Source organism: Ranitomeya imitator, chromosome 2 (genome assembly GCF_032444005.1).
Source record: "Ranitomeya imitator isolate aRanImi1 chromosome 2, aRanImi1.pri, whole genome shotgun sequence".
Taxonomy (NCBI): Eukaryota; Metazoa; Chordata; class Amphibia; order Anura; family Dendrobatidae; genus Ranitomeya; species Ranitomeya imitator.
Genome location: NC_091283.1, coordinates 653,017,315 through 653,161,493, shown reverse-complemented (window position 1 = coordinate 653,161,493; position 144,179 = coordinate 653,017,315). Strand labels below are relative to the sequence as shown.

Here is a 144,179-nt window from a genome sequence, read left to right as displayed (position 1 = left end):
TTCTGGCCTTTCGTCAGCCATCCCCATGGTGGATTTAACTGATTTGATCAGCTTGTCCATCTGGTCCAGCGGGAAACAGAAACGATTAGAATCCTCTTCTGAAGAGGACACTGAGGAAACAGAAGTGTCTGAATCATTCTCTTTTCTAGGGCCAGCGGACGAATCCGATTCTGAGGCGCTAGGCTCCCTTCTTCTTTTGGAAGGCTCCCCCCGGGACAGGGATTTCAGGGAATCTTTCACCTCCTTCCTGATAATCTCCCTAAGGTTTGATGTAAAATCAGGAGACTCTTCCGCCACCTATGGGAGCGGAGAAAAAGGCTATGTAATTTTACCCCGGTGCTACCGCTAAACCGTGTTCCCATCAATTTATTTCCTACCGTCTGCCGCACACACGACTGACAAAGTCTTTTAGGGTAGGCGTCTGGCAAAGGGCAAGCGCATAGCGCGCACTCCTTGTTTTTTACTTTACCAGTGCATTTTTTCCCCTAAGGAAATAAACATAAGAAAAGACTGCATCAGGGTACGTTCACGAAGATCTCTTACCCAGGCAGTAGCGGTAGGTACTGGATCACTGGGGGGTCGGTCCAGATCCTGTTGTCTAGATCTGCGACTGGGCTGATTACTGCGTCCGCAGGTCTTCGGCTGGGGGTTTGCATGGGACTTCTCTGAGGATCTGTCCTGCTCCTGCTCCAGCAGACCGACGGCAGCTTCCGGCTCATCCATAGCTGCAGATGGGCACACAAGCAGCCCTGCAGCCCTTCCCCCGGATCCGGAACATGTGCAGCTGTGTGGCCGAATCAACCCCCCCACGTGCAGGACACTCCTCCACCCCCAATCGCCCCCCCCCCCCCTCCCGCCACCGCCGCATGCAGGACAGCAGCGCTGTAAGCAAAAGAACGGCCAGCGTTTGAATTCCGGTCCCGGCCCCGCCCCCTGCGTGTCACTTCCGGTTTCGGGCAGTGCACTCAGGGAAGCTCCCGGAAGCCGGGGACGGCTCCGCCGGACCCCCCAGCCGCCCGCCGCTACACTACCGCCGCCCACGGCCGCAGCACAGCGGCGAACGCGGCAGAAGCCAGCGCCTGACCCCCGGCTCCGGTCCCGCCCCCCGAACCGAAAGGAGCGCACAGGGCGCTCCTGGAAAGCCTGCACCGCACTGCACTGACAGGGGACCAGAGGCGGGGAAGACCGAGGCCCAGGAGGGTGAATGGACCCTGGGGGGGGGACATACTCACCTCGCTGCCACTGGGGATGGACCTCCGGACGTCGCTCCAGCCTGCACCGCTCACTATCGTGGAGTCCTACCCGGACCCACCATGGCGCTTCCAGGGACCCGCACTGCCTGAGGTAGGAGACCCCCTCGCTACCTGGGTCGGACAGCCGGCCTGGGTGTTGATAGGTGAACGAAGTCGAAGTTGTCGTATCTGAAGGGAATCCTGTCCTCCAGGAACAGGAAACCAACTGATGCGTGGGAGAGGTGCCGCCCTTATGTATCTGTAGGTTTTCCTGTTCCTGAAGGGCGGATCCCCTCTCTCTCCGTAGTGCTGTCATGGACGACCAATAAAGAACACTTATCAGTCTGATGAGGACTTGCTTGAAGGGTCGTCTTCTCCAACATAGGCGCCGAGAAACAGCGGCACTTGTCGTCCCTCTGTTGTCTGTGGGCTGAGTAGTCTCGGTGAGCCTGCTGCCTGGGGTTTCGGGAGTTAATGTGATATGCACAGGCTCTGAGTCTTTAGCTTTTACAGCACCGGCTATCCCGGGAAAACGATGGTCAGTCCATTATTAAGTCTCTCACCAGGAATCAGGGGCTCTGCACTGTTAAGTCCCTCACCAGGAATCAGGGGCTCTGCACTGATACCATGGGTACCAGGGGTCACAGTCTCTGTACTGATACCGCGGGTACCGGGGGTTTCAGTCTCTACCCGGGCCAATATCTCTACACGGGTCTCAAAGCGTCCCTCTCTAGTCACAGCAGAGTCCGCTTTCATGTACTCACAAGATGCAGTCTTTCTGGGCAATCTCCCTGTATTTGTCCTCTGACCGGGATCTCTCTCTCTCTCCCAGATTGCAGCTGCACCCTCGTCTGACCGCTGCTCACGCTGCTCTGTCCCTTCCGCGCGTGCCTTTCTCGCTCTCCGCCCGGCTTCCTTCCTGTCCCAGTCTCTAAGTCTGCCCCCTGGGGAACCTGTAGCACAGCTTAATGGTTCCAGGCACAGAGCCGAGAAGGTAACCGCCCCCGGACTCTTCTTGTGCTTCACCTCCTTACATTCCCCCCTCTTTCTGCTCGCCATTCCACGGGTGAGATTTTCAGGCGTTCCTGTTTGCAATCTTCCAGTCCATGCACAGTCTGCTGCCAGATGAACTCGTCCTGATTGTAGCAAACAGCCGTATACCAGCCGTTGAAAGTTCAGAGCATCTCAAATCAGCAGGGGCGGTGGTGTCAACTTCTGTGGGAGGAGTCGAGGTTTCCTCCGATACGTTCGTAGTTTCAGGCACCAGCCCTGTTTCTGGGTTCCCTGGGAGAGATTGGGAGTCTTCCTCGTCTTCCACATCTACATTGATCACTGATGCAGCCGGTGGGGGCGCTGGAGTCAATTGGACTGATTCAGGATCTCGAGACAAACAGGGACGCAACATATTCCTGTGCAGTGTGCGGGTGGGAGTCCCCTCTTCCATTTCGGGTTGGACCTCATAAACGGGACCCCCGTTGCCGAGCTGCTGCTTCACTCAGTACGGCCTTTTCTCCCACCGGTACTCTAGTTTGTTGTGTGGGCGCTTTTCCCTCACTAAGACTCGGTCTCCAGGCCGCAGGGCTGTCCCCTTTTGAGGAGCTACCTGAGGATACTCCAATTCTTGCAGCCAGTTCTGCACTAGATGTTGAATTGTCCGCAGCCAACAACGATGTTCTTGGACCCAGGAGTACACCCATGTCCGTGGGTAGTCTTCCTCGGGTTCCAGCTCCAGCTCTGCCAGCCCCTTCCCGGGTCGGCCAAAGAACAAAGAGTAGGGGGTGAATCCGGTGGTGCTGTGTTTCCGATTGTTATACGCCCACACCAATTCAGGGACGGAGTCACAAGCTTTGTGACGCAACAGCGACCTCAGTAGCGATCTCGCTATGTGTGACACGTAGCAGCGACCAGGCCCCTGCTGTGAGATCGCTGGTCGTGTCGGAATGGCCTGGACCGTTTTTTGATCGTTGAGGTCCCGCTGGGTAGCACACATCACTGTGTTTGACACCTTACCAATGACCTCGTTGACAGGACGTCCCATTGAATCGTCATGAAATAGCATCGTTGTACAGGTCGCTACAGGTCGCCGCATCGCTGCTGCGTCGTTGGGGAGATCTCACTGTTTGACATCTCACCAGCGACCACATAGCGACGCAGCAACGATCCCTGACAGGTCGTATCGTTGTCGGGATCGCTTAAGCGTCGCTATGTGTGACGGGGCCTTTAGCCACCTGTTCTATCAAGGATGAGGGAATCACCGTCTGCCATACAAGACTGAGTTCTGTTTGCAGGAATACCTTCCGGTACAGGATACCATCCCGCAACTGGAGCCTCTCCCACTGGCGCAGCATCTTCAGTACTTCAGGTGACATGGACCTCCTCTCGTGTCGATTGGGCATTTGCTCAGACACGACCCACCTTCTCAACTGAGCTAGCTCCGGATCCTCCTGCTGCACTCGGACCCACTCATTGCCGGGCTGCTCCAGCAAATTCACACAGGCCTCTTCCTGTTCAATTTCCCACGTTGCTGCCACCGTCCTGGCAGTCTCTCCAAAACCAGGAACCTCCACATCTTCCAGTTCTTCATCCTGGCTGAGTGCTGGTTTACGATAGTTTACTCGGGAGAGGGCATCCGCATGAACATTCTTAGCTCCTCTTTTATATGAAATTCTGTATCGGAACTTGGCCATTCGGGCTACCCAACGGTGTTGTAGGGCCCCTAACTTGGAATTCTCGAGATGGGCCAATGGATTGTTATCGGTGCGTACATGAACTTCTGAGCCAGCCAGATATTCCGCAAACTTCTCAGTCATTGCCCACACCAGCGCCAACAACTCCAGCTTAAACGAACTGTAGTTTTCTGGATTATTTTCCAAGTCATACAAAGACCGACTGGCGTATGTGATGACGTGCAATTTCTCCTCCTGCATCTGCGATAGTACGGCCCCGCGGCCCTGCAGGCTCCCATCAGTGTGCAAGCTGAATGGTTGTGTGAAGTCGCGTAGGCCAGCATGGGGCCTCCGTCAAAGCCTTCTTCAAAGCCAAGAATGCCTCCTCCTGACGCTTCCCCCACTGTATGTTCCTGTTTTTGGCGCAAGAGGGCACTCCCCTCAACGACTCCTGGAGTGGATTAGCAAGGCGGGAAAAGTCTTTGACGAAGCGTCTGAAGTATCCTGTGAGTCCCAGGAATGCAGGCACATCTTTCACAGTTTTTGGAGTTGGCCCCTCTTGTACCGCAGCGATGTTCTCCTGGGAAGGCCTCACCCCCTCAGCGGAGATAACGTGTCCCAAGTATTCAATCTCGGTATGGAAGAGGTGACATTTCTGGGGTTTTACTTTCAAGCCATACTTCTGTAGCCGACTCAGAACGTGCTCCAGTCTCTGCAGATGCTCCTCAAAGGTGGGGGCAAAGACAATGATATCATCCAAGTAAATCAAGATGGCTTCAAAGTTCAGGTCTCCCAGACATCTCTCCATGAGTCGCTGAAATGTTCCTGGGACGTTTGCTAGGCCGAAGGGTATCCGGTCGAACTGATACAGTCCCATCGGAAGGATGAAAGCTGTATTGGCTCGGTCTTGCTCAGACATGGGCATCTGCCAGTAGCCGCTGGCCAAGTCTAACGTGGAGAAATATCTGGCATTCCCTAGTACCGTCAGGGACTCCTCTATCCTGGGCAGTGGGTACGAGTCCCGCACTGTGCAAGCATTGAGCCGGCAAGAGTCCACACAGAACCGCAAGGACCCGTCTTTCTTTCTCACCAAGACTATAGGGGCAGCCCACAGGCTCTGACTCTCGCGTATAACTCCCTTCTTCAGCATGTGTGACAGCATTCCCTTCACCTCCTGATACATCTGTGAGGGTATTTGTCAGTACCATTGCCGGATTGGTGCCGCATCCCCGGTGGGTATCTCATGGGTGATTGCCGTGGTACGTCCAAAGTCATCTTCATCTTTGGCGAACGTCTCCTGAAATTTCCCCAATACGGCTTATACCTGCGGTACCTGCTGCGGAGTATGTTCTGAGAGCTCCGCCCTCATGCGTTCCAGTATCTGGCGCCCTTCTTGCAGTAATCTGGGGTCCAGAGCTGCCTCCGCTTTGATGGTCACCAGCCACGGATCTTATGGCCTTGCGGTCAGCTGTACCGCCTCAGTTGGGACCAACTCGTCTGGGAGACCCAGGACTTGGGCAACTTCGCTTCTAGGGGGCAAAGTTGTATCTATCTCCCCCAAATTTATGCAGTGCACAAGGACAGTTACATCCCGCACGGTAGCCAGGGACCGCGCGACCAATATTCCTGACGGCAGCTGGTTGGCTCTGCTGGGCTCAATTTGGACTTCAATCCCTTCCAGGGGGATGCCGTGTCGTATAGGCAGGGGAAGCACCATCTGCCCAGGGGGCAACACTCGATTGACTGAGGCGGGGGCGATGACTTTGCGGAGTTCCTTTCCATCGCTGTATGCTTCCCGGACCTGGGCGGTCCGTATCAGTTGGTGAAAGACCCTTCTCTGGGGGTTTGGTCGCTCCATTGTTGCAGGAACTGTTCCGGCGACTCGTTGAAAACCAGGCTTCCGAGGTCTTTTAACACATTCATGCCCAGGGTCACGGTATGGTCTTTAGCTACCTCTCTATCCAACAGTACCACTCCTCTTCTCCCAAGGTCTTTTCCGCAGACCTCTATGTTCATCCAAACCACCCCTGCGACCGGGATGGGCAAGTGATTGGCTGCCATAACTTTGATCATAGGGTCCCATTCGGGCCGTAGCGCCTCTATGAAGTGACGGTGGAAATATCTCTCAGGCATGGTGGTCACTTGTGAGCCGGTGTCTATAAAGCGCCACACTGCTCTTCCATTGATTTCTGCCCAGACCAGAGGGCACGTGGAAACAAGGCTGTGGGGACTTTTACTACTCCTCCTCTGTTCTTCACGCTCCGAGCGGTGCCCTTCGAGCTCAGAGCCACCTAGTTTATAGGAGGGCGCAGGGATGGTCGGCTCCGCCGGGGACACCATCGAGCAATGTGGCCGGATTCTCCTCAAGTGTAGCATGTAAGAGGGCTTCTCCTGGTAGTTTCACCCTCCCTTCAGGGGGAAGCTTCTGTCTCGCACCAGAGGGCCGGGCCCTTCTGCCAGAGTTCTTCTGGAGGCCGCCATCTCTTCACGGACCTGTCTAATCTCCATTCTCAGGTCCTCCACCCACTGGGGGATATTGTCTGCGGTGGTGGTTACCTCCCCGCTCTGCACCCATCACTCCCTGTTCTTGTTCTCGCACATGCACCTCACTGCCAACCTCAGCGAAAGTCATGTCTGGCTTTACTCGCATGCGCTCTCGCAGTGCCTGTTTCATCATTGCGTCACGCAGTCCCGTCACCAGCTGATCTCTGAGCACCACATCAACTGACCCAACCCCTACACCGTCCTTTCATCTGATAGCAGTGTGAAGCTCTTGTAAGGCGTTCATGAATTGGGTCACGGTCTCCCCCTCCCGTTGTACCCGGTGAAACAGTCGTATGCAAAGTTCCCCTACATCAGTGGGGTCCCCATGCGTCTCCTCAACTATGCACAGCACTTTGTCCAGGGTATCTCTCTCCCGGGGGGACCTATGCATGACAGAATCCCGCGCCGTGCCTCCGCCTCCAGGGCTGGTGTCATGGGATGCATCCGCATCATTCCCCGGATACGCTTCGTCCAACTCCACAGCATTACATTGTTCCCAGTGAACCTTGGCAAATTATTCAACATGGCTCCCAGGGAAATGCTAGATCTGGGAACTTCCCCAGCTGCTTGGTCTGCCCTGTCCGCGCTACCGTGTGACATCCTGCCGACTACGCCAAATGTAATAGTATGCAGGTACTGAGTATGTCACCACGGAACAGACAGACCAACAGTTGAGGGGTTTAATAACAGGAATCAGGTTCTCCTCGCAGGGAGGAAGCAATGGATTATAACCAGCAATAAAACAGTGCAAAAATATGGTAACAGAAGTAAGCAGGATTTCTTGAGAAAAGAACACTTATCAGTCTGATGAGGACTTGCTTGAAGGGTCGTCTTCTCCAATGTAGGCGCCGAGAAACAGCGGCACTTGTCGTCCCTCTGTTGTCCGTGGGCTGAGTAGTCTCTAGGAGCCTGCTGCTTGGGGTTTCGGGAGTTAATGTGATATGCACAGGCTCTGAGTCTTTAGCTTTTACAGCACAGCCTATCCCGGGAAAACGATGGTCAGTCTATTATTAAGTCTCTCACCAGGAATCAGGGGCTCTGCACTGATACCATGGGTACCAGGGGTCACAGTCTCTGTACTGACACGGCGGGTACCAGGGGGTCGCAGTCTCTACTTGGGTCAATGTCTCTACACGGGTCTCAAAGCGCCCCTCTCCAGTCCTCTGACCGTGAGCTCTCTCTTTCTCCCAAAGCGCAGCTGCACCCTCCTCTGACCGCTGCTCACGCTGCTCTGTCCCTTGCGCGCGTGCCTTTCCCGCTCTCTGCCTGGCTTCCATCCTGTCCCAGTCTCTAAGTCTGCTCCCTGGGAAACCTGTAGCACAGTTCAATGGTTCCAGGCACAGAGCCGAGAAGGTAACCGCCCCCGGACTCTTCTTGTGCTTCACCTCCTAAGGATAGGTTCCCATTGCGTTAATGGGACCGCGCTAACAGACAGCGTTGCACGGTGAAATTAACGCCGTGCAACCCGTTAGCGCGCATATTAACAGCAATGGGGATGCGCATCACTAGCGCGTGCCATTTTCGGCACGCGCTAGCGATGTGCCGGTGTTTTGTGGCGCGCCGCGGACGCTGCTTGCAGCGTCCGAGGCGCGCCCGCGGTCCGTTCCCCGCTCTTGCAGATCGGAGATCTGCGAGAGCGGGGACGTTTAACGCGACCCCTTTATATCACATTGCGTTAGCGCAATGCGCTAGCGCTAAACGGATTGCACTAATGCAATCTGAACCTAGCCTTACAGTTAGATTATACTCACCCAGGGGCGGTCCGGCTGCGGTCCGGTCCAATGGGCGTCGCGGTCTGGTACGGGGCCTCCCATCTTCTTATGATGACGTCCTCTTCTTGTCTTCACGCTGCGGCTCCGGCGCATGCATACTTTGCTCTGCCCTCAAGAGAGCAGACAAAGTACTGCAGTGCGCAGGTGCCGGGAAAGGTCTGAGAGGCCCGGCGCCTGCGCACTGCAGTACTTTGCTCTGCCCTCAACAGGGCGGACAAAGTACGCCTGCGTTAGAGCCGCAGCGTGAAGACAAGAAGAGGACGTCATCTGATGAAGATAGGAGGCGCCGGACCGGACCGCGACGCCCATCGGATCAGGCCGCCCGCCCAGGTGAGTATAATCTAACCTCTTTTTCTCATCTTTCAGGATACATCGGGGGCTTATCTACAGCATTCCAGAATGTTGAATGTTGTAGATAAGCCCCTGATGCCGGTGGGCTTAGCTCACCCTCGTTTTTGGGGGTGACAGGTTCCCTTTAAAAGGCAACATAGATCCGGTAACCCTAGAAGCCAAATGCTATGAACAAAAGGTGTTACTTAATTTGAATAGATCAAACAAACCGCATGTTAGTTATAAACCTGCTTTTAAAGTGAACAATGTATATTAAACATAATGAAATGTGGAACTTATTGTTTATAAACCCACTTAAAAAGTGAACATTGCATATTAGGCCGGCTTCACACTCAGCGTATGAAAATACGGTCCATATATTACGGCCGTAATACGCTGAAAAGTCCCGAAAATAGTGGTCCGTAGCTCCTCCGTAGGCATGGTGTTTCAATGTTTTTTGCGCATGGCATCCTCCGTATGTAATCCGTATGTAATCCGTATGTCATCCGTACTGTGTGTTTTTATCGCAGGCTTGCAAAACCGACATACGGATATACAAGGGATCCATGTGTTAAAAAAAAAAAAAAAATATATATATATATATATATATATATATATATATATATACTGTATATATACAGTGGGGCAAAAAAAGTATTTAGTCAGTCAGCAATGGCGCAAGTTCCACCACTTAAAAAGATGAGAGGCGTCTGTAATTTACATCATAGGTAGACCTCAACTATGGGAGACAAACTGAGAAAAAAAAATCCAGAAAATCACATTGTCTGTTTTTTTAACATTTTATTTGCATATTATGGTGGAAAATAAGTATTTGGTCAGAAACAAAATATCATCTCAATACTTTGTAATATATCCTTTGTTGGCAATGACAGAGGTCAAACGTTTTCTGTAAGTCTTCACAAGGTTGCCACACACTGTTGTTGGTATGTTGGCCCATTCCTCCATGCAGATCTCCTCTAGAGCAGTGATGTTTTTAGCTTTTCACTTGGCAACACGGACTTTCAACTCCCTCCAAAGGTTTTCTATAGGGTTGAGATCTGGAGACTGGCTAGGCCACTCCAGGACCTTGAAATGCTTCTTACGAAGCCACTCCTTCGTTGCCCTGGCGGTGTGCTTTGGATCATTGTCATGTTGAAAGACCCAGCCACGTTTCATCTTCAATGCCCTTGCTGATGGAAGGAGGTTTGCACTCAGAATCTCACGATACATGGCCCCATTCATTCTTTCATGTACCCGGATCAGTCGTCCTGGCCCCTTTGCAGAGAAACAGCCCCAAAGCATGATGTTTCCACCACCATGCTTTACAGTAGGTATGGTGTTTGATGGATGCAACTCAGTATTCTTTTTCCTCCAAACACGACAAGTTGTGTTTCTACCAAACAGTTCCAGTTTGGTTTCATCAGACCATAGGACATTCTCCCAAAACTCCTCTGGATCATCCAAATGCTCTCTAGCAAACTTCAGATGGGCCCAGACATGTACTGGCTTAAGCAGTGGGACACGTCTGGCACTGCAGGATCTGAGTCCATGGTGGCGTAGTGTGTTACTTATGGTAGGCCTTGTTACATTGGTCCCAGCTCTCTGCAGTTCATTCACTAGGTCCCCCCGCGTGGTTCTGGGATTTTTGCTCACCGTTCTTGTGACCATTCTGACTGCACGGGGTGGGATTTTGCCTGGAGCCCCAGATCGAGGGAGATTATCAGTGGTCTTGTATGTCTTCCATTTTCTAATTATTGCTCCCACTGTTGATTTCTTCACTCCAAGCTGGTTGGCTATTGCAGATTCAGTCTTCCCAGCCTGGTGCAGGGCTACAATTTTGTTTCTGGTGTACTTTGACAGCTCTTTGGTCTTCACCATAGTGGAGTTTGGAGTCAGACTGTTTGAGGGTGTGCACAGGTGTCTTTTTATACTGATAACAAGTTTAAACAGGTGCCATTACTGCAGGTAATGAGTGGAGGAAAGAGGAGACTCTTAAAGAAGAAGTTACAGGTCTGTGAGAGCCAGAAATCTTGATTGTTTGTTTCTGACCAAATACTTATTTTCCACCATAATATGCAAATAAAATGTTAAAAAAACAGACAATGTGATTTTCTGGATTTTTTTTTTCTCAGTTTGTCTCCCATAGTTGAGGTCTACCTATGATGTAAATTACAGACGCCTCTCATCTTTTTAAGTGGTGGAACTTGCACTATTGCTGACTGACTAAATACTTTTTTGCCCCACTGTATATATATGGAGTGAAGAAATCAACAGTGGGAGCAATAATTAGAAAATGGAAGGCATACAAGACCACTGATAATCCCCCTCGATCTGGGGCTCCACGCAAAATCCCACCCCGTGGGGTCAGAATGATCACAAGAACGGTGAGCAAAAATCCCAGAACCACGCGGGGGGACCTAGTGAATGAACTGCAGAGAGCTGGGACCAATGTAACAAGGCCTACCATAAGTAACACACTACGCCACCATGGACTCAGATCCTGCAGTGCCAGACGTGTCCCACTGCTTAAGCCAGTACATGTCCGGGCCCGTCTGAAGTTTGCTAGAGAGCATTTGGATGATCCAGAGGAGTTTTGGGAGAATGTCCTATGGTCTGATGAAACCAAACTGGAACTGTTTGATAGAAACACAGCTTGTCGTGTTTGGAGGAAAAAGAATACTGAGTTGCATCCATCAAACACCATACCTACTGTAAAGCATGGTGGTGGAAACATCATGCTTTGGGGCTGTTTCTCTGCAAAGGGGCCAGGACAACTGATCCGGGTACATGAAAGAATGAATGGGGCCATGTATCGTGAGATTTTGAGTGCAAACCTCCTTCCATCAGCAAGGGCATTGAAGATGAAACGTGGCTGGGTCTTTCAACATGACAATGATCCAAAGCACACCGCCAGGGCAACGAAGGAGTGGCTTCGTAAGAAGCATTTCAAGGTCTTGGAGTGGCCTAGCCAGTCTCCAGATCTCAACCCTATAGAAAACCTTTGGAGGGAGTTGAAAGTCCGTGTTGCCAAGCGAAAAGCCAAAAACATCACTGCTCTAGAGGAGATCTGCATGGAGGAATGGGCCAACATACCAACAACAGTGTGTGGCAACCTTGTGAAGACTTACAGAAAACGTTTGACCTCTGTCATTGCCAACAAAGGATATATTACAAAGTATTGAGATGAAATTTTGTTTCTGACCAAATACTTATTTTCCACCATAATATGCAAATAAAATGATAAAAAAACAGACAATGTGATTTTCTGGATTTTTTTTCTCAGTTTGTCTCCCATAGTTGAGATCTACCTATGATGTAAATTACAGACGCCTCTCATCTTTTTAAGTGGTGGAACTTGCACTATTGCTGACTGACTAAATACTTTTTTGCCCCACTGTATATATATATATATATATATATATGTCAGTAGACACATATATGTATATACAGGTCCTTCTCAAAAAATTAGCATATAGTGTTAAATTTAATTATTTACCATAATGTAATGATTACAATTAAACTTTCATATATTATAGATTCATTATCCACCAACTGAAATTTGTCAGGTCTTTTATTGTTTTAATACTGATGATTTTGGCATACAACTCCTGATAACCCAAAAAACCTGTCTCAATAAATTAGCATATTTCACCCATCCAATCAAATAAAAGTGTTTTTTAATAACAAACAAAAAAACCAACAAATAATAATGTTCAGTTATGCACTCAATACTTGGTCGGGAATCCTTTGGCAGAAATGACTGCTTCAATGCGGCGTGGCATGGAGGCAATCAGCCTGTGACACTGCTGAGATGTTATGGAGGCCCAGGATGCTTCAATAGCGGCCTTAAGCTCATCCAGAGTGTTGGGTCTTGCGTCTCTCAACTTTCTCTTCACAATATCCCACAGATTCGCTATGGGGTTCAGGTCAGGAGAGTTGGCAGGCCAATTGAGCACAGTAATACCATGGTCAGGAAACCATTTACCAGTGGTTTTGGCACTGTGAGCAGGTGCCAGGTCGTGCTGAAAAATGAAATCTTCATCTCCATAAAGCATTTCAGCCGATGGAAGCATGAAGTGCTCCAAAATCTCCTGATAGCTAGCTGCATTGACCCTGCCCTTGATGAAACACAGTGGACCAACACCAGCAGCTGACATGGCACCCCACACCATCACTGACTGTGGGTACTTGACACTGGACTTCAGGCATTTTGGCATTTCCTTCTACCCAGTCTTCCTCCAGACTCTGGCACCTTGATTTCCGAATGACATGCAAAATTTGCTTTCATCAGAAAAAAGTACTTGGGACCACTTAGCAACAGTCCAGTGCTGCTTCTCTGTAGCCCAGGTCAGGCGCCTCTGCCGCTGTTTATGGTTCAAAAGTGGCTTTACCTGGGGAATGCGGCACCTGTAGCCCATTTCCTGCACACGCCTGTGCACGGTGGCTCTGGATGTTTCCACACCAGACTCAGTCCACTGCTTCCTCAGGTTCCCCAAGGTCTGGAATCGGTCCTTCTCCACAATCTTCCTCAGGGTCCGGTCTCCTCTTCTCGTTGTACAGCGTTTTCTGCCACATTGTTTCCTTCCAACAGACTTACCATTGAGGTGCCTTGATACAGCACTCTGGGAACAGCCTATTTGTTGAGAAATTTCTTTCTGGGTCTTACCCTCTTGCTTGAGGGTGTCAATGATGGCCTTCTTGACATCTGTCAGGTCGCTAGTCTTACCCATGATGGGGGTTTTGAGTAATGAACCAGGCAGGGAGTTTATAAAAGCCTCAGGTATCTTTTGCATGTGTTTAGAGTTAATTAGTTGATTCAGAAGATTAGGGTAATAGGTCGTTTAGAGAACCTTTTCTTGATATGCTAATTTATTGAGACAGGTTTTTTGGGTCATCAGGAGTTGTATGCCAAAATCATCAGTATTAAAACAATAAAAGACCTGACAAATTTCAGTTGGTGGATAATGAATCTATAATATATGAAAGTTTAATTGTAATCATTACATTATGGTAAATAATGAAATTTAACACTATATGCTAATTTTTTGAGAAGGACCTGTATATTAATATTTCATCCAGCGCGATATAGCAGAAAGCCGGTAATTCAATTACCGGCTTTTGCTATCTCCTTCCTAAACCCGACATTATATGAGACCTGGTTTACATACAGTAAACCATCTCATATCACCATTTTTTTTGCATATTCCACACTACTAATGTTAGTAGTGTGTCTATGCAAAATTTGTCCGGCTTTAAAGCTGTCTAGCGCTGGATGAAATATTAATATATATACATATATGTGTCTCACTGACATATACATATATATACCTATTCTATGTGTACACATTTATTCTACCTATTCTACTGTAAGCTGTCAGTGTGATTTTACTGTACACCGCAATGAATTGCCGGCTTTTCTCTCTAACAGCGCTGCGTATTTCTAGCAAGTCACACTGCTGGTCCGTGTGTGATCCGTATTTTTGGGGCTTCCATAGACTTTCATTGACGTTTAATTTGCGCAATACGGTGACAAACGCATCATGCTGCGATTTTCTACGGCTGTAGAAAGCCGTATAATACTGATCAGTTTAATACAGCAGATAGGAGCAGGGGCATAGAGAATAATTGTGCCGTTTGTTTTGCGAGTTTTACGGACGTAGTTTCTGCGCTCTTACGTCCGTAAAACTCGCAAGTGTGAAGCCGGCCTTAAACGCTTTGCAATTGCCCCTTAATCTGAGTGGTATATGTGGGCCCTCATAGACCCAGAGCAAAGCAAAAAGAAAAAAATGAAATCTTTGTTACCAATATAAAAAAGCATAATAAGGGTATGTGCACACGTTGCGGATTTGGCTGTGGATCCGCAGTAGATTTGGCCCTGCGGATCAGCAGCAGTTTTCCATGCAGTGTACAGTACCATTTAAACCTATGGAAAACAAAAACAGCTGTGCACATGCTGCCAAAAACTCTGTGCAGAAATGCAGCGGTTTATTTTCCACAGCATGCCAATTCTTTGACATTATAGGAATAGGCAGATGTAAAAACGCAGGCGAAATCTGCACAAAATCTGCACCAAATCCGCAGGGAATCCGCGCTGAAAAATCTGCAACGGAATCTGCAACGTGTGCACATACCCTAATAATAATCTCTGAGAGACAAACAGAAAAAGAAAAATAATGAAAAAAGTGCTGAAAAAAAACAAAAATAGAAAAAACAAAAGATATAAAAAGATTGGTTATTATTTAAGGGAAAAAAAAGCAAAAAAGTGAAAAATAAAAATAAATGCTAGAGGACAACTCAAAAAAAAATGTAAAAAACTTTTTTTTTTTTAGAAAATATAAAAAAATAAAAAAAAATAAAAAGATATATGAAATAAATAAATATACCTATATTAATTGGTGAGAATAATAAAAATTCAATAAAATGAATGGTGAAGAAATGAAAAAATAAACAAGAGTCACTGTGCATGAAAAAGTGGTGACATAGGAGATGAGATGACACGTGATGATAGGTAAAAATTTGCATGTGAAGTTACATGAAGCAATTGTATAAGTGTAGTGACATGAAAGAAAAAGTGCCTATAATAGTGGGTGAGAATGACGAAAGTCCAAAAAATATATAAAAAGAAGAACATGCATGATTCACTTTACACTGACCTTTCTTTTCCATACTGCCCCCACTTCACACTGTCCTCTCACATTGTATCCCCCTATAGGGCCAAGTCTCTATACTGCACCCCCTCAGCACACTCCCCCTCCTTGGTATGCTGTTTCCTCCCGGCTGTACCCTTCCACTGTCTACCCATGCTGCGCCACCACTACTCAGTCTCTAGTCTGTGCCCGCTGACTTTTCTCCCCCATAATTTCTCCTCACACTATTCCCCTCCCTCCTCATACTGTGTCCCCTCATATTCCCCTGTACACCAAACTGTCTCATATATTTACCCCCTTACTCTCTATACTGCCTACTCACACATACCCCAACTCCACATACTGTGCCTGCACACATCCCATCACCCTCACTCCCCATACTCTATCCACATAAATTTTTCCCATTGCTGCTCATGCTGTGTCCACATACATTCCTATTTGCTCCCCATACTGTCTGTACCCATCCCCCATTCACCATACTGTGTCTGCACCTATCCCCATACTGTTTCCTCATACATACCCCTATACATGCCCCCATACTGTTTCCTCATACATACCCCTATACATGCCCCCATGCTGTTTCCTCATACATGCCCCCCTTCCTCCATATTGTTTCCTCACACATGCTCCCATCCACCCATACTGCTTCCTCATACATGCCCCCATCACCTCCTTTGCTCATTTTGTGTCCTCAAAACTCCTCCCACACCTTAAATCCCCCATCCCCACTCCAAATCTCCCCACACACATTAAAAAAAAAAACATCCCCACTCCAAATCTCCTCCCACACATGAAATCTCCCCATCCCCACTCCAAATCACCCCAATACATTATATCTCCCCAACCCTACTCCAAATCTCCCCCCACACATTAAAACATCCCAATCCCAAATCTCCCACACATTAAATTCCCCCAACCCCACTCCAATTCTCCCTCCACACACTAAATTTCCCCATCCCCACACTAAATTCCCCCCCTATGCACTTTCATCTGTGTTTTCAGCTCCACTGGAGCACGTATTTATTTTTTTATTCACCTATATAGGCCATTAATTCCACAGTGCTTTACAGACATGATTGGCACTGTCTCTACTGGGGCTCAGAATATAGATTCCCTATCAGTATGTCTTTGGAGTGTGTTAGGAAAACAGAGAATCCGGATGTTGTCCCTGGTGGGATTTGAACCCAGGACCCCAGCGTTGCAAGGCTGCAGTGCTAACCACTGAGCCTACTGTGCTGCACTCACCACCAATCTGTGACTCTGCAGCGCCAGCGTGTGACGTCAGCAGCTTAATCACATGACATGATCACACTGTTGGCATCTCTCTGTCCTGGGGTCAGAGCTTCAATTGTGCTCGCTTCTAAGATTTGAGTACAATCGATCTCTGGGAGCCGGAACACTGCAGCTTCTATGTGGCGGCTATCTGCTTGACAGCCAGCTCAGAGAATGGCCAACTCCCAGTCCCCGGGTGGTTGCTGGGGAACACACTTTGGACTGCTGCATTAGGCAGCCCGACTGAGCCCCCCTGCCAGCATGCCCTGACTGTGCCCCCCTAGATACGCTGCTGATGCCAACTTCTGACTCAGATATATTATGGGGTGCTCTTCCCCTTTCACCTCTTAAGATAAGACAGTGCCCAGCCCGGCATCTAACACTTCCGTCTGGACCACAAACTCCTTGGAGAAATTCGGAGCCGCCAGCACTGGCTCTTTAAACAGGGAAGCTTCAGTTCCTGGAAGGCTGTCTCAGCTTCTGGAGACCACATAGCCATAGATGACTTTGTCCCTTTAAGGAGGTCCATCAGAGAGGCAGCTATCACGGTGAAGTTAGGGATAAACTGGCAGTAAAAGCCCAAAATGCCCAGGAACACTCTGACCTGCTTCTTTGAGAGGGGTTGTGGCCAACTTGGGATCGCCTCATCTTTATTTATTTGGGGCTTTATTTTGCGCCTGCCCATGACATAGCCCATGTATTTAGCTTCCTTCATTCCCATGGCATATTTTTTCTGGTTTATGGAAAATGTCAACTTCCGTAGAGCATCAAGTGTCGCCCGGACTTTCACATAGCTTCCCCAATCCTGGCTGAAGATCACAATGTCATCCAGGTAGGCCACTGCATACCTTTTGTGGGGATTTAGTATCCTGTCCATGGCTCTCTGGAAGGTGGCTGGAGCTCCTTGTAACCTGAACGGCATCCTTGTGTACTGGAAGCATCCATCTGGCGTTGAGAAGGCAGTCTTCTACTTGGCGTCTTGGGACATGGGAATTTGCCAATATCCTTTTGTAAGGCCAAGGGTGGTAATGTACCAGGCCAGCCCTAACCTCTCAATCAATTCATTGACGCGGGGAATTGGGTATGTATCGAACTTAGAGACCTCATTCAGCTTCCCATAGTCAATACAAAACCGCCATTCTCCATCTGGTTTCATCACTAAGATTATGGGACTGGATCAGCCACTCTTGGACTCTTCATTTACTCACATGGTCAGCATCCGCTTCACCTCTTTCAAGAACACCTCTCAGCGGGCTTCGGGAATCCAATATGGCTTCAACTTTACCCGGACATGACGTTCCATCAGAACCTCATGCTCTATGCTCTTAGTACTGAGAACAGATCTCTCTTCAGATATAGCAACTCTCAGCACCGTTGCTTTTGGGCATATGACAGCATCACTGTAAGCTTAATCTCTTCCACATCAGCTTCAGGCTTAGCCACCAAACACGGAGCTTCCCCGGGCTCCCTATCATGCCATCACTTAATCTGGTTGACGTAGTACATCTGATAGGGCTTCCTTCTTCCTGGTTGGTGGACTTTGTAGTTGATGTCTCCAACCTTTTTAAGTATTTCACATGGTCCCTGCCACTCGGCCAGGAATTTGCTCAGCTTCCCAGGTCTCCTTCGTTACATACAGGAGTCCATGGGGGTGTTGACCATACAAGAGTTAAAAATGGAAGAATCTAGTAGAAGCTTGTGGAATTTCTCTGATGTAGAACAGAAGAAACGGCGGTAGACAGTCCCAATCTCCACGACCTTCTTCAACATAGCCTTCAAGGTTTTATTAAACCTTTCCACCAAGCCATCTGACTGTGGATGCCAGACTGAGGTCCGGAGTTGTGTGATTTGCAGGGTTTAGCACAAGTCACCTTTGACATAAACGGGGTCCCTTGGTCTGTTAGGATCTCCTTAGGCAACCCCATTCTAGAAATGATATGAACCAACTCCAAGGCTCTACACTTGGAGGAGCAGATATCGTGTGGCGTAGTCCAGTACCATCAAGATATACTGGTGCCCTCTGGCAGACTTGACCAGGGGTCTCACTATATCCATGGCTATGCGATCAAATGGAACCTCAATGATGGGCAACGGCACTGAAGGGCTAACAGAAGTGAGCCACTGGGCAGGTCAGCTGGCAGGTGGGACATGACCTACAATAATTTATAATTTCTCAGTGACAATCAGGCCCATAGAACCTCTGGAGGATCCATTCATGGGTTTTTTCTACATCCAGATGGCCACCTAACACATGTGTATGGGCCATGTCTAACATCTTGCGTCTGTAAGGCCCTGGCAACAGTAACTACTCAATTACCTCTCCTCACAGCTTGGTGACCCAGTATAGTAACTCCTCATTTACAGCAAAGTATAGGTATCGGGTGTCAGCCCCTGGCTCTTGAGCAACACCATTAAGTAAATTCATATTATCAAACGCCCCTTTTAGAGTTAAAGCCTTGAGATGGGCGGTTCCAAAGTTTTACCCGGACACCTCCAGTTCAGGGATGTCGACCTCTGGGTATGCTACCTCATCCTCATCGCCAACAAGCACATTGTAACAACCCTACCAGCATCACTGCATGGCCTCCCATTTCCCACCTGCCGTGCACTTACTCACTGCTCCATGCCATGCTGTGAGTTCTGTATGTTTTGTTTCCACCTCCCTGAGGGCTGCATACTCAGGCCCCAGTATTTGTTCCCGTGTCCGTTCTTGTCTGTATTGTGTCCTATGCTTGTATCTTATCCTGTTCCTGTACCTGACCTAGTCTAAACTCAGTCCTATACCTGTGTCTACTTGTAACCTTGTCTGTTGCCTTCCTTACCCTGCTGGGTGTATCTTTGTGCTCCGCTTTCTGTTTACTTCCGCTCTGCTTGCTGCACCCTGCGGCTTTGCTGTGCTCTGCTCTCTCACTTCTTGCTGCTCCGTTCTGCTCTCGGCTCCACTCTGTACCCAGCTCTGCTCACTTGCGTTTCCGTCTTGGTCTCGCTCTGCACTCTGCGGTTCCGTCCTGCTCTCGCTCTGCAGTTCCATCCTGCTCTCGCCCTGCAGTTCCATCCTGCTCTTGCTCCACACTCTGCAATTGTCATGCTCCTGCTCCGCTCCTTGCAGTTCTGCTCCACTCTCGTTCCGCACCTCGCGGGTCTTTGTCCTGCAGTCTGAACAGGTCCCTATCTGTTCCCTTCTATCGCTCATACCAGTCCGTGTTCCTGTCCTCCCTGAGTCTGTCCCTTCTCATCCAGTGTGAACAGGTCCCTACATGTCTCCATATACTACACATACCTGTCTATGTTCCTGTCTGCCAGTGTCTCAGCCGTGCCCGCCTGTCTGCCAGTGTCTCAGTTGTGCCCGACTGCCTGTCAGTGTTCCTTTCCCCAGTGGGATCAGCAGCCACAGCCAGACTCCACCCTGGAGTGGTAACTGACAGCTACCTGCCGCACAAGCCTGACCTCACCATCAGAGGCTCCAGTGAACACCTAGGAAGCTGCTTAGTCACGCCCCTTCCAGGGAAATCTGGTTTGTGGCACAGTGGGGCCACCCCCCGCACGCTCGGGCCAACCAGTCTAGGCGCAAGCGTTACACACACAAAAAGGAAACCCGTCAACTGTGGCCTGTGACGAGGTCTCTTTGGGAGGGACCTGGCTTTTGTCCGGGCAACCAGGTGTACTTCCTTTTCCAGACAAGTCCCAAAATAATGCAAGGTCCCTGTTAAAATAGGGTGCAATAGGTCCTTGACTTTGCCCACCACATGAGACTTGGTTCCACAGTTTGTGTCTATGATCACTCTGGCCAAAGGATAGGTCCTAGCGTCCCCATGAATACAGCGGACGCCCACCATCTTCCCAGGAATCAATCAGCCAATGAGGTATTGTAGCCCTCACTAGGGTTACCAAACTACCTGAGTCCAGCAGGCCTGCGGCCCCTCGCCTAGTTGCACTGCAGGATATGCAAAATACAAGCAGTACCGTGCTATGCTGCAGTCCATTATCTCATAGTAACATAGTTATTAAGGTTAGAGGAAGACTTTAAGTCCATCTACAGTAGTTCAACCCATAGCCTAACCTAACATGCCCTAACATGTTGATCAGGGGAAGGCAAAAAAAACCCATGTGGCAAAGAGTAAGCTCCACACTGGGGAAAAAAATTCCTTCCCGACTCCACATACAGCAATCGGACTAGTTCCCTGGATCAACGCCCTATCAAGGAATCTAATATATATACCCTGTAACATTATACTTTTCAAGAAAGGTATCCAGTCCCCTCTTAAATTTTAGCAATGAATCACTCATTACAACATCATACGGCAGAGTTCCATAGTCTCGCTGCTCTTACAGTAAAGAATCCACATCTGTGATTATGCTTAAACCTTCTTTCCTCCAGACGTAGAGGATGCCCCCTTGTCCCCATCTCAGGTCTATAAGTAAAAAGATCATCAGAAAGGTCTTTGTACTGTCCCATCATATATTTATACATTAACATAAGATCACCCCTTAGCCTTCGTTTTTCCAAACTAAATAGCCCCAAGTGTAATAACCGATCTTGGTATTGCAGACCCCCCAGTCCTCTAATAACCTTGGTCGCTCTTCTCTGCACTCGCTCTAGTTCAGCTATGTCTTTCTTATACACTGGAGACCAGAACTGTACACAGCATTCTAAGGCAATCCGTCGTTTTGGGCAAAAAACGGATCCTGCCAATGGGCTTGCAGGATGCGTTTTTTGCCCATAGACTTGTATTAGCGACGGATGGCCACACATCGCGTCCGTGGTACGACGGATCTGTCGTGTTTTGGCGGACCGTCGTCACAAAAAAAGTTCAATGTAACGTTTTTTTGCGTCCGCCATTTTAGACCGTGCATGCGCTGCCGAAATTCCGGCCCCTTCTCCCCGGACTGCAGAACGTGCAGCGGATGCGTCAAAAAACTCATGAGCATCTATGCCTCTTTTAATGCATCCCATTATTTTATTTGCCTTTGTAGCAGCTGCCTGACACTGGCCACTGAATATGAGTTTGTCATCCACCCATACACCCAGGTCTTTTTCATTGACTTTTTTGCCCAGTGTTTTATAATTAAGCACATAATTATACATTTTATTACTTCTGCCCTAGTGCATGACCTTACATTTATCTCCAATAAACCTCATTTGCCATTTATCAGCCCAAGCTTCTAGTTTACATAAATCATCCTGTAATATAAAATTGTCCTCCTCTGTATTGATTACCCTGCAGAGTTTAGTGTCATCTGCAAATATTGAAATTCTATTCTGTATGCCCCCTACAAGGTCATTAATAAATGTTTAAAAGCGGGTCTAATACTGATCCCTGTGGTACCCCACTGCTAATCGCGACCCAGTCCGAGTTTGCTCCATCAACCCCTTAAGCCCCAAGGGTGGTTTGCACGTTAATGACCGGGCCAATTTTTACAATTCTGACCACTGTCCCTTTATCAGGTTATAACTCTGGAATTCGTCAACGGATCCCGGTGATTGACATTGTTTTCTCGTGACATATTGTACTTCATGATAGTGGTAAAATATATTTGATATTACCTGCATTTATTTGTGAAAAAAACGGAAATTTGACGAAAATTTCGCAATTTTCCAACTTTGAATATTTATGCTCTTAACTCAGAGATACGTCACACAAAATACTTAATAAGTAACATTTCCCACATGTCTACTTTACATCAGCACAATTTTGGAAACAATTTTTTTTTGTTAGGAAGTTATAAGGGTTAAAAGTTGACCAGCAATTTCTCATTTTTACAACACGATTTTTATTTAGGGACCACATCACATTTGAAGTCATTTTGAGGGGTCTACATGATAGAAAATAACCTAGGGTGACACCGTTCTAAAAACTGCACCACCCAAGGTGCTCAAACCCACATTCAAGAAGTTTATTAACCCTTCAGGTGTTTCACAGAAATTTTTGGAATGTTTAAAAAAAAATGAACATTTAATTTTTTTTTCACGAAAAATTTACTTCAGCTCCAATTTGTTTTATTTTACCAAGGGTAACAGGAGAAACGTACCCCAAACGTTGTTGTGCAATTTGTCCTGAGTACGCCGATACCCCTGATACCCTCGGAAGGGAAGGAACGCCATTTAGAATGCAGACTTAGATGGATTGGTCTGCAGGCGTCACGTTGCATTTGCAGAGCCCCTGATGTACCTAAACAGTAGAAACCCCCCCACAAGTGACCCTATATTGGAAACTAAACCCCCCCAAGAAACTTATCTAGATGTGTTGTGAGAACTTTGAACCCCCAAGTGTTTCACTACAGTTAATAACGCAGAGCCGTGAAAATAAAAAATCCTTTTTTTCCCCAAAAATTCTTTAACACCCAGTTTTGTATTTTCCAAAGAGTAACAGGAGAAATTGGACCTCAAAAGTTGTTGTCCAGTTTGTCCTGAGTATGCTGATACCCCATATGTGGGCGGAACCACCGTTTGGGCGCATGGAAGAGCTCGGAAGGGAAGGAGCACTGTTTTACTTTTCAACACAGAATTGGCTGGAATTGAGATCGGACACAGTGTCGCGTTTGGAGAGCCCCTGATGTGCCTAAACAGTGGAAACCCCCAATTCTAACTGAAACCTTAACCCAAACACACGGATAATCCCAACCACACCCCTAACCCCAACCCTAACCACACCCCTAACTCCAACACACCCCTAATCCCAACCATAACCCTAACCACACCCCTATCCCTGACACACCCCTATCCCTAATCCCAACCATAAATGTAATCCAAACCTTAATCCTAGCCCCAACCCTAATGGGAAAATGGAAATAAATACATTTTTTTAATTTTTTTATTTTGCCTTTAACTAAGGGGGTGATGAAGGGGGGTTTGATTTACTTTTATAGCGGTTTTTTAGCGGATTTTTATGATTGGCAGCTGTCACACACTATAAGACGCTTTTTATTGCAAAAAATATTTTTTTGTGTTACCACATTTTGAGAGCTATAATTTTTCCATATTTTGGTCCACATAGTCATGTGATGTCTGTTTTTTTGCGGGACGAGTTGACGTTTTTATTGGTAACATTTTTGGGCACGTGACATTTTTTGAACGCTTTTTATTCTGATTTTTGTGAGGCAGAATGACCGAAAATCAACTATTCATGAATTTTTTTTTTGCTGATGATGCTGTATGGCAGCTCGTTTTTTTCAGGACAAGATGACGTTTTCAGCGGTACCATGGTTATTTATATCTGTGTTTTTGATCACATGCTATTTTACTTTTTGTTCGGCGGTATGATAATAAAGTGTTGTTTTTTGCCTCGTTTTTTGTGGGGTTTTTTTACGGTGTCCACTGAAGTGGTTAAGTAGTGGGACAGTTTTATAGGTCGGGTTCTTACTGACGCGGCAATATTAAATATGTGTACTTTATTGTTTTTTTTATTTAGATAAAGGAATGTATTTATGGGAACAATATTTTTTTTCTTTGTTTAGGATTTTTTTTTTTACACATCTAAATATTTTTTTTTACTTTATAACATTGCCCCGGGGGGGGGGGGGGGGGGGGGGGGGGAGTCATGTTATAAGGTCAGATCGCTGATCTGACACTTTGCAATGCACTATGTCAGATCAGCGATCTGACGTGCACTGCTCCTGGCTTACCAGCGCTTGCTCTGAGCAGACACTTGGTAAGCAACCTTCCTGCAGGACCTGGAAGTAGCCCCGCGGCCATTTTGGATCCGGGGCCTGCAGGGAGGAGACGCTCGGTACAAGGTGAGCGCATCGCCTTGTACCGAGGGTCTCAGGGAAGCACGCAGGGAGCCCCCTCCCTGCGCGATGCTTCCCTATGCCCCCGGAACGCTGTGATCATGTTTGATCACAGTGTGCCGAGGGTTAATGTGTCGGGGGCGGTCCGTGACCACTCCTGGCACATAGTGCCAGATGTCAGCTGTGATAGTCAGCTGACATCAAGCCGCGATCGGCCACGCTCCCCCCGTGAGCGCGGCCGATCGCTATGACGTATTATCCCATCCCTGGGTATTAAGTCCCAGGTCACCTTGACGGGATAGTGCGTCATATGGGATTAAGGGGTTAATAACCACCCTTTGTTTCCTATCCCTGAGCCAGTTATTAACCCACTTACACATATTTTCCCCTATCCCCATTGTTTTCATTTTATGTATCTCGGTCATCAAAAGGCAATGGGCAGCTATGTGTCCCAGGAAGTGGCATCTCTAACAAATTACGTTATTGGGTGGGGTCTTTGGCAATAACTCAGACACCTCCTGGGCTCTTAGACACCAATGAAAAAAAACCACGATGTTCCAGCTCCAAAAGGTAAAATAAACAAACTTTATTGGAAAAATGTAAAAACATGAAAAATCATGAGCTCCATAAAGACAACACCATGACCTGCGTGAGTTTGGCTACGCGTTTGGACCGGAAAGGTCTTTGTCAAAGCTCTTAGACACCCCCCAGATGTGGCTCTAGTTCCCCTCTTTTGGGTGTCTGCCCCCTTTGGGACCCCAATATGGAAGCTAAGACCCCTTGCTTCCCCAAGGAACTCTCGACCACCTGGTACCTTTCACCCAGACCCACCAGTTCACTGGCGTTCCAGAGATCTCCCTGGGCAACCCCGGATTGCACCGACTTTGGAAGGGAATATGTGAACCAGTCCATGGTGACCCTCTCCACTATCAGTGCTTGGAACATTCAGGTTGTAACCATTTTTGGACCAGGTGTAGGATGTCAACCATTTGGGACACGGAGGTTTGTCACTGCAATAGACCCAGTGGTGCACCCGCTGTGCCCTGACAGAGTTACTCCTAAGCATGCCAAGATCTCAGTTTTCAACTTAGTGTACTCATTTGCATCTTGCAAGGCCAGGTCATAATAGGCCTTCGGCGGTTCCCCTGTTAAATATGGCGCCAGAACCTCCGCCCACTGCTGCTGTTGGCATATCTGTTGCTGCTGGAGATTAGCCTGCACCAGTTGCTTTATGAACTCCTCCATATTGTTGACATTCACCTGGGACATGCGGTATCTCTGCGGCAATCACACTGCCCCTTACTATTCATTCCCGTGCTTCTAGCACCAATTGTATGGTATTCTACTCAATCAGCTGTGGTTGAGGTAGGCACAGGAAGCAGCTTTCATAAAAATGTCCAGTCAGGTATATTACAACTTCATAAACCTGCTAAAAGGGAATCTGTCATCTACTTTTTCATATATAAGCTTCGGCCACCGCCAACAGGGGCTTATCTACAGCATTCTGCAATGCTGTAGATAAGCCCCCGCTTCCCCCCCCCCCCCCGATGTAACCTGAAAGATAAGAAAAACAAGTTAGATTATACTCACCCGGGGGGGGGCGGTCAGTCCAGTCCAGTCTGATGGGCGTCGCGGTCCGGCACCTCCCATCTTCATGCAATGACATCCTCTTCCTTGCTTCCTGTCACGGCTCCTGTGCAGGCGTACTTTATCTGCCCTGTTGAGGGCAGAGCAAAGTACTGCAGTGCGCAGGTGCCGGGAAAGGTCCGAGAAGCCCGCTGCCTGCGCACTGCAGTACTTTACGCATGAAGCTGGGAGGTGCCGGTCCTGGACCGCAACGGCCATCGGACAGGACCGCAGTGGATCCCCCCCCCAGGTGAGTATAATCTAACTTGTTTTTCTTATCTTTCAGGATACATCGGGGGCTTATCTACAGCATTACAGAATGCTGTAGATAAGCCTCTAAAGGCGATGGCCGCAGCTTATATACGAAAAATTGGGTGACCGATTCCCTTTAAGCACAAGCAAAACAAAGGGCCCTTAGTTTGTGCTTATTCTGATCACTTTTCTCATGCAGTTGAGAAACTGGTGAAACTGTAAGGAAACAGAAAGTGTGCAGCGCATACACACTAGAGAGGGAGTGGACTGTACCGAAGAAGACTGTGCTTACGGTGCGCACACTCCAGAGCGGGAAGGAGAAGCAGGCTGAAGCAGCGGTTTGAAGAGACACAGACAAAAACCTGGCGGGTCATGTGACCACAGCAGGAAGGTCCTAAAGACAAGAGCTACCACCCAAGCGTACTGGGGGACGCAAGGCTGGAAATAAGAGCTGGCAATGCCGGGAGCGGAGTCAGAAAAGTCAAGGTCAGAAACAGGAGGAGAGCGCAGGACAAAAGGAGTGAGACAAAAATGTAGTTAGGTGTCAAGCCGGAGTCAATTAACAATAGAACCGAACAACAAAGTACAGAATCAACAGGCAGTAGCAAAGTGGGATACAGACCGGGTCAGCAACAGGAAATATTCACGCAGAGCAGGCACAAGGCACACACAAAACACCAGGGTCAACTTAACTCAGCCGAGGGCAGGAGTATAACTGACAAGGACTCAAGCTAACCAAAGCTATAAAAAGCCCTCCCAGAACCAGAAAGAGGCCACAAATAATTAACCGCTGGCACGTCAGTCCGAAAACTACCATAGGATCATGACTGAAACCGATGGGATTTATATAGCTCTTTAAACATGTACGAAAAAACAAAAAAAGTGCTTGACCAAAAGCGGAGGTAAATGGCCCAGTCAGGAACTGGTTAAGAATAATAAAAATGCAGTGCAAGAAAAGGAAACTATTCTCAGTTGCGCTCACTGCCCCCCTATACTGGGGGTGATCTCCGCAGCTGGTTATCAGCTGCTCTATTGCCCACCCATCTGTGCTTATGTTGTCCTGATGTGAGGGGGAATTGGTCAAGTGACAGATCTAACATGGAAGGTTAATAAGAATTTTTATTTATATAGCACCAACATATTCCGTAGCACTTAACAATTCAGAGGGGAAATGTACAGACATAAAGACATCACAAAGAAGCACATAGTCCATCACATTCCGAGAGGAGAGAAGGCCCTGCTGCCAGGTTCATATAATCTATAGGTTAGGGTGTACAGATTTGTGCAAGTGTAATGGGAAGAAGAAAGTAATATGCGTAAATAAAATAACACCATCGCCGAGCTCACTGGTTGGCTGCGGTGAGTAAATCTCAGTTTTATTTTTACAACAACTTACCTGAAAACGAAATACCTTTTAATGTATTTTGGTTCATAAATACAATGACAGAATCATAGCAAACATGGTTACTCGAGCTGCACAGTAAGGCCTGCCAGGCGGCCATTTGCTTTGCATGAGAAATAAACGGACAGGTGTAGATTTGGGCTGACAGACTTCCATGTCAAAATACAAAACAGGTGTCTGTAAATAAGTACACCCCATGAATCAACAACTTATAGAACTATCAGTATCAGCAGTAAATTGAAGTCATTACTTTCTGTGACTCTCAGTCTCTACCATCGATATGAAGGAATTTTGGCCCACTCTTCTTTACAACGTTGATTAAAAGGGAAGTTATCGGAAAATGACCTATTGTCTTAGTAAGTTTTTTTGTGTTAAATTTTGTTTGTTTTTTTTCCATCAGAATCTGTGTTAAAAATAAAAAAAAATAGAAATTTTGTAATTTTCCCACGGGTCTTTTTTTTTTTTAGACACTAACCTACTATTTCATGAACACAGCCGCGATGAACAGACTCCAGCCTTAGCTTTTGTGTTGAAGCATCTAATGAGCATGTGCAAAAGTCATTGTGAAGGGAGGGGGAGCAGAGTCAAGTAGGATCGCCTATTGTAATTGGAGGATCCTGTAAGCTGTGTATTGCAATCCTGCCTGTGCTAATAAGGAACATGCTGAAAACTGTCTATGAAAGGACATGAAGTACGAGTCTAAAAAAGCCCTTGTGGCCAGTGTAAAAAAAACTGCAAGAATACTAAATTTTTTTATTTTTTTTAATAAAGATTAATTTTGGAAAACAAACATTGCCAATTGTTGTAATACATATAACTCAAAAACCTGATTTTAAGAGGACCTGTAACTTGTTCAAAATAATTGAGCTAAATACCTTGTAAAGATCCAGGATCTCCAGCTTTTTTCGTTTTGCACTGTGTCGCTCCATTGCTGAGATATTCAAATTCATTGCTTTGGAGTGCAATGTGAAATTTCTGCTTCTAGTCCAATTGTGTGTTTGTTCTGAATTTTCCTGGGGGCCTGCGCTTTCACCTCCTTCCCTCCCAGACAACGTCAATCACAGCTCGGCAGCAGATCTATCAGTCAAGCAGTCTCAGATGCTGCTGAACTGCGATTAGCAGTGTCTGGCAGGGAGGGGTGAAGGTACACACCTCCAAAGATGATTGCAAAAAAGAACAGTTGCACTACAAGCAGAGATTTCATTTAATGCGCTCCCAAATCAACAAATGATAATATCTCTGCAATGGATTGATATTCAGTAAATCGGAAAAAAACAGCAGAATCAGGCAAAGCTCAGGGATTTGTACAACATATCTAACTCAATATTTTTGAGCAAGTGACAGGTCCTCTTTAATCACTAGGTCATTTTCTGATTATAGCTTCCCATGAAGTTCACTAAAAAATGTTTATGAACAGCTCTCTTAATGTCCCGCCACAGCATTTCAATTAGGTTGAGGTCTGGACATTGACGGGGCTATTGCTATAGTTTGATTCAGCCCAGGTTCTGTGCCCGCAATACAAGCCCAAATCATCATCACTCCAATGCCTTGCTTGGTAATTGCTGTTAGTGTTCATGCTAATATGCTGTTTGGTTTTTGCAAAGCGTGGTATTTGGAATTATGGCCAAGTGTCTCCACTTTGGGGTAACCTATCCAAAGGACATATGGTTTCAGCTCAATGTGCATACTTTAGATGTGCTGCCATGTTCTTTTTTAGAAAAAAGAGGCTTCTCCTGGCAACACTTCCAAACAAGTCATACTTGTTAAATTTTTTCTAATGGTACTGTCAAGACCTTGAATATTTATCATGCTGAGGCCTTTAGAGTCTGAGTTGTAGCTCTTGAATTTTTGCAATTTTTCTGAGCATTGCACAGTCTGATTGCAGGGTAAATTCACTTCTTGGAAAATGGTCAACTGACTTGAACGTTTTCCACTTATGAACAATGCTTCTCACTGTAGAATCATGACCTCTAATTTGTTTGGAAATGGCCTTATGACCTTTCCCAGACTATATTTCCTTGCTACATTGTGTTAATACATGCCTGAATGCTCCTGACCACAAAGTTTACTGATGATTAATCGGGCATTAGAGTAGCAGTATGAGCTGCTACTTACCCTGTTCATTTCTATAGGAGCATTAATGGGTGTACTTAACTTTTCACACACTGTATTTTTGACTAGTTTTTATTAAATACCGCATATAATGACACAGTAAAATATAAGTGTTGTGCTCATCTAATGCTGTAATTACTTAAATGTAAAACCTTCTAATGTTAAGTTTATTTTATAATGTGCTGATACATAATACCATAGAAGTGAAAGCGTCTGGGAGTCGGGCGCTACAGATTCATTAACCCCTTTACCCCCAAGGGTGGTTGGCACGTTAATCACCGGGCCAATTTTTACAATTCTGACCACTGTCCCTTTATGAGGTAATAACTCTGGAACGCTTCAATGGATCCTGATGATTCTGACATTATTTTCTCATGACACATTGTACTTCATGATAGTGGTAAAATTTATTTGATATTACCTGCGTTTATTTGTGAAAAAAACGGAAATGTGGCGAAAAAGTCGCAATTTTCCAACTTTGAATTTTTATGCCCTTAAATGACAGAGATACGTCACACAAAATACTTAATAAATAACATTTCCCACATGTCTAATTTACATCAGCACAATGTTGAAACAAAATTGTTTTTTTTTTGTTAGGGAGTTATAGGGGTTAAAAGTTGACCAGCAATTTCTCATTTTTACAACCCCATTTTTTTTTTTAGGGACCACATCACATTTGAAGTCACTTTGAGGGGTCTATATGATAGAAAATACCCAAGTGTGACACCATTCTAACAACCGCACATCTCAAGGTGCTCAAAACCACATTCAAGAAGTTTATCAACGCTTCAGGTGTTTCACAGGAATTTTTGGAATGTTTAAAAAAAAAGATATATTTCTTTTCTGTAAAAAAAAAAAATGAACATTTAACTTTTTTCCACAAAAAATTTACTTAAGCTCCAATTTGTTTTATTTTACCAAGGGCAACAGGAGAAATTGGACCCCAAAAGTTGTACAATTTGTCCTGAGTACGCTGATACCCCATATGTGGGGGTAAACCACTGTTTGGGCGCATGGCAGAGCTCGGAAGGGAAGGAGCGCCATTTGACTTTTCAATGCAAAATTGACTGGAATTGAGATGGGACTCCATGTTGCGTTTGGAGAGCCCCTGATGTGCCTTAACATTGAAACGCCCCACAAGTGACACCATTTTGGAAAGTAGACCCCCTAAGGAACTTATCTAGATGGTGGTGAGCACTTTGACCCACCAAGTGCTTCACAGAAGTTTATAAAGTAGAGCCGTAAAATAAAAAATCATTTTTTCACAAAAATGATCTTTTTGCCCCCAATTTTTTATTTCCGAAGGGTAAGAGAAGAAATTGGACCCCAAAAGTTGTTGTGCAATTTGTCCTGAGTACGTTGATACCCATTTGTGGGGGTAAACCACTGTTTGGGCGCATGGCAGAGCTCGGAAGGGAACGAGCGCCATTTGACTTTTCAATGCAAAATTGACTGGAATTGAGATGGGACTCCATGTCACATTTGGAGAGCCCCAGATGTGCCTAAACATTGAAACCCCCAACAAGTGACACCATTTTGGAAAGTAGACCCTCTAAGGAACTTATCTAGATGTGTGGTGAGTACTTTGAACCCCCAAGTGTTTCACTACAGTTTATAATGCAGAGCCGTGAAAATAAAAAATCCTTTTTTTTTTCCACAAAATTATCTTTTATCCCCCAGTTTTGTATTTTCCCAATGGTAACAGGAGAAATTCTACCCCAAAAGTTGTTGTGCAATTTTTCCTGAGTACGCTGATACCCCATATGTGGGGGGAAACCACCGTTTGGGCGCATGGCAGAGCTCGGAAGGCAAGGAGCGCCGTTTGGAATGCAGACTTAGATGGATTGGTCTGCAGGCGTCACGTTGCATTTGCAGAGCCCCTGATGTACCTAAACTGTAGAAACCCCCCACAAGTGACCCTATATTAGAAACTAGACCCCCCAAGGAACTTATCTAGCTGTGTTGTGAGAACTTTGAACCCCCAAGTGTTTTACTACAGTTTATAACGCAGAGCCGTGAAAATAAAATTTTTTTTTTTTTTCCCACAAAAATTATTTTTTAAGCCCCCAGTTTTGTATTTTCCCAAGGGTAACAGGAGAAATTGGACCCCAAAAGTTGTTGTCCAATTTGTCCTGAGTATGCTGATGCCCCATATGTTGGGGTAAACCCCTGTTTGGGCGCACAGGAGAGCTCGGAAGAGAAGGAGCACCGTTTTACTTTTTCAATGCACAATTGGCTGGAATTGAGATCGGACGCCATGTCGCGTTTGGAGAGCCCCTGATGTGCCTAAACAGTGGAAACCCCTGAATTCTAATTGAAACCCTTACCCAAACACACCACTAACCCTAATCCCAACCATAACCCTAACCACACCCCTAACCTGAACATGCCCCTAGCCCTAATCCCAACCACACCCCTAACCCCAACACAACCGTAACCACACCCCTAATTCCAACACACCCCTAACCCTAATCCCAACCATAACCCTAACCACACCCCTAACCCTAATTCCAACCGTAAATGTAATCCAAACCCTAACTTTAGCCCAACCCTAACTTTTGTCCCAACCCTAACTGTAGCCCTAACCCTAACTTTAGCCCCAACCCTAACCCTAATGAGAAAATGGAAATAATTTTTTTTTTTCAATTTTATTATTTTTCCTTAACTAAGGGGGTTACGAAGGGGGTTTGATACTATTATAGCGGGTTTTTAAGCAGATTTTTAGGATTGGCAGCCGTCACACACTAAAAGACGATTTTAATTGAAAAAAATTGTTTTTGCGTCTCCACATTGTGAGAGCTATAATTTTTCCATATTTTGGTCCACAGAGTCATGTGAGGTTTTGTTTGTTGCGGAACGAGTTCACTTTTTTTTGGTACCATTTTCGGGCAGGTGACATTTTTGCTTTTCATTCCAATTTTTTTGAGGCAGAATGACCAAAAACGAGCTATTCATGAATTTCTTTTGGGGGGGCGTTTATACCGTTCCACGTTTGGTAAAATTGATAAAGCAGTTTTATTCTTCGGGTCAGTACGATTACAGCGATACCTCATTTATATCATGTTTTTATGTTTTGGCGCTTTTATACGATAAAAACTATTTTATATAAAAAATAGGTAATTATTTTTGCATTGCTTTATTCTGATGACTATAACTTTTTTATATTTTCGCTGATGATGCTGTATTGGGGCTCGTTTTCTTGCGGGACAAGATGAAGTTTTCAGCGGTACCATGGTTATTTATATCCGTCTTTTTGATTGCATGTTATTCCACTTTTTGTTCGGCGGTATGATAATAAAGCGTTGGTTTTTGACTCTTTTTTTTATGGTGTTCACTGAAGGGGTTAACTAGTGGGGGGACAGTTTTATAGGTCGGGTCGTTATGGACACGGTGATACTCAATATGTGTACTTTTATTGTTTTTTTTTAAATTTAAATAAAGAAATGTATTTATTGGAATAATATATTTTTTTCCTCTTTATTTAGGAATTTATTTATTTATTTTTACACATGTAAATATATATATATATATATATATATATATATATATATATATATATTTTTTTTTTTTACTTTTTCCCACGGGGGGACATCATACTATAGTGCAAAGCAGTGTGTCAGATCAGCGATCTGACAGGCACTGCAGGGAGGCTTCCCGGCGCCTGCTCTGTGCAGGCGCTTGAAAGCCACCTCCCTGCAGGACCTGAAAGGAGTCCTGCGGCCATTTTGGATCCGGGGCCTGCCGGGAGGAGGAGGTAGGAGACCCTCGGAGCAATGCGATCAAATCTCAGGGAAGCACGCAGGGAGCCCCCTCCCTGCGCGATGCTTCCGTATGCCGCCAGAATGCTGCGATCATGTTTGATCGCAATGTTCCGGGGGTTAATGTCCCGTGAGCGGTCCGTGACCGCTCCTGGCACATAGTGCGAATGTCAGCTGTAATAATCAGCTGACACCGGCGGTGATCGGCCACGCTCCCCCGTGAGCGTGGCCAATCGCCTATGACGTACTATCCCGTCACTGGGAATTAAGTCACAGGTCACCTCGATGGGATAGTATGTCATATGGGATAAAGGGGTTAAGAGGCACAAATCTCTTCATAAAAAAAGAGTGTCTGACGAGTGGTGTGTGCCAAGACAAAAATCTTACTCTAGTCCCTGGAATACCACAGCTCGCCAATAATTAGACGAGCTGAGGCATCACGACCCCACCATGGCCCCGTTGCACCCTAGCGTTGCCAATTTTTGTGGAGCTGGGAGAAATCAAAAGTCGCAAAGGTTTTGCACATCTCCGAGTTGCACAAAAATGTTTCAACTTTTCAAAGCTAATGAACAGGACCAAATGTGTTCTTGCAAGAAGTAACTAGCTCCATCTTTTATTACACTTCAAATATTACACCATCTACATAGGATGGAGGCTATATATTGTGCTGCCCCTACTCAACGTGAGCACAATCCTGAGCACAAGTTTTAGTAATATATTGCAAAAGTTTGCATTACTTTTATCATGCAGACGGAGTAAATTTTAAGAATAAGTCTGGGTCTTGTAGTCAAAGCATTCAAAACCATAATTCATGTAACAGATTTACAACTATTTTAGGCTATTGGCTGTCAACAGCTAAAACGCTTGTTGCAACAGCCATCGGCTTGGAGATTCTACAGCCCTTGGATTTAGGGAATCATGATCGATACGCCTACTTTCCAAGTTTATGTTTTGTTGTCAACTCTAAACTGAAAAAAAAATTAAAATATTAGCTTCATACTAAGATAACAGCTCCTCTTCTATGAATACGGCGATGTGCAGTAAGATGAGCACTACAGCTAAAACACTTCCCACATTCTGGGCAATTAAATGGCTTCTCTCCTGTGTGAACTCTACTATGTATGGTGAGATGTGTCTTTCGTCTGAAACTCTTTCCACACTCATTGCAAGAAAATGGCTTTTCATCTGTATGTATTTTCTGGTGTCTAACGCGGTTTGAGTTGTTTGAGAAATACTTTCCACATACATTGCAGATATAAGGCCTCCGGACCGTGTGAGCATTTTCATGTTTCAAACAATCTTCACTGTTGGCAAAACGTTTCCCACATTCCGAACAAGCAAATGGCTTTTCCATTGTATGAGTTTTTAGGTGACTACTGAAATGCGTGCTGTTGCTAAAACACATCCCACATTCCGGACAAGAATGAATCTTTCTCCCTCCATGAACTCTTTGATGAAGAACAAGCATGGAGTCAGAAGAAAAACATTCTCCACATTCAGAACAAATAATAGAAGGTGGCTCTCCTTGAACAGCGTCGTTCTTATGGAGATCAACATTGCTAGTGTAATAATTTTGATATTCAGTTGTGATGTCTATAAGGTCGGTTGCTTGGTCAATAGAGGAATCATGAGTTTGCTCTGTGTAGGTGTCAGCATCAGTGACATTTTCTTCTTCACAAGAGACTGATTCTTCCTTAATATGAATAGAAGGATAAAGCTGAATATTCTCTGCACAAGTGTCTGAGTCATTTCCATCTTCACCTGAAGCAGATTCCTCCTTAATGTGAAGAGTTGGATATTGTATATAAACGTCATTGCGTGATAGATTTTCTCCTTCATTAAAACATTTATTTTGCTTAGATGGATATTCATTACTATCTGTGACTGTGAGGTTTTTGTTCCTTGGCAAGGTCAAATTTTCTGTAATTTTGGCTTTCGATATACCTATTAAAAAAAAAAAAAAGTCCAATGATGAATACCAGTCAGGTGTGTTTATGTAGCATGTTGTTAAAAACAGTGCCTTATCGCATACCCATGTAAAGTTTAGAGTACTTTATCCCAACTAGCCATTATTAAACTAAAGAGGAAAGAATAATTGGATATTGTCTCAGCGCTGCGTCTGGACTTTCCTATCACTTTCAGAGAGTCAAGGTAAGCAGCAGCATGCTTGCTCAGCTATCACTCTTTTCAAAATCCTCCTTGTCTAGATTGTGTGGCTGGAAAAAGGGTAAGGAGGAATGGGGTGGAGGGGGGCAGTGGTCCCATATTCTAGGTGTTTTGACCTTAAGAGGCCTAATGATTATCACCTATCCAATGGAGAAAGGATCTGTGTTTTTAACAGATGGAATACCAATAAGACCAACAACATTCTGCCTGACTGAAGGGGATGGGGAACTCATATACAATGCGGGCAGACAGTCAAACTTGCAAACACATTGCAAATGCACAGACTGCATCTAACAAATTAGGAAAATAATGCTGAATTTAGGAGTCGGAGCAAAGCTAGAAGAATGTTGTGAATTCTGTGGCAGAGCTCCCTCCTGTGGTCACAAGTGGTACTTCGGCTGATTCTCTCTATGAGCTTCCGTTGGTGGAGGAAAGTGGTACTGCGGCTTCTGAGTTTCCTTCCTCAGGTGATGTGGTGAAGTCGTTAGGTGCTGCTCTATTTAACTCCACCTAGTGCTTTGATCCTGGCCTCCAGTCAATGTTCTAGTATTGGACTTGCTTCCTCCTGGATCGTTCCTGTGGCCTGCTGCTCTGCATAGCTAAGTTGCTCTTGTGTTATTTTTGTTTGCTGTTTTTTCTGTCCAGCTTGTTTATTTGGTTTTTCTTGCTTGCTGGAAGCTCTGGGACGCAGAGGGTGTACCTCCGTGCCGTTAGTCGGTACGGAGGGTCTTTTTGCCCCCTTTTGCGTGGTTGTTTGTAGGGTTTTGTGATGACCGCAAAGTTACCTTTCCTATCCTCGCTCTGTTCAGAAAGTCGGGCCTCACTTTGCTAAATCTATTTCATCTCTACGTTTGTCTTTTCATCTTAACTCACAGTCATATGTGGGGGGCTGCCTTTTCCTTTGGGGTATTTCTCTGAGGCAAGGTAGGCTTATTTTCTATCTTCAGGCTAGCTAGTTTCTCAGGCTGTGCCGAGTTGCATAGGGAGCGTTAGGCGCAATCCACGGCTGCCTCTAGTGTGGTTGGAGAGGATTAGGGATTGCGGTCAGCAGAGTTCCCACGTCTCAGAGCTCGTTCTATTATTTTGGGTTATTGTCAGGTCACTGTATGTGCTCTGACTTCTGTGTCCATTGTGGTACTGAATTACCTAATCATAACAGAAGAAGCAGAATGTTTTATTACTTAATCTATGTGCCTTTACTCAAAATTTAGTAACAGGTGACCAAAAAGTTCCTCCTTTGGCTGATCAAAAGTCCCTTATAGAATTACATTTTGTTTGTAAGATTGTTCTCTCACCTGGTGATGTGTGAAGCTTGTGGTCTTCCATCATGAAGTCCTTGTGCAGATCTATGTGACCTTCCAAATACTCCCACTCCTCCATGGAGAAATAGACGGCGACATCCTGACACCTTACAGGAACCTGATGTATACAATTATACAGTCATCAGCCAGATACCAGGAGTGGTGTTACTGTATAATATCCCAGCATTCCCAGTAGCACTCACCTCTCCTGTCAGCAGCTCAATGATCTTTTTGGTGAGTGCCAGGATCTCTCTCTCATCGTTTTCATTATCCAACAACATAATGGAACTCTGAATCCTGCTGCACCCGTGGGTCAAACGGGAACAGCTGCTAGGTGTCACAAGTTCACCACACTTGTTCACAACGGTACAATCCTGTCAATCAAAAACCACACTCTATAAACGTAAGTTATAAGCAGAACAATATGAACAATATACAGTGCTTGACAGAGGAGTATTACTCTTTGTAAAGTTATATTAATCAATATCTCGCTGAACACAAAAACCATATCCAAAATGTTGACAGGACTGCGTTTCATAGAACAATATTTTAACACACAACATTAGTTTTACTCCGCTTAGTTGATGCAAAAATGTATACCCCCCACATGAAAAACTACTACTATCTCGTATGACCGCCATGATAAATCAGGACAGTACAAAGTGTTCTAGGCATGGAATGAATAAGTTGGTGACATATTTCACCATCTATCTTTTTCCATTCTTCAAGAACAACCTCTTTTAGAGCCTGGATGCTTGATGGAGAGTGATGTACACGTATCTCTTCGGAATTCCCCATAGGTGTTTGGATTGAGTTCAGATCAGGAGACAGACTTGAACACTAAATCACTTTATCACTGTTAAATTTCAAAAATACAACATTGGCCTTATATATTTGTTTTGGCTCATTTTCATGTTGTAAAAGTCTACCAAGGGCACTGAGTGATGGTAGCATCTTCTCTTTCAATATAGATCTGCACATCTGTGAATTCTTGATACCAACAATGAAATGTAGCTCCCCGACACCAGCAGCACTCATGAAGCCCCACATAAGGACACTGCTACAACCATGATTCACAGTAGGAATCATGCATTTTTCTTTGTTCGCTTCACCTTTGCTTCACCATACAGTTTTGAAGCTATTAGTTCCAAAAACATTTCTCTTGATCTCATCACTTCAGAGTATAGAGTTTCAGTATTTTTCAGCATAGGCCCTAACAAATTGTAGGTGGATTTTTCGTACATGAGCATTAGAACAGTCTGCCTATGTTTGTCATTTCCTGTAGTGTACACCGTATTGTTTCACAGGAAATACCCCAGTTTGGCTTTCCTCTTCTTTAGCTATCTATAGTGAACGTACATGTCAATTTACTTCAACCTTTCTCATCAGAAGACTCTCCTGTTTAGGTGTTAACTTCTGTGGTCGACCTGGATGTCTCTGAGAAATTGATGCAGTTCCATCTTTGTTTTATTATTGTTTCACTTTTGCTACAGTATTCTGACTGATAAGTAAAGCTTTGCTGGACTTCTTATAGCCTTCACCTTTCCTGTATAAAGACCTTGTGACATTTCTCTGCCATGTGGTGCCATTGCTGACAAGATGAAATGAGAAGGCATTCTCTTTGTTAAGTAACGCTCTTATAGTAAACTGTCTGCTGGACTCCTGTTTAATGAATTACCGTATATACGCCGAGATTTTCAGCCCATTTTTTTAGGCTGAAAGTGCCCCTCTTGGCTTATACTCGAGTCACCCCTACCGGTCTGTCTCCCCTTCCCAGGTCTGTCTCTCTGTCACATCATACTCACCTGCTCCCGGCGCGGTCCCTGCTTCTGCCATGGACTCTGGGCACCGGCAGCTCTTCTTGTGTTCAGCCGTCATGTGGTACCGCTCATTAAAGTAATGAATATGGATGTGACTCCACTCCCATAGGAGCAGAGAGCATATTCATTAATTTAATGAGTGGTACCAGTGAACGCTGAACAGAGGAACAAGCTGCCGGCGCCGGAGAAACCATCGCATCACGGAAGCTGCCAGGGACCGTGCCGGGAGGGTGAGTATGACAGGGGAGGGTGAGCATTGTGATATTCACCTGTCTCCGTTCCGCGTCCTCTGGCTGTGACGTTCAGGTCAGAGGGCACGATGACGTGTTTAGTGCACACCGCCCTCTACCTGAATAGTCACCGCAGAGAGCCGGAAGACGGAGCGGCGCGTGGAGGTGGAATGGTTACAGGTGAATATCGCAAATGCCGGTGTTCCCGCCTGCTCAGGACAAGAGGTGAGTATGTCATTTTTATTTTTTTTTAAATCGCAGCAGCAGCAGCATATGGGGCAAATGTTTCTATGGAGCATCTTATGGGGCCATAATCAACCTTTGTGCAGAATTAAATGTGGCAAATGTTTCTAAGGAGCATCTTATGGGGCCATAATCAACCTTTGTACAGAATTATATGGGGCAAATGTTTCTATGGAGCATCTTATGGGGCCATAATCAACCTTTGTGCAGCATTATATGGGGCAAATGTTTCTATGGAGCATCTTATGGGGCCATAACCAACCTTTATGCAGCATTATATGGGGCAAATGTTTCTATGGAGCATCTTATGGGGCCATAATCAACCATTATGCAACATTGTATGGGGCATATTTTTGTATGGAGCATCTTATGGGGCCCATCATAAACGTTATGGAGCATTATATGGGGTGTATTTTGTATGGAGCATTATATGGGGCGCAACATGAACTGTATGAACTGTATGGAGCATTATATGGGGTGTATTTTGTATGGAGCATTACATGGAGCGTATTTTGTATGGTGCATCTTATGGGGCTCCTGATTCAATATGGATATTCAAAAACACAACCTATTGATGTCTCAATTAATTTTACTTTTATTGGTATCTATTTTTATTTTTGAAATTTACCAGTAGCTGCTGCATTTCCCACCCTAGGCTTATACTCCTATATACTTAAACCCCTAGTTTTTTGTAACAAAATTAGGGGTCTCGGCTTATACTTGGGTCGGCTTATACTCGAGTATATACAGGTATTAGACTTAACAGTTCTGAAATTCTTGTAAAAGGGAACCTGTCACCCCCTGGGACGTATATGACCTATTAATATGGGCATACAGGTGATAGAAATGTTTAACTAGTCCTACCTTGATGTTGAGAAATCTTAAATTCTTTCCCAAAGCTAATAATTTCTTCCAAGCTCCTGGGCCTGGAAAAAACCTGCCTCCTGTCTTCATTATAATACTATTCCTTCCTACATAGTCATCGCTAGGAACCATGTGTACATAGGGATGACTATGCACAGAGGAATTGGGGAGAGCACCTTATCGTCGCGCATGCCGGAGGTCATTGGAGCAGAACTCGCCAGCGCCTGCATAGAAGATCCCTGAATCCACTGCTCATGACAAAAGTTTGGAATAATCTTCCTGTAGTACGTGATTCCCAGCAAGGCCCTAACTTCCTTTTTTTAGAGTGGTTTCGGCCAGTTTTGGATTGTGTCCACTTGATTGATCTGGGGTTTTATTTTTCCTCTACCTACTACAAAACAAGGTACTTCCAATGGCACATTTTTTTTGATTTATCGAAAATTCTGGCTTCCCGAGAGCGTCAAACAACACCTTGACCTTTCCAAGATGACTTCCTCAATCTGGACTTAATATTACGAGATCGTCCAGGTATGACACAGTGTAATTCTTATGGGATGCAAGGATCCAGGCCATGGCCCTCTGGAAGGTGGCCGGAGCTCCCTGCAGTCCGAACAGAATCCAGACATACTGGAAGCAACCATCGGGCATGGAGAAAGCAGTCTTCTACTTGTCTTCTTGTGACATGGGGATTTGTCAATATCCATTTGTTAGATCCAAGGTGGTTATGTACCTTGCCGGCCCAAGTCTCTTGATCAGCTCACCGACACGTGTCATCAGATATGCGTCGAACATGGAGACATCATTCCACTTCTGATAATCATTACAGTATTTCCATTCTCCATCGGGTTTTGGATCAAGGACAATAGGGTTAGTTCACCTCTCTTAAATTCTTCAATGACTCTGAGATACAGCATATGCTTCACTTCCTTGCAGGTCAGTTCTCAGGCAGTCTCTGGAAAAATCGGTAGGACTTCGAATTCACCCGCACATGGGGTTCCATCAGAACCTCGTGTTCTATGACATTTGTACACCCCAGCAAATCTGAGAACAGGTCCCAGTTTTGCTGCAGCAATTCCTGACATTTATGGTTTTGGCCCTTCAATAGGACCTCTGCTATTCTGATATCTTCATTGAACCCTTCTGGCTTAACCAGCAAACACTGTGTTTCAACAGGGCCCCTTTGTTGCCACATTTTGATTGATAGCAGCATGAGTGGAGTGGTTGACTGAAAAGATGGGATAGGACAGGATTCGCCTGGTGACGTCTGGACCAATAGAACCTCCGCCTGACCGGTTCTTGGGTTTTGTCCCAGAGAATACTACCTCCTCATCTCTCACCATTACACAGAAGGGCAACCCGTTAGGCTTTTGGGTTGGTGAGACTTCTTTAGGACCAATCTGTCTCTTACCCACGCAATCGAAGTCTCCAACCCTCCCCCATAAGCCACAAAACAACACAAAGTCCCGGCCTATGACAACTGGGTGCAATAAATCCTGGACCACGCTAACTTCATGGGACTCATTACCGCAGGCCGTCTCAATGACCACTCTGGCCACCGGAAAGTCTTTAGCATACTTTTGAATGCAGCGGACACCCACCCTCATCCCAGGGAGCAATTGGAGAGGAAGTGTGGCCCTCATGAGACCATTCACTTTTACAGGAAAAGCTGGGGGCCCCTCACTGTGTGGACAGTCCACTCTGCAATCCGGATATGCACAGAATGAACACCAGCATCCCATGCCACAGTCCATTTGCTCTGTGGTCATGGGACAATGGGCAGCTATATGACCTGGGACTTGATATCTCCAGCATATTACATCATCCGATGATACCCTTGGCATGACCTCCACCGCCTCCTTAGACTTTGGATGCTTCACCCCCCTTTTTAGCCTCAGCTAAGTTGCCTCACAATTCACCCAAGTGAGTAGCACTCTCACAATTGGTGTTAGAAGTGCGGGCAGCATTCCCGTGGATCACGTGTGAGACCTACAGAGGTACTGTATGTCCTGGGTGAAGGCGGCCATAAGCCAGCAAATAACTTCAGACAGCATGGAGGACCTGGTGAAACACTTCGTGCAAACCCAGCTGCAGCAGCACCAACAACAACAGCTGGCACAGCAAGATACAAACTGCTTATGCAACAGATCCAGGATCCTTGCAGTTCGTAGCACTGAGGCAGCTCTGACTCCAAGGTCCACTGCTGAATTTTCCATCTGAAACGCGGTAAGAGGAGCCCTTTAGAAAATGACTGAGGGTGATGATAGAGACCTATTTGACAGGGTTTCTGAGAGGAAGAAACTTCGAGCAACGTGCAGAAGATGATTGCAGACATAGTCCACTACACCTGCACAGATGGTAGAGCAAGTGGTGATGGACAAGTTTGTGCATTCCCTTCCAAGGCCAATATGGTTATTATTTATTTATATAGCACCACTGAATCCATGCTTTCTGTACATGAGAAGGGGTTACATACAAATTACAGATATCACTTACAGTTATCAAACTAACAATGACAGACTGATACAGAGGGGCGAGGACCCTGCCCTTGCGAGCTTACATTCTACAGACTTAGGTTGCCCAAGGTTATCACCAGAACATCGATAACCTGGTCAGACTGGTTGAGAGGTATAAAGGGGTCAAGGGTTCCTTGGAAAGCAGCACACTCTATACTTGGGGTCACAATAGGGGGCAGAAGCCCAAAAGTGGGTGAGTGTCCAAGGTCCAAAGGAGCGGGGAAGGTAATGCCAAGGGTCCTAGCTAGTCATATTACAACCCCTGGCAAAATTATGGAATCACCGGCCTTGGAGGATGTTCATTCAGTTGTTTAATTTTGTAGAAAAAAGCAGATCAACAGACATGGCACAAAACTAAAGTCATTTCAAATGGCAACTTTTTGCCTTTAAGAAACACTAAAAGAAATCAAGAACAAAAAATGTGGTAGTCAGTAATGGTTACTTTTTTTTAACCAAGCATAGGGGAAAAATTGTGGAATCACTCAATTCGGAGGAAAAAAATATGGAATCATGAAAAACAAACAAACAAAAAAACACTCCAACACATCACTAGTATTTTGTTGCACCACCTCTGGCTTTTCTAACAGATTGCAGTCTCTGAGGCATGGACTTCGTGAGTGTCAAACAGGACTCTTCATCAATCTGGCTCCAACTTTCTCTGATTGCTGTTCCAGATCAGCTTTGCAGGTTGGAGCCTTGTCATGGACCATTTTCTTCAATTTCCACTAAAGATTTTCAACTGGATTGAGATCCGGACGATTTGCAGGCCATGACATTGACCTTATGTGTCTTTTTTTCAAGGAATGTTTTCACAGTTTTTGCTCTATGGCAGGATGCATTATCATCTTGAAAAATGATTAGATCATCCCCAAACATCCTTTCAACTGATGGGATAAGAAAAGTGTCCAAAATAACATAAACTTGTGCATTTATTGAAGATGTAATGACAGCCATCTCCCCAGTGCCTTTACCTGACATATGGCAGCCCCATATCATCAATGACTGTGGAAATTTGCATGTTCTCTTCTCGCAGTCATCTTTATAAATCTCATTGGAACGTCACCAAACAAAAGTTCCAGCATCATCACTTTGCCCAATGCAGATTTGTGATTCACCACTGAATAGGGCTTTCATCCAGTCATCCGCAGTCCGCAATTGCTTTTCCTTAGCCCATTGTAACCTTGTTTTTTCCTGTTTAGGTATTAATGATGGCTTTCGTTTAGCTTTTCTGTAAGTAAATCCCATTTCCTTTAGGCGGTTTCTTACAGTTCGGTCACAGACGTTGACTCCAGTTTCCACCCATTCGTTCATTTGTTTCAGTGTGCATTTCCTGTTTTGGAGACATATTGCTTTAAATTTCCGGTCTTGACGCTTTGATGTCTTCCTTGGTCTACCAGTAGGTTTGCATTTAACAACCTTCACATGTTGTTTGTATTTGGTCCAGATTTTAGACACAGCTGACTGTGAACAACCAACATGTTTTGCAACACTGCATGATGATTTACCCTCTTTTAAGAATTTGATAATCCTCTCCTTTGTTTCAATTGACATCTCTAGTGTTGGAGCCATGATTCATGTCAGTCCACTTGGTGCAATAGCTCTCCAAGGTGTGATCACTCCTTTTTAGATGCAGACTAACAAGCAGATCTAATTTGATGCATGTGTTATTTTTGGGTTTGAAAATTTACAGGGCGATTCCATAATTTTTTCCTCAGAATTGAGTGATTCCATAATTTTTCCCCTATGCTTAGTTAAAAAAAATAACCATTAGTGACCAACATTTTTTGTTCTTGATTTCTTTTAGTGTTTCTTAAAGCCAGAATGTTGCCACTTGAAATTACTTTAGTTTTGTGCCATGTCTGTGATCTGCTTTTTTTTCTACAAAATTTAAAATAACTGAATGAACATCCTCCAAGGTGGTGAGTCCATAATTTTTGTCAGGGGTTGCATATGCTGGAAATGTCACTGTCCAGACCATATAGTTGCCTGTTGTCCCCTGACCTCAGAGCAGATGGACTGTAGCCTGGGGCGCCGCTGTTCATACTATGCGTATCTGGCCTCCAGTGTGAACTATCCACCACGAGGGGCCACAAGCTTGTCCCGTAAAGGTGAATGGTTGACAAGTGACTGAACTGACTGAATGAGTTTGGTGACCCTCGTGAGGGTCACACTTCCTCTCCAGCTGACCCCAGAGAAGAAGGTTGGAGTGCACTGCATTCATGAGGATAAAGACTATCCAGTAGCCAGAGTGGACATTGAAACAGCTCGAGATACTGAGTCCAACAAGGTTGGCGTGGTCCATGACTTACTGCATCCCATTCTCATAAGCCGGGACTTTGTTTTTGGACCTGTGGGGTAAAGGGACAGGGGTCAGATTTGTTGTCCCCAAAGAGGTATCACCACACCCAGAGTCTGAAAGGTTTCCCTTCTGTGTCCTTGTGGGGGATGAGGAGGCAGTGTCCCCTGAAACCAATGATCCTGAGTTAGAGGTGACCGGTGAAAATTTCATGTCCACCCAACATAGGAACCTAACTCTGAGGGAGGCTTTCAATAAAGTAACCGTCATAAATGGTATAGCACAGGAGCCAGGGAGGCTGACACCAGGTGTCCCTATTTTAAGTGGAGTGGGGACTTATTGTACCGGGTTACGAAAGTGAGGGAGGCGATTGTGGAACAGTTATTGGTACCAAGACCCTATAGATGGGAGGATGTTGGACATGGCCCATTCACAAGACTTGGGTGACCATCTAGCGGTGGGCAAATTTCAAGAGCGGGTCATGCAGAGGCTCTATTAGCCCGGATGTCACCGGGAAATCTTAAAGTATTGCAGGCTCTGTCCCACCTGCCAGCTAACCCCCTACCTCTCACATTTGAAGCCCCATCATGCCATTACCCATCATAGAAGTGCACCATTCAAAGATAGTAAGCCTTGTGGAAAGATTCAATAAAATCTTGAAGAGTATGCTTAGGAAGGTCATAAAAAAAGATGGTCGAGACTGGGACTGTCTCCTATTGTATTTGCTGTTCTCTATATGGGAGGTTGCACAGGCCTCTACTGGGTTCTCTCTGTATGAAATTCTGTATGGCCAACATCCACAGGTACTCCTTTACATAGCGAAGGAAACCTGGGAAGCCAAAGTCGTGCACCACCGGAGCGTCACTGAGCATGTAACTCATATGCAGGAGATTGCGAAGGTGATGGCCATTGTAAAAAAGGACATCTCCTCCAGGCACAAGAAGCTCAAGCTATGGTCTACAACCGGTCCTCGTAGAACGAGTCCTCGTATTAATTACCACCATGGAGAGTAAGAACTTGGTCAACTGGCAAGGGCCTTATGAGGTGGTGGAAAAGCTTGGTGAAGTGAACTACAAGATTCATCAACCAAGAAGATGTAAGCCATACCAGGTCTACCACTCCAATCTCATCAAGCCGTTGTAAGACAGAGATCCAGTTGAAACTCCGTGTTTGCTGGTCAAGCCAGAAGCAGCTGTTAAAGGAGTCGCAATGGTTGAAACCCTGTTGAAGGCCCAAAAAAGAGGTGTCAGGAATTGTTGCAGCAGAACAGGGATCTGTTCTCAGAATTGTCAGGGTGTACAAATGTCATAGAACATTAAGATCTGACTGAACACCATGTGCAGGTGAACTTGAAGACCTATCGATTTCCTGAGGTCCGACGAGAAGAAAGTTGTATGTTGAAACTCAGAGTGATTGAGGAATCCAAGAGCGCATCGTCTAGCCCGATTTTTCTGGTTCCAAAACACAAGTTCCAACAAAGTGTAGAGAGATCATCCTTATTCTCATTTGTACATGGAAACACTTGAGAAGCAATGGAATGAAACTGAAAGGGAGAAGATACAGATTAGATATTAGAAAAAAGCTTTTTCACGGTGAGGGTGATCAATGAGTGGAACAGGCTGCCACGAGAGGTGTTGAGTTCTCCTTCAACGGAAGTCTTAAAACAGAGGCTGGTGAGACATCTGTTTGAGATGTTTCAATTAATCCTGTGCTGCATTGAGCAGTGGGATGGACATGATGACCCTTGAGGTCCGTTCCAATGCCAACAACCTACGATACCTATGATATGTAGTAGGTAGAAGCGAGATCAAACCCCAGATTAGTAAAGTGGACACAATCAAAAAGTCATAAAGAACGCTCTCAAAGAAGACCCTTTCTAAGAATTGTGGGGTACTTCAGTAGATTCATTCCAATATTTGCCATGATGGCTGCACCGATGACTGACCTCCTTAAGGGGACAAAATTAGATATGGCCTAGTGGACTGCAGAGGCGGCCTTTCAAGAGCTGTAAGCAGCTGGTCCTGGTTACCCCCACTTCAAGAAGTAATTTCTACTCCAGGCAGACACCTCAGTAGTCGGTTTAGGAGCAGTCCTTTCTAAGGAGATACACGGGGCGTAGCACCCCGTTCTTACCTGAGTAGGAAGATGTGGTAATGTGAAAATAAATATTCCACAGTAGAAAAGGAATGCTTGGCCATAAAGTGGGCGTTGGACACATTACGGTACTATCTGTTAGGGCGAAAATTTAACGTAGTATCATACAATGACCAACTCAGGTGTATGAGGGAGAAAAAGGGGAAAAATGCTCGAGCTACCTGCTGGTTTCTAGCTCTGCAGGATTTTAGTTTCCATGTGGAACATAGAGCCGGGAGGCTACATGGTAATGCCGATGCCCTCTCAAAAATCCCATGTCTAGTAGAAGGTGCCAAGCACCACAGGTTTATGCACAGGGGGGAGGTATGTAGCAGACACATAGTTGATGGGTGGTATGTATCACAGAGGTGGTTGGCATCTGTGATATAAACCTGGAGTATTTCTATAGTGCACATTGTAGGAAGAAGCTTGTTTGGTGCATCTAGGCCAGATTTTACAGGCAGCCTAAGAGATGGGCGGGTCTGGCTGCCCACATTCCCCACCTCTGGGTGTGGTTCAGATGTTAAAATGGAGTCTGCTGTATGACACATGGTCTGTGTGTATGGAGGAAGAAGGCCTTCTGTGTCTTAATTAGAGACTGAACCGGTATACTGGATGCTATCCAGCCTGTGTGGCCAAGATTGGCTCTAAAGAGACACCGGCGAGAACTTTTTAGTTTGCTTTGCCTTCACTGAAAGGCTGTTTGTTTTTCCTTTGGATGGTTTATGAAGCACCATGAAACCAGTATGGACATTTAAATGGAAATGCTTCCCGCGTCGCCTCATGACGCACCCAAGTGAGTAGCAATCCCATATTAAAAAGAAATTATATATGAACTAGCCACCTATGAGTTGGTGGTTAACCTTGGCAACAAGCAATAAAAAATCCTGCAACTCGTTTATCTTACCCACTTATATAGCACCATCATATTCAGCAGCACTTTACAAACATCATCATCACTGTGCCATTGAGGATCTCAATCTAAATTTACCATCATTGTATCTTTGGAATGTGGAAGGAAACCCTTGCAGACATGGGAAGAACATACAAACTCCTTGCAGATGCTGCCCTAAATTGCCATGAGAGTCAAGATTAGCCTTAATGGACAATAGCTTGCTAAAAACCTACTATTAGAGAGGTTGTCTCACAACAGACTGATAGATGCTTGTCCCAACAAATTGTTCTTGGTTATATTCAGAACACCAATAACAATAGAGTGTGCCTAACAACAGGGGAAACACACCTGTCAAGTGTCAGACGTGAGACCTGGAAGTATAATATAAGTCAGTGGATATGCCATACATGCCTATTGTGAGACATCCCTCTGAAAACTGAACATGTTAGAAGTACACAAAGAGGACCGCTCAACTCTAACCAAAATCAAATGACAACAGGGAGTTACCATTCCCCATGTCAATAAAATGTGTACTTACAAAACATAACGCTGTCAGCTCTGATTGAGTCACTGGATTAGGGAAAGGTGAGCGCCATCTCAGTTTATTGTTTTAACCCTCTGCTAGCCTACGGATGATAAAATGTTAAAACCCCTTTAATAAGAAATCTGTCAACAAGCAGAGTTTAAAGTGAACTGTGCTGGAGGTAAGGCTACATTCACACATCCAACAGACTGTCCTTTTCTCATGTCATTGGTTGTGCTTCCGTATGGCTTGCTTTCTTTGTCATCTGTTCTAAGAAACTGAATTCGATAGATTGTCTAAAATTCTATCCATTGACTGTAATTCTATCCATTGACTGTTAAGTCTGTTTTCAGTTTGCATCTGGGTTTCACTGATCCCCAAAGACTTCAATAGTCGAGTCAGATCTGCAAAACGGCTGAAAGTAGGACATGCTCTTAGTGTCACCTGCTTTAAAACAGATGTGTCAATAAAAAGCTGGAAGGAAAGTAAAAGCGCAATAGGGTCTTATCTGGGTATTAAGAGATATCTCTAATCAGATTTTACTCCCCAGATAGAGCCCAAACACAGGCTTAAGGTGCCGTTACACTAAAAGACTTTCCAACGATCATGACCAGCGATACGACCTGGCCGTGATCGTTGGTAAGTCGTTGTGGGGTCGCTGGGGAGCTGTCACACAGACAGCTCTCTCCAGCGACCAACGATCCGGGGAAAGACTTCGGCATTGTTGAAACTGTCTTCAACGATGCCAAAGTCCCTGGGTAACCAGGGTAAACATCGGGTTACTAAGTGCAGGGCCGCGCTTAGTAACCCGATATTTACCCTGGTTACCATTGTAAAAGTTAAAAAAAAAAAAAAAAAAACACACTACTTACTTACATTCCGATGTCTGTCACGTCCCCCGCCGTCAGCTTCCCTGCACTGACTGTCAGCGCCGCCGGCCGTAAAGCAGAGCACAGCGGTGACGTCACCGCTGTGCTCTGCTTTACGGCCGGCGCTGACACAGTCAGTGCAGGGAAGCCGACGGCGGGGGACGTGACAGACATCGGAATGTAAGTATGTAGTGTGTTTTTTTTTTTTTTACTTTTACAATGGTAACCAGGGTAAATATCGGGTTACTAAGCGCGGCCCTGCACTTAGTAACCCGATGTTTACCCTGGTTACAAGTCAACACATCGCTGGATCGGCGTCACACACGCCGATCCAGCGATGACAGCGGGTGATCAGCGACCAAAAAAAGGTCCTGATCATTCCCCACGACCAACGATCTCCCAGCAGGGGCCTGATCGTTGGTCGCTGTTACACATAAGGAGATCGTTAGCGAGATCGTTGCTACGTCACAAAAAAGTGTGACGTTGCAACGATATCGTTAACAATATCGTTATGTGTGAAGGTACCTTTATAGAAATATTAGCTGCCGCAGATCCACCGGTCTCCTCGTGACTAGCCAAAGTGTAAAAAAAAAAAAAAAAAAACGGATAAAAAGGTGGATTAACTTCGGGTTGCTTGAAAGATAGAAGTCCATATGGATATTCAGATGAAAAAGTGACTTTATTCAACGCGTTTCGGAGTACTATGACTCCATCATGAAACCACTAAAGTATACTATATGGATCCGTGCGCTGTTTTTTAAAGCGTTTTTCATCTTTGGGGACAGTTTCCTTTTTATGATTTTGGGCTGAAAATCATTTTTGCAATTGGGTTTCATAAAAATTTTTGCACTCTTCCCTCTCCTGTTTATTTTGGCTGTTGAGCCGTTGGCCGCCAAGATTAGGCAGTCTGCTGAAGTATCTGGGTTTAAGTATGGGTCAATTGAAGAAAACCCCCACGCTATAATGGAGACCCCAAATTATGTCGGGTTTCTTAAATCAGTGTCGTCTCCATTTTGAGCTCTTGCCGTTACAATACCCCACCGATCGGGCTAAGATAGCTTTCATAATTTCTCATCTTGAGGGGGATGCGTTGGCGTGGGTAAATCCTCTCTGGGAGCATGACGATCCTCTTATGTCACACTTAGCAGATTTCTTTGAAACATTCCAGGTCGTCTGGCCTCCACTACCGAGTCTCTATTCAATTTACAACAGGGGACCCTATCTGTAGGTCAGTACGCCATTCAGTTCCGCACGCTATCTTCTGACCTAGGGTGGAATAATGAGGCCTTGGTAGGGGCATTTTGGCGTGGACTATCCGGGCGCATTAAAGATGAGTTGGCGGGGCGAGATACTCCTACCAATTTGGAGGATCTGATATCCTTGGCTACCCGTATTGACCTCAGATTTCAAGAACGTGCATGTGAGAGAAGGATTCCTCGCCCTTCCCTGCCGTTACGTAGACCACCTATTCCAAGACCCAGAGCATCTACTTCCGTACCTGCGCCTGAGCCGATGCAAGTGGACCGGCTCAAGATGTCTGAGCAACGGCGCCAGGAGAGACGCACCCAAGGCCTTTGTTTCTACTGTGGCAGTGCTTCCCATCTCCTCCGTGCTTGTCCTGATCGTCCGGAAAACTCCTCCGCCTAGGTCAGGTAAGAGAGGCCTTCCTAGGTGCCATGTGATACCTCTCTACCCCTTACGCTTTCCGTCCTACTTCATGTCTCTGGTAAACGCTATTCTCTGCTTGCTTATATTGACTCGGGTGCAGCTGGGAATTTTATCAGACAAGAGGAGGTTGTTAGATTTTCTGTCCCCGTTAGGACCTTAGAAAGTCCTCTTTTTCTTGCTTCGGTGGATGGCAAACCCTTGCAAGAGACTGTAACCCAGGTCACACAAGTAGTAGACCTTTAAGTAGGGGTTTTACACAGGGAGAAAATTGCGTTTTACGTTTTAGCCAATATTTCTCATCCTGTGCTTTTAGGCCTACCATGGTTGCGGACCCACGAGCCCGCATTAGATTGGCATAATGGCAATATTCTTTATTGGGGGGATTCCTGTCGGGCTCGGTGTCTGTCGTCCTGTCGGTACGTCCTGTGGGTGACTCTTCCTCTTCCCTTGCTTTTCCTGGTCTGCCTTCTGCCTACTCTTCCTTTTCTGATGTTTTCAATAAGAAGGAAGCGGAGAATCTTCCTCCACATCGGTCCTATGACTGTCCAATAGACTTGGTTCCCGGTACCATGCCACCACGAGGAAGAATCTACCCCCTCTCACCTGCAGAGACTCAAGCCATGTCGGAGTACATTCAGGAGAACCTTGCCAAAGGTTTCATTCGGAAATCCTCTTCGCCAGCAGGAGCCGGTTTCTTTTTTGTCAAGAAAAAAAGACGGCTCTCTTCATCCATGTATAGACTATAGAGGTTTGAACAACATAACAGTGAAGAACAAATATCCGTTACCATTAATCTCAGAGCTCTTTGACCGTTTAAGAGGAGCACGAGTGTTCACTAAGCTGGATCTCTGTGGTGCTTACAACCTGGTTCGAATTCGTGCAGGAGATGAATGGAAGACCGCATTTAACACCCGTGACGGCCATTATGAGTACTTGGTTATGCCTTTCGGTCTCTGTAACGCTCCTGCTGTATTCCAAGAATTCGTAAATCACGTCTTCAGAGATTGCCTGTATGTTAGTGTCGTAGTTTATCTAGACGACATACTCATCTTCTCTCCGAATCTCTCCACCCATCGACGTGACGTCCATCTGGTTTTACAACGTCTCCGTGAGAATCATCTTTTTGCCAAGATCGAAAAATGTGTTTTGAACAGTCAAGTGTACCTTTCCTGGGATATATTGTTTCTGATGCCGGTCTGAGAATGGATCCAGCCAAAGTGTCTGCGGTTCTGGATTGGCCACGGCCAGTAGGAGTTAAAGCCATTCAACGTTTCCTCGGCTTCGCCAATTACTATAGGCAATTTATTCCACATTTTTCTTCATTAACCAAGCCCATCTCAGCTCTCACTCGCAAAGGAGTTGATTCTAACAACTGGCCTTCGGAGGCGCAAAATGCATTTCTAACTTTGAAACAGAGATTTGCTGTAGCCCCGGTGCTTCATCGTCCTGATGCCAACAGACGCTTTGTTCTTGAAGTGGATGCATCTTCCTTGGGAGTCGGAGCAGTCCTCTTACAAAGGTCAGCTACTGGACGTATCGTCACGTGTGGTTTCTTCTCCAAGTCATTTTCCTCTTCGGAACGTAATTACTCTATCGGAGACAAGGAACTGTTAGCCATTAAGTTGGCCTTAGAGGAGTGGCGTTATCTCCTCGAGGGGGCTGTTCATCCCTTCACTATATTTACGGACCATAAGAACCTAGCCTATGTGCAGTCTGCCCAAAGACTAAATCCTCGACAAGCTAGATGGTCCCTGTCTTTTGGACGTTTTGATTTTGAACTCCATTTCCGTCCTGGTGACAAAAATGTCAGAGCTGATGCTCTCTCACGGTCCTTTCAACCGTTGGATGAAGTGGAGAGTCCTGCACATATTATTGACCCTGCTAGGATAATTTCCGTTGCTCCTTTGGATGTAATTTCCTCGCCTCCTGGGAAGACCTTCGTGGCAAGTAAGGACAGAAGGAGAGCTCTGCTCTGGGGTCATTCCTCCAAATTTGACGGGCATGCGGGAGTTAAGAAGACCCTTTCTCTTGTAGCACGTCACTATTGGTGGCCGTCCTTTCGTCGAGATGTCCAGGATTTCATTGCTTCGTGTCCCTCTTGTGCTAAGAACAAGGTTCCCCGGCAATTACCTTCCGGACTCTTACATCCGCTTCCAGTACCTTCAAGTCCTTGGCGTCATATTGCCATGGACTTTATCACGGATCTCCCTCGCTCCTCTAATTGCTCTGTTATTCTGGTGGTAGTAGATTGAATTTCCAAAATGGCCCACTTCATACCCTTATCTGGATTACCTTCTGCTCCCGAGTTGGCGAAGATCTTCATCTTTCATATCTTCCGACTTCACGGCTTTCCTCTTCATATCGTTTCGGATCGAGGAGTCCAGTTCACGGCTCGGTTTTGGAGAGCTCTGTGTGGCTTTATGAAGGTGACTCTAGATTTCTCCTCCGCTTATCATCCTCAGTCTAATGGCCAAGTGGAGCGCGTCAATCAAATTCTCACGTCCTATCTACATTTCTCCAATGCTCATCAAGATGAATGGGTTTCCTTGCTTCCATGGGCTGAATTTGCCTATAACAATCATCCTAGTGAATCTTCTTCTAAGTCTCCATTCTTTGTGGTCTTTGGGCAACACCCTGGCATTCCTGTTCCCATTTCCTGCACTTCAGGCGTACCGGCGGCTGATTCTTTGTCCCTGGAGTTCTCCAAAATTTGGCTAGAGACAAAGGAGTCGCTTTTAAAGGCTAATGATCGTATGAAAAGGTATGCAGATGAGACGTCTTGATGCCCCTCGATATCAACCAGGGGATAAGGTTTGGCTCACCTCTCGGTACATTAGGTTAAAAATCCCTTTTCTTAAACTTGGTCCTCGCTACATTGGTCCATTTGAAATTTCTAACCAAATCAATGATGTGGCATATAAGTTAAAATTACCTGCTTCTTTGCGTGTTCCTAATTCCTTTCATGTCTCGCTTCTTAAACCTGCTGTATTTAATCGTTTTCACTCATCTTCATCTTTTGTCCCATCCTATTCCTCTTCCGACGATCAATTCGAGGTGAGGGATATTTTAGCCCAAAAGATGGTTAAGGGTCGGAAGTTATTTCTAGTTGACTGGAAGGGATTTGGTCCCGAGGAGAGATCATGGGAACCTCGAGAAAACATCAATGCACCCCATATTTTGAAGAGGTTTCTTTCCAGCTCTAAAAAGAGGGGGAGTGAGAAAGGGGGTACTGTCACGATCGCCGATACTTACCTGTCCGGCCGGCGCGCTCCCGATGTCCCTCCTGCTTGTCGGCCCGGCTTCTCTGCGCGTCAGCGGTCCACGCATGCGCCTTAGGGTCTCCTCCGCCACTCTGCCTTCTGGAAGGTTGTGACCCGGTGGCTCCGCCTCCAATATGGCGGCGCCCACCGGGTATTTCTGTTCGGCGCTTCCTCAGGTAAGCGCCTGCGTATCCTCGCTGTAGCGGTTCTGCTTGTTCCAGCGTAGTATTCGGGCCCATCCTCTGGTTAACTCCCTGTGCTCCGTTCCTTCCGTGTTTCCTGGTTCCTCCGGTTCTCTGTTCCCCCTGTTTCCTTCTGACTCCTGGTTCTGCCTTCTCCTAATATTTGTATTTTTCCTTTACAGTTCTCCACCTCGTCTTCCTCAGCGTTCCTGCTCCGCTGCTTCACCCAGTCGTCCCTTTGGCTCCGGCAGTTGCGGTTCCATCCTCCTTGGGCCTGCTCCTAAGGGTACTGTCACACAGTGGCATTTTGATCGCTACGATGGCACGATTCATGACGTTCCAGCGATATATTCGTGACGTTCCAGCGATCTCGCTGTGTCTGACACGCTCCTGCGATCAGGGACCCCACTGAGAATCGTACGACGTAGCAGATCGTTTGAAACTTTCTTTCGTCGTCTAGTGTCCCGCTGTGGCGGCATGATCGCATGGTGTAACAAAGGTGTGCACGATATTGTATACGATGTGCGCATAGTAACCAACGGCTTCTACATCGCACATACGTCATGAAATTATCGCTCCAGCGTCATACATTGCAAAGTGTGACAGCAGTCTACGACGCTGGAGCGATATTGTTACGATGCTGGAGCGTCACGGATCGTGCCGTCGTAGCGATCAAAATGCCACTGTGTGACGATACACTAACACTCCCTGTATAGGGGGTGCATCCATCAGGTTTGCTCGCCCTCGGGGGCTCTGGGCCCGCGACCCAGAGGGTCCACTTTTGGGTTCACTTCATCTCTTCGTCTCACCCCCATGTAGCGTGATAGATACTGCATGTTCTCCATAACCTATTTGGATACCACGTGGGAAATTTAAGCTGATTAACTCCTTATTTAGAAATTTGGTGTGGGGGAAGCAGCATCCCCGTATTAGATTGGAGACGCTTCAGAGACCTAAGGATGAAGGAGGTTTGTCTTTGCCTAACCCTGAAATATACTTCCTGGCGGCTCAGTGCCAGCACTTAAAGGGCTGGGAGAGTGAGGCGTCTTCCAACAGTTACACAGCTGATAGAGAGAAGACAAGATGTCCTGCGGTACAGTACTTGGAAGATGGGTCTCTGGGGGCACTTGGGAAAATCTATCCTACGCTATTCCTGATATATAAATTATGGGGAAGAGTTAGACAAATTCGTGCAGTCACCCGTCTTACCAGGTTCTCCCCGCTGTGGTTTAACCCCTTCATGACCCAGCCTATTTTGACCTTAATAGAGGAAAACCGCGTGCACTATCCGGAAATGGTGCCTTAGTAGGGTCTTAGCCGTATATAGTGAAAGATAAATTTAGGCACTCAACTTAAATGGAGTTTTTTGTAATTTATTGTAGTCATCAAAATAAACGTTTCGGCCTCAATGCTTGGCCTTCTTCAGTAACAATTTCCAGGCAGCACACTGCAGCGCTAAAACATGTAAACTTGAAAACACGAAATTTGAACTGCATTACTGCACTAGAAATATGAAAAATGAGAGCTTTTAGCACATAAAAATGGCCAATTTTATGTGTACCTGGTAGCCCCTTTACGGCATCTCTCTTATACCAGGTCCTAAACTTGCCTTACCTCGCTGATACCTGGTATAAGAGAGATGCCGTAAAGGGGCTACCAGGTACATATAAAATTGGCCATTTTTATGCGCCAAAAGCTCTCATTTTTCATATTTCAAGTGCAGTTTTAGCGCTGCAGTGTGCTGCCTTATTTACTTAACTATATACGAGTTGGCGACTCTAGGTTCAACACCTGTTCACACTGAGTCTATGTTTGGATGTGCAGGTCAGGTTTTTGAAATGTATTCTTTAGCCTTCTGATCGTGCACTCCGCCTCCTAGCTTCAGGTGTTTTAATTACAGCAGGTCCAATACCCCTCCACAGAGAGAGAGAATTTTAGTCTAAGAAGAGGTTTCACATGTACCCATTCAAATGGAGACGTTTATTCTCAGCGAGGTAAGGCAAGTTTAGGACCTGGTATAAGAGAGATGCCGTAAAGGGGCTACCAGGTACACATAAAATTGGCCATTTTTATGCGCTAAAAGCTCTCATTTTTCATATTTCTAGTGCAGTAATGCAGTTCAAATTTCGTGTTTTCAAGTTTACATGTTTTAGCGCTGCAGTGTGCTGCCTTATTTACTTAACTATTTTGACCTTAATGACCTGGCCGTTTTTTGCAATTCTGACCAGTGTCCCTTTGAGGTAATAACTCAGGAATACTTCAACGGATCCTAGCGGTTCTGAGACTGTTTTTTCGTGACATATTGGGCTTCACGTTCGTGGTAAATTTAGGTTGATAATTTTTGTGTTTATTTGTGAAAAAAAAATGGAAATTTGGCTAAAATTTTGAAAAATTTCACAATTTTCAAATTTTGAATTTTTATTCTGTTAAACGAGAGAGTTATGTGACACAAAATAGTTAATAAATAACATTACCCACATGTCTACTTTACATCAGCACAATTTTGGAAACAACATTTTTTTTTGCTAGGAAGGTATAAGGGTTAAAATTTGACCAGCAATTTCATTTTTACAACGAAATTTACAAAACCATTTTTTATGGACCACCTTACATTTGAGGTCAGTTTGAGGAGTCTATATGGCTGAAAATACCCAAAAGTGACACAACTCTAAAAACTGCACCCCTTAAGGTACTCAAAACCACAATCAAGAAGTTTATTAACCCTTCAGGTGCTTCACAGCAGCAGAAGCAACATGGAAGGAAAAAAGAACATTTAACTTTTTAGTCACAAAAATGATCTTTTAGCAACAATTTTTTAATTTTCCCAAGGGTAAAAAGAGAAACTGGACCCCAAAAGTTATTGTACAATTTGTCCTGAGTACTCCGATACTCCATATGTGGAGGGGGGGGGAAAACCACTGTTTGGGCACACGACAGGGAAGGAGCACCATTTGACTTTTTCAATTAAAAATTGGCTCCAATCTTTAGCGGACACCATGTCGCGTTTGGAGAGCCCCTGTGTGCCTAAACATTGGAGCTTCCCCACAAGTGACCCCATTTTGGAAACTAGACCCCCCCCAAGGAGCTTATCTAGATGCATACTGAGCACTTTGAACCCCCAGGTGCTTCACAAATTGATGCGTAAAAATGAAAAAGTACTTTTTTTTTTTCACAAAAAAATTATTTTAGCCTCAATTTGTTCATTTCCACATGTGCAACAGGATAAAATGGATCCAAAAATGTGTTGGGCAATTTCTCCTGAGTACACTGATACCTCATATGTGGTCACAATCCACTGTTTGTGCACACGGCAAGGCTCGGAAGGGAAGGAGCGCCATTTGACTTTTGAATGAAAAATTAGCTCCAATCGTTAGCGGACACCATGTCGCGTTTGGAGAGCCCCTGTGTGCCTAAACATTGGAGCTTCCCCACATGTGACCCCATTTTGGAAACTAGACCTCCCATGGAACTAATCTAGATGTGCGGTGACCACTTTAAACCCCCAAGTGCTTCATAGAAGTTTATAACGCAGAGCCGTGAAAATAAAAAAATCATTTTTCTTTCCCCAAAAATTTTTTAACCCGCAATTTTTTATTTTCATAAGAGTAACAGGAGAAATTGGACCCCAAAAGTTGTTGTCCAGTTTGTCCTGAGTACGCTGATACCCCATATGTAAGGGGGGGGGGGGGGAACCACTGTTTGGGCACACGTTGGGGCTCGGAAGGGAAGTAGTGACGTTTTGGAATGCAGACTTTGATGGAATGGTCAGCGGGCGTCAGGTTGCGTTTGCAGAGCCCCTGATGTGCCTAAACAGTAGAAACCCCCATAAGTGACCCCATTTTGGAAACTAGACCCCCCAAGGAACTTATCTAGATATGTCGTGAGCACTTTGAACCCCCAGGTGCGTCACAGAAGTTTACAACGCAGAGCCGTGAAAATAAAAAATCATTTTTCTTTCCTCAAAAATGATGTTTTAGCAAGCATTTTTTTATTTTCACAAGGGTAACACAAGAAATTGGACCCCAATAGTTGTTGCCCAGTTTGTCCCGAGTATGCTGGTACCCCATATGTGGGGGTAAACCACTGTTTGGGCGCACGTCGGGGCTCGGAAGGGAGGGAGCACCATTTGACTTTTTGAACGCAAGATTGGCTGGAATCAATGGTGGTGTCATGTTGCGCTTGGAGACCCCTGATATGCCTAAACAGTGGAAACCCCTCAATTGTAACTCCAACACTAACCCCAACACACCCCTAACCCTAATCCCAACCCTAACCCCAAAACACCCCTAACCACAACCCTAACCCCAACACACCCCTAACCCTAATCCCAACCCTAATCCCAACCCTAACCACAACACACCCCTAACCACAACACACCCCTAACCACAACACACCCCTAACCACAAGCCTAATCTTAACCCTATTTCCAACCCTAGCCCTAATTCCAACCCTAACTGTAATTCCAACCCTAACCCTATAGCTATGTGCCCACGTAGCGGATTCGTGTGAAATTTTTCCGCATCTTTTTTGAAAAATCTGCAGGTAAAATGCACTGCACCGCAGATTTCCAGTGTTTTTTGTGCCGATTTCCCCTGCGGATTCCTATTGAGGAACAGGTGTAAAACGCTGCGGAATCCACACAAATAATTGACATGCTGCGGAAAATATAACGCAGCGTTTCCGCGCGGTACTTTCCGCACCATGGGCAGAGCGGATTTGGTTTTCCATAGGTTTACATGGAACTGTAAACCTGATGGAAAACTGCTACGAATCCGCAGCGGCCAATCTGCTGCGGATCCACAGCCAAATCCGCACCGTGTGCACATAGCCTAATTCTAAGGGTATGTGCACACGCTGCGGAAAACGCTGCGGATCCGCAGCTGCGGGTCCGAAGCAGTTTCCCATGAGTTTACAGTTCAATGTAAACCTATGGATAACAAAAAACGCTGTGCACATGCTGCGGAAAAAACTGCGCGGAAACGCAGCGGTTTAAATTCCGTAGCATGTCACTTCTTTCTGCGGATTCCGCAGCGGTTTTACAACTGCTCCAATAGAAAATCGCAGTTGTAAAACCGCAGTGAAATCCGCAGAAAAAACCGCGGTAAATCCGTGATACATCCGCAGCGGTTTTGTACTGCAGATTTATCAAATCCGCTGCAGAAAAATCCGCAGAGGACCAGAATACGTGTGCACATAGCCTTACCCTAACTATAACCCTAGCCCTAACCCTAGTGGAAAAATAAAAGTGAATATATTTTCTTTATTTTACTATTGTCCCTACCTATGGGGGTGATAAAGGGGGGGGGGGGGGTTCATTTACTATTTTTTTTTTATTTTGATCACTGTGATAAAACCTATCACAGTGATCAAAATGTACATGGAACGAATCTGCCGGCCGGTAGATTCGGCGGGCACATGCGCATTTTGGAAGATGGCGGGGCCCATGGAGAAGACGGACGGACACCGTGAGGCTCGGTAAGTATGAGGGGGTGGGATCGGAGCACAGGGGGAGCGGACAGGAGGACGGAGGGGAACGGACCACAGAACGGAGGACTCGGGAGAAGATCGGTGGCGGGGGGCAGATCAGGGTTTCCAGCCATGGCCGATGATATTGCAGCATCGGCCATGGCTGATTTGTAATATTTCACCACTTTTCATAGGTGAAATATTACAAATTGCTCTGATTGGCTGTTCAACTTTCAAATCAGAGCGATTGTAGCCACGTGGGGGCAAAGCCACCCCCCTGGGCTAAAGTACCACTCCTCCTGTCCCTGCAGATCTGGTGAAATTGGAGTTAACCTTTTCACCCGATCTGCAGAGACGCGATCATTTTGTGACACAGCATATGCGTCACAGGTCGGATTGGCACCGACTTTCATGACGCATACGCTGTGTCACAGGTCGGTTAATAATTTACCGGAGTTTGTGGCAATGAGAGGTTTACCAGAATGGCAGGCCAGGGGGATACAATATGTCTATCAGGTTATAGAGCGGCAAGAGCTGAAATCCTTTTCCCAGCTACAATCGGAATTTGGTATTAGTTATTCTGGGGGATATCAATATGCACAGGTGAAACATGCGTTTAATGCCCAGAAAAGGGAAGACGGTTTTAAAATTCAAGGCGATTTAGTGTTGGAGTATGTGTGTGGAGAGGGGGCAACGAGAGGGGTTATTTCCTCCTTGTACAGAGACCTACTACATACTCATTTACTGGATTTCCCGATTGGCGCTAGAACTAAATGGGAGAGAGAATTGGGCCATTTAGAGGATGAAACATGGATGTCTGTTAGAATGGATACCAAAACTGTCACTGAATGAACCATATAGACTGTCGCAGCTTTATATCCTACATAAAGTGTATAGATCTCCAGATGTCTTGTATAAGGCCGGATTGCGGTCTGACTCGGAGTGCCCTAGGTGCAGGAATGACAATGCTGGACTGCTTCACATGCTATGGACGTGTCCGAGGTTGGCTGCTTTCTGGTTGGTGATTATCAGTCGAATAGAGGGGGCTTATAGATGTGTGGTCCCAAGGGAACAGGTTGTGTGTTTGTGGAAAAAGTAGAGGAGATAAGAGTAGATAACAATTTGAAGATAGCAATTGCTAGACTATTGTACATGGCTTGGAAGGTCATAGCAAGAAACTGGATAAAAGGATCCACCTTCGAGAGGTGAATACCTTTAATACGTGAAACATGTTATTACTCTAGAAAAAGGGGTTTACCAGAATAGAGGGAAAGTGGAGTTTTATGATAAATTGTGGACGCCTTGGCTGGAATTGGGGTAGGGGAGGGATGAGGGAAGAACGTCCTGGGCAGTTTTTTCCTGTTGGAATGTATGTTTATAAGGGAACAGTCGGAGTCATCACATAATACTAAAGTATATGCCTGTATATGATATGCTAAGGGAAGAGCATGAGCTGTCTAAATGGGGAGAAAAGGGGGGGGGATTGGTAATGTTGGAATATATTGTGAGTGTGGGGGGGAATCTTTTCAAAATCCCTGTATTGTTCTGAAATGTTTATTGTGATTTCATACTTAATAAAAATCTATTTAAGTTTTAAAAAAAAATAAAAATTGCACTGTGACTTTTACAGGTTCATTGTACTTTGATGTGGTCTGAGGTGACAAGTCAGTCAAGAGTCAAGACAAAAGGTCACTTACTCCCCATCAGACCATCCTAGCAGGCTGACAGATGCTCAGTTGACTCATTCTGCAACCTGCAATAACAGTGCAATAAAGATGATATAAGAAGCAAATGTTAATTATTTTTTTTTACGAAACCCAGTTATAAAAATCAATTTTTGACACAATCACATGCAGTTAAGAAAAAATGTCCACAAAGGTAGTCAACCTTTTGCAGACAATTTTCTTTTCTTACTTAAAAGCATGAATTTTGGGATGATTATTTTTGCTAATGAGTTTCATTAAAAAAAAAACGGATATCAATAGCTTCCGCTTTGCACTGTCAATTGTTGGCTGCAGAATGAGTTAACTGAAATCTGTCAGAGATCATTTGGAGGGTTTGGCAGCAGAGCTGGTCTTTTCTTCTGAGCTCCTATCAGCTGATTTATGACTACAGGCCACATCAGGGACAAAAAGAGTCTGTAAAAGCAAAACAGTGCAACATTCTTAATGAAAGTCAATTGCAAAAATATTGTTTAGCCTCAAATAAATGCATTTAAGAAGAAAACAACACAGAAAAATCATCACCATACATGGACAACCCTTAGCAAACGGACGGCACGCGGGCATGGACATGGGATGTGTGAACGCAGCCTTACTCGTAACTGCACTTGGTGACATGATGACAGAAGCCCGAGGAGGATGGCACAAAGCCACTCTGGCCATGGCAGCAGCAATTATGCCCCCGCCGTCCCCAGAAAAATGGACACCTAGAGCGGTCACTCACCTCTCCAGTCAGCAAACACATGATCTCCAGGCTGAGGCCAAATATCCTCTCAGCCATATCCCTCCTGTCCTTCTCCATCTTCCCTGAGGAAGCCATGGCATCCATAGGGTCTCACTTTGGCATGTGTAAGTAATGCGCTGCCTTCCTGAAGAAAATTAAAACAAGAGTTTAATAAATGTGAGTGGCAAAAACATAACTGGTTCTGCTGAGTGGCCCACGCACAATACTACATAATAACGAGGTGAAACCCACTTCCCATGCTCTGTATAGTGACAACACGGGTATAAAAGAAGACAAGTACCGGAGTCACCTGGCGCAGTTCACATGGGCTGCGGCTTCCTTCCTTTATCACCCATCGGTGACATGAACAAGACGTCCAAAAGAGGAAAACAACCACTTCCGGTGTGCCGGTGTTTCATTTCCGTTTTTGCGCTCCGCGCTGCTGACTATGCGTTCCGGCGCACTTCTGGTTTTTGCAGCACTCTGGATTCCCACGCTTTGGGTTCCGCGTGTTCTTTATTCCCACAGGAGCATCGCTATGTATGAGGCGAGGTAATTCCGAAGAGTTGGTCTCTAAAAAGCCGCTGGGATCAGTAGTGTGTGCGGACTCGTAGTAATCACAGAAGGAAATGGGCGAAAGAGTTAATTTCTATACTGTAATGTGTGACTATACGCTGCTACATGGAGCGTGCCTTGTGTGCTGTGGGGGGGACTCGTGGGCCCCCAAGTGCTAGTTGCTATAGTGACCAGACCTGCAGGGTAATGGCGGGGACACTTAGCTTGTACAGATCACCTGCTCAAATCCAGGCGGCCTTATTGGAAACTGAATGCCACAGAAAACTGGAGTGCACAGAGGTTCTCCACAGAGGGTTTCACACACACTCGTGTATATACATAGCAATGTATGTGACTGGAGAGTACACACTCCTCGTCCTCAGGGAAAAGACCCCTTATTGCTTATATGTACACTCATCACATACTTGTATATATACCTTCCTTACAGAGAAGAACCTGTGTGTGTGTGTGTATATATATATATATATATATATACACTAGATGGTGGCCCGATTCTAACGCAGCGGGTATTAATCTAGAATATGCATGTCCACGTAGTATATTGCCCAGTGACTTAGTATATTCCCCAGCCCACGTAGTATATTGCCCAGCCACGTAGTATATTGCCCAGTCACGTAGTATATTGCCTAGTTACGTAGTATACAGCACAGAGCCACGTAGCACACTGCCCATTCACGTAGTATATTGCCCAGCTACGTATGTAACAGGTTAAAAAATAAAAAAGAAACATATACTCACCTTCCGAAGGCCCCTTGAAGTCCTGGTGCCTGTGTGCGGTGCACACGGCAGCTTCCGGTCCCAGGGTTGGCATGAGCACAGGACCTGTGATGACGTTGCGGTCACATGACCGTGACGTCATGGAAGGTCTTTCTCACATAGCATCCTTGCCACCGGAACCTGCCACTTGCACTGCTGAGGAGAGGGCGACGTCGAAGGGTGAGAATAACCTTTTTTTTTATTATTATTATTATTTGTAACATTAGATCTTTTTACTATTGACGCTGCATACACAGCATCAATAGTAAAAAGTTGGTCACACAGGGTTAATAGCTGCGTTAATGGAGTGCGTTACACCGTGGCATAACGCGGTCCATTAACGCTGCCATTAACCCTGTGTGAGGGATGACTGGAGAGGAGTATGGAGCGGGCACTGACTGTATATTGCCCAGCCACGTATGTAACAGGTGAAAAAATAAAAAAGAAACATATACTCACCTTCCAAGGGCCCCTTGTAGTCCTGTCGCCTGTGTGCGGTGCACGCGGCAGCTTCCGTTCCCAGGGTTGGTATGAGCGCAGGACCTGTGATGATATCGCGGTCACATGACCGTGACGTCATGGCAGGTCCTTCTTGCATAGCATCCTTGGCACCGGAGCCTGCCGCTTGCACTGCCGAGGAGAGGGCGACGTCGGAGGGTGAGAATAACGTTTTTTTTAAAATTATTATTATTTGTAACATTAGATCTTTTTACTATTGATGCTGCGTATGCGTAAGTTGGTCACACAGGGTTAATAGCTGCGTAAACGGAGTGCGTTACACCACGGCATAACGCGGTCCATTAACGCTGCCATTAACCCTGTGTGAGGGCTGACTGGAGGGGAGTATGGAGCGGGGACGGGGAGGAAGGAGCGGCCATTTGTGCCCTTCGCTGATTGGTCGTGGGTGTTTTGCCATGACCAATCAGCGACTTGGATTTCCATGACAGACAGAGGCCGCGACCAATGAATATCTGTGACAGACAGACAGAAAGACGGAAGTGACCCTTAGACAATTATATAGTGTACACACACACACATACAGACATGTACGGTGGTATGAGAACAGTGTTTGCCCCCTTCCTGATTTCCTATTTTTCTGCATGTTTGTGACACTTAAATGTTTCACGTCACAAAATAAATTTAAATATTAAACAAAGAGAACACAAGTAAACGCAAAATGCAGTTTTTAAATGAAGGCCTTTATTATTAAGGGAAAAAGGAATCCAAACCTACAAGACCCTGTGTGAAAAAATGAAATTCCTCTAAACCTAATAACTGGTTGAGCCACCCTTAGCAGGAACAACTGCAGTCAAGCATTTGTGCTAATTGGCAATGAGTCTTTTACAATGCTCTGGAGGACTTTTGGCCCATTCATCTTTACAAAATTGTTGTAATGCAGCCACAGTGAAGGTTTTCGAAGCATGAACCACTTTTTTAATGTCATGCCACGGTATCTCAATCGGATTAAGGTCTGGACTTTGACTAGGCTACTCCAAAGTCTTAATTTTGTTTTGCTTAAGCCAGAGGTGGACTTGCTGGTGTGTTTTGGATAATTGTTTGGTGGCATAACTGAAGTGCGCGTCAGCTTGAGGTCACAATGAGATGGCCGGACATTCACCTTCAGGATTTTTTGGTTGAACCAGAATTTATGGTTTCATTTACCACAGCAAGTCTTCCAGGTCTTGAAGCAGCAAAACAGCCCCGAACCATCACACTACCACCACATTTTCCTGTTGGCATGATGTTCCTTTTCTGAATGCTGTGTTACTTTTACGCAAGATGTAGTTGGACATACACCTTCCAAAAAGTTAATCTTTTGTCTTGTCAGTCCACAGAGTATTCTTTAAAAAGTCTTTGCAATCATCAAAATGTTTTCTGGCAAAACTGAGACAAACTTTTATGTTCTTATTGCTCGGCAGTGGCTTTTGTCTTGGAACTCTGCCTTGCAGGCCACTTTTGCCCAGTCTCTTTCTTATGGTGGAGTCATGACATGACCTTAAATGAGGCTAGCGAGTCCTGCAGTTCTTTGGCTGTTGTTTTGGGGTCTTTTGTGACCTCTTGGGTGAGTTGTCGCTGTGCTCTTGGGGTAATTTTGGTCGGCCAGCCAATCCTGGGAATGTTCACCACTGTTATATGATTTCATTTGTGAATATTAGCTCTCACTGTGATTTGCTGGAGTCCCAAAGCTTTAGAAATGGCTTTATAACATTCTCCAAAGACATACTGATACAGAATTTAGATTGTGAGCCCCATCGGGGACAGTGATGATAATGTGTTAAAACTGTAAAGTGCTGCGGAATATATTAGCGTTATATAAAAATAAATATTATTTTTCAGACTGATAGATCTCAATTACTTTGTTTCTCATTTGTTGCTGAATTTCTTAAAATTGCAGCATGATGTCTAGCTTTTGAGGATCTTTTGGTCTACCTCACTTTGTCAGGCCAGGCAGGTCCTATTTAAGTGATTTCTTGATTGAAAACAGGTGTGGCTAGGGAAATTGAACTCAGCATCACAAAGATGTGATAAACCACAATTAATGTATGTTTTAGGCTATGTGCACACGTATTCTGGTCCACTGCGGATTTTTCCGCAGCGGATTTGATAAATCCGCATGTTCTGTCCCCACATGAGGCGAATGGAGGTGTGGTTGATTAATAAGTGTTGTGAGAGAGAAACGTACCTCCGTATTTCTTCGATGTGAGGCAGACAGGACCAATGCTGCTCAGCATCTGAAGAGATGATGCACTCCAGGGATTGTGTAATCCAGACTTGTTTATTTTGTAGATCTGGACATACAGCGTATAACTGGTAATACAGAACTTCTCCAGAAATGCAGGGTAGACAGGGTACAATAAGATGTAGCACCAAGTGTGTCTGCAAGTGTGAGCAGCATGAGAGAGTGGTCGAAAGACTGATGCCTTCCTAAGCCCAGTTCAAAAGCACGTCCTCTCACAACAGAAAGTAAACTGGAAATGGCTGCCAGAGGAAGAGAAGATTTGACCCCTGAACCGGATGTAAGACATGCCCACAAGAAATACATGAAAAACAAGCTGCCATACAGAAAAAGGCCATTGGGTGGCAGCAGAGTAAAATATAACAACATACATGGAAACTGAGGAATATACATGGAACAGCACACTCCCCGTCTGAAATTCCGAAAGGGATTTCACTATATTAATGTCCGTGAAATAAAGTCCAACAACCTAGAAAATGAAACCAAACATGCATGCAATGCAACAACAACAACTTTAAACAAGATAAACATTAAGCCAGTTTCTGAGATAATCCAAAGGAAACCCCATCTTCGGATCAGAGAAGCCGCACTAGGCCAAACTATCTCTGACCCACTGTAATCCAATGGGTAAAGTACTAGTGCAGTGTTCTGTTGGTAGTTTATCCTACCGGAATGTCCTCGATAGTGAGTATTTTTTGGCAGACGTGCCAACCATGACAGTCTTTGTCTCCATGTGGCTTGTGATAAGATCTCACAATGTGGACTAACCTTGCAATAGTCTTAATGAGTTTCATCCAATTGGAGAAGCGTTCAAAGCGCTGACAACCGAGGGTGGAGGTTCGTTTAGCGTTCGTGGCCAGAGCACTGACCTCGGAGTGGACTTCTGGATCATCGTCCGGATCCTGGATGCTGAAGACTTCCTGAACACATTCACTTCCCTTCTGTTCCAGCAGAAACTTTGGACCTGAAAGCCAAGAAGAGTTAGCAAAGGAATTTATAGACATAGGTCTAGTGGCATGGTCGGCTGGATTAAGTTCAGATGGGATATAGTGCCACTGTTCAGGTTTGGAAGACCTTCTTATTCTCTCAATGCGGTTACTGACGTACACGTAGAAGCGCCTTGTTTGGTTGTAGATGTAACCTAAGACAACTTTACTGTCACTGTAGTATTGTACGTCATCTATGTGAGTGTCCAGCTCATGCTGAATAAAGTCTGCGAGTTCTACTGCAAGCACAGTCCCACAGAGTTCCAGCCTGGGAATAGTGTGGTCAGGCTTGGGAGCCAACTTAGCTTTGCCGAAAACGAACCCAACATGATCTTGATTGTCAGATCCCGTTACCTTCAGGTAGACAACAGCTGCAATGGCCTCCGTGGATGCATCCGAGAACACATGGAGTTCCGTCCTGGTGCTAGCAGCAAGTGAGATTCCAGCGTAGTATCTCGGTATATGGATTTTATCCAAGGCACACAAAGACTGCTTCCAGGTTTCCCATTTTGGTTCCTTATCAGGAGGTAGAGGGGTATCCCAGTCCTTGACAGTTTCGGACAACTGTCTCAGAAGGGATTTACCTTGTATGGCAATTGGTGCTACGAATCCCAGTGGGTCATACAGGCTATTTACCACTGACAGGACACCACGTTTAGTGAATGGTTTGTCTGCACAGTTGATTTGGAATCCGAAGGTGTCGGCTGACAGGTTCCACCTCAGGCCTAAGCTTCTCTGCACAGGCGGATGGTCTGGTCCCAGGTCTATGTCCTTGAATCCAGGTGCGTGGTTGCTTGACTCAAAGGCTCTCATGACAGCTGGGCTGTTTGAGGCAATTTTGTGCAGTCTAAGCTTAGCTCGGTACAGCATATGTTGGGTCCTTTTAAGTAGGTCGATTGCCGCTTCTTCTGTGGGTAGAGATTTTAGTCCATCATCTACGTAGAAGTCTTTCTCTACAAAGTCTCTGGCGTCTGTTCCATACTCGGACTCTCCTTCTTGTGCGGTTCTCCGCAGGCCATATGTTGCCACAGCGGGTGAAGGGCTGTTCCCGAATACGTGCACCCGCATGCGATACTCCACCATCTCTTTGCTGGGGTCATTGTCCTTGTACCACAGGAACCTGAGGAAATTCCTGTGGTCCTCTCGGACTATGAAACAGTGGAACATCTGTTCAATGTCGGCGGTGATGGCAATGGGCTCTTTCCTGAACCTCATTAACACTCCTACTAGGTTGTTTGTCAGATTAGGACCTGTGAGGAGGACATCATTGAGAGATACGCCTTGATGTTTGGCGCTTGAATCAAAGACAACTCTAATTTGTTTAGGTTTCTTCGGGTGATATACTCCAAATGAGGGTAGGTACCAGCACTCCTCGTTTTCCTTTAAGGGAGACGCTGGCTCCGCATGGTTGTTATGGAATATTTTGCCCATAAAGGTGACAATGTGTTCTTTCATCTCCGGTTTATTGCTTAGCGTGCGCTGGAGAGAGTTAAATCTGGACAAGGCTTGTTCACGATTGTTCGGGAGCCTTACCCTGGTAGCTCGGAAGGGTAAGGGGAAAACCCAGTGATTGGTTTCGTCCTTAAGGAACTCATTGTCCATTATCCTGACAAATTCCTTGTCTTCCATAGATGGGGCTACTTTGTTGTCATCCTTAGTGGTATGAAACACCAATTTTCCCAAGTCGTCTGCATAGGGAGAAGGGATAACATCAGGCAGCTGTACAGAATCTGGAAGCTTTTCCTTCACCTCATAGTGATGAGGACATGGTTTGCAGAAGGTAGTGCGCCCGTCTCGGCGTACGTACGTCTTAAAGGAATGGACTCCTGTTTGGTCCAAGCATACATTTCCTATGACTACCCACCCCAAGTCAAGTCTCTGGGCGTAGGGGGCGTAGTCAGGACCATTACACTGTTGGCGGACCTTATGTATCCTCAAATTGTCTCTGCCGAGCAGAAGTAGGATTTCAGCATCTGTGTCCAAAGGTGGGATAACGCTGGCTAGGTGCCTTAAGTGTGGTTGGTGGAAAGCAGCTTCCGGGGTAGGGATCTCATCCCTTTGGTCTGGTATTTGATCGCATTCAATTAGCGTAGGTAGGGGTATTTCTACGTCTTCATTGACAGGAGAAGCGATGAAACCTTGTGCTCTTCTGCCGCTAGTCTCTATGCGCCCCGAGCAAGTATTCAGAGTGTAGGGCGTTGCTGGTCCCTTGATTCTAAAGGCTTCAAATAACTTAGGTCCAGCTAGGGATCGATTGCTCTGATCGTCAATGATGGCATACATTTTTACAGCCTTCTCTGGTTGCCCTTCTGGATAGACTCTGATTAGGCATATCCTGGCACAGCATTTAGCACTTTGATTCTCCCCACATACCTCTGAGCATGAGCAGGACACAGCTGTGGTGGACTTGGCGTGATTCTGTGGCTCCCCGCCATGGTTTGTAGCGGGACCAGAAGTAACTGCGACTGCTGGATCGCTGGTGGCTGAGCCTGGGTGCAAGGCTGATGGGTGTCTGTCGCTATGACACTCTTCACACTTAATGGCAGATTTACAGTCCTTGGCCATGTGTTCTGATGAAGCGCAGCACTTGAAACATACCCCAAGTTCGCTGAGGATTTTCTTGCGCTCCTGCATGGTTTTGGACCTGAAGCCTCTACATTTGTTCAGTGAGTGTGGTTTTTTGTGAATGGGACACTCACGATTGAAAGACTTATCCCTCGACGGAATAGTGTACTGCTTGTCGGTAGGTACTGCAGGTGATGGCAGGTTAGTCTTTCTGACGCTTACACTGTTCCTTGAGTCCTTGCGTCTATGTGCGACGCTTTCATACCTTGATGAAGGTGTTGCTGGAGCTGCAGTGTTAGACTCCAGGAAGTCGAGGCTAGGGTCGTTCCTCATTTGGGCTTGTTCGTCAATGAACTTGCAGAACTGAATGAACGGAGGAAAGGTGACGTCATGTGACCTTTTATACCTGGAGACGCACACTGCCCACTTCTCTTGCAGACTGTGTGGCAGCTTTGAGATGATCGGGTTCACCCCGTGGGCAGTGTCCAGGTAGCACAGTCCAGACAGACGAGGGTCTCTTTTAGCAAGTTCCAGCTCCATAAGCAGGTCACTTAAATCCAGAAGCTTGATCCTTGGAACGTTCTGCAGTCTCTTGAATAGGGACTTTTCTATGGCTTCAGCGCTGCCGTAGGTTCTTTCAAGTCTCTGCCAGGCCGCAGCGAGACCTGCTTCAGCTTGCCCCACATAGACGGTCCTAAGACTCTTGATACGGTTTGTGGATTCAGGACCCAACCATTTTACCATGAGGTCGAGCTCCTGCTCCGCGGATAGGTTGAGATCAGCAATGGCGGCCTTGAAGGTTGCTTTCCAGGCTCTGTAGTTCTCTGCACGGTCGTCGAATTTTGAGAGGCTAGTGCTGATTAGCTCCCTGCTCACCATGAACCTGGCAAACTCGGACATGTCTGATCCTTCACTCCTTGTTACCATATTAGCTTGTGGTGCCCCTCGGGCGTATAAGCTGTGTGGCGTGGAAGGGTGAATTGTTCCCGGGTAGAATGATGTCGCTGCAGGGTTGAGCTGTGGTTTAACCTCTAGAGATTCCGATGACTGCTGCTTGAACTGTGGAGGCGGGCTGGAGTGTGCCTTGTGGTCGTCTTGCGATGATGATTGCTCCTGAGGAGGTACATCACGGCGTTGGTCTTGGGTCTCTGTAGGGGCTGTGGGCGATACTGGCACCATAGGTTGGGCTGACTTGGACGTTTCCGCAATGTTGGGTTGAACGTCACTGGAGAAGGTGTGCGCTGCAGGTATCTGTTTCTGCACGTAGTCTCTGGTACGAACAGCTGGGTCGTCTTCTTCCTGTGGTGGCAGGCAAATTGGGTCGAGGTTTTGCTTCAATGCTTGCTCGAGTATTTTTACTTCGGCTAATGCAATTTCTTCCTCCATTTCTGTTTGAAGAATCTTTGCTCTAGCCTCTGCTTCTGTTTGAAGAATCCTTGCTTGAGCCTCTGCTTCTGTTTGAAGAATCTTTGCTCGAGCCTCTGCTTCTGCTCTCTTCGCTTCTGCTTTAGCCTCTGCTTTCTTTTCGGTGTATGAACGTCTTAGTTTGGACCGCTCTGCATTTAAACGGGCCTCTAGGATTCTGTCGCTGAGGGCTGAAGTTCTTGAGCAGGATGATTTGTATGACCGAGCAGAGTGTTTAGACGAGGCTGACCTGTGCGATCTAGTTTCTTGCAGATGGGTGATACGAAACTCCGCTTTATCTTTGGCGTCTTGCACGGCGGCGTCCCTTTCTCTGTCTGTGGAATCTGCCTTGCTTAACTCTGATAGGGCTTCGTCGATTTTAGATTCTTTTAGGAAGGCAGCATACTTTGTGGACAGTCTCTTGTATCTGCCGTGGGCCACGTCTAGCTGTCTTATAGTGTCCTGTAAACCCGCTGCATCATTTTTATGGCGTTGGACGCTTGACATAAGGGAGGCGACTCGTTCCCATAGGTCGTCCAAGTTGTCATTGAACTCATCCCTTGTGGAACAGTAATTCTCGAGGACCTTTAATGTTGGCTTGATGGAACGTACTGGTCGTGCATCTGGGTCTGCTGTGGAAGCGGGCTCTGCTTCCTGGTCTTCATAATGGACAGTATCAGGTTGTATTTGCTCTGTTTCAGCATTGGGGAACTGTGGAAGGTCCTTTTCGGCCATTTTGATTTAAGGTGCGCTGTCCCTTTAAGAAACTGAACCTTTGAATTGGGGGCTGGAAATTGCGGTGCAGCTTAGTTGCGACCCCCTGATAAGATTCCCAAGGTGTTGTTGGAGAATTGTGGGGTTCTGCGGTCCGACAATCTGCAGCAGTGTGGTATAATACACAGAGAGTCTTTTTGTACAATGCAGTCTGAGGTGATGCTGCAGGAGATTTCTTAGCAGAGCAGGGCTGCAGTATGTGAGCGGGCAGAGAGCGGGCACGTGAATAGTGATATAAGGGTGATTCTGGCCGGGCTTCAAGGCAGTCTTTCGACTGTTCTGTCCCCACATGAGGCGAATGGAGGTGTGGTTGATTAATAAGTGTTGTGAGAGAGAAACGTACCTCCGTATTTCTTCGATGTGAGGCAGACAGGACCAATGCTGCTCAGCGTCCAGAGAGATGATGCACTCCAGGGATTGTGTAATCCAGACTTGTTTATTTTGTTGATCTGGACATACAGCGTATAACTGGTAATACAGAACTTCTCCAGAAATGCAGGGTAGACAGGGTACAGTAAGATGTAGCACCAAGTGTGTCTGCAAGTGTGAGCAGCATGAGAGAGTGGTCGAAAGACTGATGCCTTCCTAAGCCCAGTTCAAAAGCACGTCCTCTCACAACAGAAAGTAAACTGGAAATGGCTGCCAGAGGAAGAGAAGATTTGACCCCTGAACCGGATGTAAGACATGCCCACAAGAAATACATGAAAAACAAGCTGCCATACAGAAAAAGGCCATTGGGTGGCAGCAGAGTAAAATATAACAACATACATGGAAACTGAGGAATATACATGGAACAGCACACCGCAGTGCAAAACCGCTGCGGATTTATCACGGTTTTTCTGTGGATTTCACGGCGGTTTTACAACTGCGGTTTTCTATTGGAGCAGCTGTAAAACCGCTGCGGAATCCGCAGAATGAAGTGACATGCTGTGGAATGTGTTGTGAATTCTGTGGCTGAGTTCACTTCTGTGGTCACAAGTGGTATTGCAGTCTCTGGGCTTCCTCCCTCAGGTGTTTTGGTGAGCTCGTTGGCTGCCTTGCTATTTAGCTCCACCTGAGTCTGTCTTCCTTGCTCCTTGTCAATGTTCCAGTGTTGGATCTGAGCTACTGCATCTTTCCTTGGCCTGCTGCTCTGCTAGATAAGTGCTTCTAGTTTGTTTTCTGTTTTTTCTGTCCAGCTTGCTATTAACTTTTGCTGGAAGCTCTGAGAAGCAAAGGGGTGCACCGCCGTGCTGTTAGTTCGGCACGGTGGGTCTTTTTGCCCCTTTGCGTGGTTTTCGTTTTAGGGTTTTTTGTAGACTGCATAGTTCTCTTTGCTATCCTCGCTCTGTCTAGAATATCGGGCCTCACTTTGCTGAATCTATTTCATTCCTACGTTTGTCTTTTCATCTTGCTAACAGTCATTATATGTGGGGGGCTGCCTATTCCTTTGGGGTATTTCTCTGAGGTAAGTCAGGCTTGTATTTCTATCTGCAGGCTAGTCAGCTCCTCAGGCAGTGTCGAGTTGCATAGGTAGTGATAGGCGCAATCCACTGCTGCTTATAGTTGTGTGAGGATAGATCAGGTACTGCAGTCTACAGAGATTCCACGTCTCAGAGCTCGTCCTATTGTTTTTGGTTATTGCCAGATCTCTGTATGTGCGCTGATTATTGCACGCTGTGTGGCCTGATTGCCAGCCATAACAGTACAAGGAGCCACACCAATGATTCCCAATAGAGGGAAAAAAGAAATCCTGACATCATTTTTTTTTCTTAGCTCTGTCTTCAGTCTTTTTTTTCCCCTAGACATTAGAGTGCTTCAGGACACAGCTGTGGACATGGATATTCAGGCTCTGTGCTCCTCAATGGATAATCTCGTTGTAAATGTACAAAAGATTCAAGATACTATTGATCAGAAATCGATGCTAGAACCAAGAATTCCGATTCCTGATTTGTTTTTTGGTGACAGAACTAAGTTCCTGAGCTTCAGAAATAATTGTAAGCTATTTTTGGCCTTGAAACCTCATTCTTCTGGTAATCCTATTCAACAGGTTTTGATTATTATTTCTTTTTTGCGCGGCGACCCACAGGACTGGGCGTTTTCTCTTGCACCAGGAGATTCTGCATTGAGTAATGTTGATGCATTTTTCCAGGCGCTGGGATTGCTTTACGATGAGCCTAATTCAGTGGATCAAGCTGAGAAAAATCTGCTGGCTTTATGCCAGGGTCAGGATGATGTAGAAGTATATTGTCAGAAATTTAGGAAATGGTCAGTACTCACTCTGTGGAATGAATCTGCACTAGCGGCTTTGTTCAGAAAGGGTCTCTCTGAGGCTCTTAAGGATGTCATGGTGGGATTTCCTATGCCTGCTGGTTTGAATGAGTCTATGTCCTTGGCCATTCAGATCGGTCGTCGCTTGCGCGAGCGTAAATCTGTGCACCATCTGGCGGTATTGTCTGAGAGTAAGCCTGAGCCTATGCAGTGCGACAGGACTATGACTAAAGTAGAACGGCACGAACACAGACGTCTGAACAGACTGTGTTTCTATTGTGGTGATTCTACTCATGCTATTTCTAATTGTCCTAAACGCACTAGGCGGTTCGATAGCTCTGCCGTTATTGGTACTGTACAGTCCAAATTCCTTTTGTCCATTACCTTAATGTGCTCTTTGTCATCATATTCTGTCATGGCGTTTGTGGATTCAGGCGCTGCCCTGAATCTGATGGATTTGGATTATGCTAAACGTTGTGGATTTTTCTTGGAGCCTTTGCGGTGTCCTATTCCGTTGAGAGGAATTGATGCTACACCTTTGGCCAAGAATAAGCCTCAGTACTGGGCCCAGCTGACCATGTGCATGGCTCCTGCACATCAGGAAGTTATTCGCTTTCTGGTACTGCATAATTTGCATGATGTGGTCGTGTTGGGGTTGCCATGGCTAAAAACCCATAATCCAGTATTGGATTGGAACTCTATGTCGGTAACCAGCTGGGGTTGTCAGGGAGTACATGGTGATGTTCCATTTTTGTCTATTTCGTCATCCATTCCTTCTGACATCCCAGAGTTCTTGTCGGACTTTCAGGATGTATTTGAAGAGTCCAAGTCTGATGCCCTACCTCCGCATAGGAATTGTGATTGTGCTATCGATTTGATTCCTGGTAGTAAATTCCCTAAGGGTCGTTTATTTAATTTGTCCGTACCTGAACACACCGCTATGCGCAGTTATGTGAAGGAGTCCCTGGAGAAGGGACATATTCGCCCATCGTCGTCACCATTGGGAGCAGGGTTCTTTTTTGTAGCCAAGAAGGATGGTTCGCTAAGACCGTGTATTGATTACCGCCTTCTTAATAAGATCACTGTTAAGTTTCAGTATCCCTTGCCATTGATTTCTGACTTGTTTGCTCGGATTAAGGGGGCTAGTTGGTTTACTAAGATTGATCTTCGTGGTGCGTATAATCTGGTGAGAATCAGGCAGGGAGATGAATGGAAAACGGCATTTAATACGCCCGAGGGTCATTTTGAGTATCTGGTGATGCCGTTCGGACTTGCCAATGCTCCATCTGTGTTTCAGTCTTTTATGCATGACATTTTCCGTGAGTATCTGGATAAATTCTTGATTGTTTACTTGGATGACATTTTGATCTTCTCAGATGATTGGGAGTCTCATGTGAAGCAAGTCAGAATGGTTTTCCAGGTACTGCGTGCTAATTCCTTGTTCGTGAAGGGATCAAAGTGTCTCTTCGGTGTGCAGAAAGTTTCATTTTTGGGGTTCATCTTTTCCCCTTCTACTATCGAGATGGATCCGGTTAAGGTTCAGGCCATCCAGGATTGGACTCAGCCGACATCTCTAAAAAGTCTGCAGAAATTCCTGGGCTTTGCTAATTTTTATCGTCGCTTCATCTGTAATTTTTCTAGCATTGCCAGACCATTGACCGATTTGACCAAGAAGGGTGCTGATTTGGTTAATTGGTCTTCTGCTGCCGTGGAAGCTTTTCAGGAGTTGAAGCGTCGTTTTTGCTGTGCCCCTGTGTTGTGTCAACCTGATGTTTCTCTTCCGTTCCAGGTCGAGGTTGATGCTTCTGAGATTGGTGCAGGGGCGGTTTTGTCACAGAGAGGTTCTGGTTGCTCAGTGTTCAAACCATGTGCTTTCTTTTCCAGGAAATTTTCTGCTGCTGAGCGTAATTATGATGTGGGCAACCGAGAGTTGCTGGCCATGAAGTGGGCATTCGAGGAGTGGCGTCATTGGCTTGAGGGTGCTAAGCATCGCGTGGTGGTTTTGACTGATCATAAGAACCTTACTTATCTTGAGTCTGCCAAGCGCTTGAATCCTAGACAGGCCCGTTGGTCGTTATTTTTTGCTCGTTTTGATTTTGTGATTTCATACCTTCCGGGCTCTAAAAATGTGAAGGCGGATGCTCTGTCTAGGAGTTTTGTGCCCGACTCTCCGGGGTTATCTGAGCCGGCGAGTATCCTCAAGGAAGGAGTCATTGTGTCTGCCATCTCCCCTGATTTGCGGAGAGTGTTGCAGAAATTTCAGGCTAATAAACCTGATCGTTGTCCGGCCGAGAAACTGTTCGTCCCTGATAGGTGGACTAGTAAAGTTATCTCTGAACTTCATTGTTCGGTGCTGGCTGGTCATCCAGGAATCTTTGGTACCAGGGAGTTGGTTGCTAGATCCTTCTGGTGGCCATCTCTGTCACGGGATGTGCGTGCTTTTGTGCAGTCCTGTGGAATTTGTGCTAGGGCTAAGCCCTGCTGTTCACGTGCCAGTGGGTTGCTTTTGCCCTTGCCGGTCCCGAAGAGGCCTTGGACACATATTTCGATGGATTTCATTTCTGACCTTCCCGTTTCTCAAAAAATGTCGGTCATTTGGGTGGTCTGTGATCGCTTTTCTAAAATGGTCCATCTGGTGCCCTTGGTTAAATTGCCTTCCTCCTCTGATTTGGTGCCTTTGTTCTTCCAGCATGTGGTTCGTTTACATGGCATTCCTGAGAATATTGTTTCTGACAGAGGTTCCCAGTTTGTCTCGAGGTTCTGGCGAGCCTTTTGTGGTAGGATGGGCATTGACCTATCTTTTTCCTCGGCCTTCCATCCTCAGACTAATGGCCAGACTGAACGAACCAATCAGACCTTGGAAACATATCTGAGATGTTTTGTTTCCGCTGACCAGGATGATTGGGTGTCATTTTTGCCGTTGGCTGAGTTCGCCCTTAATAATCGGGCCAGCTCGGCTACCTTGGTCTCTCCATTTTTCTGCAATTCTGGGTTCCATCCTCGTTTCTCTTCAGGACAGGTTGAGTCTTCGGACTGTCCTGGTGTGGATTCTGTGGTGGACAGGTTGCAGCAGATCTGGACTCAGGTAGTGGACAATTTGACCTTGTCCCAGGAGAAGGCTCAGCTTTTCGCTAATCGCAGACGCCGTGTGGGACCCCGACTTCGTGTTGGGGATCTGGTTTGGTTATCTTCTCGTCATATTCCTATGAAGGTTTCCTCTCCTAAATTTAAACCTCGTTTTATTGGTCCGTATAGGATTTCTGAGATTCTCAATCCGGTGTCTTTTCGTCTGACCCTCCCAGACTCCTTTTCCATACATAATGTATTCCATAGGTCGTTGTTGAGGAGATACGTGGCACCTATGGTTCCATCTGTGGAGCCTCCTGCCCCTGTTTTGGTGGAGGGGGAATTGGAGTATATTGTGGAGAAGATTTTGGATTCTCGTGTCTCTAGACGGAAACTCCAGTATCTGGTCAAATGGAAGGGTTATGCTCAGGAAGATAATTCCTGGGTTTTTGCCTCTGATGTCCATGCCCCAGATCTTGTTCGTGCCTTTCATGTGGCTCATCCTGGTCGGCCTGGGGGCTCTGGTGAGGGTTCGGTGACCCCTCCTCAAGGGGGGGGTACTGTTGTGAATTCTGTGGCTGAGTTCACTTCTGTGGTCACAAGTGGTATTGCAGTCTCTGGGCTTCCTCCCTCAGGTGTTTTGGTGAGCTCGTTGGCTGCCTTGCTATTTAGCTCCACCTGAGTCTGTCTTCCTTGCTCCTTGTCAATGTTCCAGTGTTGGATCTGAGCTACTGCATCTTTCCTTGGCCTGCTGCTCTGCTAGATAAGTGCTTCTAGTTTGTTTTCTGTTTTTTCTGTCCAGCTTGCTATTAACTTTTGCTGGAAGCTCTGAGAAGCAAAGGGGTGCACCGCCGTGCTGTTAGTTCGGCACGGTGGGTCTTTTTGCCCCTTTGCGTGGTTTTCGTTTTAGGGTTTTTTGTAGACTGCATAGTTCTCTTTGCTATCCTCGCTCTGTCTAGAATATCGGGCCTCACTTTGCTGAATCTATTTCATTCCTACGTTTGTCTTTTCATCTTGCTAACAGTCATTATATGTGGGGGGCTGCCTATTCCTTTGGGGTATTTCTCTGAGGTAAGTCAGGCTTGTATTTCTATCTGCAGGCTAGTCAGCTCCTCAGGCAGTGTCGAGTTGCATAGGTAGTGATAGGCGCAATCCACTGCTGCTTATAGTTGTGTGAGGATAGATCAGGTACTGCAGTCTACAGAGATTCCACGTCTCAGAGCTCGTCCTATTGTTTTTGGTTATTGCCAGATCTCTGTATGTGCGCTGATTATTGCACGCTGTGTGGCCTGATTGCCAGCCATAACAGGAATGTAAACCTGTGCATGTGCACAGCGTTTTTTGTTTCCCGTAGGTTTAGATTGAACTGTAAACTCATGGGAAACTGCTGCGGACCCGCAGTTGCGGAAACGCTGTGGATCCGCACCATTTTCCGCAGCGTGTGCACACACCCTTAAAGTGTGGGGGGGGGATTTTTTCACACAGGGCCCTGAAGGTTTGGATTTTTTTCCCCTTCCCGCCGCGGCCCTTTTTCGTTTTTGCGTTTTCGTTTTTCGCTCCCCTCCTTCTCAGAGCCATAACTTTTTTATTTTTTCTGACAATATGGTCATGTGAGGGCTTATTTTTTTGCGGGACGAGTTGTACTTTTGAACAACACCATTGGTTTTACCATGTCTTGTACTAGAAAACGGGAAAAAAAATTCCAAGTGTGTTGAAATTGCAAAAAAAGTGCAATCCCACACTTGTTTTTTGATTGGCTTTTTTGCTAGCTTCACTAAATGCTAAAACTGACCTGACATTATAATTCTCCAGGTCATTACGAGTTCATAGACACCAATCATGTTTAGGTTATTTTTTATCTAAGTGGTGAAAAAAAAAATCCAAAACTTTGCTAAAAAAATTAAAAAATGCGCTATTTTCCGATACCTGTAGCGTCTCCATTTTTCGTGATCTGGGGTCGGGTGAGGGCTTATTTTTTTTGTGTGCCGAGCTGACGTGTTTAATGATACCACTTTTGTGCAGATACGTTTTTTTGATTGCCCGTTATTGCATTTTAATGCAATGTCGCGGCGACCAAAAAAACGTAATTCTGGCATTTCGAATTTTTTTTCTCACTACGCCATTTAGCGATCAGGTTAATGGTTTTTTTTTTTTATAGATCGGGCGATTCTGAACACGGCGATACCAAATATGTGTAGGTTTGATTTTTTTGTTTTTATTGTTTTATTTTAGATGGGGCGAAAGGGGGGTGATTTAAACTTTTATGTTTTTTTTCTTTTTTTTCATATTTTTAAAAACATTTTTTTTGACTTGTGTCATTCTTCAATAGCCTCCATGGGAGGCTAGAAACTGGCACAACTCGATTGGCTCTGCTACATAGCAGCGATCATGAGATCGCTGCTATGTAGCTGAAATGCAGGCTTGCTATGAGCGCCGACCACAGGGGGCGCTCACAGCAGGCCGGCATCAGTAACCATAGAGGTCTCAAGGACCTCTATGGTTAGAGGTCTCAAGGACCTCTATGGTTACCATCCTGATGCATCGCCGACCCCCGATCATGTGACAGGGTCGGCGATGCGCTCATTTCCGGCCGTGCCAGTTAAATGCCTCTGTCAGCGTTTGACAGCGGCATTTAACAGGTTAATAGCGGCGGTTTCACGATTTCACCCGCCGCTATTGCGCGCACATATCAGCTGTACAAAACAGCTGACATTTCGCGACTTTGATGTGGGCTCAGTGCCGGAGCCCACATCAAAGCAGGGGACCCGACATGCGCAGTAGTACGGCGCATGTCGGGAAGGGGTTAGGGAACCTGTCAGCAGGATTGTGCACAGTAACCTACAGACAGTGTCAGGTTGGCAACGTTATACTGATTAAAATGATACCTTGGTTGATGAAATTAGGCTTGTGGTTGTTGTGTAATCCTTACTTTTAGTTTTGAGTTAAGGTACCGTCACACTTAGCGACGCTGCAGCGATACCGACAACGATCCGGATCGCTGCAGCGTCGCTGTTTGGTCGCTGGAGAGCTGTCACACAGACAGCTCTCCAGCGACCAACGATGCCGGTAACCAGGGTAAACATCGGGTAACTAAGCGCAGGGCCGCGCTTAGTAACCCGATGTTTACGCTGGTTACCATCCTAAAAGTAAAAAAAAACAAACACTACATACTTACCTACAGCCGTCTGTCCTCCAGCGCTGTGCTCTGCAACGTCACGGATCGCTGGCGATATCGTCTAGTGTGACGGTACCTTTAATATGCCTGTGCTCCGGGGCAACCGGAGGGGGGTCTTCATGTGGTGCTCTGATTAGCTATTCATAATGATTGCTGCTGATAGGTCACTGATGCCTCACTGACCTGCCCCCTAGTTTACATAAGGAATATTACATATACATATTTAAAAAAAAAACCTTCTGCAGGAACCGGTGGTAGCACCTGCGCTGCAGCATAATTGCATATGTACTGTGTGGTGGTCGGCTCTCATAGCAGGTCCGCCATTCTGCTACATACAGGCGATCTGATCATCGCCTCTATGTAGCAGAGCCGATTAGTTTATGGCAGCTTTTAGTCTCCCATGGAGACTATTGAAGCATGTCAAAAGTAAAAAAAAAATATATATATTTTTAAAAAAACTAACTATATTATTTATTTGATAGAATTTTGGGCTATATTGTAAAGCCAATACTAATTCAGGTGGTGCGTTGTGCCTGTTGTGTGGCGATGAAGCTGAATTACAAATTCTGTTAAATAAAAAATATAGTTATGAAGTATTGGCCCCTGTTGCGTGATGATGCCGCTATGTCTCAAATCCTAGGGTCCAAGTGGTAGCTAAAAGGGCCAGAACTTTGGGAAATATCGTATCCCCCAGTTTTCCTAACAGAATGGAACAACTTGGCTTGATTGTAAGGGTTTTTTTTAAAATGTGGTGTAAATAGATGCGGCATATGCAGCCTCGCAACGGTCACCAAAACCTTTTCTAATAAACCAAAATCAAGTATTTAATATCAAACAATAAATCAATTACAATAGTGATCATGTAGCTTGTTATAAAATGTAATCTTTGTAATAAATTGTATGTGGGGTGCACGATACACAAACTGAAAAAACGTATATCAGAACATCTCGCAGACATATACAGCACCTCCAGCACAAATTGTACCATCTCCCACGCATCCACTTTATTTCACAACACAACAAAAACACTACCTCAATGCAAAATCCCAGGAGTGGTGACAACAGAAAACGTCTCTCGGACAGGGAGGCATATTGGATGCTAAATCTTGATACGTTATCCAAATGGTTTAAATCTAAACCAGGAACTAATGTTTCATTATTAATGTTATTATACGCTTTGCTTTGTTTGCATGCATTTTAAAAATGTTAAAAAAAGAAAAAACAATTGAAAAAAAGTTTGTTGTTGTTCACACATTTTTGTAATGGTTTTATCATTATTCACTTATGTGCATTTTCCATGCCCAGTTCCATGTGGTGCTTTTATTTATGACACTTTATCACGTGATTGATCATCTGTGTTCCTATTGGTCTATGGTTGTATAAATGACTCTGTATTCAGCACATGTATAGCTTTGTTAACCCCTTAACAACCAGAGGAATTTTTGCTTTCACATTTTAATTGTTTGCTCCCCTTCTTCCCAGAGCCATAACTTTTTTATTTTTCTGTCAATTTGGCCATGTGAGGGCTTGTTTTTTGCAGGACGAGTTGTACTTTTGAACGACACCATTGGTTTTACCATGTCGTGTATTAGAAAACGGGGAAAAAATCCAAGTGCGGTGAAATTGCAAAAAAACTTTTTTTTTTACTATGTTCACTAAATGCTAAAACTGACCTACCATTATGATTCTCCAGGTCATTACAAGTTCATAGACACCAAACATGTCTAGGTTATTTTTTATTTAAGTGGTGAAAAAAAATTCAAACTTTGGTAACAAAGCACGCCATTTTACAATACCTATAGCGTCTCCATTTTTCGTGATCTCTGGTTGGGTGAGGGCTTATTTCTTGCGTGCCTGTTTTTAATTATACTATTTTGGTGCAGATACATTGTTTTGATCGCCCGTTATTGCATTTTATTGCAATGTAGTGGTGACTAAAAAAAACATAATTCTGGCATTTTGACTTTTTTCTCGTTACCCCGGTTAGCAATCGGGTTAATTCTTTTTTTATATTGAGAGAACGGGCGATTCTGAGTGTGGCGACACCAAATATGTCTATGTTTTATTTTTTTTTTTATTGTTTTATTTTGAATGGGGCGAAAGGGTGGTGATTTGAACTTTTTTTATTTTTTCATATTTTTAAAAACATTTGCTTTTTACTTCTTGTATGCTTAAATAATCTCCATGGGAGACTAGAAGCTACAGTTGTCTGATCGGCTCTGCTACGTATATGCAATGATCAGATTTAAATCCACCTCAGGAAGACGGCAGTCTGCTGCCGAAACGTGTAGTGGTTTAACCCCTTAGGCTACTTTCACACTAGCGTTAACTGCAATCCGTCACAATGCGTCGTTTTGCAGAAAAAACGCATCCTGCAAAAGTGTTTGCAGGATGCGTTTTTTCTCCATTGACTAACATTACGCGACGGATTGCCACACGTCGCAACCGTCGCGCGACGGTTGCGCCGTGTTTCGGCCGACCGTCGGCCGCAAAAAACGTTCCATGTAACATTTTTTGCAGCCGACGGACCGTCTTTTCCGACCGCGCATGCGCGGCCGGAACTCCTCCCCCACCTCCCCGCACCTCACAATGGGGCAGCGGATGCGCTGAAAAGCAGCATCCGCTGCACCCGTTGTGCGGCAGAGGCAACGCTAGCGTCGGTAACCTCGGCCCGACGCACTGCGACGGGCCGAGCCCGACGCTATTGTGAAAGAAGCCTTAACGACCGCCGATACGCCTTTTAACGGCAGCATTTAAGGGTACTTAAACCACAGCGCCGTTAATTAACAGCGCTGTAGAAAAAGTGTATAGCAGCCCCCAGAGTCGGATTTTCTCTGGGGTCTCGTTGCCAGGGGTAGCCGAAACCCCAGAGAACATGATTCGGTTCGGTTTTTACCGACCCCCGAGTTGCGATCGCCGGTAATTAACCGCTTACCGGCGGTCGCAAAAAAAAAAGAAAGCGATTTGCCACACATCAGAGGAGAGAGAAATGGGGTCCCTGATCGCCCCCCGATACTCACCTGTCTCCCCCGAAGCTCCTCGTGGTTCCCCATGGGCGCCGCCATCTTCTTCCGGCCCATTTCCGAGTGGAAACGCACCGTGTGCACATAGCCTACAGTATCTGTGTCCTCAGGATGCTGTTAACAGCTATAGTGCAGCAGTAAGCCTTTGCTCCTTTCTCCACTGCTTACTCAGGTCAGGCACTAACATATTCCGGCCTACAAGGGGACTCTGACCTGTTGAGGACACATGATGATATAACTTCATTGTGCTGGCACAGAGTCTGCTGTGGCTGAGAAAATCACTGCTCTATGGAGATGAGCATTAGTTGGAGGCATAATTAGGGTATGTGTCCACCTTCAGGATGGCCGGGGGATTGGTCGGAGCAGCAAACCCGCTCCGCGCTAAGCTCCGCCCCCTTCTGTGACGCGATGATGCCGGATGTGTTCATAGCACACATCCGGGATCATCGCACCCCACTATAGGGCCCTGTGTTATACCTTGCGGCGGCGCAGCGTCGCCGCAAGGTACACGGACATGCTGCTATCTTAAAGGGAACCTGTCACCCCCGTTTTTTCAGATTGAGCTATAAATACTGTTAAATAGGGCCTGCGCTGTGTGTTACTATAGTGTATGTAGTGTACCCCGATTCCCCACCTATGCTGAGAAATAACTTACCAAAGTCGCCGTTTTCGCCTGTCAATCAGGCTGGTCAGGTCGGGAGGGCGTGTTCACAGCGCTGGTTCTTCCTCAGCTTTACGTTGGTGGCGTAGTGGTGAACAAGCAGCACGCGATCTGCGCTGTCATCCCTTTCGTCGGTGGGGGCGGCCATCTTCCTGGGGCCGCGCGTGCGCAGATCGAGTGCTCTGCTGCACGGGGCTTCAGGAAAATGGCCGCGGGATGCCGCGCGTGCGCATTAGAGATCGCGGCGGCCATTTTCCCAAAGCCGAGATGCAAACTCGGCTTTTTCCCAAAGCCGAGATGCAAACTCGGCTTTGGGAAAATGGCCGCCGCGATCTCTAATGCGCACGCGCGGCATCCCGCGGCCATTTTCCTGAAGCCCCGTGCAGCAGAGCACTCGATCTGCGCACGCGCGGCCCCAGGAAGATGGCCGCCCCCACCGACGAAAGGGATGACAGCGCAGATCGCGCGCTGCTTGTTCACCACTACGCCACCAACGTAAAGCTGAGGAAGTACCAGCGATGTCACCACGCCCTCCCGACCTGACCAGCCTGATTGACAGGCGAAAACGGCGACTTTGGTAAGTTATTTCTCAGCATAGGTGGGGAATCGGGGTACACTACATACACTATAGTAACACACAGCGCAGGCCCTATTTAACAGTATTTATAGCTCAATCTCAAAAAACGGGGGTGACAGGTTCCCTTTAAAAGACGTGCCGCATGTCCAGAGTCGCAGGGCCGCCGGATGCGTGTTACCACGCATAGTGGAGACGGGATTTCATAAAATCCCCTCCAGTATGCTGGAACATCTGGACGCTGCGGCCCCACGCAGCGTCAAACACGCAGCGTTTCCTGAACGTGGAAACATACCCTTATGGTGCCATCTACATGTGATGAGTATAGTGCACAGTGCTCCCCTTGCTGGCTGCCCTGTCCATATGCAGTATATGATGCGCAGTGCTTCCCCTGCTGGCCACCCTGTACTTGTGCAGTGTATAGTGCATGGTGCTCCTGCTGGCTGCCCTGTACAATTCAATTCAATGAAGCTTTATTGGCAGGACCAAATAACCATTAGTTTTGCCAAAGCAGGTGTACAATAGGGAGTAGGGACTGTGAAGATAATGTGTGGGGACTGTAGGAATGATGGATGTGGTACAGGGTGGGGGGGGCTAAGGAAGTCCATGGCATATCATGGTTGTCTTTCTCGCAGCATATGGCACGCGCTCAGGGCCGGTGTCAGTATCCGGGCAAGTGCCGGGGCCCTGGCGAGACGGGGGGCCCATTCCTGGTACAGTACAATGAGGCTAGGGCCCCCGCTCCCCCAGGGGCCCTCAGCTAGCGGCACATCGCGCAGCTGCTATGGGGCCCCTGTGAGGCAGGGGGGCCTGCCTGCCTGACGCCAGCGCCGACTCCCCCGCTGCCGCTGCATTGAACTATACCGGCGTCTGCCCGTAAAGTTCAAAGCAATGATGGAGGAGAGAACGTCAGCAAACGCTCCCTCTCCCATCATTCCCCGCTCTGCCTCTGACACTGCGGGTGCGCGATGACGTCACTCACTGTGTGCCAGGCAGTGCAGCTGCTGAGACAGGAGCAGGGAGCAGCACGGCACGAGGAGAGGTGGGGAGTGTTTTTTTTTTTTTACTATAACAGAGTACTGGACTGTGGGCCATTCTCGGGGGGGGAGGGGGATGTGGGCTGTGCTATATACTACATGGCTGTGCCATATGCTATGTGGGCTGTTATATACTACGTGGGATGTTATATGCTACGTGACTGTGCTACTACGTGTGCTGTGTTATATACTACGTGGGATGTTATATGCTACGTGGCTGTGCTATAAGCTACGTGGGCTGTGCTATATACTACGTGGCTGTGCTATATACTACATGGCTGTGCTATATACTACGTGGCTGTGCTATATACTACGTTTGCTGTGTTATATACTACGTGGGATGTTATATGCTACGTGGCTGTGTTATATGCTATGTGGGCTGTGCTATATACTACATGGCTGTGCTATATGCTACGAGGGCTGTGCTATATGCTATGTGGCTGTGCTATATACTACGTGGGCTGTTATATACTACGTGGCTGTGCTATATACTACGTGGCTGTGCTATATACTACACGGGCTGTGTTATGTACTACGTGGGATGTTATATGCTACGTGGCTGTGCTATATGCTACGTGGGCTGTGCTATATACTACATGGGCTGTGCTATATGCTACGTGGGCTGTTATATGCTATGTGGGCTGTGCTATATACTACGTGGCTGTGCTAAATACTACGTGTGCTGTGTTATATACTACGTGGGATGTTATATGCTACGTGGCTGTGCTATAAGCTAGCAGCACATCGCGCAGCTGCTATGGGGCCCCTGTGAGGCAGGGGGGCCTGCCTGCCTGCCGCCAGCGCCGACTCCCCCGCTGCCGCTGCATTGAACTATACCGGCGTCTGCCCTTAAAGTTCAAAGCAATGATGGAGGAGAGAACGTCAGCAAACGCTCCCTCTCCCATCATTCCCCGCCCTGCCTCTGACACTGCGGGTGCGCGATGACGTCACTCACTGTGTGCCAGGCAGTGCAGCTGCTGAGACAGGAGCAGGGAGCAGCACGGCACGAGGAGAGGTGGGGAGTGTTTTTTTTTTTACTATAACAGAGTACTGGACTGTGGGCCATTCTCGGGGGGGGGGGGGGGGAAGATGTGGGCTGTGCTATATACTACATGGCTGTGCCATATGCTATGTGGGCTGTTATATACTACGTGGGATGTTATATGCTACGTGACTGTGCTATATACTACGTGTGCTGTGTTATATACTACGTGGGATGTTATATGCTACGTGGCTGTGCTATAAGCTACGTGGCTGTGCTATATGCTACGTGGGCTGTGCTATATGCTACGTGGGCTGTGCTATATGCTATGTGGGCTGTGCTATATACTACGTGGCTGTGCTATATGCTACGAGGGCTGTGCTATATGCTATGTGGCTGTGCTATATACTACGTGGGCTGTTATATACTACGTGGGCTGTTATATACTACGTGGCTGTGCTATATACTACGTGGCTGTGCTATATACTACATGGGCTGTGTTATATACTACATGGCTGTGCTATATACTACGTGGCTGTGCTATATGCTACATGGGCTGTGTTATATACTACATGGCTGTGCTAAATACTACGTGGTTGTGCTATATACTACGTGGGTTGTGCTATATGCTACGTGGGTTGTGCTATATACTACGTGGCTGTGCTATATGCTACGTGGGCTGTTATATGCTATGTGGGCTGTGCTATATACTACGTGGCTGTTATGCTACGTGGGCTGTTATATACTACGTGGCCTGTTATGTTTGCTAATGACAGGTGTTATGAAGGCAATCCAGAAACACAGTGTGCTTAGCGATCAGAGCGCACACAGTGATCTGACAAATACCCAAAAATACAAGAACGAGCTCTGAGACGTGGAAACTCTGTAGACTGCACACCTGATCCTATCCTAAACACAACTAAAAGCGGCTGTGGATTGCGCCTAACAACTACCTAGGCAACTCGGCACAGCCTAAGAAACTAGCTAGCCTGAAGATAGAAAAATAGGCCTGACTTGCCCCAGAGAAATTCCCCAAAGGAAAAGGCAGCCCCCCACATATAATGACTGTGAGTAAGATGAAAAGACAAAACGTAGGGATGAAATAGATTCAGCAAAGTGGGGCCCGATATTCTAGGACAGAGCGAGGACAGTAAAGCGAACTTTGCAGTCTACAAAAAACCCTAAAGCAAAACCACGCAAAGGGGGCAAAAAAAACCCACCGTGCCGAACTAACGGCACGGCGGTACACCCTTTGCGTCTCAGAGCTTCCAGCAAAACAAAAGACAAGCTGGACAGAAAAAAAAGCAACAAAAAAGCAAAAAGCACTTAGCTATACAGAGCAGCAGGTCACAGGAACAATCAGGAGAAGCTCAGATCCAACACTGAAACATTGACAAGGAGCAAGGATAGCAGCATCAGGCGGAGTTAAGTAATGAAGCAGTTAACGAGCTCACCAGAACACCTGAGGGAGGAAGCTCAGAAGCTGCAGTACCACTTGTGACCACAGGAGTGAATTCAGCCACAGAATTCACAACAGTACCCCCCCCTTGAGGAGGGGTCACCGAACCCTCACCAGAGCCCCCAGGCCGACCAGGATGAGCCGCATGAAAGGCACGAACAAGATCGGAAGCATGAACATCAGAGGCAAAAACCCAGGAATTATCTTCCTGAGCATAACCCTTCCATTTAACCAGATACTGGAGTTTCCGTCTAGAAACACGAGAATCCAAAATCTTCTCCACAATATACTCCAATTCCCCCTCCACCAAAACCGGGGCAGGAGGCTCAACAGATGGAACCATAGGTGCCACGTATCTCCGCAACAACGACCTATGGAATACATTATGTATGGAAAAGGAGTCTGGGAGGGTCAAACGAAAAGACACAGGATTGAGAACCTCAGAAATCCTATACGGACCAATAAAACGAGGTTTAAATTTAGGAGAGGAAACCTTCATAGGAATATGACGAGAAGATAACCAAACCAGATCCCCAACACGAAGTCGGGGACCCACACGGCGTCTGCGATTGGCGAAAAGTTGAGCTTTCTCCTGGGACAAGATCAAATTGTCCACTACCTGAGTCCAGATCTGCTGCAACCTATCCACCACAGAATCCACACCAGGACAGTCCGAAGACTCAACCTGTCCTGAAGAGAAACGAGGATGGAACCCAGAATTGCAAAAAAATGGAGAAACCAAGGTAGCCGAGCTGGCCCGATTATTAAGGGCGAACTCAGCCAATGGCAAAAAGGACACCCAATCATCCTGGTCTGCAGAAACAAAACATCTCAGATATGTTTCCAAGGTCTGATTGGTTCGTTCGGTCTGGCCATTAGTCTGAGGATGGAAAGCCGAGGAAAAGGATAGGTCAATGCCCATCCTACCACAAAAGGCTCGCCAAAACCTTGAAACAAACTGGGAACCTCTGTCAGAAACAATATTCTCAGGAATGCCATGCAACCGAACCACATGCTGAAAGAACAAAGGTACCAAATCAGAGGAGGAAGGCAATTTAGCCAAGGGCACCAGATGGACCATTTTAGAAAAGCGATCACAGACCACCCAAATGACTGACATCTTTTGAGAAACGGGAAGGTCAGAAATGAAATCCATCGAAATATGTGTCCAAGGCCTCTTCGGGACCGGCAAGGGCAAAAGCAACCCACTGGCACGAGAACAGCAGGGCTTAGCCCTAGCACAAATCCCACAGGACTGCACAAAAGTACGTACATCCCGTGACAGAGATGGCCACCAGAAGGATCTAGCCACTAACTATCTGGTACCAAAGATTCCAGGATGACCAGCCAACACCGAACAGTGAAGTTCAGAGATAAGTTTATTAGTCCACCTATCAGGGACGAACAGTTTCTCTGCTGGACAACGATCAGGTTTATTCGCCTGAAATTTTTGCAGAACCCGCCGCAAATCAGGGGAGATGGCAGACACAATGACTCCTTCCTTGAGGATACCCGCTGGCTCAGATAAACCCGGAGAGTCGGCCACAAAACTCCTAGACAGAGCATCCGCCTTCACATTTTTAGAGCCCGGAAGGTACGAAATCACAAAGTCGAAGCGGGCAAAAAATAACGACCAACGGGCCTGTCTAGGATTCAAGCGCTTGGCAGACTCGAGATAAGTCAAGTTCTTATGATCAGTCAATACCACCACGCGATGCTTAGCTCCTTCAAGCCAATGACGCCATTCCTCGAATGCCCACTTCATGGCCAGCAACTCTCGATTGCCCACATCATAATTACGCTCAGCGGGCGAAAACTTCCTGGAAAAGAAAGCACATGGTTTCATCACTGAGCAATCAGAACCGCTCTGTGACAAAACCGCCCCTGCTCCAATCTCAGAAGCATCAACCTCGACCTGGAACGGAAGAGAAACATCTGGCTGACACAACACAGGGGCAGAACAAAAACGACGCTTCAACTCCTGAAAAGCTTCCACAGCAGCAGAAGACCAATTAACCAAATCAGCACCCTTCTTGGTCAAATCGGTCAATGGTTTGGCAATGCTAGAAAAATTACAGATGAAGCGACGATAAAAATTAGCAAAGCCCAGGAACTTTTGCAGACTTTTCAGAGATGTCGGCTGAATCCAATCCTGGATGGCTTGGACCTTAACTGGATCCATCTCGATAGTAGAAGGGGTAAAGATGAACCCCAAAAATGAAACTTTCTGCACACCGAAGAGACACTTTGATCCCTTCACAAACAAAGAGTTAGCACGCAGGACCTGAAAAACCATTCTGACCTGCTTCACATGAGACTCCCAATCATCTGAGAAGATCAAAATGTCATCCAAGTAAACAATCAGGAATTTATCCAGATACTCACGGAAGATGTCATGCATAAAAGACTGAAACACAGATGGAGCATTGGCAAGTCCGAACGGCATCACTAGATACTCAAAATGACCCTCGGGCGTATTGAATGCAGTTTTCCATTCATCTCCTTGCCTGATTCTCACCAGATTATACGCACCACGAAGATCTATCTTAGTGAACCAACTAGCCCCCTTAATCCGAGCAAACAAGTCAGATAACAATGGCAAGGGATACTGAAATTTAACAGTGATCTTATTAAGAAGGCGGTAATCAATACACGGTCTCAGCGAACCATCCTTCTTGGCTACAAAGAAGAACCCTGCTCCCAGTGGTGATGACGATGGGCGAATATGTCCCTTCTCCAGGGATTCCTTCACATAACTGCGCATAGCGGCGTGTTCGGGCACGGATAAATTAAATAATCGACCTTTAGGGAATTTACTACCAGGAATCAAATTGATAGCACAATCACAATCCCTATGCGGAGGTAGAGCATCGGACTTGGGCTCTTCAAATACATCCTGATAATCAGACAAGAACTCTGGGACCTCAGAAGGGGTGGATGACGAAATCGACAAAAATGGAACATCACCATGTACCCCCTGACAACCCCAGCTGGATACCGACATGGAATTCCAATCCAATACTGGATTATGGGTTTGTAGCCATGGCAACCCCAACACGACCACATCATGCAGATTATGCAACACCAGAAAGCGAATAACTTCCTGATGTGCAGGAGCCATGCACATGGTCAGCTGGGCCCAGTATTGAGGTTTATTCTTGGCCAAAGGTGTAGCATCAATTCCTCTCAATGGAATAGGACACCGCAAAGGCTCCAAGAAAAACCCACAACGTTTAGCATAATCCAAATCCATCAGATTCAGGGCAGCGCCCGAATCCACAAACGCCATGACAGAAAACGACGACAAAGAGCATATCAAGGTAATGGACAGAAGGAATTTGGACTGTACAGTACCAATGACGGCAGACCTAGCGGACCGCTTAGTGCGCTTAGGACAATCAGAAATAGCATGAGTGGAATCACCACAGTAGAAACACAGACCATTCAGACGTCTGTATTCCTGCCGTTCAACTCTAGTCATAGTCCTATCGCACTGCATAGGCTCAGGTTTAACCTCAGGCAGTACCGCCAAATGGTGCACAGATTTACGCTCGCGCAAGCGTCGACCGATCTGAATGGCCAAAGACAAAGACTTATTCAAACCAGCAGGCATAGGAAATCCCACCATGACATCCTTAAGAGCCTCAGAGAGACCCTTTCTGAACAAAGCTGCCAGCGCAGATTCATTCCACTGAGTGAGTACTGACCATTTCCTAAATTTCTGACAATATACTTCTATATCATCCTGACCCTGGCACAAAGCCAGCAAATTTTTCTCAGCCTGATCCACTGAATTAGGCTCATCGTACAGCAATCCGAGCGCCAGGAAAAACGCATCGACACTACTCAATGCAGGGTCTCCTGGCGCAAGAGAAAATGCCCAGTCTTGAGGGTCGCCGCGCAAAAAAGAAATAATAATTAAAACCTGTTGAATAGGATTACCAGAAGAATGAGGTTTCAAGGCCAGAAATAGCTTACAATTATTTTTGAAACTTAGTTCTATCTCCAAAAAACAAATCAGGAATAGGAATTCTTGGTTCTAACATAGATTTCTGATCAATAGTATCTTGAATTTTTTGTACATTTATAACGAGATTATCCATTGAAGAGCACAGACCCTGAATATCCATGTCCACACCTGTGTCCAGAATCACCCAAATGTCTAGGGGAAAAAAAAAAGTGAACACAGAGCAGAAAAAAAAAAAAAAAAAAATGATGTCAGAACTTTTTCTTTCCCTCTATTGAGAATCATTAGTTTGGCTCCTTGTACTGTTATGTTTGCTAATGACAGGTGTTATGAAGGCAATCCAGAAACACAGTGTGCTTAGCGATCAGAGCGCACACAGTGATCTGACAAATACCCAAAAATACAAGAACGAGCTCTGAGACGTGGAAACTCTGTAGACTGCACACCTGATCCTATCCTAAACACAACTAAAAGCGGCTGTGGATTGCGCCTAACAACTACCTAGGCAACTCGGCACAGCCTAAGAAACTAGCTAGCCTGAAGATAGAAAAATAGGCCTGACTTGCCCCAGAGAAATTCCCCAAAGGAAAAGGCAGCCCCCCACATATAATGACTGTGAGTAAGATGAAAAGACAAAACGTAGGGATGAAATAGATTCAGCAAAGTGGGGCCCGATATTCTAGGACAGAGCGAGGACAGTAAAGCGAACTTTGCAGTCTACAAAAAACCCTAAAGCAAAACCACGCAAAGGGGGCAAAAAAAACCCACCGTGCCGAACTAACGGCACGGCGGTACACCCTTTGCGTCTCAGAGCTTCCAGCAAAACAAAAGACAAGCTGGACAGAAAAAAAAGCAACAAAAAAGCAAAAAGCACTTAGCTATACAGAGCAGCAGGTCACAGGAACAATCAGGAGAAGCTCAGATCCAACACTGAAACATTGACAAGGAGCAAGGATAGCAGCATCAGGCGGAGTTAAGTAATGAAGCAGTTAACGAGCTCACCAGAACACCTGAGGGAGGAAGCTCAGAAGCTGCAGTACCACTTGTGACCACAGGAGTGAATTCAGCCACAGAATTCACAACAGTGGCCTGTGCTATATACTATGTGGCTGTGCTATATGCTACGTGGGCTGTGCTATATACTATGTGGCTGTGCTATATACTACGTGGCTGTGCTATATGCTACGTGGGCTGTGCTATATGCTACGTGGGCTGTGCTATATGCTACGTGGGCTGTGCTATATGCTACGTGGGCTGTGCTATATGCTACGTGGGCTGTGCTATATGCTATGTGGCTGTGCTATATACTACGTGGGCTGTTATATACTATGTGGCCTGTGCTATATGCTACGTGGGCTGTTATATGCTATGTGGGCTGTGCTATATAGTACGTGGCTGTGTTATATGCTACGTGGGTTGTGTTATATGCTACGTGGGTTGTGTTATATACTACGTGGCCTGTGCTATATACTACGTGGCTGTGCTATATACTACGTGGCTGTGCTATATACTACGTGGCTGTGCTATATGCTACCCATTTTGCACTTTTTCAAATGTTCTACATTAATACTTTCTAATGTTTACTTTAAAATGTTTTCCATTAAAAAATTGTCATATTCAATGTATGCAGTTTTTTCTTTGCAGCAAGTTCAGCTAACAATAAAATGCCAAGTGGTAATAAAGGAAGGGGGAGTAGGTCACAAAAAAATGGCATGTAAGGGGTTGACTTATATAAAGCCCCTCTGCTGTACAATATTGTAGAATTTACAATAGCTATCACTCATTTGAGAATTGAAATCTGGCATTGTACTATATATTTCTCTGCTGTATCTTTGCATCATGAATCGTGGTATGTGTTAAAGGGGGGCCCACTGAGACTCTTTCGCCCGGGGCCCTCAGAAACCTGGAGCCGGCCCTGCACGCGCTCACATACTGCGCTGCTATCTCCACCGCGCTCTCTTCTTCCCCCAGCAGGATATATGTTTTCTTTTCCTCCTTCATGGAGCTGAAATCCGGGAAGAGATCGGATAGTTTCCAGAAGTGAGTGTCCCTCACTTGCGAGTATTTGGTGCAGTGTAGCAGGAAGTGGGTCTCATCCTCCAGGTCACAGTGTAGGCACAGTCTGTCCTCCCTAGGCTTGTAGCTCTGTCTGTGTCGGCCGACCTCGATGGCCAGATTGTGGGCACTAAGTCTATACAGGCTCAGGATCTGGCGGTCTCTGGGGTCCGAGAGTTTCTCCAGATATGGAGCCAGTCTGTAGTCGCTCTGTAAACTCTGGTATATGGTCAGTTTCTGTGAGCTGCTGATCTTGTTCCTCCAGTCACTGATGTACCTCTCCTGCCCCTCATCTACCATCTTCCCGATTCTGGCTTTTATCAGGTTGTTTTGGTTGACTGTTCGGTCAGGTTGGGTCTGGGTGAGCGGTTTTGGGGTCCTGGTTTGTGGGGACCACCTATAAGTACCGTGGCTTTATGGTGATGGGAGCTTGGGTCGCTACTCTGTAGGTGAGCATGGAAGGACAGCGCCCTCTTCATGACTTCTAGGTGCATTGAGAATCTGCCCAGCTCAGCCCAACATGCAATATCCGATCACACTTGGTTCTGGCCAACCCATATGTAGGCTTTGCTGACAGAGGTGTCCACATTCACCCAGGCATACAGACATTAGCCTTCAGTAAGTGTTCACACTTGGACAGGGAGGTCAGGGACCCATCAGATTAATGAGACCACCTTGACGATGGTTGATGGGCTCACACTATTTGATCAAATTCTGTGCAAAGCGTCTCTCAAATATTTTTCCTAATGTTCAAAAGCCATTTTGCTATTTATATTTCATGTATTTCATATTAGACATGCTTTGGCACGATAGAGTGCTACCTTTTTTGTATATTGTGTATGGAGGTAGCTACTCCTGGTATGCACCTATTCACACTAGTTTGGATGTGCCAGTCTTTTTTCTGACATATTCCTCTGTAGCTGGCAGGGTCGTACCTGTCCCCACTCTTGTGAATGGGTGAGATGAGGCCTTGGTTCCGAAGTTCGAGGTAAGTAGCCAGCACTCAGCGCAATATTGAAAAGTTTAACTATTGCTGCCTGTATTTCAGCACTTCTGGTGGGATTCCTTCTGCAGGCCGCCCTGTACATGTGCAGAGTATAGTGCACATTGCTCCCTGTTGTGAATTCTGTGGCAGAGCTCCCTCCTGTGGTCACAAGTGGTACTTCGGCTGAATCTCTCTGTGAGCTTCCGTTAGTGGAGGAGAGTGGTACTGTGGCTTCTGAGTTTCCTTCCTCAGGGATGTGGTGAAGTCGTTAGGTGCTGCTCTATTTAACTCCACCTGGTGCTTTGATCCTGGCCTCCAGTCAATGTTCTAGTATTGGACCTGTTTCCTCCTGGATCGTGCCTGTGGCCTGCTGCTCTGCATAGCTAAGTTCTGCTTTGCTATTTTGTTTGCTGTTTTTTTTCTGTCCAGCTTGTCTATTTGTTTTTCCTTGCTAGCTGGAAGCTCTGGGACGCAGAGGGTGTACCTCCGTGCCGTTAGTTCGGTACGGAGGGTCTTTTTGCCCCCTTTGCGTGGTTGATTGTAGGGTTTTGTGTTGACCGCAAAGTTACCTTTATTCGGATTCCCATGACAGCACTACGAGAGAGGGGATCCGCCCTTCAGGAACAGGAAACCTACAGATACAAAAGGGCGGCACCTCTCCCTATGCATCAGTTGGTTTCCTGTTCCTGAAGGGACAGGATCCTACAGATGAATCTCGTAATGGATCCCAGGCCGGCCGGACCGAATCAGGTAGCGGGGGGGTCTCCTACCTCGGCCGGTGCGGAAGCCCTTGGAAGACGTCATGGTGGTCCTGGCTGGACTGCACGTCAGTGACGTAGACAGCAGGGAGCAGAGTCCGGAGGATTCCTGATCTCCTTCAGCGCCGGCGCCGGTAAGTATAGCGCTCCTTCGGTTCATGTGGTGGTGCAGCGCGGTGGTGAGGTAGCGGTGCCAGGAGGGGAACGCTATCCGGAGCGCTGCTGCGTGCTCTTCGGCGTCCTGCATCGCTCTCAGCGTTAGCTGGAGCGTTTCCGGGTGCAGTGACGTCGAGGGGGCAGAGTCAGCAGGCGCTTCCGGGTCACTGGGGAACTGCGCATGCGCAGTTCATCCAAGATGGCGGCGCCCATCGATCCTGAATGCCGGACTCCTCACACACTGCGCTGACCCCCCAGCTGTAGCCTCATCAGCAGGAACCAATGAGAGTAGCGCCAGGCAGCCTGCTGACCGGATCTGAGGGGGATTTAAGTAGGAGCTGGATTTAGAGCTCTGCCTTTGGTTACATCCACATCATGGAGAGTGATGGTGAGCGGCAGCTTCAGCTGTCGGAGGAGGTGCGACAAATGCCCACGGAGAAGGAGCATGCCAGGAGTGACCAGTCCAGCCGTAAAAGCTCGTCCAAGCAGGGATCTAGAGCATCGACTGGCAAAGAACCCCCTCGTGTTCCGGTACCTTTGTTGGCGTACACTGGTAAGAGATCTACGTGAATGCTCACTCAGTGACGCGGGCCCCTTATACTTTGTCATTCTAGGGGAAGAAAAGTGCAAAGTCGAAACATAAGGAGTGTGCCCTGTGTGAAGTCCCGTTACCAGATTCTTATACTAAAAAATTATGCGCCTCCTGTATACAACAGACGGTGAGGTCTACAGGAGTGGAGGGGTTGAGTGACATCAGGCTAGATAGATGGTATCACCCTTATTGTCCTCCCCTAGGTAGCGGAAGAATCTGCTTCTACGGCTAATCTACGTGAGATGATCCGTACAGAAGTAAGGGAATCCCTGCGGTCTATGTCCCAGGCGGGAAGTTCAAAACAGAGAGCCTCGGTGATCTCTGATTCGTCAGAGGAAGATAAAGAGGAAGGTTCTTATGGCTCAAATCTCTCTTCCTCGTCATCAGAAGAGGAATCTGGCCGATTCTGTCTGCCTCTGGACCGGGTGGATAAATTAGTTAAGTCGGTCAGAGGTACGATGGGCCTAGAAGAACCTAAGACTCAGCTTTCCCGTCAGGAGCTAATGTTCAGTGGCTTGGAACACAAGAAGCGTAGATCCTTCCCGGTGAATGATAAAATTCAAGACCTGATTCTCCGAGAATGGAAGAAACCGGAGAAGAAAGGCTCATTACCACCAGCTTTAAAACGCAGGTATCCCTTTGAGGATACGACTGTGGATACCTGGGACAAGGCCCCTAAATTAGATGCTGCGGTGGCAAAGGCATCAAAGAGAGCCGCATTACCTTTCGAGGACATGGGATCCCTTAAAGACCCTCTTGACAGGAAGGCGGATACCTTCCTTAAAGGTACTTGGGAGATGGCAGCCGGATCCTTGAGACCGGCAGTGGCTGCGACTTGTACAGCCAGATCCCTAATGGTCTGGCTGGAACAGTTGGAATCCCAGCTTAAAGAAGGCGCTTCCAGAAGTTCTATTCTAAGTGCGCTTCCGGTGATTCAAGATGCTGCGGCTTTCCTGTCGGTCGATTCGGTCAGAATGGCGGCCAGAGCAGCAGGACTCTCCAACGCGGCTCGTAGAGCCCTGTGGTTGAAGTGTTGGTCGGGTGACATTCAATCAAGGTCCAAATTATGCGCTATTCCATGCAAAGGGGAATATCTCTTTGGGCCAACCTTGGATGAGCTGCTTGAAAAGGCTGGAGATGACAAGAAAAAATTCCCTAGTTTGTCATCAGCCTCTTATCGGCGTCCATTCAACAGGAGGAGATTTGGTCGCGGAAGGAAGCGCGCATCCTCTCCCTCTAGAGAGAATTTTAGATGGGAGGATAGACGCAGGAGAGGTACGGGTTACATGTTCCGCCGTTCCTCAAAAGAACGTAAGAAACCGGACCAATGACTAGCAATCCCTGTGGGAGGGAGATTGTCAGCCTTCTCTTCCGCATGGACTAACATCTCAAATAGTGACTGGGTCCGAGGTATTATTTCAGAAGGCCTGAAATTGGAATTTATTCACTGGCCTCGGGATAAATTTATGTTAACCCCTTTACGCTCCTCCACTATTGAACAGACGGCTTTAGAGGCAGAAGTTGTGAGTTTATGCCTTAAGAATGTGCTGATTGAGGTCCCAGAGTCAGATAGAGGGAGTGGATTCTACTCTCCTCTATTTCTGATTCAAAAACCAGACAGGTCATTTAGGACTATTATTAACCTTAAATCCCTTAATGAATACCTGGTTAAAGCCACATTTAAAATGGAGTCAATCAGCTCTGCAATAAAAATGTTGTTCAAACACTGCTTCATGGTAGTTGTGGACTTAAAAGATGCATATTATCATGTTCCTATCCATGAAAACTTTCAGAGGTTTCTACGTGTGGCGGTGTCTATGGGGGGTATTGTTCGACACTTTCAATTTAGAGCCCTTCCCTTCGGCCTCTCAACGTCTCCCCGAGTATTCACTAAAGTTATTGCGGAGGTCATGGCGCACTTACGTGAATCTGATATCCTCATAATCCCTTATCTGGATGATTTCCTGATAGTTGGAAACTCAGCAGACCATTGCCTGGCTCAGGTAAAAACAGCTATGTCCAAACTAGAACATCTGGGCTGGATTATAAACTATGAAAAATCCCGATTACAACCCCTAAAAACCCAGAGATTTCTAGGGCTGCTGTTAGATTCCGAGTCCCAACAATGCGGTCTTCCACCTGATAAACTGCTCCATATCCAACAACAGGTATTAAAAGCAATTAATAATCCAACCATGACTCTTAGACAGGCTATGTCTTTGTTAGGTTCCCTAACTTCCTGTATTCCGGCCGTCCGTTGGGCACAGTTCCACTCCAGACCTTTACAGTTTGACGTACTGAATTATGATAGAGTCTTACAAGGTTCCTTGCAGGGTCAGTTGACGTTGAGTCCAGAGGTTCTGACATCTCTTAGATGGTGGCTGAAGGAAGACAATCTGTCAGCAGGAGTTCCCTGGGTGACTCAAGTGACTCGGGTAATTACGACGGACGCCAGCCCCACGGGGTGGGGGGCACACATGGGTGACGTAGTAGTCCAGGGTTTATGGGATCCCCAAACATCAGCCTCTTCCAATCAGAGGGAGTTAATGGCAATTGAATTCTCAATTAAAGAACTCCTCGTATATCTACAGGGTCACCATGTCAAAATCCTCTCCGACAACCAGGTGGCAGTGGCCTATGTGAATCACCAGGGTGGAACACGCTCCAAGTCCCTGATGGAAGTAGCGGATCGCCTGCTCCAGATAGCAGAAAACCATTTTCTATCTTTATCCGCAGTTCACATAAGAGGGAGAGAGAATATAAGAGCAGACTTTCTAAGTCGAAGCACCTTAAAACAAGGAGAATGGTCTCTGAACACAAAGATCTTCAACCGGATTGTCCGCATGTGGGGTCATCCAGAAGTGGACTTATTTGCCACCAAGCACAACAGAAAGACGATAAATTTATGTTCCTTAAATCCCAGGGAATATCCACTGGCAGTGGATGCCTTCCTGATCAGATGGGATTTCCGATTGGCATATGCGTTCCCCCCGCTCAATCTATTGCCGCTGGTGGTCAGAAAGATAAGGGAGGATCAAGCGAGAGTCATACTGATCGCTCCGTTCTGGCCCAGAAGAGCCTGGTTTTCCTGGCTCAGGACCATGTCCGTGAAAGACCCCTGGGTGCTGCCGGACATTCCGGACTTACTTCATCAAGGTCCGATCAACCATCCACAAGTGAAGGGTCTCCATTTGACGGCATGGTTTTTGAGAGGTCATTGTTAAAAAGCAGAGGGTTTTCTCCAAACCTAATTGATACCCGTATGAAGAGTAGGAAAAACATAACAACTAAGATCTACTCTAGAACTTGGAGGAAGTTTCTGGCCTCTTCAAATTTTAATATTGAAGAGGGTATACCAATCAACCAGATTCTAGAATTCCTACAGAGGGGGCTAGAGCTAAATCTATCCACAAGTACACTAAAAGTACAAGTATCAGCCCTGGGGGCTCTATTTTCTTGTAACATTGCGGGCAATTATTGGGTATCAAGGTTTATCAAAGCATCTAGTAGATCCAGACCTATACACAGGAATAGGTCAATGCCTTGGGATCTCAATCTAGTCCTTTCAGCCTTGACTAAGGAACCATTTGAGCCCTTACATTCAGCCTCACTTAAATTACTATCCCTCAAAACAGCGTTTTTGGTGGCAATTACATCTGCTCGTAGGGTAGGAGACATACAGGCTCTTTCTAGGCTGTCCCCTTATACAGAATTTCTACAGGACAGAGTAGTCCTCAGACCAGATCCAGCTTATTTACCAAAAGTGGCCTCAGATTTTCACAGATCTCAGGAGATAGTGTTACCGTCATTTCTCCCTAATCCTTCTAATTCCAAAGAGGAGTTACTCCATACATTAGATGTTAGGAGATGTCTATTAGAATATATATCAGTCACTGATGCTTGGAAGAGAGAGGATGCGTTGTTTCTATCCTTCCAAGGTCCCAGGAAAGGTCTTAGAGTTTCAAAGTACACGCTAGCGAAGTGGATTAGGGAGGCTATCTCTCTGGCTTATACTGCAGGTGGAGGTCCAGCTCTGCAGAATCTGAGGGCACATTCCACCCGCGCCATGGCTACATCCTGGGCTGAAAGATCTGGAGTGTCGATCGACCAGATATGTAAGGCAGCTACGTGGTCATCCCCTTCCACCTTTTTCAAGCACTATAGGTTGGACTTGGGGTTCTCTTCTGATCTCACCTTCGGGTTAAGGGTGCTGCAGGCTATAGTCCCTCCCTAAGGTAGTTTACATCTCTGTAATTCTCTCGTAGTGCTGTCATGGGAATCCGAATAAAGCATTAAGCTACTTACTGGTAGCGGCATTTTTCGGAGGCCCATGACAGCACCCTTAGTTCCCTCCCTATTCACGTGGGGGTTGCACTTCCTATAGTATATATAATGAGATAGATCTCACGTGTGGTATATAGTTCAATAATCCGGATTACTTACCGGTAATGCTCTTTTAATGAGTCACGACAGCACCCCACATGAGAGAGAGGGATCCGCCCATAGGAACAGGAAACCTACAGAATAAAAGGAGGCGGTCCCCTCTCCTCCTCAGTTTAGTTTACAGAGTATAAAAAGGGAACCGCAAAAGTGTTAGTATTCATTCTTATTCAGTAACATAAAAATTCTTAACCCTATACAACCATTACTTCTTTGAACTTAAAGGAAAGTGCTGTGCATAATTTAGGGAGGGTAATACATGGGTGCTGTCGTGACTCATTAAAAGAGCATTACCGGTAAGTAATCCGGATTTTTACTCTTCGTCACGACAGCACCCCACATGAGAGATTTTCAGAGATTCATTATTTGGGTGGGATTACTGTACTAAGAACAGCTCTACCAAAGGTCAAATCAGAGGAAGCAGAAAGGTCAAGTCTGTAATGGTTGTAAAAGGTAGAAGGTGTGGACCAGGTTGCGGCCTTACATATCATGTGGATCGGTACATCCGCATGTTCCGCCCAAGAGGAAGCCATGGCCCGCGTGGAATGCGCTTTAATCCCCACTGGTGGGATTTCGCCCCTTGATGTGTAGGCTAGACAAATAGCTTCTCTGATCCATCGAGAAATGGTAGCCTTTGTGACCCCATATCCTTTCTTGCGGCCCTGAAAGGAGACAAACAGAGCCCTACTCTGCCTCCATGTTTGAGACCTCTCTATATATGTCAGGATAGCTCTTCTGACATCTAAGGTGTGCAACTTATGTTGTTCTGGGGTTACAGGTGTATTAAAAAAAGAAGGTAGAATTATCTCCTGAGATCTGTGATAGATGGATGCTACCTCAGGGAGGTATGAGGGATCAGGTTTTAGGACAATTCTATCCTGAAATATCATTAAGAAAGGTGGGTCTGCCGATAGGGCCTGGATGTCACTAACCCTTCTAGCTGAGGTTAGGGCTACCAATAAGGCGACTTTGTATGTTAGGACCTTTAGAGGTATGGCATCTAGTGGCTCAAATGGGGAGTCAGTTAAGGCTTCTAAGACTAAATTCAAATCCCACGGAGGTAGACGGGGAATATGGACCGGATTGGAACGTTCACAGGATTTGATGAACCTGGAGACCCACTTGTTGGCCGCTATGTTGTCCCCATACAAGGCTCCTAAAGCTGAGACTTGAACCTTTAGGGTGTTCACCGATAACCCTAATTCTCTACCTTTTTGTAGGAACTCTAGAATCGGAACTATCGGAATCTGCTTAGAGAATGGTCTTGTATGAAAATCTAAGAACTTCTTCCATACCCTACTGTATAATAGGGTGGTAGATCTCTTCCTACTCAACAATAGGGTGTTAACTAGTTTTTCCGAGAACCCCCTAGATTTTAACAACTGCCTCTCAAATTCCACGCCGTCAAGTGAAGACCTTTCACTTGCGGGTGGAAAAATGGGCCCTGAGACAACAGTTCCTTGTGTAAAGGAAGGATCCATGGATCGCATAGAGACATGCTTTGGAGACACGAGAACCATGGTCTTTTTGGCCAGAAGGGAGCAATCAGGATTACTCTGGCTTGGTCCCTCCTGATCTTCCTGATCACTAGAGGTATCAGAGACATTGGAGGGAAGGCGTACGCTAGCCTGAAGCTCCAAGGATGGTGAAGGGAGTCCAACATGTCTGGGTGATCCATGAGGTTCAGGGAAGCAAATCTCTTTACCTGTCTGTTGTCTCTTGTGGCGAACAGATCTATTTGGGGTACGCCCCATGCTTTTGTTATCATGTTGAATATGTCCTTGTTTAACGACCATTCCCCTTGTCGTAGCCTGTTTCGGCTGAGGTAGTCCGCCTTGGTGTTTTCTGCCCCTTTGATGTGCAGGGCTGTTAAGGATGGAAGATGAAACTCTGCCAACTGGAGGATGTTTGCTGCTACGTTCATCAGGGTTCCTGATCGCGTACCTCCCTGACGGTTTATGTACGCCACTGCGGTGGAATTGTCTGACAGAACTCTCACGTGCATTCCCTGAACCTGTGGAAGAAAATGACTTAGGGCATATTCTACTGCTTTTAACTCTTTCCAATTTGAAGAATACACCAGCTCCGCCTGATTCCAGGTGTCTTGGATCAGATTATCTTCCATATGTGCGCCCCAACCCACAGGGCTGGCGTCAGTGATAATTGTTTTGGAGGGATTTATCATCCATGGTACACCCCCTGAAAGGTGATCCATGTCTAACCACCAGCTTAGGGATTCAATTACGTCACTGGAAAGAGTGATTTTACTCTCTAAATGTCGTACTTCCTTTTGAATGGATAATATTTCATACTGCAATTGACGGGTATGATATTGAGCCCACAGCACGGCTGGTATACATGAGGACAGTGATCCAAGTAAGGACATGGCCTTCCTCAGGGTCATACAGGGCTTTGATATTGCCTCTGACACCTTTGATTGAATAATTATTCTCTTTGACTGTGGCAGAAAACTCCTCTGACTTACTGAATCTAGTTGAATTCCCAGAAATATCTGGATGGTGTCTGGATTCAACCTGGATTTTTCGTAATTCACGATCCAACCTAGATCCTGCAAGGATGAGATCGCATTAGATAACCGCATTTGACATTGGGATATGGAATTTCCGATAACAAGAAAATCATCCAGGTAGGGTATTATGAGAGTGTTCTGCTGGCGTAAGTGAGCCATCACTTCCAGGATCACCTTTGTAAAGATGCGGGGAGCCATAGAAAGCCCAAAGGGCATTGCTACATATTGAAAGTGACGAACCTGTCCTGCCAGGATGACTGCTACCCTTAGGTACTGCTGATGTTCGGCATGTATGGGAAGATGATAATAGGCATCTTTTAGGTCGATTCCGGCCATGACACACCTAGGAAACAAGAGCTTGATGGCAGAACTAATAGACTCCATTTTAAAAGTTCGATTATATAGAAAGGAATTTAATTTCTTGAGATTAATGATGGTTCTGAATGAACCATCTGGTTTTTTTGATCAAAAACAAAGGGGAGTAAAATCCCCTTCCTCTTTGATCTTGGGGAACCTCTACCAACACTTTTTTAGATAGGAGAGAAATATTCTCGGACTCTAGAGCCTTCTGTTGTTCTTGTCCCTTTGGAGATGTTATTATAAAAGAATCCCAAGGGATTCTAAAAAATTCTAATTTAAGGCCATCTCTTATAATGTCCAATATCCAACGGCTGGATGTTATATGTTCCCACTTGGATAGAAAATTTTTTAATCTACCGCCTACTTCCAGGTTAGCGGTACTTGCCACGTTTTGAGTTGTAAGATCCGGTAAACAGGGCTCCTTTTTGCTTAGGGTCTTTCGCCTCCCAGCGATCCCTTTGCTCAAACGGCCTCCGGGAAAAGGGTCGTCTTCTGAATGCTCTCCTGTAAGACGGAAGATACTGATTAGGAAAACCTTTCTTCCGTTCTCCTGCTTTCTTTAAGATCTCATCCAGAGTCTTCCCGAAAAGGAACTCACCCTGGCAGGGGAGCGCACAAAGCTTTGCCTTTGCCTGTGCGTCCCCTTTCCAGTTCTTCAACCAGAGTGCTCGCCGGGCTGTGTTTGTTAAGCCGGCTGACCTGGCTGCTAGGCGTAGCGAATCTACTGAGGCGTCTGCCAGGAATGCTACAGCCTCCTTCATCAGAGGGATCTTTGGTAGAATGGAGTCTCTTGCAGTTCTACCTCTGATCTGCTCCTCCAGTTGTTCCATCCAAACCAGCAGAGATCTCGCCGTACAGGTAGCAGAGATGGCTGGTCGGAATGCCCCTGTATTGGCCTCCCAAGATTTTTTAAGCAGGGCCTCTGCTTTACGGTCCAACGGATCCGTTAGCATCCCTGAATCCTCTACAGGCAAGACTGACTGTTTTGAGGTTGAGGCTACGGCTGCGTCCACTTTTGGCACTTTCGACCAAGTATTCAGCTCCTCGTCGCTAAAGGGATATCGCCTTTTAGAGGAAGATGGTAGAAAACCTCTGGCGCTCTGTTTGTCCCACTCTTTTTTACTTAATTCTTTAACAGTTGCGACAACGGGAAAGGATCTGCGCTTCCTTTGTCCTACCGCGAACATGATGTCCTGAGCTGATTTTTTCCCTTTCTCATCAGGGCACCCCATCGTGTTTCTGACTGCTTTCACCAGGTTGTCCACGCTGCTGTTAGGCAGACACAGCCCCCCCCCTCATCTTCGGATGAACTCGGCCGAGTTTCCGACTCATCTGAGGACTTATGCACCTCCTCTGATTCTGGGTTTTCCGGAGATGGGGATCTGCTAGGTTGGTGGGAACTAGGGATACTAGCCTGTGACAGTCCCTGCATCTCTTCTCGAATCATGGCTCTAACGTCAGATGGAGTCATAATGTTTTCTTGACGTAAGGTCAGTATGATGCAATCTGAGCATAACCTCTTCATATAGGAGTCTGGAAGGGGCTGTATACATAAAGCACATTGTTTGTGCTTGGACTTGTGCGCTTTTTTCCTGGACTGAAGGAAGGGGACATAGGAGGAACATACATCAGCATATAGGTAGAGAAGTCTTTACACTCACCCAGAGAAGCTGACAGGTACCGGATCTGGAGGCGGATTCTTTGAGGGATCTTTTTGCCTAGTGGAAGATCGCTCCTGACGACCACCCTCTTTAATGCTGCTCCTGGCGCTTTTCTCCTTACTAGGAGAGCGCTCTGGTACCACAAGGTGCGTTTCGTCGGCCGGTGAAGCCATACTCACATCCACACACCGGCCGACAGTAGCGCTGCAGCTTTTAAATATGGCGCCAAATCTCCTGCCTCCCCGGCCCGAACCCGGAAGTGCTCCAGCGACTTCCGGGTCAGACGCGCCGCTCATTCCTCCATGCGGCGGCTGCTTTATTTAGCCGGCCGCTTGAGCGCGCGCGCCCTCATGGAGCCGGGCGGACCAGCGGTGACCGGACCCGGACCATGGCTATCGATCAGACGAGGGGGGAGGCTGTACACAGTGGCTCCCCCGCCGCTGCTACTGGAACCGCAGCCCCTGCCGTTCCTTACAGAGACCGACGCAGGCGGGTGCATGGCCCAGGGATCTTCTGTAGGTACGTCCTGGGATTCCCATAGGAACAGGAAACCTAAACTGAGGAGGAGAGGGGACCGCCTCCTTTTATTCTGTAGGTTTCCTGTTCCTATGGGCGGATCCCTCTCTCTCATGTGGGGTGCTGTCGTGACGAAGAGTAAAATGATGGTTTATTTTTGTACATAAACTGTATATAATGTATATTTGTGTGCTACTAACCGCGGTAGTCCTCTCAGGCTCTGAAATACAACTGATGCATAGGGAGAGGTGCCGCCCTTTTGTATCTGTAGGTTTCCTGTTCCTGAAGGGCGGATCCTCTCTCTCGTAGTGCTGTCATGGGCCTCCGAAAAATGCCGCTACCAGTAAGTAGCTTAATGCTTTCCTATCCTCGCTCTGTTTAGTAAGTCGGGCCTCACTTTGCTAAATCTATTTCATCTCTACGTTTGTCTTTTCATCTTACTCACAGTCATTATATGTGGGGGCTGCCTTTTCCTTTGGGGTATTTCTCTGAGGCAAGGTAGGCTTATTTTCTATCTTCAGGCTAGCTAGTTTCTCAGGCTGTGCCGAGTTGCATAGGGAGCGTTAGGCGCAATCCACGGCTGCCTCTAGTGTGGTTGGAGAGGATTAGGGATTGCGGTCAGCAGAGTTCCCACGTCTCAGAGCTCGTTCTATGTTTTTTGGGTTATTGTCAGATCGCTGTATGTGCTCTGACTTCTATGTCCATTGTGGTACTGAATTATCTCATCATAACAGCTCCCCCTGCAGACTGCCCTGAACATATGCAGAGTATAGTGCACAGTGCTCCCCCTGCAGACTGCCCTGTACAGGTGCAGAGTATAGTGCAAGTTGCTCCCCCTGCAGACTGCCCTGTTCAGGTGCAGAGTATAGTGCAAGGTGCTCCCCCTGCAGACTGCCCTGTTCAGGTGCAGAGTATAGTGCACGGTGCTCCCCCTGCAGACTGCCCTGTTCAGGTGCAGAGTATAGTGCACGGTGCTCCCCCTGCAGACTGCCCTGTTCAGGTGCAGAGTATAGTGCACGGTGCTCCCCCTGCAGACTGCCCTGTTCAGGTGCAGAGTATAGTGCACGGTGCTCCCCCTGCAGACTGCCCTGTTCAGGTGCAGAGTATAGTGCACGGTGCTCCCCCTGCAGACTGCCCTGTTCAGGTGCAGAGTATAGTGCACGGTGCTCCCCCTGCAGACTGCCCTGTTCAGGTGCAGAGTATAGTGCACGGTGCTCCCCCTGCAGACTGCCCTGTTCAGGTGCAGAGTATAGTGCACGGTGCTCCCCCTGCAGACTGCCCTGTTCAGGTGCAGAGTATAGTGCACGGTGCTCCCCCTGCAGACTGCCCTGTTCAGGTGCAGAGTATAGTGCACGGTGCTCCCCCTGCAGACTGCCCTGTTCAGGTGCAGAGTATAGTGCACGGTGCTCCCCCTGCAGACTGCCCTGTTCAGGTGCAGAGTATAGTGCACGGTGCTCCCCCTGCAGACTGCCCTGTTCAGGTGCAGAGTATAGTGCACGGTGCTCCCCCTGCAGACTGCCCTGTTCAGGTGCAGAGTATAGTGCACGGTGCTCCCCCTGCAGACTGCCCTGTTCAGGTGCAGAGTATAGTGCACGGTGCTCCCCCTGCAGACTGCCCTGTTCAGGTGCAGAGTATAGTGCACGGTGCTCCCCCTGCAGACTGCCCTGTTCAGGTGCAGAGTATAGTGCACGGTGCTCCCCCTGCAGACTGCCCTGTTCCGGTGCAGAGTATAGTGCACGGTGCTCCCCCTGCAGACTGCCCTGTTCCGGTGCAGAGTATAGTGCACGGTGCTCCCCCTGCAGACTGCCCTGTTCAGGTGCAGAGTATAGTGCACGGTGCTCCCCCTGCAGACTGCCCTGTTCAGGTGCAGAGTATAGTGCACGGTGCTCCCCCTGCAGACTGCCCTGTTCAGGTGCAGAGTATAGTGCACGGTGCTCCCCCTGCAGACTGCCCTGTACAGGTGCAGAGTATAGTGCACGGTGCTCCCCCTGCTGGCCGCCCTGTACATGTGCAGAGTATAGTGCACGGTGCTCCCCCTGCTGGCCGCCCTGTACATGTGCAGAGTATAGTGCTCGGGGCTCCCCCTGCTGGCCGCCCTGTACATGTGCAGAGTATAGTGCACGGTGCTCCCCCTGCTGGCCGCCCTGTACATGTGCAGAGTATAGTGCTCGGGGCTCCCCCTGCTGGCCGCCCTGTAATTGTGAAGTGCTGCGTACCATGACACGGTGGCGTCACTGGCATTGTATGGAGAGCACGCAGAGAGCTGGTCCTACCGTCCTATATGTTTCTTATATAAAGCCATTTGAAATGCATGTTCCCCAGTGGCGGCACAGACAATCCCTTATTCCAGGAGAAATAACAATCATCCATCCGCCATTTTGTTCCAGCTGCCAGCGAGGACCCGTGTAGTGGGCTGCAGACATCTATCCTCATTCGGCAGCGCGGCTGTACAACCTGATCCAGGTGCTCTAGTGGACGGGCGCGATTTCCAGCACTACTGGGATATGGTCTTCTTAAAGATGGCGGAGACACACCGGGATAGATGTAATCACCGAATGTGAGGCGGCCTAGGCTCCTGCTGTCAGGTGTGACTGGTGTAAGTTACCGGGAGCCTGGTGCGTGATGTATGGAGACGGGTGTAGAGGGTGACGATCTGTGTGGGGGGGACGGCGGTCTCCCGGTGTTACGGGGTGACGATCTGTGTGGGGGGACGGACTCCCGGTGTTATGGGGGGGGCGATCTGTGTGGGGGGACGGCGGTCTCCCGGTGTTATGGGGTGACGATCTGTGTGGGGGGACGGACTCCCGGTGTTATGGGGGGGGGCGATCTGTGTGGGGGGACGGCGGTCTCCCGGTGTTATGGAGGGGACGATCTGTGTGGGGGGACGGCAGTCTCCCGGTGTTATGGGGGGGACGATCTGTGTGTGTGGGGGGCGGGGGGGACGGTCTCCCGGTGTTATGGGGGTTACTGTGTGTGATGCTGGGTTCTCTGTAGTGAATGGGGTGTGTAATATCGGGCCACCTTTATATTAGGATCACCTCTGCATAGGGAGCAGACTGACCTGCACATCACTCACATGGAGACTTCTTCAAAACTCATGCAAGAAAAAAGTGCTGAAGCGGCCGTGACTACCAACCAGACCACTTATGTTTTTGCTTATTTTCCTCCCCATGTTCCAAGAGCCATAACTTTGAGGTTTTTTTTTAAAAATAAATTCCAATTGTGAGGAAAGAAAATCCAAAACTTAGTTTTGGTACTCAGTTTTTGCGGTTACTGAGGTCATTGTTTATGGTGATACCAAACTTGAATGTGTTTTGTTTTTTTTTGTTTTGTTTTTTTTTTCCTTGTTATTTTAGTGGTGAGAAAAATACCCTTTGTCATTTTTGAGGTCTGTAAGTTTTTTGCTTTTCCATCTGTGCTGTTTTTTAGCCTGCCGAACTACTGTTTTTACCAAGGCTGTGGGGTCGGTAAGCCAAACTACTGATTCCGACTCCTCAATTTCTCTGACTCCACACCGCTGGTCACTACTGAGTTTGTACGTGTGCGGCTACCACAAAGGACCATTGGGCAGGAACAGAATATGGCCCCTTGCAGTCCAACAGTTCGGTCTTTGAGAGAAGCTACTCTGCAGGTGGTAGCTGCCCCCTTAGCTTCTTTGGAGGACTGAGGTGGCACTTACGAAGACCTTCAGCAGGCCATAACAATCCATTGATTCCCCTCGAGTACGTCACAGGGGTTGGGAAATTGGAAGCCATTTAAATGCTGCTGTCAGAGATTGACAGCAGCATTTAAGTTGTTAAACTACTGCGATCGAAGCGCCCTCAGTTCTCTGTAGTTACAGGCAGATGTGGGCTATGTAACCCAGCCGGTACCTGCCGCTGATGAAGCCGGCTCAGCTCTTGAGCCCGCTCCATACATTCCTTATTGACCTATGACTGAAATGTACATCATAGATTAAGGAGCTAATTACACGGCCTCCAGATTTCAGGCTCCTGTCATTTTCTCCAGGATAGATCAATTTAAAGCTCAGTAATCCAATTGCTTCATATTAGGCCTGTCTCACATTTCAGTATTTTTTTTCCCTCAGACGTGAAACACAGTCCATGTTTTGTTTTTCGGCATGCTGGGGAAAAGACCCTCTGAGCTTCTCCTCGTTAAACAGTGCATTTGGCACAGCGCACAGATGATACCCATGTGCTCTAGGTTTTTATGGGGCCATTGACTTGCATTGGCAAGCTTTATCTGCAGCACTGTAGGACATGTCTCCATTTGTTCTCTTCTTGTAAACAACGGGCCAAACAAACCAAGCAAGTGACGATTCTAGAGTGGCGCTGTGACTGCCCGCCTGGCACAGCCTATTCCACACTGCTGCTCTAATGCTAGGCACAGTTCTTACTGAATAGGAGGGCTGAGTCATTTTGACAGACAAGTGCTCTTACAATTGGGGTACATTTTGATTTTATCAAAAAAAAAACCCTCACTGTGTTTTGAATTTTAGGAAAATCAGAACATGATACAAATTCACTCTGGAGCGCTGGTAAAAGAGGGAGAAGTGGCTGCCCTGTCATCTGGAAGCCTGCACAGCCCCCAATACTCCTGTCAGAGGACCACCGTATAAAGCAGGTATATAAGTGTTCATACAAGTCATGTAAACCTGACATGTGCCGGGAAAGATGTGGGCTCAGTGCCAGAGCTCGCATCAAAGGGGAGACACGATTTGCGCTGTACTTGTGCGGCGCATGTTCGTGAAGGGGTTAAAATAGGAGACGACCCCTTTAGCAGTTCTATCCCTGCCAAGTCCCGTTCTTGGCTGCAGCGATGACATCCCGCCTACACAGTCGCCCGCCAATTGTTCAGCGATATGCAGACGGAACATCTTAGCGGCAGGGATACAACTGGCTGCTCTACATTTTATTTTTTTTGTCCAAAAATAAAAAAAGATTTCCTTTTTTCTTTTAAAATGATTTGTTATAAATCTCCAGCATTGAGTTTTCTGAGAATAAGCCTTATAATATTACTTGATCCTTTTTGTTTGTTACTCGTTTTATTGAAGATTATACAACATAACCAGGTTACTTCATAGAACAAACCACATTTCTCATTGCTCGCTACTGCTGTGTGGCAGAGTTAACCTTGCCCTTAACGTACCATGGCTCTAATATCTTTACCAAAACCATAAGACACCAATGTCAGGCACCAAATCTCACATACTTTATCATGAGAGAATACTCCTCATTGCCTGAGTCAAAACAGAATCAAAACCAAGGCTTCCGTACCTTGTCACATTACTGAGGACAATGTCTGTTTTCATATACCACCCCCTCATGGGAAGCTGCTGCATTTACCATATTGGCCCAGTGTGAAATCTGCGGGGGTCTTCTATCCTTCCATCTCATGGGATAGCCATAAGCAATGTTTCCCTAAGAAGAGTGCGGCCAGGTCTCCTAATCAAGGATTCCTAATAAACACGCCATAGAGCAGAGTGCTACAGCGGGTTGTATGATCTCGATGTGTGTTGCTATAATCTTCTTTCCAAAAGTCTGGAATAGGAGGGCAATACCTCATCAGGTGTATAAAATCTTCCTCCTCCTCACACCTATGACAATCTGCAGTGGTGGATCTACCCATTTTATATAACCTGCTATGTGTTAGACGGCATTGATGGACTATACACATTTGGACTAGCTTAATAATTGCTGGTGAAACATTGTGGTGAGGTCAAGGCCTTGCTCCAATTTTCCTCTGAAAGGAAGGGTATTAAGGTACCGTTACACTAAACGATTTACCAACGATCACGTCCAGCGATACGACCTGGCCGTGAGGGTTGGTAAGTCGTTGTGTGGTCGCTGGGGAGCTGTCACACAGACAGCTCTGTCCAGCGACCAACGATCAGGGGAACGACTTCGGCATCGTTGAAACTGTCTTCAATGATGCCGAAGTCCCCGGGTAACCAGGGTAAACATCGGGTTACTAAGCGCAGGGCTGCGCTTAGTAACCCGATATTTACCCTGGTTACCATTGTAAAAGTAAAAAAAAAAAACTACATACTCACATTCTGATGTCTGTCACGTCCCCCTGCGTCAGCTTCCCTGCACTGTGTAAGTGCCGGCCGTAAAGCAGAGCGGTGACATCACCGCTGTGCTCTGCTTTACGGCCGGCGCTGACAGTCAGTGCAGGGAAGCTCTTGGCCGGAGCGCGTGAATTGGCAGCGCTCCTGCCGAAAGCAGTTTTAACCCTGTGGACGCCGGGGGACGTGACAGACATCAGAATGTGAGTATGTACTGTTTTTTTTTTTTTTACACTTACAATGGTAACCAGGGTAAATATCGGGTTACTAAGCGCGGCTCTGCACTTAGTAACCCGATATTTACCCTGGTTACAAGTGAACACATCGCTGGATCGGCGTCACACACGCTGATCTAGCGATGACAGCGGGTGATCAGCGACCAAAAAAAGGTCCTGACCATTCCCCAGCGACCAACGATCTCCCAGCAGGGGCCTGATCATTGGTCGCTGTCACACATAACGACATCGTTAGCAGGATCGTTGCTACGTCACAAAACGCTACGTTGCAACGATATCCATAACGATATCGTTATGGGTGAAGGTACCTTTACTGTCCTCCATTTAGCCTCAACCAACAATGGCGATGAGGAGCATCTTCTGCTTAGTAACTGGGTGTAAGTAAAATTAAATAAAAACAAAAGCGTCCCTGGCTCCTTAGAATGCCTATCGGGGGAGGGGGGGATGAGGATATGAGAGAAGTTCCATTGTCTGGGAACTGGGTAATTAAGGCATGCCTTAATTGCAGATACCTAAAGAAAGTGTGTACGGGGACCTGATTAGAGCTGTTGATATTGTAGGAAATGAGAACACCCTGGCTATATATCTGTGCCAGTATCTTGTCCCCTAATTTCAACCAAAGCAGAGCATCTTGGGAATGTAACACTGTTATGCCATAAGGGGGAATTGACTACTTTGTCCTAGAATTGAAAAACCTTTTTGGTAGCTGTCCACACTTGAACCGTAAGCCTGTGAATTGGCGAGATGGAGCGTGAGTATTGCTCTGGGGCATCCAAGACCCCACCCCTCATAGACTCTGAAGACTCAAACCGTGAGCAAGGTGGTGTTCAGAATTAGGGAAATGGTTCTCTTGTATCCAGTGTTGTAGAAAGCAGAGTTGGCCAGCTAAGTAGTAGTATTAAGTCCGGGAGTGCTAAACCCACCTCATTCCTGAGCCTCTGACGAACGGTCAGTTTGTTTGCGTCTGAGCCCCATATGAAGGATGACAAATGCTTCTTACATGATCTTTGTGTATTTAGAGCCAACAGAAGTCACCTTGTCTGATGGAGAAGGAAAAAATGTACATGACCAAGAAGATTTTAAATATCGCCTTGGACATCATCTATTTGCTGACTGGAGAGGTATGAATTTCTTAGTTCTATTACTGAGACAGACAGCACAGAATTTGTATACTGTTTCCATTTACATGTATCTAATATTTTCCAAAATCAGGACTACACAGTAGTGAAAAAGTCCAGTAAAGATGTGGAGTCCACCAGTAGATGTCAGTTGAGTGGGATGAGACGGACCCTGCGATGCACCACAGTTATTCCATATACCTCTCTAGTACATGGCAATGAACAGAAGGTCCTGGAACTCGCCAACAAGATCATTCGGCTGCTTACTGTAGAGGTAACTACTGAGAATGGTAGCACAGTCATGGAGGTATTGGGATGATTTATTTTTATTTATTTTTTTTTATTCACATTGACTGATTTAGATTTAGGGCTATTGATTCAAAGATTGGAGGTCACTTAGCAGAAGTCTATGGTAGCTGGAGATTTTACCATATGTCGGTACCCTTGGGTTACGTTTTGGGTTCACGTTCCTACAAACATCTGCTTGATCCAAGTAGTTTGTTTCAGGAGAGCGTATTTGTGGGATATTTATTTAGAAAAACCTCTAATGGTAAGTGAATGGATGTGTCATCGAGCAGATTTTGTGTGAGAAATCTTATGCTATGTACACACGTCAGGATTTCTGGCAGAAATTTTCCGGACAAAAACCTGACATTTCTGCCAGAAATCCGCATGCGTTTTTTGCGCGTTTTTGATGCGTTTTTTCTTGCGTTTTTTTCCAAATGCATAGATAAGCGGGAAAAATGCGAAAAAAACGCAAAATTATTGAACATGCTGCTTTTTTTTACCGTTATGCGTTTTTTTCGCGGAAAAAAAGACATCATGTGCACAAAAATTGCAGAATGCATTCTAAATGATAGGATGCATATGTCTGCAGTTTCTAATGCGGTTTTATCGCGAAAAAGCACAAAAAACGCAAAAAAACCTGAACGTGTGCACATACCCTAAGATCCACGTAACTGTTGATTAGGAATAGATTTTTTTTACTCAAGTAATAGGACACCTTAACCATTGGATTTCTGACAGCCGCCTTCAAATGGAATGCTCTCGTGTACTTGCATGCACCAGATCCAATCTGCCCCCTGCAGTGCAATTTCGGGACCAAATGGGCTATTGTGGCAGTTTGGGGGGCTGTTACTGCAATCTTAGTAGTCCTATATTGCAGTATGCGGTGGAAGCAATCAAACTATTGCAAGTTAAAGTCCCCTAAGAAGACTAAAAAATCATGTAGAAAATAAATTAAACTTTTTTTTTTTTTCTTAGCACCCCTTTTCTTCCATTTAAGAATAAAGGAAGGGAAAACAAAACACATTTGGTATTGCTGCATCCAGAAAAGTCCAAGCCTGCCAAAATCTAAAATATATTAAGCCAATTGCTGAAAGCTGTACTGAGGAAGAAAATCAAATCAGAAATATTTTTATTTTGGTAACCTCACCTCTCTAGAGATGGAGAAAAACAAAACTAAAAACAACCTCAATAAACAGCAATTAAAACGTTGTATCAACCCCACAGTGGTAAAAATGTGGTTAAAAATGTTACCTCACTACGTTTAAAAAAAAAAAAAAAAAAAAAAAGCCCCCACACATCTCCTTCACACGGAAAAAAAAAAAACACTTCCCAAAATTCAGAATTTTTGCTCATTACATGAATAGAAGAAAAGATACAGACTTGGTATTGCTGTAGTCTTATTGGCCTTGAGAATCATTTTTTTTTCTCGCACAATGAACACAGTAAAACCAAAACACAATGATGGAATTGCATATTTTTTTCACCATTTCTTCTCCCTTAGAATTTTTTTCCCCATCTTCTTCAATATGTCTATATAAATCGAGGCTCTTGTAAGAAGGGGAGGATAAAATAAAAGTTCAACGATAAAAAAAAACATGTATAATAGTGACAAGACACATCAATGAATATGGGGAAAAAAGTGCCCAATATCCAATGGTGCTAGTGTAAAATTGGTTTGGTCTCACCTATATGGTCAAAGAAGAGCTGTCCAAGGATTTTGGGTAACAAGATAATATGGACACAGGTACTAATAAACTCCCTGTCGTGCCCCTGGTGTGGTCTCCTGTCCTGATAAGGACAGTACCCAAATGTATTCTTGTCCCTCTAAATGTGCCCCTAGGTGACTCTCCTGACACTTTTTGTCCCCAGAATTGACAGACTCTACAGGGAAGTACACTTGTTAGGCCTCTTTCACACTTCCGTTTTTTACAATCGGTCACAATCCGTCAAAATGAAAAGACGGATCCTGCGCAGATTGCAAAAAAAACGGGTGCACTGGGTCCATTTTTTTGACTGACCCATCAAGGCAATTGTTGCCAGAATTTTCTATGTGCATATGTTGTGTATGCGTCTTTGCCGCATTTTTCTGCTGCAAAAGCGCATACACAACACAACCCATGTTAAAAATAATTAAAAAAAAAAAAAAATCGTGATATTCTTACCTTCCAGCATCCCCCGCAGCCTTCCCGATGCTCGCATGCTCCCGGCAGCTCCCGTTCTGAGTGATGCCTTGCGAGACAACGACCTGTGATGACATAGGGGTCTTGCAAGACCGCTACGTCATTGAGTCATTTCGCAATGCATTACTGGGAACGGGAGCTGCAGGGAGCATCGCGAGCATAGGGAACGCTGCGGGGGACGCCGGAAGGTAAGACTATCACGATTTTTTAAAATTATTTTTAACATTATATCTTGTTACAATTGATGCTGCATAGGCAGCATCAATAGTAAAAAGAGAGAGAGAGAGAATTTCCCTGACGGGAAATTTTTCCCCGCATGCTCAGTTTCAAAAGACCGCATCAGTCGCTGGATTCCTGCTTTTGACAGTCCATGAAGGATCCTGCATCCATAGGCTTCCATTATAGCCAACGACGGACAGCACAGGATCCGTCGCTGAGCGATTTTCCGACATACGGATCCAGTGCACGACGGATGAAACGGAAGGCCATCTATCACAATCCGTCGCTAATGAAAGTCTATGAGAAAAAAACAGATCCAGCAGAAACATTTGCTGGATCCATTTTTTTTTTTCCACAAAACAACGCATTGTGACGGAAATGTGAAAGAGGCCTTAGAGCGTGTAAATGGGGGTCTGTAGTGACCGGGAAACCTGCAGAGTGCTGGGCTGCCTACTACATATTGTTTGGGGAATTAGTGTTCTGTCTGTCTCCTCATCAAGTGACGTGCTTGTTTTACTGAGAATGGTCCTCAATACTGACACAGTATGCTGTCCCACTCGCCGCTGTTACTGTCATTGTCAAGCACCGGCTCGTCACTTCTCCTTAGAGCCGCCGAGGGAGACCAGGAAACTCTGCAGATCTCGATCCCACTGAGAATCTATGGTTAGTGATGAACGCAAGTTCTCATTACTCGAGTTTGCCTAGGGTGCTCGGGTATGCACTGAGTATTGTGGGTGCAGGGGGGACTTTCTTTCACTAAGGCTGCCGTCACACTAGCAATATTTGGTCAGTATTTTACCTCAGTATTTGTAGCCAAAACCAGGAGTGGAACAATTAGAGGAAAAGTATAATAGAAACATATGCACCACTTCTGTATTTATCAACCACTCCTGGTTTTGGCTTCCACATACTAAGGTAAAATACTGACCAAATACTGACAGTGTGACGGCAGCCTAAGCGTGTGACTTATGAAGGTAATTGCTGTCACCAGAAATTTTTACGGGCTTCATCACAGAGGGGGTGAATACATATGCACATGCCAATTTGTAGTTATTTTGATCCCATATTTGTAATTTATATCTACATTTTTCTCACTTCGCCACCTTAGACTATTTAGTACTGATGCATCAGACACAAGTTGTAATGTAACAAAATAGGCAATAAGCCAAGGGGTGAATACTTTCACAAGCCACTGTAAGACTAGGAGGGACTAGTACCTGATCTATTTGCTATCTTATGTATAGAAAAGTGTTTGGTGTACACTTTTCTTAAAGTATAAAACCCCTTTAAGCCACAATAGATTTTGGTAGAGCTCCCTATCCAATCACCTGTTATCATTTCCTTAAGAAAGAAATAAATAAGCGGCAAGATTGTAGCTGTTCATTATTATCAAAAGAATTTAGGAGGTCCAAAACTTCAACCTTACGAGTGGTGAAATGTTGTGTAAAAGTTAGGCCTAAATCCTTAATACACTAGAGTCAGTCACTGCCCTTCTGTAAGAAGACCAGATCGGCAATATTCAATAAATCAATAAAATGTTGTGAAGGAAAAAGTTGTTCTAGCTATGTAATTCTTCAAAGTACCCATGTACTGGCCCATGGGGCGATGATCAACTCCCCATCACACAGCCCTCGGACTGTATAACGCTTAGAGATTACGGTAATTCAAAAATGTTATTGTTAATGGGGTTGTCCGGTCTACTCTGTGACTGCACACTGCGCGTTGTGAGGATTCCCAAGCCTGCATTCCCATAGTCAATAGATTAATTCCAGACAACCCCTTTATGGACATTCCATCAAGGAAACATTCCACCTAGTCTGAAGTCAATTTCTGACCGTGGCATTTACACCATGTTGGCAGGAGGGGCATCATTCCATGCGCCTACTGGTGCCCCCCTCCTTAGTAAGGAGACTAACAAATACAACGAAAAGTTTAACCCCCTAGTGACCGAGCCAAATTTTTGAAATCTGACCAGTGTCACTTTATGTGGTAATAACTCTGCAACGCTTCAACAAATCCCAGTGATTTTGAGATTGTTTTTTCGTGACACATTATACTTTATGATAATGGTAAATTTTGTTCAACATTTTTTGTGTTTATTTATAAAAAATATCAAAAATTTGAGAAAAATGTTAAAAAATTAGCAATTTTCTAAACTTGAATGAATATCCCTTTAATCCAGATGGTCAGACCACAGCAAAACATTAATAAATAACATTTCCCACATGTCTGCTTTACATCAGCACCATTTGTAAAATGTTATTTTATTTTGTTAGCATTTTAGGAGGTTTAAAAATGTAGCAGCAATTTTTCATCTTTTCAAAGAAATTTACAAAATTTATTTTTTTAGGGACTTATCCATGTTTGAAGTGACTTTAGGGGTCCCATATATTGGGAAACCCACAAACGTGATACCATTTTAAAAACAGCACCCCTAAACATATTGAAAACTGCTGTCAGGTAGTTTATTAACCCTTCAGGTGCTTTACAGGAATTAATGCAAAGTGGTATGACAGAAATGAAAATGTGTATTTTTACCACCTAAATGCCGCTAATTTCTGAACAGAATACTACAGCCGTCAGACTCTAAGGCAGCTATTTGGTCATGAATTGCCATGGCAAATATCAGGACAACAAAATCATGATCTGAGGGCACCAATTGTGACAAAGAAGAAGCCCCCACACTCTGTTAACCATTTATAATGATGTAGTCACTATTGACAGCAGCATCTAAGGGGTTAAACAGATTTAGATGGTGCAAATACTGATCGTGGCTGGTACAGCAAGTTGTCAGCTATAGTGTACAACCGACAGATGCTGGATTGTCATCTGTATGGGGAGGCTATTCTCTTATATCTCAGGTCAGTTAAAAGACGTATTGGTGGTCATTAAGGGGTTAAAAAAAATGTTTTTAATAATAAAAAAATTCAAATCCTCTCCCTTTTGGCTCATTACAAATAAAAAATACACAAATGTGTTATTGTTACATTCGGAAAAGTCTTATCAAAATATACAATTAACCGAATCTAGAAACTGCGTAATGAGTAAAAAAAAAATTTAAATGCCAGAATTGCATTTTTTTGGACACTGCAATAAGAGACGTTCCTAATATCGTACCTACCCCAAAATGGTATCCATAAAAATTGCAGCTAGGAGCACAAAAATAAGCCTTTCTACTGCCCCATCAACCCAAAATTTGAAAACTTTACTGGTCTCGGAAAATGGTAACACAAGCAAAGTTATTTTTATTTTTTTGCCACTTAAAGGGAACCTGTCAGCAGGATTGTGCACAGTAACCTACAGACAGTGTCAGGTCGGTGCCGTTATACTGATTACAATGATACCTTGGTTGATGAAATCCGTCTTGTGGTTGTTTAATCTTTATTTTCAGTTAATGAGATTCTCGTGCTTTCGGGCAGCTTGTGGGCAGGGGATTTTCATGTGGTACTCTGTGCATTTAATTATTTTATTTGATGCTATAAATGAATTCATTAAAAAAAGCCTTCTCCAAGATGGCACCGCCTGTGAAGTGGCATCTATCAGATCGCCGATAACTGTTCCTGTGCAGGTGGCACCATCTTGGAGGAGGCATTTTTTTTTAAATGAATTTTATAGCCTCAAATAAAATACTTACCGTATTTTTCAGATAATACGCACTTTTACAACCCCCCCCCCCCCCAAAAAAAAAAAAAATTGGGGGGGAAATGGGGGTGCATTTTATAATGCGGATATACCTTACCGGCCGCTGTGGAGCAGGGTCCCAGAGTCGCGGCTGGAGGAGGAAAGAGTGGAGCATTGCTTCAGGCCGCAGGGAGTGTTCGGATGTGCGGTGCACCACTGCGGGTGGTGTCCCGAGCTGCGGGGGGCTCTGCTGACATTTTGGCCAGAGCCCCTTCAGATCCATGGTTTCCGATGCCGTGGACTCCGGGTAAATGGCTGCCGGGGCCGGCGTATGTGCAGATGGAGATCTCAGCGCTGAGATCTCATCTCCCAAGATCTTGATGCCGAGATCTCCATCTGTGCATGTGCCGCCCCCACGACATAGGAAACCATGGAACTGCAGGGGCTCTGGTCTTCCACAAAATGTTGGCCGAGCCCCCCCCCCCCTGCAGCATCGGACACCACCCGCAGCACGGTGCCGCACATCCGAACTCTCCCTTATCCCAGCCTGCAGCAATACTCCACTCTTGCCTCCTCCAGCTGGGACCCAGCTTCACCACCCCGGTAAGCAATAAGATGCATGGATTGTAAGAAGCACCACTATTTTATTTAAAAAAAAAAAAAAAGTAGTTTTTTTTTGCCTATTTTTCTCCTCAAAATTTAGGGTGCGTCTTATAATCCGAAAAATATGGTAAATGCACATTACACATGCAATCATGCTGCAGGTATTTTATTTATTTATTTTTTTAATATACGGTATATAATATTCATTATGTAAACTAGGAGGCAGGTCAGTGAGGGATCAGTGACCTGTCAGAAGCCATGCAAATGAATACCTAATCAGAGCACCACATGAAGACCCATCATGCCCACCCCGGAGCACGATCATATCATTAACCCCTTAACATCCAATGTGTGCAGTGTCCGGGTGCCTCCCGCTGTTTGGTGCGGGCTTCGGCGATGAACCCGCACCTTTTCTGGCACCTGACAGCTGATCAGTTGACTTGTGCCCCCTAACAGTCGCAGGTGTAATCGCGATCCACCTGTGGCTGTTAACATGTTAAATGCCACTATCGATCTCTAACAGCAGCATGACCGTGGGTCGCCGATGAGTTGGTATGACAACTCGGGGTTGGCAGCAGACCACTGTGGTTGTCATTGCCAGATTGCTATGAGTGGTCGGCACTCGTAGCAAGTGAGCTCTATGTAGCACAAGCGATCGGATGATCACAGCTTCTAGTCTCCCATGGAGACTATTGAAGCAAATGTAAAGTGAAAAAAAAATGTTTTTTTTTTAAAAATATAAAAAGTTCAAATCACCCCCCATTCGCCCCATTCAAAATGAAATAAAAATAAAAAATACACATTTAGTATCGCCATGTTCAGAATCGCCTGGTCACTCTGTATGGGGCTGCTGGGAGCAGTATAGGAAATGAATGGATCAGCAGTGCGCATGCCGGACCGCTGGTCTGGTCACTCTCTATGGGGCTGCTGGGAGCAGTATAGGAAATGAATGGATCAGCAGTGCGCATGCCGGACCGCTGCTCTGGTCACTCTGTATGGGGCTGCTGGGAGCAGTATAGGAAATGAATGGATCAGTAGTGCTCATGTCGAACAGCTGCTCTGGTCACTCTGTATGGGGCTGCTGGGAGCAGTATAGGAAATGAATGGATCAGCAGTGCGCATGCCGGACCGCTGCTCTGGTCACTCTGTATGGGGCTGCTGGGAGCAGTATAGGAAATGAATGGATCAGTAGTGCTCATGTCGAACAGCTGCTCTGGTCACTCTGTATGGGGCTGCTGGGAGCAGTATAGGAAATGAATGGATCAGCAGTGCTCATGCCGGACCGCTGCTCTGGTGACTCTCTATGGGGCTGCTGGGAGCAGTATAGGAAATGAAAGGATCAGCATTTTGCATGCCGGACCGCTGCTCTGGTCACTGAATGGAGCAGCATTCAAGTTGGCTCCATTCTAACAGGTATGAAAGTGCCGGTTCTGCCGATTGGTGTGGATCCCTGCAGTGACCCTCCACCGATCAATAAGTTATCCCGTGATGTGTAATAACTTATTGTCATCTGACATTATAAACCTTTACAACATATTCCTGAGATAATGGGGCATTGAGGGAAGCCCAGGAACAGTGAGTGATAAATAAACCAGCACACTGTCTGTTGTGTTTGTTGATCGCTCCTTTTAGCCAAATACAATGTAATTGTGCAGTTTTAGCTATCGGGAGAGCAGACCTGTCCACACACTATGCTGCCCTTCCTAGAGCCGCCTCGTCTGATTGCAGAGCCGCTTCGGTCACCTTCACTTGAGCAATACTGCGCCACTTTCCAATGATCTTTCATTTCTCTTCTGTTAAGGATCAAATCTTAGGAGAGGAGAACACTGACAGTGAAGAAGAGACATATGTGAGGGTTGAACTGCAGTGCAAAGAGGAGGAAATCCCTAAAGACATTGCTGCAGGTTGGTGAATATGAGAAGGAATCATGTTAAGAGGCACGCCAGCATTGTTTGGCTCTATAGTGCAGAAGAGGTTATAGTGTAAAGGTCCTTGAGCATGCCTTGTTGACTATGGTTGTTTTCTCCATTGGGGGACACAGGACCGTGGGTGTATGCTGCTGCCACTAGGAGGCTGACACTAAGTAAATACAAAAAGGGTTAGCTCCTCCTCTGCAGTATACACCGCCCACTGGCTCCAGATAATACCAGTTCTTGCTTAGTGTCCGTAGGAGGCACACTGCGTCTGTTTTTTCTCCAGACATTCTTATTTTTAATTTTATTCTTAACTTTGCACAAGAGGATGATAGGGCGACGAACTCTTTTAAGGGGGCCGATCTTCCCCAAAACATCAACAGGCAAGCACGGCGAGTTTACTCCCCGTACCCTCTCCTGCGACGTGGGATGTACGGTTGAGAACTAGCCCTGTGAAATCCTAGGGGAGTGAACCCTTGGGATACACAGAGGCCACCTTCCATAGGCACAGTCCTGCCGCCCTCCCTCTGCACCACCATTGAAGAACAACGGTGCTGCATGGAGTTCTACAGTCCCTATCCACGTCCTCATCAAGAGGGAGGTGGATCCAGGGTTACTGCATCTCCCCTCATACCTCGCCTGAAGAGAAGCATCAGCGGTGAGACTGGCAGGGGTGAGGGGGCTCCCGAGCGCACCGCGGACTCTGCCACATCTTGCGGCCGGGCACCGCTAATTTAGTCCCCGGCTTCGGCCCCAGCTAGGCCACGTCTATGTCCACAGCGCGCTTCACGCGCGAGGGCCCCCCCACCGGTTTAGCGCTTCTCGCATACTGCGAGAAGCTTTCCACATACTATCGGTGGTCATCTTGGATACGAGGAGCTTCAGGACGCCAGCTGCATCTTCTCTTCCCCGTCAGAGCACTGCGACAGGACACAGGACCGCTCCGCTTTATTAGCTGCACAAGTGCGCCACATCAGCCCTGCAAGGAGGTTAGCAGTACAACATGTCTCTGCCTAAACCCTCCAAAAACACATACGGTGTTCTTCACTTCTTGCACCTCCTGTCAGGCTGCGCTACCAAGCGGGTATACTGCTCAGCTCTGTAATGCTTGTGACCCTAAATGCGCTCAGGAGCCCCAGCCGCAAATGAGCCCGCGGTGACCAGTCCCCCTGAGTGGGCTTTGTCACTTTCGCAATCTATGGTTTATTTGACTAAAGGTACCGTCACACTCGGCAACTTTCCAACGATCACGACCAGCGATACGACCTGGCCGTGATCGTTGGTAAGTCGTTGTGTGGTCGCTGGAGAGCTGTCACACAGACAGCTCTCCAGCTACCAACGATGCCGAAGTCCCCGGGTAACCAGGGTAAACATCAGGTTACTAAGCGCTGGGCCGCGCTTAGTAACCCGATGTTTACCCTGGTTACCATTGTAAATGTAAAAAAAACCAAAACACTACATACTTACATTCCGGTGTCTGTCACGTCCCTCACCGTCAGCTTCCCGCACTGACTTTGAGCGCCAGCCGTAAAGCACAGCGGTGACGTCACCGCTGTGCTCTGCTTTACGGCCGGCCGGCGGTGACAATGGTAACCAGGGTAAACATCGGGTTACTAAGCGCTGCCCTGCGCTTAGTAACCCGATATTTACCCTGGTTACCAGTGAACACATCGCTGGATCGGCGTCACACGCCGATCCAGCGATGTCAGCGGGTGATCCAGCAACGAAATAAAGTTCTGGTCTTCTAGCTCCGACCAGCGATGTCACAGCAGGATCAAGATTGCTGCTGCGTGTCAAACACAACGATATCGCTATCCAGGACGCTGCAACGTCACAGATCGCTATCGTTATCGTTGTAATGTTGTTCAGTGTGAAGGTACCTTAAAGCTATCGAGTCCCTCCAGGATCCATCCAGGAGCAGGACCACTAATCCGCCTATTCAGGAAACTTCCCCTACGGCTGTGGAATCTTCAGCCTGAGGGGCCGCTCTCATTCTAAGCACAAGCGGCCATCTAGGAAGCGCGTCCGTAGCTCGGCTCTCTGGTGCCTCGGCATCTGTTAGCTCTGCTTAGCTCTGCTTCCCGCTCTCACTCCCCATTCACCTCTTCCGACCAGGACTCTGAACATGAGTCTGATGGGCCTCTTGATCTGGAGTCGCCAGGTTATCAAAGCACTATAGATAGTCTCATTGAGGTCGTCAACCAGTCCCTTCAGGTTGATGAGGAACCGGCGACCTCCAGTACGGATAATTCTGTGTCCTTCAAAAGGACCAAATGTACTCATAGGGTGTTTGCCAATCACCCGGAGTTCCAGGACATAGTCCAGCGACATAGGGAGCGTCCGGACAAACGTTTTGTAGGCCAGAGATCTCTGGAGTCCAAATATCCTTTTTCTCCCGATCTCTGCAAACAATGGTCAGAATCCCCGCCTGTGGATCCTCCTGTTTCACGTTTGTCCTCTAAAACTCTACTATCCATGCCGGATGGATCTTCTATCAAAGATCCCACAGATTGCCTAGTGGACAGTCTCACCCTTTCAGCCTTTGAGGCTTCAGGCTTGGCACTCTTTCCCTCCTTCACTGCAACCTGGGTAGCCAAAGCCGTGACTTGTTGGGCAGACTCTCTGCATAAGGCCTTACAGAACATTGATCTTCCTTCTGACATAGCGGAGCTAGCAAATCAAATTTCCTTGGCTGGCGATTACTTAGATTTCCATGACAGACAGAGGCCGCGACCAATGAATATCCGAGACAGACAGAAAGACGGAAGTGACCCTTAGACAATTACCGTATATACCCGAGTATAAGCCGACCCCCCCCTAATTTTGCCACAAAAAACTGGGAAAACTTATTGACTCGAGTATAAGCCTAGGGTGGAAAATGCAGCAGCTACCGGTGAATTTCAAAAATAAAAATACATGCTCCATACCGTTCATTATGGCCCCATAGCTGTGCCATATAGTGCTCTGCACCGTTCATTATTGCCCCATAGCTGTGCCATATAGTGCTCTGCACCGTTCATTATTACCCCATAGCTGTGCTATATAGTGCTCTGCAGCGTTCATTATTGCCCCATAGCTGTGCCATATAGTGCTCTGCACCGTTCATTATTGCCCCATAGCTGTGCCATATAGTGCTCTGCACTGTTCATTATTGCCCCATAGCTGTGCCATATAGTGCTCTGCACCGTTCATTATTGCCCCATAGCTGTGCTATATAGTGCTCTGCACTGTTCATTATTGCCCCATAGCTGTGCCATATAGTGCTCTGCACCGTTCATTATTGCCCCATAGTTGTGCTATATAGTGCTCTGCAGCGTTCATTCTTGCCCCATAGCTGTGCCATATAGTGCTCTGCACCGTTCATTCTTGCCCCATAGCTGTGCCATATAGTGCTTTGCACCGTTCATTCTTGCCCCATAGCTGTTCCATATAGTGCTCTGCACTGTTTATTTTTGCCCCATAGATGCTCCATATAAAGGTGTGCCATTGCTGCTGCTGCAATAATAAAAAATAAAAAAAAAGCCATACTCCCCTCTCTTGCTTGCAGCTCCCGGCGTCTCGCTCCGGCGTCTCTCTGCACTGACTGATCAGGCAGAGGGTGGCGCGCACACTATATGCGTCATCGCGCCCCCTGACCTGAACAGTCAGTGCAAGAAGACGGGAAGACGGAGCAGCGCCCGGCGTGTGGAACGCGGACAGGTGAATATAAAATACTCACCTAGTCCCGGCGCTCCTGACGCTGCCCCTGCCTGTCACACTGTCTCCGGGTGCCGCAGCTCTTCCTGTCAGCGGTCACTGGCACCGCTCAGAGGAATGAATATATGGCTCCACCCCTATGGGAGTGGAGTCCATATTCATTTCTCTGAGCGGTCCCACGTGACCGCTGAACAGGGGAAGAGCTGCGGCACCCGGAGACAGTGTGACAGGCAGGGGCAGCGTCAGAAGCGCCGGGACTAGGTGAGTATACCTCAGCGCCCTCTCCCCCTCACCCGCCGCCCCTGCCGCCCACAGTGACTCGAGTATAAGCCGAGAGGGGCACTTTCAGCCCAAAAATTTGGGCTGAAAATCTCGGCTTATACTCGAGTACATACGGTATATAGTACTACATATATTCCCTCTCCCTCATCAAACTGTCCACTTAGGAAGCAACCCTGTTTGACAATCAATTTCACATGCTGTTGTGCAAATGGAATAGACAACAGATGGAAATTATTGGCAATTATCAAGATACACTCAATAAGGGAGTGGTTCTGCAGGTGGGGACCACAGACTACATCGCAGTACCAATGCTTTCTGGCTGATGTTTTGACCACTTTTGAATGTTGTTTGTGCTTTCACACTCATGGTAGCATGAGACGGACTTAACAACCCACACAAGTGGCTCAGGTACTGCAGCTCATCCAGGATGACACATCAATGCGAGCTGTGGCAAGAAGGTTGCTGTGTCTGTCAGCATAGTGTCCAGAGGCTGGAGGCGCTACCAGGAGACAGGCAAGTACACGAGAAGACGTGGAGGGGGCCGTAGGACGGCAACAACCCAGCAGCAGGACCGCTACCTCAGCCTTTGTGCAAGGAGGAACAGGAAAAGCACTGCCAGAACCCTGCAAAATGACCTCCAGCAGGTCACAAATGTGCATGTGTCTGCACAAACGGTTAGAAACCAACTCCATGAGGATGGTCTGAGTGCCCAACGTCCACAGATGGGGCTTGTATTCACAGCCCAACACAGTGCAGGACGCTTGACATTTGCCACAGAACACCAGGATGGGCAAATTCGACACTGGCGCCCTGTGGGCTTTAAACTTCTTGCACGGTAGACACAGGAACATTCAGGTCTTTGGAGATGGACTTATAGCCTTGAGATTGCTCATGCTTCCTCACAATTTGGTTTCTCAAGTCCTCAGACAGTTCTTTGGTCTTCTTTCTTTTCTCCATGCTCAATGTGGTACACACAAGGACACAGGACAGAGGTTGAGTCAACTTTAATCCATGTCAACTGGCTGCAAGTGTGATTTGGTTATTGCCAACACTTGTTAGGTGCCACAGGATAGTTACAAGTGCTGTTAATTACACAAATTAGAGAAGCATCACATGATTTTTCAAACAGTGCCAATACTTTTGTCCACCCCCTTTTTTATGTTTGGTGTGGAATTACCGTATATACTCGAGTATAAGCCGACCTGAGTATAAGCCGACCCCCCTACTTTTGCCACAAAAAACTGGGAAAACTTATTGACTCGAGTATAAGCCTAGGGTAGGAAATGCAGCAGCTACCGGTGAATTTTAAAAATAAAAATAGATGCTCCGTTCATTATACCGTTCATTATTGTCCCATAAGATGCTCCATATAAAGCTGTGCCACATATAATGCTGCATACCGTTCATTATTGCCCCATAGATGCTCTGTATAAAGCTGTGCCACATATAATGCCCCATATTGTTCATTATTGCCCCATAGAAGCTCCATATAAAGCTGTGCCACATATATTCTCTGCACCATTCATTATTGCCCCACAGATGTGCCATATAAAGCTGTGCCATATAGTGCTCTGCACCTTTCATTATTGCCCCACAGATGCTCCTTATAAAGCTCTGCCATATAGTGCTCTGCACCGTTCATTTGTGCCCCATAGATGCTCCTTATAAAGCTCTGCCATATAGTGCTCTGCACCGTTCATTTGTGCCCCATAGATGCTCCTTATAGAGTTGTGCTACCGGTATATATAATGCTGCAATAAAAAAAAAATGCCATACTCACCTCTCTTGCTTGCAGCTCCCGGCGTCTCGTCCCGACGTCTCTCCGCTCTCCGCTCTGATTGTTCAGGCAGAGTTCGCTGCGCACAGTATATGCGTCATCGCGCCCTCTGACCTGCACAGTCAGAGCGGAGAGACGCCGGGAAGACAGAGCGGCGCCCGGCGTGTGGAACGGGGATAGGTGAATATGCAATACTTACCTGCTCCCGGCGTCCCGCTCCTTCTCCCGGACAGCTGGTCTTCGGTGCCGCAGCCTCTTCCTCTATCAGCGGTCACCGTTACCGCTGATTAGAGAAATGAATATGCGGCTCCACCCCTATGGGAGTGGAGTCCATATTCATTTCTCTAATGAGCGGTCCCACGTGACCGCTGAACAAGGGAAGAGCTGTGGCACCCGGAGACCGTGGGACTGCAGGGACAGCACCAGGATCGCCGGGACTAGGTAAGTATGCCTCAGCGCCCTCTCCCCCTCACCCGCCGACCGTGACTCGAGTATAAGCCGAGAGGGGCACTTTCAGCCCAAAAATTTGGGCTGAAAATCTCGGCTTATACTCGAGTATATACGGTATATCCAATTTGGCTTTAGGACCATTCTTTTTGTGTTTTTTCATTTAAGACAAATTAAATGAAGATAATTACAAATAATTTGTGTTTGCAATCACTTTCAGGAAGAAACTGAGTATTATCTGACAGAATTGCAGGGGTGTCAATACTTTGGGCCACAACTGTAACACAGCCCACGCAGTATATAACACTGGCCACGTAGTATATAGCAGCCACGCAGTATATAACACAGTCCACGCAGTATATAACACTGCCCATGTAGTATATAGCAGCCACGTAGTATATAACAGCCCACGTAATGTATAGCACAGCCCACGTAGTATATAGCACAGCCCACGCAGTATATAGCACAGCCCACGCAGTATATAGCACAGCCCACGCAGTACATGGCACAGCCCACGCAGTACACGGCACAGCCCACGCAGTACACGGCACAGCCCACGCAGTACACAGCACAGCCCACGCAGTACACAGCACAGCCCACGCAGTATACAGCACAGCCCACGCAGTACACAGCACAGCCCACGCAGTATATAACACAGGCCGCGTAGTATATAACTGTGTGGGCACCATATCCCTGTTTAAAAAAATAATTAAAATAAAAATAGTTATATACTCACCCGGCGACGTCCAGCGAAGCTGTCCCGATGCGCGCGCTGCTGCCGCCAGCTTCTGTTCCTATCGATGCATTCAAAATTACCCAGATGACTTAGCGGTCTCGCGAGACCGCTAAGTCTTCTGGGTAATTTCGCAATGCATCGCTGGGAACGGAAGCTGGCGGCTGCCGTGCACATCGGCGGACGTCGGAAGGTGAGAATATCAGGTTTTTCGTTTTTTATTATTTTTAACATTAGATCTTTTTACTATTGATGCTGCGTAGGCAGCATCAATAGTAAAAAGTTGGTCACACAGGGTTAATAGCAGCGTTAACGGAGTGCGTTACCCTCGGCATAACGTGGTCCGTTAACGCTGCCATTAATCCTGTGTCAGCGCTGATTGGAGGGAAGTATGGAGCGGGCGCCGGGCACTGACTGGCCGGAAGTAGGGAGGGACTAATGCTCGGCCGGACTGTGCCCGTCGCTGATTGGTGGCGGCCGCGACCAATCAGCGATGTGGGATTTCCGTTACAGACCGATGGAAGTACCCTTTAGACAATTATATATATGGATACAGTATGCTTACCTTGTAATGTCTTTGCATCCTGTTCTGTCCAGATCCCAGAATTCCAAGCGGCGGAGGTTCACCGACCACCATATTGGGACACCCAAGTGATGGCTGCCTCAATATGGAAACTGCTGGCGGTACCACCAGCGGGATCAGCTGAATGATTCCCTGACCGCCGCCATCTTTGTACATGAGGAGCGCATGCGCAGTTTTAATGTGACCGCCGCTATCTGTCTGCACAAAGATGGCGGCGTTCTGATTTACTGCGCAGGCACAGTGAATCATTTGACTGATCCCGGCGGCAGATGCGCGACGTGTCTACAGGCAGAGGAAGCCGATCACATTAAAGGGGTTTTCCCACAAATGAAAGTTAATTTTACAAATTGTCTGTCTGACCGTGTACGGAGCATACCACATCTCCTGGGCAGGGGAAGAAGCAAAAGATAATACTGACATTACAGCAGGGGATCACAGAGGATTAATTTTTTCAGGTAAAATATTTACTGACTGTTTTTAACCCTCGTCCGGCTGACTAGGTACAATTGTAACTATTCCGTTTTAAAATTGCAATAACTTTTTTTCGAAAAGCCGTAGAGGGCTGAAATTTCATGACATCTCTGCAGTTTTGGTCCAGAATATATTGGCCAAATATCACAGTGGAGGTAAATATGAAGGTACAATTGTACCTCTGCAGCCTGTTAACGTTGTAAAATTATGCAGCCTGACGAAGGTTAAACAATAATTTACCTCACAAAATGTATTCACTGCGATCTCCTGCTGTAATGTCAGTATTGTCTCTTGCTTCCTCCCCTGCCCAGGAGCTGTGCTATGTTCTGTACACTGTCAGACACAGACAATTTTAAACTGAACTTTTGTTTGTGGGAAAACCCCTTTAAAAAGCAAATATCAACGCCAACATGGCTCCTCCTAAAAAGTACACCAATGACACAGGGGGAGGGGTGAGTGCACATAGGAAAAGGACTCGTAGAGGGGAGAAAGCTCAAACGAGAGAACACATGAGGGAAGAAGACAGCACAGTGGTGGAGAAAAAGAGAGCACACAAGGGGGAGAGCACATGGGGTACACAGGTCAAAGAAGAGATGACATGAGAGGAGAAGACAGATGGTGGGGGAGAGAGCGCACAGGGCTGAGAGAAACAGAGAACAGGGGGGAGACAGCTCAAACGGGACAGCACATGAGGGGAGAACACAGCACGTGAAGGAGAGAGACAGCAGACAAGGGGGATAGCACATGGGGTAGACAGGTCAAAGAAGAGAGCGCAGACGGGAGAAGTCCGCACACGGGGAAAGAGAGTGGATAGATGGGTGAGCACATGGGGAGAGATTCTCACAGCTGCAACGCCTGCCCCCATCGTGACGTTACCGCCCCATCGGGCCTCCATCTAGTTAATACATAAGATGCTATGATCTAAAGTAAATGTCCCACAGAGAGATATCATCACAATTTATGCTGGTAAACAGATGATCTGGTCTTAAATTGCAGCATGAAAAAATCTGTTGCCAAATCCGGGCTCTATAGTATGACAGGTGTTTATACCTAGCTACCCAGGTTCCAGAAAGCTACAGTGCATCCCCTTGACCCATTACTTGCCAAATTAGAAATTTTCATTTTAAGGATTTTTCAGTAAAGGGCGTCCCAATATTCAATTAAAAATGACAATGACATGATTTCCTATTTTGAAAGCATTCATTTTACAAACGCAACACAAAAAATTGGACCTAATTATAAAAATTATAAAATCTTAGTTGCTAGAAGCAAAAGATTAGGCGTCCCAAAAAAAGACATTGGTAGATAATGGGTTAACACGCGATGAACCCCAGCACCTTCCAGCATTATTCTTGTGTGTCTCGTTATACGGCTGCTCGTCTACACTTTACCGATTGGGGTTTCTTTATATCAACATAACTCTATTCATACATTGATTTGTTTCTATATTTCTTTTGTATTTTTCAGCCTATTCCCCTTTCAGTGTGCAATATCTGACACAGAACATACAGAAATTGTTATTTTACGCTTGCTCGGTGTTAGTCTTTTCTTGTATGGTTTGTAAGCATCCCTGCATTTTAAGTTGTTTTCATAATTTTTTTGTGTGTGTCAATAAAATGGAGTATATTACATTTTGCCATCTGGAGGATCTTTTTTTTATTTTTTTATTATTTTTCCTTCATAGGTTCTCCACATCAATATTGTGCCTGGAGAGGATCCCTGCTAATCACTTCTTACTTTACAGCAATTTGCTTGTTGGCTCACACAGCGTCATGCGTGTGACATGATGACATAGTGCCAGCTGGCTAATAAACAGAGGATGCCATTAGGTTAGAGGCTATTCGCAGGGCTCTCATCTAGTGGTCACAGAATACTGGCCTTGCTGCTGGTCTGGGGTCCTGCAAATCGTTTATAATAATTAGATGAAAATAAAAGTGTAACTACTCCAAAAAATTACCAAACTACCATAAGTGTATGATAAAGCCATTATTTAGTGTATTCTCTAACATTACTTTTAAAGACATCCAGTATTTTAGAAAGTACCTGGTTATGGTTGTATACATCTCATAGTTTTCATGTTTTGTTTCTCCTAGGAGAACACAATCAATGGACCCTCTCAGAAAGACATTTTAATTTATCTTCTGATGATGATTTGGAAGATAATGATGGTTCACAAGATTCTGCCGAAGACAATCCTGTTACAGAAACCCTTGATAATAGTAGAGAAAACTTACTAGATGACTCTATTATTGTCCACAGCAGACCTCACATAGATGGCCTATTTCCGTCTCTCCCTCAGAACACAAAGATGGCATCTCAGCAGAATCTCAGTGTAGCCGAGAAGCAGTTTCCATGTTACACATGTGGGAAAACCTTCGGCCAGAAAGCCACACTCCTCAGACACGAGAGAATCCACACAGGGGAAAAACCATTTCCATGTTACGACTGTGGAAAATGCTTTACACAAAAATCTGATTTAATTGTCCATCAGAGGATTCACACCAACGAGAAGCCATATGCCTGTCTGGAATGTGGTAAACGTTTTACCCAGAAATCCACATTAGTTGCTCATGAGAAATTTCACACCAGAGAAAAACCGTTTCCTTGCCCTGATTGTGGGAAATGCTTCACTCGGAAGTCTGATATGAGTAAACATCAGAGAATCCACACTGGAGAGAAACCTTTTACATGCTCTGACTGTGGAAAATGTTTTATACGGAAACCAGATCTGGTGAAGCATCAGAGAATACACACGGGCGAGAAGCCATTCATCTGCTCAGAGTGTGGCTCGTGTTTTACGCATAAACCAAACCTCGTCGCCCACCAGAGGATTCATAAGGGTGAAAAACCATTTTCATGTTCAGACTGTGGAAAATGCTTTACGCAGAAGGCCAGCCTTCTTGACCATCAGAGAATACACACAGGGGAGAAGCCATTCTCGTGTGCAGAGTGTGGGAAGAGTTTTACCCAGCGGTCCATCCTTTTTAAACATCTGACTATCCACACAGGTGAAAAACCATTCACATGTTGTTACTGTGGGAAATGCTTCAAGCTTAAGTCTGACATTGTGCGTCATCAGAAAATACACTCACAATTGCACCAATAAGAAACTTTATGGCCCCTTCTAGAAATTATACTGGAGAAGTCACTGTAACGGGGTCTACCAATCTGGGGTACCTCTTTCAGTACTACTCCGTGTTTCCGGAGGTCCACTCTGCTTTGGCTGGAGTTTGAATGAAGGACGCTGGCTGGAATTCCTTGGTTACATGGGCGCATATAAAAGATCACTGCTTCTCCATGTATTTCCAGTCTGACAACACTTTACTCACAGGACACAGAATATATAACACAGATACAGAGGGCAGGCCAATAGAAAAGCGTCAGGCCAGACATGCATTACAATAGCCGCAGGTGGCCAAAGCATGCCGATATTTACTGTGGGAATTACAAAGGTGGAGGGGGGCGGAGAAATGGGGAATATCGTGTCCCCTCTGCCCAGGGGCGCAGCCTGTGGGCTGATGCATTAGGGACATGCATCTCACATGGAACCTATTATACATACATATAACTGTACAACATATTCTGGGTGCTGAGTGGTTCCGTAACACGGCTCACCCTTTCAGTGACGCGATCTGCATACACAGTCTGATTCTTAACGGATTGGTTTGGGGATGACCAAAGTTTATGGGTTTGGTACAAGTCCCGTTTGTCGACTTAGTCCATCGGTGTTACCGTTTTGTTTGCCGGGTCTGTAGTGGATGGTGACGTGCAGAGGTTGTAGGGCTAAACTCCACTGCAGCAATCTGGCGTTGTCTCCGGAGACCCGATTAAGCCAGACTAGGGGATTATGGTCCGTTAGGAGGGAAAACTGTCGTCCATACAAATATGGTTGCAACTTTTTGAGTGCCCATACTACCGCCAGGCACTCCTCGATGGCCGCACAGCTTACTTCACGGGGCAGTAGTTTCCGACTCAGGTAAGCTACCGGGTATTCTTGGCCGTCCGGCCCGACTTGGCTCAGTACTGCCCCCAATCCAAACATAGAAGCGTCTGTGTGAACAAGGAAACGTTTAGTTGGATCGGGTGCGGCCAATACAGGGGTATTGGTGAGGGCGTCCTTTAGTTGGCGGAAGGCTTCCTCACACTCTGGGGTCCAGGTTACCTGGCGGGGTTGGTTCTTACGAGTCAGATCAGTGAGGGGCTTGGCTACGCTGCTGTAATTGGGAACAAATTTCCTGTAAAACCCCGCTGTCCCTAGAAACGCCATGACCTGGGTTTTAGAGCGTGGGCTATGGCCTCAATCTTGGCTGGTTCTGGTCGCTGTTTCCCACTTCCCACCCAATGCCCTAAATACTGAACCTCTGCTTTGCCCACGTGACACTTGTTTGGGTTCAGGGTGATTACGGCCTGGTGGATCCTGTCCAATACTGTCTCTAGGTGATTTAGATGCTCTTCCCATGTCGCACTGTAAATGGCGATGTCGTCAAGATAGGCACAAGCATAGTCTTGGAGACCATCCAGAAGCCGGTCAGCCAGCCTTTGGAAGGTCGCCGGGGCATTCTTGATCCCGAATGGCATAATTTGAAACTGGAATAAGCCGAACGGGGTGACAAATGCCGACTTGGGAATAGCGTCAGGACTAAGGGGCATCTGCCAGTAGCCTTTGCATAGATCGATGGTGGTCAAATACTTTGCCCCCGCCAGCCGGTCTAACAACTCATCCACAGGCGGCATGGGATATGCATCCGTCACTGTTTTCTCATTGAGCTTACGATAGTCTACACAAAACCGTGTAGTCCCATCCTTCTTGGGCAATAACCCTACGGGTGATGCCCAGGGACTATCTGACTCTTCAATTACCTCTAAACACAACATCTCTTGTCGCATCCCCTCTCGTACAGACTCGGGGACGTGGAAGGGGTTTTGTCGCAGGGGAGTCTGATCCTGGGTCTCAACCTTGTGTTGTGCCAGGTGAGTGTACCCTGGTCTCCCCGAAAACCTCCTCTGTCGCTGCCTCAACAACTCCTCCGCCTGCTGTCTGTCCCGGGGGCCTAGGTCTTCACCCAAGTGTACCTGGTCCCATGTTTAGACTGAGTCCTTTTCCCTAAGACATCCGGCAAGGGAAGTCCGACTAAATACTCTGCTTCAGGTGCACAGATGGCCACTACCTCTTCAGGGTGCTCCCGGTAGGGCTTCAGCATATTTACGTGGAACATGCGGATAACCCTGGGGTCGTCACAATCGGCGACATTATAGGTTGTGTCGGCTATTTTCCCCACTACCTGGTAGGGCCCCTGCCATGCAGTTCGGAACTTGTTCTGCTTAGTGGGCTCTAACACCAGGACCTTCTGTCCTATTTCCAAGGTGCACTCTCTGGCCCTCCGATCGTACCATACGCGCTGGCGCCGCTGGGTCGCCTGCATGTTCTCACGTACAGCCTGGGTTAGCTCCTGTTGGCGGTCCCGGAATTCCAGCACATATGGTACAATAGGTACCCATTCTATGAGGCCCTCCCCTTCCCAGTGTTCTAGCACTAAGTCTAGGGGTCCTCTTACCCGTCTCCCGTATACCAGCTCGAACGGGAAGAACCCCGTGGATTCTTGGGGCACCTCCCGATAGGCAAACAGGAGGTGTGGCAAGAATTTCTCCCAGTCCCTGTAGGTCCTGGTAAAAGTCCCAGTGAGCTGTTTTAATGTCCCGTTAAAGCGTTCACACAACCCATTGGTTTGCGGGTGGTACGGGGCGCTTCTAATGGACTTTACGCCGCACAGCTTCCACAGTTGGTTGGTCACCTCTGCTGTAAACTGGGTACCCTGGTCCGAGATAATCTCCCGGGGAAATCCAACCCGTGAGAAAACCTAGAGCAGGGCGGCCGACACCGTCTCTGCCAGTATGTTAGGTAACACAACCGCCTCTGGACACCGTGTGGCATAATCTACCACTGTCAATATATACCTTTTCCCTGACGGACTGGGTTTGGCTAACGGACCTATCAGATCGACTGCTACTCGGCTAAAAGGTTCCTCAATGGGGAGGCGGCGTAATTTGGCCTTGCATCGATTCCCCCCTCTTGCCAATGCGCTGGCAACTGTCACAGGTCTGACAGTACTGACGAACATCATAGGTTACCCCCGGCCAAAAGAAGTTTTGTGTCAGACGATGCCTGGTGCGACTGACGCCGAAGTGCCCGGCCAAGGGTATGTCATGTGAGATTCGCAGTAACTCCTGCCTATACTTGGGGACTACCAGCTGTCGTTTTATAGTGGGGCTCGTCCCTGTGTGGTGCTGCTCTGTGATCCGGTAGAGGAGTCCCTGCTTCCATACAAACTGTTCCACTTCCAGTACCCCTCTCCCCTCCTGTGCCTTCCCACGATATCCCTCCAATGAAGGATCCTCAAGTAACTCCCTCTTAAATTCATCTGGGGTGGGCCAAGAAATGTGTCTGGCTATGGGAATACGTGTAGGGCTGGGATGTCTTACCTGGGCCTCCTCTGCGTGTGATTCCGCCTCCGCAGCTCGAGCTTATCTCCGGGTGGTCACAGGATATGTCTCAGCCAGAGGGGCAACCAAGAATGCAGACAACATGGGCCCCAAGTCATTTTCCAGCAAGATGTCTGCAGGCAAATCCTCCATCAAGCCGACCTCTTGGTTAGTCGTAGCCCCCAATGCCGGGTCAGCTTCGCCTTGGTAGCAGTGTACAACAGCCCGGCTGAAGGTAGCTGTTCCCGCCTTTGGCCGCTGGGTATACTGAGTCCGGTTGGGACATTGTCTTTGCAGGTGGCCCAGCTGACTGCAGGTGTGGCATCGCGCCCCAGAGGGACTGTGGTAGGCCAGGTTTCTAGCTGGCCCCCCTACAATCTTCGGTGGTTTGGGGCCCTCCAGGTCCATGGGCAGGCCCCTAGTGACCATCTTTGATCCGGACAACTGCGGCCTCCTGGCATCTTGATGTTCATCGGCCAGACGAGCGGCTTCCTCAAGAGTCGTTGGCCGCCTGTCCCGAAGCCATTCCTGTGTATCGGGGGTTAGTCCATTAAAGAATCGTTCTAACAAGAAGAGCTGGAGGACGTCCTCCTTAGTGGTTGCTTGGCTCCCTTGTACCCATTGTAGCAGTGACCGCTGTAATTTACAGGCCCATTCAGCGTGGGTATCGGTTACGCATTTTATAAGTCCGCTGAACTTTTGGCGGTATCCCTCTGGTTTCAGCGCATACCGGGCCAAGATCACTTCTTTGATCCGATCATAGTCCATACATCAGATACCGTGCGATAGGCGTCCGTTGCCCGGCCTGTCAGCTTGCTGGCCAGAATCTGAACCCGTTCCTCTGGCTTCACTTGATGAAGGGCACACTGCCGATCAAAGTCCTGCAGAAAGCCATCAATGTCTTCCTCTGCCTCCCCCAACTGTCGGAAGGCATTATACTGGATATTTTTATGGCTTACTATTGAAGGTACCTGGTCGAGGGCCAGAGCTCCCCCTGCTCGCTGACTCTCCTCTCTCCGCTCTGCCATCTCCATCTTGGCTAGCTCTATCCTGGTCTGCTCGGCCATCTTTTCCTTCAGATCAGTACACACATCAGCCATCACCTCTCGTATGATCTCTACTGCAGGGTTTGGGCCATAGAACGCCAGTCTGTTCTTTACCTCCCTCTGGAATTCAGTCTCCTCCACGTTCACATTGAGGGGCGTTGCACTGTCGTGTTCCATGATGTCTGCTATCAAATCCGCTTTTGTTTTGTTGCCGGCGATCAACCCTCGGGCTTCCACCAGATCTTTTAACCCTGCTGTTCAAAAATGACCGACTTTGAACTTCAATATTCTTTAAAATATTCAAGATGCGGCTCTGAAACCCGTGGCCGACCGACCCATCCTCATTTAAGTCAATCAACCACAAGTTTCAGAACCGCATCTTGAACACCCCAAAAAATACCAAAGTTCAAAATAGGTCTCCCCAGACCGAACAGAACAGCAGGGTTAATGTAGTCCTCTTTAACTTCTGGTAGTTGTTTTCCATTCATTCCTTTCCTCGTGTAGAAGGGGTATCATATCCCGCTGTCTGCCACCAGTGTAACGGGGTCTACCAATCTGGGGTACCTCTTTCAGTACCACCCCGTGTTTCTGGAGGTCCACTCTGCTTTGGCTGACGTTTGAATGAAGGACGCTGGCTGGAATTCCTTGGTTACATGGGCGCATGTAAAAGATCACTGCTTCTCCACGTATTTCCAGTCTGACAACACTTTACTCACAGGACACAAAATATATAACACAGATACAGAGGGCAGGCCAATAGAAAAGCGGCAGGCCAGACATACATTACAATAGCCACAGGTGGCCGGAGCCGATATTTACTGTGGGAATTACTAAAGGGGGGGGGGGCGGCGGACAAAAGGGGAGTATCGTGTCCCCTCTGCCCAGGGGCGCAGCCTGTGGGCTGATGCATTAGGGACATGCATCTCACATGGAACCTATTATACATACATATAACCACAACATATTCTGGGTGCTGAGTGGTTCCGTAACACGTAACAGTCACAACCAAAAGACTCCAAACCTCTGATTGTTGCATGAGGTCTGATGGAATAATTTCAATTCCTCCAGCTGTTTTGTTTCACATTTATTGTAAGTAATCGTGTGGGACTTGTGAACGCTAACTTAAAATACTTGTATATTTTTTATTGCTTACCTTTTAGGTGTTAAATATTTAAATAAATAATACTGTGAAGGAAATTCTGTTCTTGGTTACATCAGTGAGGATAGAACCTAGGAAAGAGTTCTTTTGTGTGATACTTTGCTGCTGAGCAGATTTGTCTTAGTCCTGTTATCTGTGGCACTGACGGACACAGACCAAAAAAGACCGCTGTGCAAAAATAGTATATGGGCCCTTTATAGTCCAATAGCTTATCATAATGCACAATTCCACCTGTTTTGGAGGTGTAAGTGGGCCCCATTACCTCTTCTGCCTTTGTGTGGCTGCACCAATGATATGTTTACCCTGATCTGTGTCAGAAAGCCAAAGAGATTTACAGTCCCTATTTGGTATTGAGATGAGCCAGAAGACCGCAGCATCTGATTTCTCCTACTCCTGCACTGATTAGAAGCACTTCACCTTCTTATTAAATGGTGTAAATTTCTTTTAGCAGTGCAGGGGTTAATCTGTTCAGTTGAGTGTTCCTGGAGTGATTAGACTCTTAGCTGTGCTCTGTTAGCCACTCCTATCTCCTATATAATCTGGGTCCTGGCTAGCACTTGCTGTCAAAGCTAGCTTATGCTGCATGGCTGGAGGCTGTTGGTTATTATAGGAGAAGACTTTTGGAGGGTTTATCTGTGACTGTTGCCAGGTTTTGAATGTGTGATAATTCCCTTTCTTCTCCTACTTTGGTTTAACCCCCATCCCCCACTCCTGATGCATTCCTGTTACATGTGGGAGTATATTTTGTTTATTTGTTTTTTTTAGTTACCCCTGTTCTTATTACCTTGTTAGTCTGGTTGGTATATTACAGTACACTACTACTCCTCTTTTCCCTGGGTGGGGAAAGGGTACAGACGGAGGGCAGATTCAGGAGCTAAGGCATCTCCATCAGAAGTAATCAGGGGAACAGGGCAAGCTAGGGCGCCCCTAGCGTTAGGGACATGGAAGGAACCTCTGATCCTGGAATACCCGGCAACAGAGTCGTGACATCACTGGTGAGTCAGTGCATTGCATGTATAAGCACACTATACATGGTATACTATGTACAGATCTCCTGTGTATAATGTTACTGATGATCACTGTATTCAGGGCCGGCGTCCCCACCAGGGCAAGTGTCGGGGTCCTGAGCAAGGAGGGAGTCCACTCGCTGTCGTACTTCAAACTGTATGCTATATTCGCCTCTCCATGATCTTCCGTAGCTTCAGTCTTTTCCGCATCTTCTGATTCTGTGATGTCTCAGGGTAGAGGGTGCAATGGCATCACTACAGCGCGCCCTCTATGCTTTTTTTTTTTTTTTTAAATGTATGGAGCATTAAGTGGGACCTGTTATTCTGTATGGAGCAATATATGGGGCCCATTATGTATGGAGCATTATATGGAGTCTATTATACTGTATGGAACATTATATGGGGCCCATTATTCTGTATGGAGTAGTATACGGGTTCCATTATACTGTATGGAGCACTATGTGGTGCGCATGAGACTGTATGGAGCACTATGTGATACCCATAAGACTGGGGCACTATGTGGTGCCTATAATTTGGAGCATTATATGGGGCCCATTTTCTGTATGGAGCATTATATGGGGCCCATTTTCTGTATGGAGGAATATACTGTCCATTTTAACCCCTTCACGACCTTGCCCTTTTCCGTTTTTGCGTTCTCGTTTTTCGCTCCTCTCCTTCCTAGAGCCATGACTTTTTAAATTTTCTGTCAATATGGCCATGTTAAGGCTTGTTTTTTGCGGGACAAGTTGCACTTTTCAACGACATCATTGGTTTTAGCATGTCGTGTACTAGAAAACAGGAACAAAAATTCCAAGTGCGGTGAAATTGCAAAAAAAGTGCAATCCCACACTGTTTTTTTGTTTGGCTTTTTTGCTAGGTTCACTAAATGCTAAAATTAACCTGCCATTTTGATTCTCCAGGTCATTACGAGTTCATAGACGCCAAACATGTCTAGGTTACGTTTTATCTATGTGGTAAAAAAAATTCCAAACTTTGCTAAAAAAAAAAAAAAAAAATTGCGCAATTTTCCAATACCCGTAGTGTCTCCATTTTTCGTGATATGAGGTCAAATGAGGGCTTATTTTTTGCGTGCCGAGCTGGCGTTTTTATTGATACCATTTTGGTGCAGATACGTTCTTTTGATTGCCCGTTATTACATTTTAATGCAATGTGGCGGTGACCAAAAAAAAACGTAATTCTGGCGTTTCGAATTTTTTTTTCTCACTAGCCTGTTTAGCGATCTTTAATCTTTTTTTTTTATTGATCTGAACGCGGCGATACCAATATGTGTAGGTTTGATTTTTTTTTTTTTATTGCTTTATTTTGAATGGGGTGAAAGGGGGTTATTTAAACTTTTATATTTTTATTTTTTTCATATTTTTTTAAACTTTTTTTTTGTTTTCTTCTTTTTTTACTTTTGCCATGCTTCAATAGCCTCCATGGGAGGCTAAAAGCTGTCATAGCCTGATCGGCTCAGCAACATAGCAGCGATCATTAGATCACTCCTATGTAGCTGAATTGCAGGCTTGCTATGAGTGCCGACCACAGGGTGGTGCTCACAGCAATCCAGCATTAGCAACCATAGAGGGCTCAAGGAGACCTCTGGTTGCTATTCCGACGCATCGCTGACCTCCGATCATGTGACGGGGGTCGGCGATGCGCTCATTTCCGGCCACGCGGCTGGAAGCGCCAGTTAAATGCCGCTGTCAGCATTTGACAGCGGCACTTAACTAGTTAATAGCGGCGGGTGAATAGCGATTTCACCCGCCGCTATTGCAGGCACATGTCAGCTGTCCAAAACAGCTGACGTGTCCCGGCTTTGAAGTGGGCTCTGCGCCGGAGCCCTCATCAAAGCAGGGGATCCGACCTCTGCTGTAATAGTACGGCGGAGGTCGGTAAGGGGTTAAAATGAAAACTTTTGAATACCCCAGAGCACGTAAGAAGTAAGTGAAATCTTTGGTATTGCACTAAATTACTATATATTTGGCATTGTACTATCTACTATATAATTGTCTAAGGGTCACTTCCGTCTTTCTGTCTGTCTGTCCTTCTGTCTGTCACGGATATTCATTGGTCGCGGCCTCTGTCTGTCATGGAAATCCATGTTGCTGATTGGTCGCAGCAAAACAGCCACGACAAATCAGCGACGGGCACAGTCCGGAAGAAAATGACCGCTCCTTCCTCACCACAGTCAGTGCCCGGCGCCCGCATACTCCCCTCCAGGCAGCGCTCACACAGGGTTAATGGCAGCGTTGACCGCGGTGTAATGCACTCGGTTAACACCGCTATTAACCCTGTGTGACCAACTTTTTACTATTCATGCTGCCTATACTCTCCCTCGGTTGGCCCCCGGATCGAAGCGACCGGTTACGATGCTCCTCGCGACGCTCCGGTGACCGCTCCATGCATTGCTGTCTCGCGAGACCGCAATGCACTCTTCAGACCGGAGCACGCGACGAGCATCGGTAACCGGCCGCTTCGATCCGGAAGGTGAGTATGTAACTATTTTTTATTTTAATTCTTTTTTTTTTTAACAGGGATATGGTGCATACTACGTGACTGGTCAATATACTACGTGACTGGTCAGTATACTATGTGACTGCTGTATACTACGAGGCTCTGTGCTGTATACTATGTGGCTGGGCAATATACTACGTGGCTGGGCAATATACTATGTGGCTGGGCAATATGCTATGTGGCTGGGCAATATGCTATGTGGCTGGGCAATATGCTATGTGGCTGGGCAATATGCTATGTGGCTGGGCAATATGCTATGTGGCTGGGCAATATACTATGTGGCTGGGCAATATACTATGTGGCTGGGCAATATACTATGTGGCTGGGCAATATACTATGTGGCTTGGCAATATACTAAGTGGCTGGGCAATATATTACGAAGTGGCTGGGCAATATACTAAGTGGCTGGGCAATATACTAAGTGGCTGGGCAATATACTAAGTGGCTGGGCAATATACTAAGTGGCTGGGCAATATACTAAGAGGCTGGGCAATATATTACTAAGAGGCTGGGCAATATATTACTAAGAGGCTGGGCAATATATTACTAAGAGGCTGGGCAATATATTACTAAGAGGCTGGGCAATATACTACGTGGCTGGGCAATATACTACGTGGACATGCATATTCTAGAATACCCGATGCGTTAGAATCGGGCCACCATCTAGTCTACTATATAATTGTCTAAGGGTCACTTCCGTCTGTCTTTCTGTCACAGATATTCATTGGTCGCGGCCTCTGTCTGTTATGGAAATCCAAGTCTCGGATTGGTCGCGGCAAAACAGCCATGACCAATCAGCGATGGGCACAGTCCGGAAGAAAATGGCCGCTCCTTACTCCCTGCAGTCAGTGCCCGGCGCCCGCATACTCCCCTCCAGTGACTGCTCACGTAGGGTTAATGCCGGCGGTAACGGACCACGTTATGCCGCGGGTAACGCACTCCGTAACTGCTGCTATTAACCCTGTGTATCCCCAACTTTTTACTATTGATGCTGCCTATGCGGCATCGATAGTAAAAAAATGTAATGTTAAAAATAATTTTAAAAAACCTGCTATTCTCACCCTCTGCAGTCCGCCGAGCCGCTCGCGCCGGCCGCCATCTTCCGTTCCCGGCGATGCATTGCGAAATTACCCAGAAGACTTAGCAGTCTCGCGAGACCGCTAAGACATCTGGGTAATTTTTGCAATGCATCCTGGGAACGGAAGATGGCGGCAGCCGTGCGCCTATCGCTGGAGCTTCGGTGGATCCCAGGGGGTGAGTATATAACTACAGTTATATGAAAAAGTTTGGGCACCCCTATTAAGCTTAATGTTTTATAAAAATTGTTTTTTTTGCAACAGCTATTTCAGTTTCATACATCTAATAACTGTTGGACACAGTAATGTTTCTGCCTTGAAATGAGGTTTATTGTACTAACAGAAAATGTGCAATCTGCATTCAAACAAAATTTGACAGGTGCATAAGTATGGGCAC

At 46.4% G+C, this 144,179-nt stretch overlaps 2 protein-coding genes across 5 annotated transcripts; one reads left to right on the top strand and one right to left on the bottom strand.

Moving 5' to 3' along the window:
• Positions 1–33,153: 33,153 nt before the first annotated feature.
• On the bottom strand, positions 33,154–62,632 carry LOC138667097 (oocyte zinc finger protein XlCOF8.4-like). 2 transcript variants are annotated; one of them, XM_069755404.1, is made up of 6 exons: positions 62,520–62,624; positions 62,219–62,363; positions 48,344–48,431; positions 37,015–37,185; positions 36,806–36,929; positions 33,154–35,288 (listed from the first exon to the last, which is right to left on the bottom strand). In XM_069755404.1, the coding sequence occupies exons 4-6, from the start codon at positions 37,090–37,092 to the stop codon at positions 34,339–34,341; spliced, it is 1,152 nt and encodes a 383-aa protein (XP_069611505.1). In that variant the 5' UTR covers positions 37,093–37,185; positions 48,344–48,431; positions 62,219–62,363; positions 62,520–62,624; the 3' UTR covers positions 33,154–34,338. The 2 variants fall into 2 exon arrangements, with proteins under 2 accessions (XP_069611505.1, XP_069611504.1); XM_069755403.1 differs by lacking the exon at positions 48,344–48,431 and having other exon boundaries at positions 62,520–62,632.
• A 53-nt stretch (positions 62,633–62,685) lies between these two features.
• LOC138667087 (zinc finger protein OZF-like) lies at positions 62,686–139,220 on the top strand. Of its 3 annotated transcripts, none has more exons than XM_069755379.1 (6): positions 62,686–62,770; positions 110,762–110,886; positions 113,586–113,687; positions 113,779–113,958; positions 122,397–122,499; positions 132,591–139,220. In XM_069755379.1, the coding sequence occupies exons 1-6, from the start codon at positions 62,761–62,763 to the stop codon at positions 133,601–133,603; spliced, it is 1,533 nt and encodes a 510-aa protein (XP_069611480.1). In that variant the 5' UTR covers positions 62,686–62,760; the 3' UTR covers positions 133,604–139,220. The 3 variants fall into 3 exon arrangements, with proteins under 3 accessions (XP_069611480.1, XP_069611481.1, XP_069611482.1); XM_069755380.1 differs by lacking the exon at positions 62,686–62,770 and adding an exon at positions 108,466–108,859; XM_069755381.1 differs by lacking the exon at positions 62,686–62,770 and adding an exon at positions 108,514–108,848.
• The last annotated feature ends 4,959 nt before the right edge of the window (positions 139,221–144,179 follow it).

Excerpts from the sequence above, each read along its gene's own strand:
- LOC138667097 (XM_069755403.1), bottom strand. The coding sequence starts at position 62,323 with ATGGATGCCATGGCTTCCTCAGGGAAGATGGAGAAGGACAGGAGGGAT. Across the intron at positions 37,186-62,218 it reads TGTGTTTGCTGACTGGAGAG|GATTGTACCGTTGTGAACAA; the intron begins GTGAGTGACCGC and ends TTTGATTGACAG. Across the intron at positions 35,289-36,805 it reads CAAGCTTCACACATCACCAG|GTATATCGAAAGCCAAAATT; the intron begins GTGAGAGAACAA and ends TTTTTTTAATAG.
- LOC138667087 (XM_069755379.1), top strand. Across the intron at positions 110,887-113,585 it reads AGGACCACCGTATAAAGCAG|AGCCAACAGAAGTCACCTTG; the intron begins GTATATAAGTGT and ends TTGTGTATTTAG. Across the intron at positions 113,688-113,778 it reads TCTATTTGCTGACTGGAGAG|GACTACACAGTAGTGAAAAA; the intron begins GTATGAATTTCT and ends TTCCAAAATCAG.